Source organism: Triplophysa rosa, linkage group LG14, assembly GCF_024868665.1.
Source record: "Triplophysa rosa linkage group LG14, Trosa_1v2, whole genome shotgun sequence".
Lineage (NCBI taxonomy): Eukaryota > Metazoa > Chordata > Actinopteri > Cypriniformes > Nemacheilidae > Triplophysa > Triplophysa rosa.
The window spans coordinates 22,253,778-22,364,980 of NC_079903.1; the positions used below are offsets into that span (position 1 = coordinate 22,253,778).

Below are 111,203 nucleotides of genomic sequence, written 5' to 3' on the forward strand. Positions count from 1 at the left end.
GCATCATTCGGGTACTCGAAGTGCACTCCTTTTTTGTGAATTTTCAATGTGAACACTAAACACTTGTAAACCTATTTACTACATATGCCTGCTAAGATTAAAAAAACTTGACACAAATTGTAAACTTTTAACATTTAAACACCACATATTTGATTGAATGTGACGTTGATATGGAGCGACCTAATAGTGATAGTTCACCCAAAAATGACAATTCTGTCATCATTTGCTCACCCTCATGTCATTTTATAACTGTATAAATTACCCTGTTCTGATGAACACAGCTTGATATTTGGAAGAATGTTAACTATTTTCAATACTGTAACATCATTGACTGCCATTGTAGGAAAAATTAAATGGTAGTCAAAGGTGCCCCAGAACTGTTTGTATTCCTAAATTTTTCAAAATATCTCACTTTGTGAGTGCTCAACAGAACAACCAAATATTTAAAAAAAATAAAAAATGATGTCACAGAACTGAAAATTGCTAACATTCTTACAAATATCTTTCTTTGTGTTTAACAGAAAAATGAACGTTATATAGGTTTTGAAACAACCTGAGGGTGAGTAAATGATGACAGAATTTTTATTTTTGGGTGAACTATCCCTTTAAGTGTTTTGTGATTGTATTTCGGCTTCAATAGTAACACATGTGGTGTTGATTTGTAAAAATTATCGTGATAGACAAAACGTGTAAACATGATAAACCTTTGTTAATCACAGAGCTTATTTTTTGCTATCTTCCAAAAGTCTATGGGAAAAATGCACAGGTTTTCGGTTGAGGGAACCAGCGCGGCGCTTACTTCCGGTTGGCGGGTTAGCCTACAAAAATACGTCATCTCTGAGGTACTGGATTGCTTGTTTACATTTTTTCTATGGGTCTTTCTTGTTTCCTTTATTTAGTCTATACTTACCATTGAATAAAATGAAACCATACTACAATTTTGTGTTATACAAGAAAAATACTAATCAAGAACTGTTTATAGTAATCAGTGAACGTGTAGCCAGTAATAAAAGTTACTCATACTTTAGTCTCATGTTGTCAAGGTAAATTAAAGAATAATTCCTGACAAGGTTCACATTTGGTTAGAGAACAATTAAAGCTGTAGAAGGAACAGTACATAGATATGTTTTGTACAAACTGGGTTGTTTGTGAATTCAAAATGTTTAAAGAAAAACCAACAAGTATGGTAAAACATTTTTGCTGCCTAAAGTTTTTAATTACAACCAAATTGGCTCTGCAAGCAGAGGTGTAAAGAGTACCCGAAAATCATACTTAAGTAAAAGTACAGATACCTTGCAGTGAAAATTACTCCATTACAAGTTACAAGTCACCAATTCCAAAACCACTTCAGTAAAAGTCTTTGAGTATCTGATTTTAACAGTACTTGAGTATTTTACTCATACTGAATGTAGGCTCAAAGCAGCACTAGTCCTCAACACTTAAGAGACACATCAGTGAAAAACAAGAAACAGTCGATTCGTGAGGAGAGCAATCGCATTTATTTTCTTAAATCATAATAAGACTGAACACCTCAAAATTGCAACAAATCATGGTCGACACCATAACCTACATCTATTACAAACACTCAAGTCTCATTTAAACTCAAGTACTCATAAGTAAACCAAACTCCTTCAAAAAGGTCTCTTTAATATAACGGATAAATAAAATAATGTTAAGTAAAATTAAAAAGTCAAAGCCTTTTTGCACTGGACATGCTGGTTTGGGCTTCATCGCCAGCTGCAGTCATGTCCTCATTTCACATATAAACCACCAGCGATTGACAGCTACCTGATACTGCACTCGTATTCACATAACGAAGCCATGTTGACAAGTTTTAGTAAGTTAGGGCAAAATCCACAAGATATAGTACCTTCGATGCCCTGTAAATGGCAATATTAATTCTTCTGTAGTACATAAACATTATCTTCTGTAGAACATAAACTGCTGCAAAAAAAGATAGGTGCCATGCAAAGTGTAATGTGTAACTGCATTAGTCATTACAAATGTAGTGGAGTAAAGAGTACATATACTTGTTCAAAAATGTAGTCAAGTAGAGAGTAAAAGTTGATAATAGCTTTAATACTCAGTACAACTACAAAGTAGCCAAAAAGATACTTAAGTACAGTAACTAATTAAATTTACTCCAATACTTTACACCACTGTCTGCAAGTCATTTCATATCACTATTTTAAATGTTGACAAAGTCATGCAAAGTTAAGTGGCATTAGTCTTCAAACAGGAACAGGAAAAACATAGAAGATTTTCAAAGAGATAAGTATCAAAGTTGAAATATCAAAGCAGGTCTTGGCTAGAATGCTACAACTTCGGCGATTATTAACCAGGCCTGCGCAGATCGGCAGTGGACTAAACCATTTCTTCCTGCAAAGGTGGATTACTGGGCGTTGTACTAGTAAATGATTTAGGTTAATCTCGTCGGGTTGTGTGTGCAGTTACAGAATGTTGCTCGACAACTTAGTTTTCTGCTGACCAAGAAAAAAAAAATATTTTACCAGTCCGCAGTTTTAAACGTGCAAACTATTGCTCTCATTGAGGTCCCTGTGAATACACTCGTGCAGTGTTTGCAAAGGCCCTCTGAGCTCACCTGAGTTTCGGGTTACACACACTTTCATACCTTCCCTGCGTTAAGAAATGGACGACGCACCTGTCTGAGAAAAACAAAGCTCTTTTATCGACACTTTTCTCGGACATTTTGGGGATTTTAATATTTTTGATAACGCTTATGTTTTAACGGATCTTAAGTGAAGATGCCGCAGGGTATAATCTTTACCCTCTTCTTGTTAACAGGTAGGGGCGTTTTCTAGCGTTTTTTTCACTAAAGCCCATGTGCGAGCGTTTGTACGATCTGTTTTATCTAACGATGAATCTACAGTTTTCGGGATATAACATTTTAGGTTATTACAGAACTGGATCTTAATACAGATGTGTTTGGGGCCTACTGGGAATTGACCAGTAACAACAAACAGCGTCTTAAACTTGACCACATTGGGAGATCATACAACGTTACTGTAATAATAATCATGACTCATTTTTCACTAATGGTGTTAAAGCTTAGAGTCATTACTATCTGAATATCATTGCAACCATTATATACAAGTATCCCACGCTAAAGTGGTTTCGGTCAGGTCGCGCTTGAGTCACATCCGTTGACAAAAACGTCCCTGCAGTTTGAGGCCGTAATGTGACGTCACTCACATGTGGGAGAAGTGTCATTTTAATTAAAAGAGAAAACATTGACCTGAAACAGTGGGGTCCTGTTAGAGCTACAGAATCAATGCTGCATTCATTTTCAAAGGTGTTATTAAATAGGTTTGCATGAAAGCACTGTTTAATTATAGCTGTCGTGAAAGGCTATTGTTATTTGAGCTGTATGTTAAAGTGAATTTAGACTTACCTGAAAATATTTAGAAATAAAATCTTCATGAGGCATAAAACAATGTCACACTGTTTGTTTACACATCAAAGACAGTACTACTGTAGCATTAGCATCACTTTCTTTCCTCGGTGGAAGACAAAAGAAGATATTTTGAGAAATGTCTTAGTGGTTTTGGGTCCTTAAAATGGAAGTCAATGGTGGGCGATGTTGTATCAAGGTTCTTCAAAATATCCTTTTTTTGTGTTCTGCAGAAGAAACAAAGTCATTCAGGTTTGAAATGACATTAGGGTGAGTAAGTGATAAAATAATTTTCATTTTTGGATGAACAATCTGTTTCCTCGTGGGTGAATATGAATGTTGACCTAAAGGTCTGACTTCAATACAACCAATGTTTTTTCGTGTTTTGCTTTTAAGAGAGTCACTATTCTTTAGTCAACTCAGGAAAAGCTTTCTGTTGTCCGTTTTTATGTCAAAGTTTCAGTCATGTCTTTAGACCTTTTGTAAGCAAGATCTTTAAGTTTGAATCTCAATTCTATACTGCAGTCTTTACAGGCATTTTAATAACGGCTTTAATCTCTCTTTATATTAGGAATCACATTTGTGAAAGCTGTTATATTAACATTTACGTGAATGGAATGCTGTTATATTAACACATGTTTTCTCTCCCACAGGTTTCAGCACAGCCATCAATGTGATCTGCCCTAACCCACGCCATGTGGTCATATTATTCCAGCCGGTCACCCTTCGCTGTGACTTCAGCACCACGGCTACAATGCCCCCTTTGATCACCTGGAAGTACAAGTCTTATTGCCGAGACCCCATCCAAGCTGCGCTGAACCCCAGCAGTGCTGAAAATGCCCTCGCTAATGCCAACCCCAACTACAACCCCAACATAGAGTGCGCAGACAGCGCCAGGACCGTTCGCATAGTGGCTTCAAAACAGACGGCCATCACGCTTGGGGGGGAGTATCAGGGTCGCCAGATCAGCATCACTAATAGTAAGTAAAAACTTGTGGCGTTACTGATGCACAAGATGGCGTAAGATGCATCATTTTCATTTGGTTTTAAAGGAATAGTGTCTTAATTTTCTGACATGTTGATTCAAACCTCTGGAGATTTCAGTCCAAATCAAAACATTTTTATCAAGACTTGCAAGAAAAAATGCTGTGTGATGTCATTGATGCTCCTTTTGTGTTTCACGAGTTCTTTATTTATACTCAGACGCGGACCTTTCCTTTTCTCAGACCGCATGGGGCGACAGCGGCGTGTACGTCTGTAACGTGGCTTCATCTCAGGACCTTTCAGGAAATGGCGAGTGTTACACAGAACTCATTGTGCTCGGTAAGTGTTTACCCTCTTGTACACCATAACAAACATCTCATCATACCTGATTGCATCACAGACATGCGCACGGGTTACTCATTCAAAACTTTGTTGTGTTTTGGTTAGGTCTGGCGCATATGAGGCCTTTTTTCTAGATCTAGGAAGTTGCTTGAGTTTCTTTTTGTTTTTGTACCTGGTAGTTCAGTTCAGTTTGCTTGTGAAGGATTCCATGAAATAGTAGTTAAGTTAGTAATTCAGATCTCTTTTTTTTACTTGGGCCAGTGTGCTGCGTCCCTTTTGAGTAATTATGGCTTTATCTTTCCTTCACAGAGAGAAAGTCAAATACTACAGACCTGCTGCCTGGCATTGATTTACTGATCATGGAAGGTAGAATAAGTGCTTCTGTAGAGGTTTCATTAGGTTTGGGGCTTTGCTTGAATCCCTCACCAGCCAGAATCATCAGGTCTCAATAGCTGTAGCTATACTGACACATTCTCACAAACTACTTGAACAATAACAGTTACAGATCTGTGTCAGAATCCAAAACGTTTAATTCGAGTTAAAATTGTTTGTTTGAGAAAACTTTGAAACTAATATTGGAAACAGGTTTCTGACTATGGTCAATAGTTTAGTAGTCGTTGACAAAAATGCTTGACCACAGAGTTTGGCCAATCAGAATTAAGTATTCCAGAGAGCTTTGTACATTTTCAACAGTGTGGTTGAGATGAGATGCATGATTTTATTTAGTTTATGCTTTTGTTCGTCACGATTTGTTTTTGTATGCATCTGATAGGTTCAGAGAGTTGAGTCGCATTGTGTCTGTGCGTGTAGGATGTTGTTATGGCATCGTACTGGAATTGAGCCCTCAAAGAGTATTGTGCAGTGAAACCTGCCCAGCTGGTTTCTCTTTATGTGCGCCATTTTTTATGTATTTGCTAGCTGGCAGCACTTTACAGAAGTGGTATTTCTAAAGAATTGACAGACGTGTGCACACATGAAGCTGAATGTACTTGCATTAAAGATACACTTTGTAACTTTTTTGCAGTAAAATATCCAAAACCCACTAGGCCAGTGTTATATATTTAGTTCATTTGAGTATAGAGGTCGACCTATATGGGTTTTTCTCTGGCCGGTGACAATGCCGATTTTTAGAAATCAGGTCAGCCGATTGCCGATATATGAGGCCGATTTTCTTTTTTCCACCTTGATCTCATAAAATCTAATTAGGTGATAAGAATTTATACAGAATATTGCTTAAATTAAACATTTATTGAAGACATGTTTCTTCAAATCAGTGCACTTGATGGAGAAAGACTGAGTAAGTGTTTATTGCAGGGTACAAGACAGCAGTCTAATTCATAGTAATAATACATTGCTCAAAACTTTTAAGCACCATCTCAAACTGTTCTGAAGCATGCTTTTCATTTATGTTTGTTGGCAGACACTGCTATTAGTCAAATGGTCATAATCTAAGTGAAAACAAAAATAAACAAAATCACTCATATTACACAGCCTGCTGCTCATAACTGCGTTTTTAGTTATATTTAGCTTTTAGCCTTTTTCTATTGTATAGGACCATAGAAAGCCTGACAGGTAAGTAGACGCTCTTGTGGTTTAATGCGTTTAAACAGCCGCAAAAGACCGCAGACGGACATAATGAGTAAACGAGGGGAAGCACCGAGACAGGATTTAAACTTTGGCTGAAGACTTAAAAGTGTAGTTTAATGACGAAAAACCAGCAAGCAGAATGTTTTCTCTCCATTTCAGATTTCTAACACACACTAACAGTGTTCAGCGTGTCTCACGGCTGTCAGAGCTTCTCTCTGTATGTTTATCTGCCCCGGTCGCGTTCATTTGTAAATTGTGTGCACTAATTTCGTCCATTTGAAAGATCGACCAAAACGCATCTTAATACCAAGAATAAACAGAGTCCGACCACAGACACATTTAAGCAGGAAAGTTAACGTGCGCGTTTTAGCCAGAATTTTGGTCTTTTAACAAGACTTGGCTGCAGAGTTGCTCCGTCTCACACGCAGCCTCAGAGGGAGAGAAACAGTATTAGTTTATCTAGCCATACAATGTGGCCAACAGTAATAATTTAGCCGCTGGACTCGTCACCGGGTTTTGGTACCCGTGCATACATGTAGCCTAAACTATGTGGTTGAATGCTCGCTAACAATAGAGTTCCAAAAAGTTACTCGCATTCTCAACTAGCATCATAATTAATCAATGAAATATACAAGGCTAGATTAAGAACAAAGGATAAAAAGAATTTAAATCTTACAGTTTTCTTGTGAAGCTATCAGGTAGTTAAAAAGTTAGCAGGCAGAGAGGGACATCACAGTGTTATGCCGCAAGAGGCAACGTCGCGTGTTCCACAACAACGCTTAGTTGCTCACAGATGCACCTGCCTGTTAATCGGCCTAATTTGCAGCACAATCGGCCGATTAATTATAAAATCCCCCAAATCGGCCTGATTAATCGGCCAGCCGATCAATCGGTCGACCTCTAATTGAGTACTTACAATATCTCAAATGTTTCCAACTATTTGTAAATCGTGAGAAAATTGTCATTTTAACCAGTGCCTGCCATCACCTGTCAACGGCGTCATATCTGCGTTACCAAAGACGGGGTAAGCCTTTAGTCAAAAAATCACGGAATGCAGGAATACGAGACTATAGGCTGTTATATGAGGTGCCTCACATGATTCGTGTTAGCCAATATGCTTTCTCCAGACCTTGCATTTTACATTTACATTTATGCATTTGGCAGTGATACTGTGAAAGTATTCGTTTCTAGCATCTATCAAGCAACTATCTGGATTTGCGCAGTCGTTATGGAGCACAATTATTCTTACTGTTTGCAGCTGGTTCTGTCAACAAAGACATTTTACTAGACAGAGACGCTGATTTTGCATGCGTTTTACTAGACAGGTGAGCAACTGTACAGAAAACGTATGATTATTATCTCGATCAACAAGGTTAGTCTTATTGTTTGAATGTCTTTTTCATAATTTAGCACAAGTGTCATGTATATCTGACTAAATAGTAATACATTATGAATGACATCTAATTCATTATAATGAAATAAAATCCCGTCACGCAACATTTATAAAACTGATTGATTATTAGCGGTGGAGTTGAAGACGCATTATTCCAGGCTCCTTCACAGCGTCATCAAGCTACGCCCTTGTTGTCATTTTGAATATATCTGTTTTGAATTTGCGCCCTCTATTGGCTGATCTTACAAACTGCGTCTTTAACAGACATCTCATATAAACTCATGACATTATCATATATCATATACAGTGTAATGAGGAAACATGCCCTTGAGGCTTTTTATTATTCATTTAACATACTAAATAGCCATCTCTAGAAATGAAATGAGGAATTATATTGTTTTTTTGTTCTTATCCAGACTGGTTGTTGGTGGTATTGGTGGTCTTGGGCTTCCTGTTGCTCTTGCTCCTGATGGGGATCTGCTGGTGTCAATGTTGTCCTCACACCTGCTGCTGTTACGTCAGCTGTCCCTGCTGCCCAGAGCGCTGTTGCTGTCCACGCGCCCGTGAGTGCTGAAATGACAAATCCATTAGTAGAAATTATTTTAATGCATTATTTATGATTATTTTCAATGTCTAACTTAGTGACTGTTTGTTTACAGTATACGAGGCTGGTAAAATGGTAAAGTCAGGCATCCCCCCTAGTCAGTACGCACCCACCGTCTACGCCCCAAGCATGTACGGTCAACCAGCTTATGGAGCCGCACCGGGCATACCCCTGCTGCCTATGCCAGTGGGTGTCGCCGGGCCGCCCTCCAACGGCTACGGCAGAGACTATGATGGGGCCAGCTCAGGTTTGTAACAGCATTTTAAATTGAACAACCTTGCTTTTGCATTAACAAAAGGTGTTATGGTTTGATCATTTGTTCTTTCTGTACAGTTGGTCAGGGGTCGCAGGCGCCACTGCTGCAAGATCACGACAGCGGAGGAAGTGAGCGGCAGATTTCTTTACTGCTGTACTGTACTTAGACTTGATTTGTCTTTGAACGGACTCGGTGTGCAAGCAAACAGGGTTGGGAATAGATCTTCGCGTGCTATGATCACGCGAGCGGAGAACTTGAAATGACACTTCTGCAAATGTTTTCAATGGTGTTATGTGTAGCAAGATTTTCTGTTCTGTTTTAGGTTTTTAGGTTAGTTTTAGGAAGTACTGGTACACCGTGTCTACACCGGACGCGACAGTGTGGATAATATTTTAAATTATAATGGGTTCGAATGCGTTTCTAATGTCTTGTGTCGTGTCGCGCCGGTCATACTGAACCCTTTTCATTCTAACAATGAAACGATCTTTTGTTTGCATGAATGTGAAGCTAGAGCCTTATCCTTTCTTCTTTTTTAGAGCAAGTCATTCATTTTTACTCAATTTGATTTAGTTGCCATGGCAATTTTCTTAGAATTGTACAAAATACTCAAGTAGAAAATATGTAATTAAATGACTAATCCAGAGTTTCAGTGATGTTGACCCATGACTAGGTTTCCTTTAGATATTTTTACATTATTCTGCTCCGCTGTGCACGTTCACAGATCTGAAGCTGTTTTTTTGTTTGTAGCCCGCAGTGGATACCGCGTTCAGGCCGACCAAAGTGGAAACCCGACTCGGGTGCTTTACTACATGGAGCGAGAACTAGCCAACCTCGACCCCAGCCGCCCAGGAAACGCCCCAGGGCAATACAATCGTTGTGAGTTCTGGGGATGTGGGGGTCTGTCCTCTATTTTGAAGGTGTAAACTTGTTTAACAAACAAACAAACCTTTGTTTTTGGAAACAAACCCTTATTTTAAGCTAGGGCTGTTCAACGATTAATCGTGATTAATCGCATCCGGTATAAACGTTTGTGTTTACAAAGTCTGTGCACTGTGTATGTGTTGTATTTATAAACACATACACATATATATGGATATATTTAAGAAAAATATAATGTTTAAATGAATTTAAATTATATATAGATAATAATATATACTATAATAATATATTCCTAATTATTACACGGCTCATTTGAATGCTTGATTCTGATTGGCCAGTCGCGACATTCCAAGGGTTGTTATTTTCAAATAACAACCGCTCAAAACTAATAACACCCTGTAACCCGGATGCTGCAAATCATTTTGAGAGGGGCAGGTTAATATTACACAAAAATGAATTATAAATATGTCTTTTAATAACATATAAAACGTTATGTTTACAAATGATTAAACCAATGTGCCTGTTCGTGACGTTTTTTCTTACTTTAAACCCGAAACTAAACGGCGTTTCCTCGCGGAAGGTCTGCATTTGGTAAAAATGAGCTAATAAAATATTTCAAATTCACATTTTATGTCCAGTTTCTTTTCCCCATGTGGCAAGTAGCCGTGTAATAAGCGGGATAATGTACAAGCAGCCAGCTGTTATCGTGAAATAAGCCCAGTGCAGACGTTTATTATTATGTAAACACATACTTAATATTCTGGATGCGATTAATCGCTATTAATCGTTGAACAGCCCTATTTTAGCCTTTACCATTTTTAAAACTAGGGAATGATTGCGTTGTAATCGTTTTATGCAACTTTTTATTTAATATCTTGTGTTGTGGTCTTCTTTTATGCTTGTCCTTCCTCATTTGTGTGGTCATTTTTATGTCAATTGCTCACTTGCTTTTGATCTTTCTCTTGTCCTTCAGTGGATGGTATGAGTGAGGTAAGCTCACTGCATGACCTTCCAGACTCTCGGAATCGAGGTCGTTCAAGACCTCCTCAGCTCACCACGGTGTACGACGATGTGGATGAAAACATGAGCACCATCAGCAGCGTCTCTCAACACGTCCGGCGGGATGAACCCAGACGTGATGGCAACTTTCGGGGGCGTGCACGCTCAGTGGAAAACTTGGATGATATTGGCCGCAATTACAGAGACAGAGATGACTATCCACCTGTTCGCCGAGACGGTGGGCCCAGGGGTGACAGGAGAGGGTAAGTGAATCGTGACGCTGAGGAAACAATGACCATTTGTTTTGATAACTCAAACCAGTAACAGACAGTCCATAAAGTCTGTAAGACCGGCTGTCCGTTCACCTGTTGTTTGATACACGCAAGAACTTTCTCAATATGGGAAGCTCTGTTCTGATTGGCTGGCATTTTGTTGATCAGGACACTAAGAATCAGCTTTGTTATTTTTCCCGTTTAGTTCAGACGATGAATGGAGCAGCAGTGGAAGAGGTTATGACCGTGTCCCCGATGACCGCCGGCGCCGCGACTACTCCCCCGGTCCCCGGCGCGGCGACTCCTTCCGTGGGGCCGGCTTTCAGGGCCGCCGCAGCCGTAGCCGAGACGACCTGCAGGAACTGGAGCGCGACAGTGGCCGCGGAGGCCGGGACGCTTACGACGACAGCTTCCTACGGGAGGCCATGGAGAAGAAAAAGTTGGGCGAGCAGCAGAGGGCCCGCAGCAGAGAGCATCTGGACAGCGAAAGTGACCGTTCTGAGCGTAACAGAGGGGGAAACAGAGGACCCCCTCTGCCCCTCGCCCCACCTGCTGGAAACCCCGATCGTCGTGGTAACTTTCCGCCACTTCCCCCTCCCTACATGGAGGACAGTGATAGTTTGGCATCATCCAAGAAGAGCAACTTAAAGAAGGTATGAACCAGCCTTACAAATCAAGTGAAACTTTTAAATGTTATATTTATTAGGATGTTGTATTAACAGACAATCAAACAAGGGACAATGTCTGTAGATATTGGAATATGCAAATGGGAAAGGAAGCATTGCTGTAATATTTTCAGTCAGGCTTAGATTTTCATAATAACACAAGTCATCTGTGTTTCTTTTTGCACAGAATGGAGCCGTGAGCAGAGAGAGTTTGGTGGTATAACTGTGATGGATGCTCAGGTGAAAGATGTTTGAGGGGTGGGGAAGAGTTGGGAGTAATTGGGTTTAAGTGCTGAGATTTGCCTGTATATTCAAATTTCTGGAATTTTTATTATGTTTTCATGATATTAATTGTATTGCCTCAAACGGTTTAGATTACGATGTGCTTTTGCAGCTTTGGCTTATTTGAAAACTTGAAAGAACTACTTTGAAATATCCGATCAACATTATTGTCTGGTTTGAACTGTGACAGCTGTCTCCCGCCGTGTCTTCACCAGACGCGACACGCCACATTTAATATAACGTACATTTCCAAAATATACAACCATTGTAGCTTCTAAAACCCTAAATAGTTTAATAAACACAAACTTTCTAATTTGTTGCAATGTCGCATCTGGTGTAGCCACAGTGTTACATTGCATCAGTTTCATGTTTTTAACACACATTCAGTTGTCATGAGAAGATGCAGGCTTCTCATTTTTCAGGTATTGTTTTTTAATTCAAGATTTTTTCATGTAATACACAGAAATGTTTGATTCTGATGAACTGGAATTATGCGTGCGTGCGTGCATCGTCTGCAGTTGAATGATTGTGCTTTAATTTTGTATTTTTTAATGCGTCAAATGAAATTTTTTATAAAATATTCTGTTTTGTTTATAATGTGTATATATTTTTATACATTTTCCTTAGAAATACTTCATGTACTAACTCAGATTTGGTCTTACTGTGGGTCTCCATAGAGATGTGTTGTGCAGTCATAGCGTCATATAGTTTCATTATATAAAAATGGCTATTTACAATAAAGTTTTTTCATTGTATAAAATTATCTTGAGAACAATTTTGTTGCATTTTAAGACTGCAACATATGATTTTGGATTTTTTAAATGGTGGCCACTGGATGGCAGTCAACTGTACAGTAACTAAAGTTATTACAGAGAATACCACTGTACATATTGTTTGTTTCCCTCATGAATATGCCAAACACCAAATAATACTGATGCAAAGTTGATCAAGTGCATGTATCAACAGAGCACGTTTGCCATAGGTAAGGCACGCTGTTATCTGGTGTTGCCTGGTGAGCATAAGCATCTATTCCAACCCAGATGGATGAGGAGGACCAACAACTGCCTCTGTGCGTGTGAGATGTAGTTTCTCAAATCCACCCCTTGTGTCTTGCCAAGATCACAGCGGAGAGGTAGCCATCAATGTTTTCTTCCATCTGGTGTCTTAAAGCAGCCATTCCTTAAGATAGCCTGGCCTGTGTTTCTATGCGAAGATGAGGAACAGTGACAAGCGCTTCTTACGAAAGAGCAGATAACCTCATTGATCAGACTGACGTCTGTGAAATTAGGGGGTCTTGTAATAACATCTCAAGAGTAATGAACAGTTTTGTATGTTCGTTTAACGCAATCACTGAGTATACCAGTACATACCGAGCTTATTTAAACCATGAACTTAACAGATTTTATGTCTATATTGTATGCTGAACACAGAATAGTGTGTGCATTATAAAACGCCTATTGTACTAAATTCTAATTTCAGTTTGAAATAAAGTGGTGTTGTGATTTAGCTGTGTTTAAATAATTAGTTGGTTTATTTGTTAAATCGGGATATTAATCAGATCTGGGTGTAAAAATCATGTGTCAGTGGCACACGCCACCAGATAAATAATAAGGGGTGTTGGAGAGAGAGAGAGAGAGAGAGAGAGAGAGAGAGAGGATGGTGGGAGGGATTGAAATGCAATAGGCAAAGAGAGAGAGAGTGCCATCACACTTGAATTATAGTCATTCTGTCTGTTACTGCTGAAGACGTCTGATAAGGTAGGTCTGATATTTTTAATCCCATCAAACCCACACATGATCATCTAAGATCAAGTGAGGAACCAGGAGATGTTTATTTGGTACGTCACATTTGAGTGTCGAGTGTCCACTTTATTTTAAGTTTTAGCAGGCGTTACAATTGAAAAGGAAATAACTTGATTTTAACAAATGTGTCTTTTACTTTTGACTTTCCAATATAAAATGTGGTGCGTAAATTCACTATTATGAACTTTAGAAATCAAGGTTTTGTAAACCTATTTATGGGGTCTTGTTTATATTAGAGCATTGAATGTGATGCTGAGAGCACTATGGGTCCAATAAGAGGTCATTCATATTTATTTTGTGCAGAAATGACATTCTCAGTATATCCGTGTTATACATGCGTTGGGTCCATGCTTGACAAAAAATATTTGATCTCCAGGGTAGGATTAAAACATTGGCCAATTCCACTCTGACTACATAGATGGCAGCAGGTCAGTGGTCCAAAGCCAACTGTGGGTAGATGTCCCATAGTTTTATGGAGATGTGTGGACATACTTGGGTTTGTCCACAAGCGTGTTTTTTTCTTATTTACTGTACAACCGCTTGGTCACTTTACGTCAACTGGATACATACAGTTTATGCAGACGGTGAATTACTTGTGGATCTCAGCTGCCACATTTGCAATTTCTATTGTGTGCGTATATGTTTGAATCTGTTGAATAGATTACTTCATCAGACTGTGTTTTTCATTCTTCGACAACAATTATAGAACAATGACAGTGTATTACATAAAAACACTTTCTGGTTGTCAAACTTAATGAAGCTTGCCAATAATTAATGTGAAGAATAGCATTGCTAAATGTTATACAAATGTTTTTTTTTTACAAAAAATGTTATTATAACTTAATGGGAATGTTAGCAAAACGTTCTTAAAATACATTTTTGTTAGCTTGGCTACTGGTGAACCTTTATTAGAAGGCTTTGGAAACAAATGTCTAAATACAATGTAGGGCCTCTTTACAGTAAGCACAACCTATCAATAAAGAAGCCTTGTCAATGCTGTTTTGGGTTTTTATTGTCAATTTTATTGTTATCGTCAATGCTCCCTGTCATGATTGTCTCTGTTGATCAAAGTAACAATGTTGAGACATTGGTGTATCTGTATTTGCTATCATTGGTTGTTTAGGTCTCTTCTGACCCTGTTTCAGACAGGAGTCATTAATAAATATCAGAGTCACCCTGTTCCATGGTTCCCCGCGCCCTATTCTCTTCCACCTTTCCGCTGGACCACAGACCATCTATGCAGTCAGTCTTCCCAAAGACAATAGAAGGACAATGGATCCTTTTTCCTAGTGCTGCACACCATCACCCCCACTTCACAGCAGGCCTCCGTGCGCACTGACATCATGACCCGAACCAGAGGCCTGGTGGGGCCGGCTGTGCGTGTGCAACTGTTACACTAGAGTGTCATAGATGTGGCATTAGAATAAGGAAAAATCTGACTCATGTTGATGAAAACCAACCTGGTCTCCTGGGGGGGGGGGTGGAGGCGAGGTGGGCAGTGGTCTATATTCTGCGTCTCTAACGCTTACAAAATACATGGTGCTGGTTTTGGATGCTGTGTGTCAGTGTGTCAGTTGAATAGGCCACGTACATTACAAACTTCATGGTCTACCGGGGGTCTTCAATCTCTTTTTTAGGCCTTTTGGTGGATAGATACCTTTTAAATGTAGTTTAAAATTTCAAAACATGTTTTTTTAACTTTTTGTTAAATTAAGTGTTGAATTTTAAACCTGGTCTACAATATTATAGCCTATGTACAGTGTACAGTACATTGTTATGGTACATAAAAAGCCATTCAATTCATTATTGATATAGTCATAAAACACTTCTTAATTAATTTTTAATCACTAATGTGAAAGAAACGATTTAATATTTATTTTATCTTTAGCTGTTGTTAAAGTTGACATACAGTATGTTGAATTTTTGTTTTAAGCATGTTTATTTTATTTATTTTTGCAAAAATGTGTTTATTTGAACCCCATTTAGTACCACTGCAGTCACTTAAAGAGAGAGTTCACCCAAAAATAAAAATTCTCTTATCATTTATTCACCAACATTTCGTTCAAAACCTGTTTATCACTCTTTCTTCAGTGAAACACAAATATTTTGATATTTTGAGAAATGTCCGGGGGCCGGTTTTTTTTGGTCACCAAATTTCTTCGAAATATCTTCTTTTGTGTTGCGCAGAAGAAAGACAGTTGTACAAGTATTGAATGACATGAGTCTGAATAAATGATGACACACATTTTTGGGTGCGCTATCCCTTTAACAACTGAAGTTTTAATGACCATTTGCATCATTCATATGTGTATGTAATGTAGCAACAACAGCTTCTACTGTATCTTGCTCTCGTACCTTAATGCCCAAATATGCCACTGTAACATCCAATGAGATCTCACGAGAGAACGACAGTAAGACATAAAAAGTGAATGGCGTATTGTTACGATTTATTGGACAATTAGCTGTGCGCATCGACTTCCCTGTGTTGTGTGGTGTCAGTCTCCAGCCTGCCCGTTCTGTTCTATCCTTGGGACGGCCGAAACAATAGCCACTATGTAAGCACAATGGGCAGCGGTGTGTGCGTGTGCCGTTTGTGTGTTTGAGACAAGCATTTACATCTATGCTGATTGACTTATTGCTCTGTTGTAAGAGGCGCTGACAACTGGAACAACATGTTTTCTTTGAGACTGTTGGACACGCAATTCTCTTTACACTCAACATAATGATTCGAAATCACGATGGATTGTATAGGAGGCTTAAATGTTTTGTTAATGTTAGGGAACGCATATTTATGCAATGTAGACGTTAAATGCACTGTAATTCGCTTTGGATAAAGCGTCTGCCAAATGCAAAAACCTTTAAACAGCTTTAAAAACTGCTTTGCATTTGCTTTGTCGGCACGCTCCACACGGCTCTCTAATCGAGATGCTTACATTCCCCTCATTCCGTCCAGTGTAAATAATGCACATATTCGCGTGTGTGTGTGGGCATTTTCATTTGTGGTTGGCCTATGAGCACCGAACGCTGCAACTTCCATGTGTGTCGGACCTGTAGGAACAGTGCAGTGCATTGTGGGTCGAGCGGAGCGCTTTATGAATGGTCTGAGTGGATGGAACAATGCTCTCTGCTCTGAGCGTCTGACATTTCCATATAGAACGGAGGAGTTAAAAGGAGGAGAGAAACCACCCCACCTCCTTCTCCCCCGCCCGGGGCATGGTACAGAAAGTGGCAAAAAGGGCCCTCATCCCGGCCGTTTGCGTGCGTAAGTGTGTGAGTGTATGTCATACTACAGTTGTCTCTGCTGATTAATGCTTTGCTTCGGTGAGGAGATACAGCGTAGAACACATTCCCTGGTGAGTCCTAGTGCGATCATTTACAGTTTTGCTCATTTATTGGTGCATTTCAGATTTTGAGTTTTAGATTTGTGATCTGTGAAGAAAGCAGAGAAAGAAGCAAGGCTGCCTGGTAGTTGTCGGATAATGATTGTGTTTGTTTCTCATGCTGTTTTTGGCTTGGAAAGGGACATTCCTTCGAGGTGTAGGCTAGTACAGTACGTATATTTCAAGGGCATAAAACCCATGACTTGCAATGCTAATGCGTTGTTCTACTAACTGTCTGGGATAGTTCACCCAAAAATAAAAATTCTGTTATCATTTGTTCACCCTCGTGTCGTTCCAAACCTGTATATGACTCTTCGGTTTTGTGTCAGTTCAATGGATGTCAATAGAGCCCCAATGTTGTCTGGCGATCAATATCAACATTCATACAAATCTCTATTTTTATGAATCATACAGGTTCGGAATGACTTGAGGGTGAATGAATGACGTAGGAATTTTCATTTTTGGGTGAACTGTCCCTTTAAGCAACATATCACACCTTAGGTTAGTTGGATATGTGATCACTCGAACATGTTTTCTTTTCCCTTCAACTATTTCTTTAAATACTCTCGATCCTAGTTGTTCCTATTGATGAGTCGGTTTCCTAGGTAACGGTGCTTTTTTAAAAATGACTAATAAAGCATTGTGGACTAAATGTCAAATGTGCCACTGGTTTTTTACATGACGTGTAACATGAAGCGTGTGCTCTAGGAAGAGCGGAGTGGGCCTGCACTAACAGAATTGGATCTGGGCCTGTCGTCTTGGTCTGAAATGTGGGCAGGAGGCTGTTGTGTAGTGAAGGTAGACTACTGAGAACCATCTGCCCCTATGAGCAGCCTATTCCAATCTGGGAAAGAAAAAAATATCCTATAGTGTACATTCATGTGTGCGTATGATACGTCTCATGTAGAGTAAACGGAGTCAAACCTGATAAAACAGTTGAGAATGCAGAACACTAAAAACATGATCTATTATAAAATATTTTGCATTCACTTAAAATGAACCCTGCGGTTCCAGTCAATCGATTCAGTTACGTTTATAATAAATGGAATTGTTTTAACACCGCGATGGACGTTTTGGCAACAAGCTGCCCCGGCGTGGGCGAGCTGCTTCATGGATGTTACACATGCTCTGATCTGAGCGGTTTCAATTTTGAGAGATGTTTACAATCTGACTCATCCACCGATAACAGCCCATACGATGGGATTGCTCATTTCTGAGCTGTTGAGCTCTGTTCTGAATATCGGCATTTGGGCATTATTCACAAGCCCCTAGTTGTTACTCCACGCTGAAATGAAACACCTGGAGGTGACACTGTGTCATGGGCGTTTTGACTCATAGGCCAGCATTATAATCCCTCCCACCAGAAGTGTGCACACAACTAGGAACATGCCCTACCAAGTGCACATTCAAAAACAAGTTCTCGCTGACATGGCGTCGGAGGGTCAGCGCTCATGTTTTACTGCCATCTGCTCCTTTGGTATATTTAGAGGATGCCTGAGCTTGTGGATGCGGGCCATGTCACAGGCTAACCGCACATCACGCTGTGACCAGACCTGTTGTAAAGAACTCGACCGGCAAAGAGCACTGCCTTTCTACTCGGATCATGACATGTATTCATGAAATTAAAGATGTGTGTATTTTGGTCTGTGTCCAAACTAATGCATTTTCGCATATTTTTCTCGCATATTCATATTTTGGCCTTCCGTCCACACTGAGATGGTGTTTTTGTCAAGGAAAACTGAGCTTTTTAAAAAAGCTCTCCAAAGAGGATACATTTTAAAACGCTGTTTTCGTGTTGTTGGAAAACGGAGATGTTCAAAGATGATGAGGCATTTTTCGTCATGGGACGTAGTCAATATGCGTTCTTCAGCGGTCTTGTGTCCTCGTGTTCTCGCTCAACGTCATTCGAGGCTGCCTCGAGGGCCCTTCGGAGGGCAATATATCCCAGTTGGAACGCAGGGCACAAGTGCGTTCTTTGCGTTCTTGGAATTGAGAAACGGCCCGAGTGCCAAAGCTTCTTACTTTTCACGCATGCGCTATACGGTGACGTCAGCGTTTTCAGACGAAGAGCGTTTTGAAAATGAAAACTCTGTTTTCAAATGAGAACACATTAGTGTAGTTGACATAGCCTTAGCTTAGAGGCCACATTTACATTTTTCATCTATAGCCTACATATAAGTGTACTTCTAAACATGGACAAAATTCACTTATATAATATTTAGAAACAACGTTTGTTGTTTCAGGTCACTGGGTTGTATATTTATGACACCGTGTATTGACCAGTTCTGTAGTTGTTTCTTACGCCTACTTGAGTCCTTTCAGGTAGATATTACTCACCATCCCTCTGGTGCAAAAATAAGAGACATTGCCTTTTATGGATCAACCTTTTTCTGTGGATTGCTCTTTTTCTAATACACACATGCACTAAATATTGAGCAAAGGATGTACTTCATTAAAAAGCTTTACTAAAATAATGCACACATTTCAGAGCATGTCGGCATGTGCCACAGTACACTTTTAATGTGTGCATTGTAGCGTGTGTGTGTGGGGTGCGTTGGCATATTGTGCGTCCTGAGCATGCACAGGCTCCCTGTTGTCCGTTTTTCAACCCCGCCCCCTCTTCCATAAATCATGGAAGCTCCTATGGCAATTGTCCATCATTGATAGCAAAGATAATTGATTGAATGTATTCTCAACACTCAAATTTTACATACTGTAAGTCTGCATTGCAAGTTTACAGGCTCCTTTACATTTTCCCATTAAAACATCCTACACAATCTGACATGAATTGGACAATTTTCTCTGAAAAAGTACTTAATTACTAGTTACTAATTACATATTCAATAGTGTAATTAGATTACTGTACAAATGTACAATTAAATTGACTTCTTATTACTAATTACTTTTTATATCCTACATCAACCTTGATTAGTTAAGCGATTCAAGGAAAGACATGAAACAGCTCTTTTACTTCATTCAAATAAATAATATTAAACTACATAAAGTAGTTTTGTTAACTGACCAAAGTATTACAAATGTGAGAATTATACATTAAAGTACAGATTTTAAAGTTAGACTTTGAATTTTGATGTCAATTCCACTATTGCACACATGTATTACACAAAGTATTTAGTTGAATTACATCAGAAGTAACTGTAATTAAATTACAGAAAAAATAAGAGTAATCCCTTACTTTACTTTAGGGAAAAGTACTTAAATTACAGTAACTAATTACTTAGTAACTAGTTACACCCAACACTGTTCATAACTATTTTATAAAGTGGCTAATTTGTATGAATTTGTGTGATTTAATTTGTACGTTTTAGTACAATTTGCTTTCGCGCCAGTGATGGTTAGGTTTAGGGGTTGGGTTAGGGGAGGGGCTTCAGTATTGCTTTTTTCTAATAATCATTTACATTTAGTCATTTAGCAGACGCTTTTATCCAAAGCGACTTACAGATGAGGGAAACAATGGAAGCAATTGGAACAACATGAGGACAACAAAAGCATAAGTGCAATAAAAGAAAACTGGTCTCATATAGCCTACCACAGTATACAGGGCTAAGTTTTATTTTTTTTTTTTAGTAGAAAAGAGATAGAAGTCAGAACTGATCAGTCAGGTGTTGACGGAAGAAATGTGTTTTCAGACGATTCTTATAGATGGCTACAGAATCTGCTGATAATCATACATTTTTGTACAATTCACATGGAATTCATGTGAATTAGCCACCTCGTAATATAGCTACAAATTCTCATGAAATCTGGTTGAAACATCACATTTCAGTAGTTTGTTTTATTGGAGTTGACAATTATTGATTTTGAGTTTTAGATTTAGATTACATTATTCATTTAAATCATGTTTATGAGTGTAGCAAGTAATTTAATTTTAGGGTAGGGCTTAATTTTATCCATCCGGAAATTATGGTGAAAAGTGGCTATTGTACAGCATAAAGGCATCAGACCACATCATGGTTAATATTATCCAATAGCCAATCAGGGTCCAGTGACATCAGCAGAAAAGATGTTTTAGATTAAGAAAAAAAAATAGAAATTTTGTTGAGAAACATGCATTAGGAAAGTAAACAGTGTCAATTTTGAGTTTATATACTGACTTTCAGATCTTAGTATTAAGTGACCTGTGCTTCAAAGTTTAATTGCAACACATTTCCATGACTGTGACATTGTATAGCTTACAGAAAGTGCTTTATGTGCCTTAGTAGATTTTATGAAAATAAGTTATTAAAATGTACTTAATATAATTATGTTCCTGCTTTTAACAAAAAAAGTTAAAATCACGTAAAAATCTACTCATTTTGGTTGTTAAAATTTTAATTATTTTGTTTGAGTTATTTTAGTTGAACAAATTATTAAGTAAATCCAACTCAGTTTTATTATGTTAAACCCATTTAAATTGGTCAAATTAAGTTTACTTATTTATTTTGTGTTGAGACACCATAAATCATTTTTCTAGATATAACTACCTTGGCAGTTGATCTGTAGTTCCCAGCATGCTTTGTATCTGACTGCATTAGGAGACTAATTTTCCAGATGAACTGTCATTTTAAGTGATTTTCAGTAAAAAGAAAGACTTCAGTTTGTGTTTTTTGATGATTTATCTTTGAGAAGAGCGGTGCTTGTGCCTCGGCTGAGGGAGGCACGAGATAAGTCATAAAGTTATTGAGCAGTAACTGTGCTAATGCCAGTACAGAGACCACCAGTCTCTTCTCACTTGACAATCTGTATTTTGTAAAAAGGTAGTATAATTCAATATGAAAGTAAGTGATCCGTGAAGTTTGAGTTACACACGTTTTTGTTCATCTTAATTTTTTTGTTTACTTTAAGTAACATTAGCTTGATACTTTTACAAAAACTAAATGTATTTAATAAGTAGAATTTACTTTATTCTGGGTAGTAAGTCGTACTTGAATTATAGCAGCAAATTTTACTTAAATATTTTTTCGTGCAAATTGTTACGAGGATTTTATTAAGTACATTCCATGTAAGTTCTTTTTTTCAGTGTACGAAAGCCCATTCCAACCGAACATCAAACAATAACAAGACCACACTGAGCTGGAAAATCTAGCACACCAGAAAAAAATACCTAAAACTATGAAAGACAGACAGGCTGGCAGAAGACGAAGGAGAAATGTTATGAAAAAGAATGCACGTGTGGGCCACGGAAAAGAATGCATGGAGAGAAATAACTGCATATTCAAGTCTACCCACGGCACACATTCGCCCATCTTATAGCTAAAGTCTCTATCCTATCTCACTCCCTGAATCCTGTGTCCTTTTCCCAGTCTCTGCACCTCTGAGGAAAGAGAACAAGCAGGATCTGGAAGAACCAGGAGCAGAAAACCAGCAGAGGATCGGTTCCTTCTCTTCAGAAGAACCCAAGACTGTAATCTGGATCTGGTATGAGGCAAGTGCTCTGGTTGAGCGGGACCTATTTGTGGAGTATGAATGGTTTATTTGTTGTTTTGGCTGGCGGATTGCCTCCTCCTTCTATTGCTAGTGCCAGGGGTTTTAGCTCCAAATAACAGCGGTTAACTGCCTCGTAGCACTCATGTGATGGGCATATAAATGAGTTGGGTCTTACTGGAACAGCTGGTGTGAATATAATTACTCTGTTATAATTAATGAGGAAAAAATTTGGGATGTTTGTTTGATGAAGCATTTCCTTATGGGTTGTATTGTTGCGGTGTTTTTAAATGAGTCACAATAGCAGTCAAGCATACAAATGAAAAACGGTGTTGTTATCTTTAAAATGTTTTTTACGTGTGTGGCATTTATTATTTTTTCTTTAGCTTGAAAAATAGTTTTACAGACGCCCCAAAAACGATTATTTTTCACGCATCTACGTGATTGACCAGTCCCTAAAACTTTTACAATTATTCCAAAGTCAAGTTTTCCAAAGTTTTTCTGTGAAACAAGAGAAAATGTCTCGGCGGTTTTGGGTCCATACAATAGAAGTCAATGGGGGCCAATATTGTTTGGTTACCAACTCTCTTCAAAATATCTTCTTTTGTGTTCTGCAGAAGAAAGAAAATCATACAGATGACATGAGGGTGAAAGAAGTTTTCCTTTTTTTGGGTGAACTATTCCTTTAAAGAGTGTGCTCATGTTATATTTATGCCACTTGGTAAATACAAGAACATACATCTATACAATAACATTCACGCATTTTAGAAGTATGTCCCAGATGTACGAATACTTTTTGAGGCCACTGTTTATATTGCCACCTGAAAGTGTGCCTATACAAACCCCTGTTAGGCCACTGCGATCTCTGAAAGTTTATTCTTATAATAATTGCGTCAAACTCACAAGATATCATGGGAATCTTTTATTATAATAATCATAGAGATTAAGAAAGATCCATTGATCAGCCACCATCTGTACTCCCCTTCTGCTCTGAAGTACTGAAGTACATGCGTGTGCGTGTAAATTGCGCGCACACACACATACACACACACAAACACAAACAAACACAACTGACACGCGAGTGGAGTCCGTGAATCGAGTCAACAGTGGCAGCTGGGTGATGCTGTCTGACTGTAGATGATGTGTCATATTATGAACAGTGCTGCCTATATGCGTGCCAAAGACGCAAGGGCTGACGTCATACACTCATAATGAGCAATTCTCTCCCACACACTGCAGCCCTGTACGGTGCGCTCGAGAGCATGCGCGAGTAGTGGAGCGCTCATCTGTGTGGGTCAGGAGAGATAATGTTGTCTCTTGGTACTGATGTCATGTTTCTCTGTTGTTTTTAGACAAACCAGAAGGGACGCCGAGTTGATGTGCTGGAAGAGAGCGTCCTCTTGCTTGTGAGGGAAGAACAGCAGTGCCCGTATTGTTGGAGGGGGAGAGGGTAATACAGCCGGTTGTGGTTCAGCAGTTCAAGGTAGCGCTTATCAGGTTGCCCTGCATACAACAAATAACATAAATGGAAAACTTTGAAATCTGGAGAGACATACATTATACCATAAATGAAATTATTGCATTTAAAGAAATTAACCCTTGTGTTGTGTTTGGGTCTGTGAGACCCGTTTTTCAACCTCAGCGATTTAAATGTAGGCTATTCAAGATAATATGAGTGAAAAACTTCTTTTTTTTTACCGTTTTCTTTACAAAACGAATAAGCACCTTTTGTCTCAATATGATTTTTCCAGAATGAAGTGACTAATTATTACATGCTTTCTGTGTTGTTTGTCAGTGACAAAGAAAACATCTGTAGAGTATTTTTACATCATTTTTATGGCCAAAAACGGATAGAGCGGTGGGTTCACTAGACTCATGAAAATGGTTAAAAAAGGGTTTTCGGGGTGAATTGTGTTCTGGACCGGTTTTGTACTCTACGTTTACTACTGTTACATTTAAAGTACACTTAAAAGTACAATTTTATACACTAAAAAGAGGGGCAATTTAGTCCTAAAAATTGAAACAGTACACTTACAAGTAACTAATACTTCACACTGTACAAAATCTGTAAAAACATGGCACTGTATTAATATGAAGGATTTATTTATTTTGATTTTTTCACCTATATTTTAATTTTAATTTGTGTTCCGTAAAATGAACGGATAATGTACTGGCAGAAACGTCCGTTATTTTTTACAGTGTAGTACATAAAGTATGCTTAAATATGTACTTAAACTTGTATATTAATTAAAACGAAGTACCATTTTTTGTGTAAAGGACCAGTAAGAAACGTAATATAGAAACACTGATCAAAACACTGCTTAGAAATCAAGATTATTAAAAAATATGTAGTTCAAGGAAAGCAACATGTTTTTTAACTTTTTTATCAGACGTCTATGGTCCAGAGATAGACTCAGACCATGAAGGGCTTGGAGCTGTTGTTGTTGCCTCTTCTGTTTATTCTGAAAGGTAAAAAACCCTCTGACTTTGCTACTAGCACACAGTGCATGACTCTTGAACTCTTGTGCCTGTATCCCATCATATGCTGAAATAGAAAACAAAACATTAAAATGTACTTTATTTTGTGATGTATCCTTTACCAAACTCTTTTTCTCTAAACAGATGTAAGTGCTCAGTGGAATGTGTGGATGCCCAGAGACATTTCAGCCATGACAAACTCCTGTGTGGTTGTGCCCTGCTCCTTCACGTACCCCTCTGGTATCAGGCCTTACAGGGGAGTACATGGGATCTGGTACTTTGGCCACCCTTTCCCCCAGCTCTTCCCCCCAGTGGTGTTTAAGTCCCGCACAGATATAGTTCACGAAAGTTACAAGGGACGGACCAGGCTTTTGGGTGACCTGACACAGAAGAACTGCACACTGCTGATAAAAAACGTTGGAGCAGAACATTCTGGGAGGTATTACTTTCGTGCAGACCTGGGCGGAGCAAACATCTACACTTATCCTGACTTCACACAACTCCAGGTGTTAGGTAACCAAGTCGTTTGATTCGTTCATTCAGTGTTATGAATGTTAACAATAAAACAGCAGATTGTTGTTTGACTTCATGTTTACTTTAACATACCCATCCATACCCTAGACCAGCCAAACATCGATGTTCCAGAAGAGATCATCAGTGACCAGAGTCTGGACTTGACCTGCTACGTCCCAGACAACTGTCCCGACATGACCCCAGAGATCCACTGGATGTACACGGACTACCTGCCTGATCCCTTTTTCACCCCGGATGGTGTTGAAGAAAGCAACACCCCTGTACAGTCCATCACCCTCACTTTTACACCCAGACCCATGCACAACGGTCAGCTGCTGGGCTGTCGGGTCCACTACCCAAATACTACCTTTGTCTACGAACGCCTCATATCACTGGACGTCAAGTGTGAGTTTCACCAAAAGCTGCATATTCTTTTATACAAAACGCGTTTAGCCTTCAAGTGGAGTCGGAAATATCGTAATTTTGAGTTCCAAGCACGTGAATGACAAAGCAGAGTGATACGTAATAGCAGTTGCCTGTGACCAAGTTGATTTTAAACATGATGGAAAGCAAGTCTGTCAATGGTAAAACTTCTTTTTTTCAAAGTTATTTCAGTTTTGCATGCTGTATTTCCGTCATTGGAACATTGTAATACAGCACATTGGATCATTGTACAATTTATGGAACAGCTATGTAATAAACAAAATATACAGTATTTATGCAAGAAAATGTATCAGCAATGACCTAATAATAAAAATAATTCATTTTTGTTATTTTCACAATTGTTTTGTTAGGTTTACGCTACTTCCGTGATATTTTTACATGTCCTTTTAACGACTCGGAAGTACCCGTTTTCAAGGTGCACTTTTTTTTCATCAATAGGGTAAATTACAATATGTAATAGTACAAAATTGCCCAAATAGTACAAAAATAACCAAAACAAAGACACATCAGTTATACATCTAAAACATTAAGATTTTTTTCCAGTAGCCGAGATGTCTTAACAGCTTTGCTATTGTTTTATAATATTACATTTATTTAGCTATTATTATAATATTAAAGAATCATAAAAAATATTTATATCTGTGGAAAACAATCTACCATTTGGTACAATTGACAATTTTAAGAATATTATCTATTTCCAAAGAACCAGTATCACAACCCAAATCAAGGTGCACTTGACTTACCTCATCAATTACTCACGCGCCATGTATGCTACAAACAAACTTTTAACCTCTGAAAGAAACACTGTATTACATACATTACCTCGGTATGAAACTAACTATGTTAGTAATGACAAACGCATTTATTTCAGTAACTTAAAGAGTTTTGAGCAAAGAGCGAGTGTTTTCAATTCGTTTCTCAATCTTACGCAACTCACACATGATGCGCATGCGCACGATTGCACAGACGTCACGATTGTTTAGGCGCAAGTCATGCTGCACAAAATTACTTGAAATAACCAATTTATAAATTAGGTCGTAATTTTCACAGAGTAATAGCAGTGTTTATTGATGTATTCTCGTAGACGGCCCCCGAACGGTCTGGGTTAACGTGTCTCAAGAGGTGATGGAGGGAAGCTCTGTGGTTCTGCACTGTGACGTGGACAGTAATCCAATTCCCACGATAACATGGTTCTTTGGAGAAAAAGAGCTGACGTCGGTAATTGCCTCCAATGCTTCACTGTTTCTGGAGAACCTCGCTCCTGAAGACCAAGGCATCTATACATGCGCCGGTGACAATGCCTATGGGAGTATGAACACGTCCATGTTTCTGGCCGTTAATTGTGAGTAGAAGTCCATAGTGCGTGTGTGTGTGTGTGTGCGTGTGTGTGTGTGTGTCACGTGACTTTATTTTGAAGAAATCGTGTACAATGCATTGTGTGCAAACTTACGTATTTCTAGTGCCGTTTTTAGCTTTTTTTGTTTGTTTGACTAGACATGTGTACAGGCTATAAAATGCAAATCGTTTTTCATCTCCTTGATGATACTAATAGATACATATGAAGAGTTTGGTTCCAAAATGAGATATCTCCCTCTTTACATTTTTTAAAAAAAAATCATGCTTTTTATGGTGCATTCCAATTAATATCAATCAAACTGCAGTTGGTTTGTTTTGATTTAAGTAACAAATACAGCTAACTAACACAATAAAAACAAGATAACATAATAAAATGTTATCTCATTTTGGAACCAAACTCTTCATATACATATTATTTCCAGTTAATCAGTCAATTTAAATAGTTTAAAAACATTTTTAGTTTATAATATGCAGTATGTCTTGTTCCTGTGGCATACTGGAAAACAGATAGCTGTTTGTTATGTAAACACGTTCACCAGAAGGAACATCAAAATAGGCCTATTTTCAAAAGAGAGAACATCAGAACTTTTTTGAAAGAAAATTACGAGCTATGCTATGCATGTGAAAAAACTGAGGAATGTCAAAAAAGGACTTCTTAATTTCCTCTCTCTGTAAGATCCTCCACGGGAGCCATGGATCAATGAATCCATCACAGCGATGCAGGGATCGTCCTTTAGCCTGCAATGCATCAGTAAGGGTAACCCAATGCCCACGCTGACCTGGCTGAAGAACGGAGAGCTGGTGGGCACCATCACCGCACACGAGGAGGGGTCTACACTGGAGCTTCATGAGATCGAGCCGCAAGCCGACGGAGTTTACCGCTGCCTAGCTGAGAATGAATACGGCCGAGCAAGCAGCTCGCTTAACGTCACTGTAGAATGTAAGTCACTGTAAGAGCCAGATATTCCCAGATTTAAACTAACATGCATTTTCTTCTTTCAGCACTTTTTTTAACATTAAAGATTATTTTAGTTTCTAATAGAAAACATGTTCTGTATGTACAGTACAACTTTTGGAATACAGTAGCCAAACAAGGTTAATCGATTTGTGAAAAGAATAAAGAGTCGTTTTTCAACTATTTCTGTTGTTTCTCCAGTCGCCCCGGTCCTCCTCGACGACTCCAAGTGCACTATAATTCGTGAGGGCGTTCAGTGCATATGCATCGCCTCTGGAAACCCAGAGCCTGCTATTGAGTTCTATCTGCCTGACCTTAATATCACCATCAACGGGTCCAACAATCGCTACAACTTCTTCACGCACTCAGACCACTACACGTCCACAGGCATCATCAAGCTGCGGGACAAAGGCGAACGGGGGAACAACGGTGACACGGCCGTCCACGTGCACTGCAGCATCAGCAACATTTACGGATCTGACACCATCCGCTTGGAACTGCAGCAGGAGAGTGAGTAGATCACTCGCAGAAATTGTTCCAAAACACGTGACAAAATCACAGCAAAATACTTTTGTCACTGTTTCAGAAAAATACATTATGGCGGTTATCGTGGGGACTATTGGAGGTGTGGCGGTCATCGCCTTCATCATCGCGGCCGTGAGATACGTGGGCCAAAACAATAAAAAGTGAGTATCTTTCAGAAAAAAGGAGAGAAGAAGTTTTGGTGAACACTGAGTGCGGAGGTTGTATATATTAAAACTCCCAAGCCTAGTCATCCATTTTCAGTTTTGTTTTAGTTTGTTTGTGTTTTGGCATTTGGTTTTCAAGCCATAACCCACTCACAGATGATCCAATCTGATTGCTTGGTACGACGGTGACCGTGCAGTGAGTGAAACTGCAGACTAACAGAACCACTGCCGGTTCAATTGCCCCTCCATTGCTTTTAGCCTCAAAACCCCTGAGCTCTGCAGCAGCTACTGTCCACTTCTACTATCTAATTTTGCCACCCAAAATAAACCGAACGAAACAAAAACAGCCCCAAACATGACACTGTGGCACAAAGGCCTTTTTATTTAAGGGTGAAAATGAACCCTTGTGTCAAAATGGATGCCCAGGCTTAAAGGAATCGTTGGCACGGAAATGAAAGTTCTGTCATGCTCACCGTCATGTCATTCCCAACTCCACTCATGTTCTTTCTTCTGCGGAACACGCACAAGGATATTGCTATGCCCGTAAGCTGCATAAAAACGGATTTGTGTATATTTGGTGAAATATTTATTCTTATACATCAACCTCGTTATTGGAGCTCAATAGCCCCATTCAGTTGAATTGGATCCACAAGAGCTGCTTAGACAGAATGTCCTTGTCGGTTTGTGCAGGTTTTGAGTGACATGACACGACGAGTGCACGATGACAAAACTGTTATTTTGGTGCGAAGGGCTCCTTTAAAGTGTTGCCGCGAGTCAGCTAGTTTGTAGTATCGTTGCGTGCGAGACAGAGTCTGATCCTCTGACTCCACCCTCCCCAGAGAGAATGGTAATCCTGGGCGGGACGTGGGATCTAAAGTGGAGAATCCCGCAATGTTCTACAGCGCAGTCAAGAAGGACAAACAGAGTCTGAGGAAAAAAGTGGTGAGATATTACCCTGATGAATAAGAAATGACTTAACACAGTATTTACCTGCACAGTGATAAGATGGAAAGCGAGCAATGATGTGTGGCAAATGATGATATGTACTGGCCCTTCTCTTGTTGTGTGTAGCTTTCCACACGAAGCATTAAACGTTTTGTATCAATGAAACATTCTAAAAAGAATTCCTGACATATGACTAGCATTGATTGCACTGCAAAAAAAATACATATATGTTTTCTGACTTTTTTTGTCTTGTTTTCAAATGCAATTATATTTAAAAGAAAATATTTTTTTTCTTAAGAAGCAAAACGACACGTTTTTATGTTTTGCTGTTAAAGAAAAGTGCTGTGACATTTTTGCTTAAAACAATAATAGATTCTTTTTCACACCCCATTTGCAAACAGATTGTTCTTGTTTTAAGCAAAAACATCACTCAAATCAAGATGTAGATGCTTGTGTCGTTTTGCTTCTTAAGTGAATATATCTCGTTTTAGACAAAAACAAGATAAGAAAACGTTTTGCGCAGTGTTAAACGTGACATGAGTGAAACAATTGACTGATATTTTGATCAAGTTACTTGACCATTTACTAATACGCACTCCTGACAAAATGATGAACACTGGCTGTGTTTGGAATGGGATACTTCCTTACTTTTCTTACTTCTGAATACTGTGCAGTACATGCTACATTATGTATAATAAATCTGTTAATAAATGAAACAGTTTGGCAACTGTAGTGTGCTACGTTGTAGTCACGTGACCGTATCCAATTGTGTATTTCTAATCCACTTTTGTGTAAAAAACTGTGAAGAATCAAAGTCAAAAAAGAGATCACAACTGAAATTCCAGTGTATTTTATCACAATAAAATATAAACACATTGCATTGTGGGATACAGTAGTCTGTGAAGTGCCCAAATGTAATAGTTATAGTATGTTTAGTTGTATAAATAGTATGCTATTCCGAACGGCCATCATTTTAATGCTGAGTGTGCATGGTGCGTCACAACAGAGAGTCCCAGCGTAGCCTTTGCTTACTCCACTATTCTCTCCTCTTTCATTGCTTCTCTGCATTCTCTGTCTGTTTCTCTTCCCCTAACGTAGCTTAAGACTGAGCTCCTGGGCTCAAAGTTTAACTCCATCCTAGAGGAAGGCACGGTAAGACATTTTAGATGGGCATGTAAACAAATGGGTGGAGGTGAAATAAAACACGCAACAAGAATATGGTGAAAATTTGGGCAAAAAACATCCAATTTATAGCCAAGTTTTTTTTTATATTTTTAATACCGCTTTTCTACTGCTGCCTTAAAGCTAACAGTTCACCATGTACTGGCTGCCTCATTCTGTTCAGTAGCTAATAGCTAACTTTCTGCTTTTGAGATCGTCTTCTACAGGACTTTTATTTTGACATTACTGGGATTTTCCAGCTGTTTGTATAAGCATCCTCCTGGCTTTTTCTTTACAGGGAGACGACGGTGATTACCAATCTGTTGGCCCGATTGGAGGCATGGAGAGGCAAGAGCTGAATTACGCCGCCCTTGAGTTTCTTCACGGTCGACACCGGGAGGGAGGCTTCAGGAGGGCTGACGGTGACGGCAGTGACTACACTGAGATTAAGACTAAATGAACCGCGATTCTTCCCTGATGCCTCGACCAAACGGGACACGGTGGCCACTAGGGCCCAATCATTGGACATACCCATTCATATTTTATGAGAAGTAAACATTCAGTTACCGTTGACTCATTGTCACGTCTTTGAGTTTCATTCTAGTCTGAACACTAAAGTAGTCGTAGTTGAGTTTACCCAATGCATTTTTCAATACAATGAAAGTACATGGTGACCACGGCTCTTAAAGGGCATAAGGACTAAAACAAAGAAAGTTTTGTCTTCGAAAGACTTGGACTACAGAGCAGTCATGTCTTCAAAAAGTAGATGATGACATGAATGGCATTTTCTTTTAGAGAAAGCTTCAAAGATTTTCCACTGTAACCATACCAGAAATGATCGTTCTCGGAAAGAGCGGATAGAATTCAACCACAGCATCTCACGAAACAAGCAAGGTCTTGTTTCCCAAATGTTCGAGCAACACTCTGAAAAAAGTTTGAGGGAATTGGTATGGTTTGCTTTGTATCTAGTGGTCTTTTTCACTGTGTCCGCTGTAAGTCGATGCATCAGGGAACGAGGTACCACGTGGTCCTCGATGTAAAAGCGCTCTACCCATCTCTGGGGAATAACACTCTCTCGAATGCAGCAGCTGATCTTTTGTCTACACGCAAAATATGTGTCTGCTGATCCTTTTATCCAGATTGTTAAAGGAATAGTTCACCAGAAATAAGTTCAGTCACTATTTATTCATCCCCCCCAACACAGAACAATAACACAGAAAGATAAAAGGTTTGCAATGACTTGAGGGTGAGGAAATAATGACGGGCCTTTGGTTTTTGGGGTGAACTGTCCCTTTTGTTGGATTTCAGTGCAAGCTTAAATGAATACCTTTTTTATTTATATCTTTATTTATTTACGTTTATAAATGAAAACAGACCAGTAACTCGATTCAAAACTGGTTTATTGAATGGTTGCTGGATTCCCCCTCCAAAGCCTTTACTCTTCTGTTTATTCAAGTTTTTTGAATTCCTTTTTTATTTGAATTCCTGTTGTTAATACAAAGAGGAATAAAATGACTCTCAGCCCTGAACACACTGCATTGCAGTGAAGCTCAGAATTGATATAAAAAGTCATACTGAATATTGGAAACACTACAAGATTGATGGATCACTGGAGCAAAAAAATTGGCCAAGAAATCCTTTACATAGCAGAACGAAACGTAGGAAGATGAGACTAGCCAAGGTGCTTAAAAATAAATGTCATGTTTTATGTAATCCTCCGGTAAGGTTGCGTCAGTTTTAGATGGTCAGTATATGCGATCCGCCCTTGAAATACAATTTCAACTAACAGATTAATGAGTAATTGTATTAAATAAAGCTTACATTCAAACAGGCACTTTGGCGGGACACCAGTGTATGTAAATACATGATATATAGTTCTGTGTTGTGAACCTCTGACTGCACAACAGGAACATACATTGTGCAACAATGGTGTATATTTTGCAGAAAATCGAGCACAACGTGACATTATATGTGCATATACAATTAATGCAAACTGAAGATATATAGCCTACACAGATGCTTTACCAGTTATTTATTTGTTAGCGAAGATTCGGAAGTCAAACCTAATTTTTCACTTTGAGTGTTGTAGAGGATATTTGTATGTATCTGACTGTGTGATGGCAATAATATTGATCGAAATAATGTTGTTTTCTCATTGACATAATAATGCAGAAATGAATGCATTTTTATTTAAATAAGCACTGTTCATTCATATTAATTTGTAATTCGATGTTCTTTGCTCTCTTTTTTGGTTAATAAAAGTCTCCGGTCTCAAATTGATTGCGTTCTTTTTTAAAAGAGGTTCATTAGTTAAATGTCTATGTTTCAGCATTGGGTCAAAAATGGACGAACCCAACAGTTGGGTAAAATTAACCAAGCAAATGGTTTATATTTGACCGGTTAAAACAACCCATAGGTTAATTTGTCCATTTTTGACTCAACGCTATATGTTGAAATAACCCAATTTTTTTTAAAGTGTAACATTGCTTTATTCACATAAAATCATTTAAAATCATCACACTGATCATTTATGACTTCTATATCTTTTCTAATCTATCTATATATGAAAAAAAAACTTAGCTCTGTACACTGTAGTAGGCTTTGTGAGACATGTTTTATTGCACTTATGCTTTTTGTTGTCCTCATGCTGACCCAATTGCTTCCATTGTTTACCCAACTTGTTAGTCGCTTTTAAATGAATAAACGTAAATGTTACCGTGTCAGGAAAGATATGCATGTTCCCTTGTCCCCGCTCCACTTTAAATCTGTATTCACCATCAGATTCCAGCTCAAAGTTACACTGCATCGTGTTAGAGTTGATTCCAATATTAGCCTCAAAACAAGTTTTGTGGGTCTCCTTAGAACCAGGTTCTATTAAGGGGTTTTGACCAAATGTGCGGAGGAGCAGTAAAATGACAGTATACTTTAACACACAAACCCCTCTCCAGTAAAGTTCCTCTTAACTGTGATGGAAATGTTGGTCGGAAATCCATGAGGCTCTGTCAGGTTGAGATGAAAGTCAAACATAAATAACTGTAGAACATGCACCAAGAAATAACTGTACTAAAGTTAGCGCTTACCTAAACTGACCCAGTCTGTCATTGCAACTATAGAGTTCAAATGAGTGGAAGAGTTTCCAGCATGTCCTGCTAATGTGAGAAGACAGAAATTTAGCCTGCAGTGTGTTTTATATGACAGAACAAAAGTGCTGAAGTTCAACTGATGGCTATGTGTAGGTGTTCAAATTTTTTTAACGAGTTAAAAGACTAGAGAATGAAAAGACCTCTATGAGCCTATTATGAAAAATGATGTTCAAATGAACAATTTCTTACCTTATATTCGAAGTGAACTCAAGTGGCAAAATGTGAGAGCAGTTCTTTAGATCTGATAGATCTGACTGGTTGTTTCAGCACTGAGAATTGTGATATCTGCAGTTGCACAATTTTTATGACCCGTGATTATCAGTTCAAACTAAAACTAATACCATAATAATGTGGAAATAAACATAAATGTATGAACTTTTCCCACAATATCCATTATTGAATGTTACTGGAGATGTAATGGTGAGGGTTTGAAGAGCACTACCGGTTGTAACGTTTTTATTTTAACATAAACTGTATGTATATTATTAAAGCAGCCTGTTACTAAATTGAGCTTTTCAGCTTTTTTAGTTTTTTTTACTACATTTAGGGCAAAAGTCACATGCAAAATCATGTGTCTGTGAGTTTTTAAGTAAATGTAACTACTTACATGTTCTGTATATTAAAAAGGCACAGATATAAAATGCCTTGTCAAGTTTACTCAAGATAAAACACACAACAAATTGCTATCAAGTAACTCAAAATATCAAAGTAAAATGCCAAATTTAGATTAATTTGTTACAATTTTTGTTACACAGAAAACCCCACCGAGTCATTTTTCCAGCTCTTACAAACTTCATTGCCTATTAAAAATAAAGAGGTTTGGGAGAGTCAAAAATGAACCATTGGTTTGTCTTAACGTTTGCCTTTCAGGCACAGATTTAATAACAACATTTCGATTAAGATCGCCGCTATCCATCACATATCAGGATTTTGCGCAACAATGTGATCTGATGAATAAATTCTAGAAGTAAACATCAAGAGGCTGAAAGTTCAGAGACAGCAACGATGCACTTTTAATAGTTTCAGCTTTGTCATAACAAACCTTCGCTCTCAGATCAGTTCTCAATGACATGTTGTACTGCAACCAAACCAAACACAGGGACTTAAAGTGAAATCTTCACACTTTCATGATGCTTCTCCTCCAGGACACAGGTGAGTATCTGGAGCTCAGTGGCCGTATATCTGAGCTCAGCTCAGTAGTTGGGAATAGAAACGGACTCACGCAGCTGTCGGCAGATCACCTCATCGATATAGATGGAGTTGGACTTCACCTGAATCTCTTCTTCTATCATCAGCTGTTGGCCTGCTAGAGCTTTCAGTTCCATCTCGGAGAGCTCAATGGCCTCGTTCAGTCTGAGAGAAACAGAAGAGGGAAAAACTCTTGTATTAGGGGCATTGAGTCAATCAAATCTGTTTAGATCTACTCTCATTTCAGACAGACAGTATATCTGAATCGTTCCCACCGCTCGACGTGGTTAGCAAGCTCCTTGACCTCTGTCAACAGTCGGGTTTGAGCGGGGTCTTGACAGAGCTCAACGTTAGGTCTCTGACTGCGGCTGGACAGTCGAGTCTGTGCCACCCTCAGTGGAGCTTCTTTCTCAGCGACGGCCACTCGTAGATCCTCCAGATTCTTCTCCTGGCTCGCTGTCTCTGCTAACAGCTTTGATAAAGCACAAGTTTGTAACCAAACAAGAGAGGAACGAGACCGTTTCAACACTCATTAATACTCCGCATTAGTGCTGACCTTATCCAGCTGGTTCTCCAGCACTGCTTTGGCAGTTTTGGCCTCCTGTATGCGCAGGTCCAACGCTCTGCCCGTGGCCTCGTGCTGCCTGCGCATGTCTGTGGCCGTCTGCTCCAGCAGGCTTCCCACGAGAGCTCTCAGAGAGTGCGAGTTGTTCTTCTCCCTCTCAGCTTTGCTAATGTTGATGTTGCAGATGCTCTCCCATTCCTCAGGGGTTAATGTCATTCTGTGGTGTAGAAAACACGCTCTTTACAAATGTGACAAATAAATAGAAAGGTTCTCTTAATGGCTTTTTGTAGAACCTTACATCTTTAGGTTCTCTTACCAAGAAGTTTTTCTAAAAAAAAAGGCTTGATTTTATACTGTAGGCTCTTCTAATGAGTGTTGCTCTTTGGGGTTTTAAAGTGCATATACATTTTTATATTTTTAAAACTGTACACAGCTGCATTTACATATAACAAACCTAACTTGACTCATACTCATATCAGCTTAAAGGGACAGTTCACCCAAAAATAACAAATTCTGTCATCATTTACTCATCCTCAAGTTGTTCCAAATCTGTATAAAGTTCTTTGTTCTTATGAACACAGAGAAAGATATTCGGAAGAATGCTTGTAACCAAACAGTTCTTGGCCAGAAAATGTATAAAACAATTTATAAAGCAATTTTTCCTACTACGGTAGTTAATGTTGACCAAGAACTGTTTGGTTACAAGCATTCTTCCAAATATCTTTCTCTGATATTTATACAGATTTGGAAAGACTTGAGGGTGACTAATTGAAGACAGAAGTTTCATTTTTAGGTGAACTGTTCCTTTAATTTTTTCTAGAAATTCCGTCTAGACACCAGATAGCATAGACATTTAACTCTTTCCCCACCATTGATGAGGTTTTCATTTATAACACCAGGGTTCCCCGCAATTGACAATGTCTTCCATCATTTATGACAATACTTGATGAGTTTTCCCAGTTATGTTCACTGTTATACAGTAGGGGGTGCTGTTATACATATGAATGAGTACAGCATTTACAGATCCAAAAACACGCAAATTATCTGTTTTTATCATCGTTCTAATTCTGATCTGGACAAAGTTTTTGACAAAAAACATAATTTATGCAGCATTTTTTGTTCAGAGTGTTGTTGTTTTTTTTTTTTAAGAAAACGTACCATATTCAGGAAGAGATAAAAAAACATATGGCGATATCATTGTTGTTGTTGTTGTTGTTTTAAAAGCAGAGGCTCTGCTCTCTTATTTGATATATTGCATATTAATAGAAATAAAATATTCTGAAGGCCATGAAAGTTTTATTAAAACCTGACAGCTTTATTAAGAGCTGGCATATGATTACGTGATTATACTTATTTATATTATATATGAAACATATTTACGTCATAATATTGACCAGTGGGCCCAGTGGTAAGAGCAGGTAATCCAACAACAGAAACAACTAAAGTTTAGATGGTCAAAACACCGTCAGTTGTTCTGAGTTTGTTTCTTGTCTTACCCAACACTAAAGAATTCAGAATTCCCCCCATTTCCATCAGGCGACGTGTTAGTGAGCAGAGAGCAGAAATCATCAATACATTCAGCCTGAAATTTGTCTCTTAGGTCCTTTTCCAAAGAATATTTCACTGAACGTATAAGCCTGAAAAGCACAGACAGAATTAAATATTAAATATTAGCAATTAATGATTCATTTTCACATTTGACTGAATATGACTTTAAACAGTTTTTTCTATAAGGTTTACGCTCAAAAGCTTGAAATCAGTTCTGTAGACAATTTGCAATCAGAATTAAATGACCTGCATTAAAAGCTCAAGGTTTCTAGTTCCACTAACCTGATCTGTTCATTGATCTGTTCTAGAGTGCGCTGTAGCAGAACCATCACGCCCTCGGTCACCTCTTTCTCCTTCAACAGCTCTTCTTCCACCTCATCATGCACCAGATCAATGGCCACCTGCTTTTGTCTGAGAACGCCCCATAAACATCACACCATTACCAAAACGGACCATTTTTCATTAGAGGACCACCTAAAGCGAGTAATGATGCAGGCCTAAACATTAGATCCACCCTAGAATCAGTGTGGTTGATTTGCTTCTTAGTATAAGCACTTAGTACAAGTTTTGAGAGCATCTGCTGCAGCTGGTGGAAGTCTACAGTCAGATGTACCTCTCAGCCAGACATTGCAGAGTCACTTGGAGAGGCTGAGCGCAGCTCTCCAAAGCTCTCTCCACACGGCTCTTAAAGACGACGAGGGTCTCGATCTCCTGCACCATCTCCTCAAACGTCCGCTCTAGTTCCTGCCTCCAGAATTTGATGTCCTGGATTCTCTGCTCTGAAGAACACAGAGATTATACACTAAAGTCAAATGTGTATTTACTCACATGCATGTCATTCCAAACCTGCAGAAAAGAACATTTTGAAGAGCGTTGGCGAACATAAAACCTTTCCTGTAGCTCAGTGGTAAGACCATGAGGTCGTGGGGTCGATCCCAGAGGATTGCACATACTTAGAAACAAATGTATAGGATAATGCAATGTTAGTCTGCCAAATGCATAAATGTAAATGTAAAACCCCCGAGACATTTCTCAAAATATCTTCTTTTGAGCTCCCCAGAAGAAGGAGTCATATACAGGTTTTGAATGACGTGAGGGTGAATTTTATTTTGGGGCGAGTATTCTTTTTAACATTTAACATGTTATTATCCAGAAAATCCAAAATTCGGTGCTTTTATGAGAAACAGATGAAATTCAAAGTAATCTGACTTCCTCTCTACATCTCCTGCTCTGCAGCAGCCTAGCCTTTATCTTTACAAGAGCTATGAGATCACGTTTCAGCACTTGACCCATCATGAGTCATGACTCTTCTTGTGTCACCAAAACTCTTTTTCAGTTTCAACACATGCAGATTTCGCACCCGTCGATCACGTGCATTAGATCTGTTGCATACCAAGCTTCTTCTGCGCATCCTGTTGCATGCGTTTGGTAGATGTGTCGCTGTCCTCGATCAGTCGTTTGCACTCTGCTGTCAGTTTCTCTGACCGTGTTCTCTCTGCCTCTGATCTTCTGAACTGCACTTGGTTTGCATGTTTCCACTCATGGGGTAGAAATTTATTAGGGGGTCCCATCAGCCGCGACATCCTTAAAAAAGGAAACACATTATTGCGTCGAAAGGCAGAGTCACATTTCCTATAGCCTAAGTTTACACCGTGTTTAAACTATATAAAATTAGAGTAACAAAATGAAATACGATTGCGTTTTTTGATAAACTTACCTCAGAGATTTAAATGAGTAACGTTAGCCTAAGTGTACAGTCTGTAACTAACTCTTCAAGACAACTGACAGCGCGTAAACACACGGTTGTTATAGCAACCTAACCATTGTTTACCGCTTGGGGGCAGCATTGTCTCCTTTTTATTTATTTAAGCTATGCGTTTAGTAAAGTTTTAACTCACACTTGACGTTATTATCATTTGCAAATTGCAGCTTCTGTTTGCGTGAAGTACACAGTTATTGGCCTTTGTGTATCACAAAAGCAAAGTAGCCTGTAATGGGTTATTCAGGTTTTTAATTTAAATAACATTTAATTCATGCCATCAGCATGCATTTGGATTCGTTTAGAAAATAACGAACTCATTAACTTACAGAGAAAATTTGATTCTTACAGTATTTTGCTTTTTATACAGTATAATTTGATAACAAATATATTCTATTCAGACTTGAGCACTGGGTAACATTAAAACAACATTCTTCATACAACAGAGGGCATACTTTATTGAATAAATACTTTTAAGTTGGACCGCACATTGTCTGTTTATGTTTAGCATTAATGTCGAATGTTAATGTGCACACACTGGAAAAATATAATTTAGCAATATAATAAAAGGACATATAACAATGAGCATTTCTACACATTCTGCAGTTATTTAAATTTAACGTTTTGAGACAAACACAATTACAGCATCACATTCTGTATGAGCTACAAATATAAACAGATCTAACCAATTAAATGTGCCATTAAAGTAGTTAATTTTGACAGTGTAACAGTCGTCGTTAAATGAGACGGAATGAAGAACATCAGCAGTAACATTGAACATTACAGTTTTCATGTATTCTTTCATATTGATGGTAAATGTGGTAATATTAGGGCTGTGCTGTAAATGATCTGAACTGCATCAGTCTCACATTATGATACATCACTGGCGTTGTTTTCTTCATTTATTGTAAATGCTTTTGAAAGACTTTTTAAAACTGATTTCAAGCCAAGTAAAAACTGCTGCTTATTCAGAATATCACAAGTGTCAACTTAAAAAAAAAATAAACGCTGTATAAACATACCAATAAATGGAAATTACATTTTGGATTAAAACTGCACTTGAATTCACAGGTATGTTTGGCTTGACATCTGAGGCGCAGATGTTTAGAAAGGTGGGCAGACAGTGTATGAAACAATGTACATTAGAAATCTGGTCCTAACTGGCTACTGCTTGATTTAGTCCATCGATGTTTTCAGGCAAACAGCCCTCTTCAATCGCCGCTCTGGATCCCTGCACCTACAATAAAGATTTTGCTTATTTCAGTATTTGATGCTCCTAGACTTCAGGGGCACTACAACCAAAACACTGCCTTCCACATTTCATTAAAAAGACAAATCACAAAACACGTTACAGTCAAAATATTCTATTCATATCTAAATTTGATCTCATGTATGGTGCAACTTTAAATGTAGAAAAAGTCAAATTACTTTTAATTCGGCACACATATAAAATACGGCTGAAAGCTTTTACTCACCTTGAAAGGCTGACTCATACCCACAATGCACTGCAAATTGCTACTGTAATAGCACAGCACACATTCTCCGCCCCGAACTGGAATGTCATCTTTGCTAACATAAACCTTTGATAAAAGGAAATTCAATTAAAAAGTACTTCCCTATTTTCAAACTGGACTATATGAACTGGATTATATTTAATTTATATAATAAACAATGTGTGCAAAAAACAAGTTCTAAAATAGCCTACCTGAAACAGCTCATCAATGAAAGCCACCTGGTCATCTTTCACCCAGGTGTAAGTAACATAGTCTGAAATACTTTTGAAACCAACCTGTGAAGTGACAAACACAAAAGCTGCGTCTGAATTCGCTCACTCGTTCACTCATTCACTATTCCCTATGTAGCGAATGCTAAATAGTCCACTATATGGGGAAGAAGTGAATGAAAATGAGTGACCAATCTCGGACACTTGACGTAATAAATCCTGCGTCTGATAGTGCTGTCGCATAAATTCATCATAACACTTATATTACACCTGTGTGGCTTTATGGATTGTTTTGTAAGATGGTAAAGTTAATTTTTACATTATTTGTCACGTTTATTGTATTAGTTTTTAATAAAGAGAGCAAAACACGTTTATTTACTATTACATTTATTACGTTTAATAAAATTACTGAATATATTTCAAATAAAACACTGCTATATATAACATTTATTTAATCTGTTTATTCTCATAAAGTAGAAAATAACTGTCAACAAGAACAAACACAAGTGTATAAACGTACACTTGTGGCGTTAACGGTCGCTCTCCTCCAGCTGATTCTAATCAGACGCATTGTATCATGGGAAATATGAGTGAGCATCGGATGTACACTCAAAATCAGAATGCACTGTGGGTAAACAGTAGTGAATAAATGTAGGGAACGAGTTGTTTACTCAGAATTCGGACAACACTAAAAAATGGCGGACACCCGATATAGTGCACTATATAGGAGATAGGGGCGAATTCAGACACAGCCAAAGTCTATATAAGAAATCAAAAAATCAAATCACCTCCAGTATCTTCTAGGATATATTAAAAGTTGTGTATCATATTATATATCAAAAGACAGGCATGTGAAGACAAAGATGGGTTTAAGTCAGAACACATCACACAATACCCACCTCAAATAAACCAATCCAGTCCCAGGCACTGGATGAAAAAGACTGAAGAGGGCTGTAGGTTATCAGGGCATCAAAATCTGCACTCCAATCTCCCTCAGCACACACTTGTACCAACGGCGTTTCATACAGTTTCCTCAACTGATAACATAAAAAAGGAAGTTCTAAAAGAAGTTTATATCTTGCTAAGCATACATTATTTTATACTGTCCACGTGGCTCACCTCTAAGCAGAAGATGCCAACTACAGGCTTGTGGTCACTAATGTTGTAATCCATTTTACCGGCGTAAGATTCCTGGGCTACTCTGAGAGGAAACTCTTCTTCCTGTTTTTTCTTCTCTTCTTCTTTATCGTCACCATCTTCAACGACACCCTTCTGTAAGGATTTGGGCAGGACACTCCAAAGAATTCGGTCACACCAGGCAGGCTTTCGTTTTTTACCACTAGCCAAATCGCAATGGAGGAAAAAGAGGACACCGTGAATTACATAATAAAAGCAAGATGCTCATCTGAGTTAGTTAATATGGGAAATTCCTGATCTGGAATGATCATATTTGATCAACGATCAAGTGAATTTGGAAACAACAGCACAAACACAAATTACATTATATCATACAGCACTATCAAACTATTTACAAACACAGTCGAAAGCTATTATCTACTGCATGTTATTACAGATTTCTGGTTACAGCAAGTTGTGTTATGGGAAACGGGCCGGGGGGGTAAAACTGTGCACTGGTCTGTATTAATGTGCTTTGTCGGCTGCGGATAGAGGCTAGGAAAACAATCTCTTTCATTGTCTGAGGGAAATGCTCAATTAGGAATCAAGGAAAGCAGGGTGGGAAGGGTCCTGTTAAGGAGCTTATGGGAATTTATTTTAGAGCTTACGTAAGACCAAACCATGCCTTTTGTACCCTGCAGGGGCAAAGAAGAACACGTGTGAACGTTTGACGGCTAAAAAGTCCCCTGAGAAGAGATGATGTGTGTGTTTACCTCGTGTCGTAGTTATCAGAGTTCAAGTCAAATTTATAGGTGGGTTGAAAGTTAAGAGGTCCCTCTTCAAACTTCTGCAAAACGGTTTCCTTCTTTTTCATCATGGTAAGCTGACATATACACATAACCAAATATTGCATAAGATTAAAGGGATAGTTCACCCCCCCCAAAAAAATCTGTCATTCTTTACTCACGCTCTTGTCATTTCAAACCTGTATGATTTCTTTCTTCCGCAGAACACAAAAGAAGATATTTTGTAGAAAGTTGGTAACCGAACAGCACTGGACCCTGTTCACTTCTATTGTACGGACACAAAACCAATGCAAGTGAATGGAGTCCAGTTAACAACATTTTTCAAAATACCTTCTTTTGTGTTCTGCGGAAGAAAGAAATCATACAGGTTTGAAATGACAAGAGCGTGAGTAAATGATTTTCTAAAGTCTAAAACAGCATGTCAATGATTTATATATTTAAAATATTCTTCATTGATGTGTTTGTACGTTAATATAGATTAAAATAACGGTTCTTTTCAATGTCACGGATAGTAAAACTTCAAGTGAGTACCTGATCTTTAGGCCACAGCAGATCGAAACGGTGGCTGGTGAGGCAGCTGCGAATAAAATGCATACCATGATCCTCGATACGAAAGTTCAAATCCCCAAACCAAAACACCGCCCTAGACCATCAAACCATGGCGTCGGAGAAAACACATTTCCAAAAAGATTAATAAAGAATAATCATTAAAAGAATAGACAAACAAAAAGAATGATTCGCAGCACAACACAGAATTCTATTATCGTGTACTGACTTGTGGTCCAGAATGCGTGGTGTGTTTTTGGCATCAAAGGTCTGAGCATCTAGAATACGCTCGAACTCATCCACCCTGTGGGAGGCGTTGTTCATGTGGGCGGTCAGGTGACAGTTCAGGAAACAGAGCATGTGACCGTAGAAGCACAGACGGATGGACACACCCCCTTTGTTACCCTTAGATCCAAGAAAAGGGTTTGTGAACACAAAGAACATTTCATGTAGCACATGCATATCTGATGCTAACTTGCTACAATGTTGAGTTGGTAGTTTGGAAACCTCCCTTACCCAGCAGCCATAGAGACCCGTGCGGGTGTACGTGGTCTGAATGTCTCTGATGAAGGGAACGTGGTCCAACTTTGAAAAGAAAAGCAAAAGAAGACCCTGCATCCGTATGGAAGTGACCTGGATGAGCCACAACGAAAGAGAAAGAAAAAGGATTTGCTTACATTTTGTTCTTCGTGATCTACGGAAACTATCAAGGGTTCTAAAAGTGACAGTTCACCCAAAAATGAAAGTTCTCTCATCATTTACTCGCCCTCTTGTCATTTCAAACCTTCATGACTTTCTTTCTTCTGCAGAGCACAAAAGAAGATCTTTTGAAGAAAGTTGGTAACCGAACAGCCCTGACCCTTATTCACTTCTCATGTATGGACACAAAACCAATGCAAAATATCTTCTTTTGTGTTTTTTGGAAGAAAGAAAGTCATAGAGGTTTGAAAATAATGACAGAAATGATATTTTTGGGTGAACTATCACTTTAAGCCAGTTTAAGCCATTTCTCATTAACATCCTCCTTGGTATTTAATTAAAGTCAATTGAGATATTTAAAAACAACAACTGTGTTTTAACCGAAGCGTCACCTTGACATATCCCAAAGGAGCCAGCGTGCTCATGAAGAGATGACTCCAGGAGTCATCGAAGGCCAAGTCTGAGACAAACTTTAGAGGGGCTGCCCGCACCTCCTGCAGACTACACGAAAGAACCGATCAGAAGCTACGATGTTGTCGAAGTGGGAAGGTTTAGAATGCATTGAGGGACACAATGGGTCTTGCAAACACTCACCCGATCACATAGAGGTCTGGTTTCTTAGGGGAACTGAGCTGAAGCAGCGAGTAAACATCATCAGGAGGTTCAGCCGTGGCCACGTTCCACGTGACTACATACAGCCTGCAGGTATATGAAAGAACGCAGTATTCAGCTGGACACCATACAGTGTTCAATGCTATTCTAGGGAAAGCTGTTTTTCCGCTTCTGTTTGCATATTTAATCTATCCGTGCAAATCAGCTCCTCCACGTCCTCGCGTATCTGATCAGATTAACGTAACTTTACGCAGTCACTTCGTGAAATGACAAACTGAACATCTGCATCATCGGAGACGGCATAATCCGCTTGACAATTTTAAAATGTCTCTGAAGAATATTGATTAAAGACTACTAAAATTGATCACAGATTACATCTGATCTTGTGAGCTGTAAACATCGCAAAATGTCCAATTTTAGAATAAAACTCTGGGGATTATACAATAGTCGCCAGATTACAGTCGGGGGCCAATAAAAGGTGAGTGTGAGACATTACAATGCCAATCTGTTGAATAAAAGTTCGCACAGCTCTTATTGTATTAGATTATGTACAATATAAAGGACATACAGTATACTTGCCCATTATACACTGATGCTTATAATGTGGACGTGCATATGCGCAACACCAGTTTAGTGTTCTTATTTCTGAACCTTTCTGGGGATTTCACACTTGAACATAATCGCGTGTGGAGAAAGCTAATCCCAATGAGTCAAATCCCTGCTTTATTCTTGCACCATTACTCCAAACAATGAGGGGTTTCACTGTTCACTTTGTTTGAGAATTCTTTAATCGATCTTGAAGAACATTGTTAGAACACGACGCGTGTTTGCGCTGCTCCATGCAACACCATTAGTTACCCATCTCTGAAGAGTGACCATTGACAGAACAAGAGAAGATGGTAGGATTGCAGCGCTGTGGTTCAGAGCTTAAACATCTCGATTGGCCATCACGAGGTTGAAGGTTTGATCCTCAAATTATAGATCATATCCTTTAGTAGGTGGAAGGACTGTCTTTATTGCAAAATACTTCATACTCCAAATATTTCAGCATCCAAAATACCTGCATAATCACAAATATTGCTTTAAATGAAGAAAAATGTGAACCACATACCCAAAAGAGTCCATGATGTCACTGTCCTTCTGCCCCAAACTGATAGATTTCAGAGCACCTGACAAATCCTCCTCCATCCTGCCTCACCTGTCAATCATAAGAGCACCTTGTTTTATATTTTCACCGTTCACTTTTTAGGGCCATGTGTGCACAAAACAATCTCCACTAAATGTAACATATAAAATGTTTTGATTATAATGAGGATACTAACACTAACACTACACAAGCATTCATTTAACTCAGTACTGTAACGTTACATGTTGAAACTTACATTTCATCCAGCAAATTAATGTCAAAGCCTGAAATTCATATTGAAATGAATATGCAAGCTACCTGATAATCGCGCTTATTTAGCCGTCTTCTCTTCCGCAGTCTTTAGCTCTCTGTGGTGTTAAACCATTCGAGAAGACAAAAACAACTTGTCACATCACTAGCCGCGCAGTGTATTTACATCAGAGGGAGTGTGTGAAGCAGACGCCAAATCCCGTCAAACCCCTCGTTGCTATTACAATGTCAAAATAAAAGCCCTTATAGTGCGGTTGTTGCAATGAGAAAATATGATGTTTTGTTTATTTATTTAAGCGTTCCGTTATACAGGGTACTTTATTCAGTATTAAAAAAAACCTTAAACTTTTTATTTCTAGTAATGATTTAAATATGTCAAGAAAACCCTAAAGAAGGGCTTAATAGAAGATAATAGAATCATCCATTTCTTATCTGTTATACCCAGTGTTGGGTAAATTACTCTGAAAAAGTAATTAATTACTAGTAACTAATTACATATTCAATAGTGTAATTAGATTACTGTACAAATTACTCTCTCCAAAATGTATTTAATTACTTTCTATATCCTACATCAACCTTGATTAGAATTGATTCAAGGATAGACATGAAACGACTAATATAATTCACTCAAATAAATAATAAATAACTACATAAATGATTCTTATTAACTGACCAAAGTTTAGAAATGTGAGAAGGACACATTAAAACATACATTTTAAAATTAGACTTATAATTTTGATGTCATTTCCACTATTGAATACATTACACAGTATTTAGTTCAATTACATCATAAGTAAGAGTAATCCCTTACTTTACTTTTTCAATGGAAAAGTAATTAAATAACAGTAACTAATTACTTAGTAACTAGTTACACCCAACACTGGTTATACCTCAGATTTTCTCTCACTAGCCTATATTTTTACAAAATTTTTGTTTTAACATTGTTTTATTAAAAAATATATATACAATTTAATGTACTCCCCTTAACAGTTGGTAAACTGAGAAAAGACATTAACAAAAAAAATGTGCTCATTTTTTGTATGTGTTTGTTTGTTTTTCGTTAAACAATGTTTGTCAAAGGCCATAATTTACTTTTAAATTGCTTTAGCAAATTATTCCAGTCTGGAACTCGAATGTTCACATGTAGGCTACGTGGATCCTGTACATTGCTGGCAGCTACTATTAAACTCTTGACATCCCTTTGCCCATAAATCCCGGCAAACGTGTATCATGGTGCGCATTATAAACCATAAAAATCCCCAATGGTCTGGTTTTGCAATGACTCACACACATTCAGCATATTTGCATTTACACTGTTGCTTTTGAGACAGATTCAACATGTAGGTGGCAATGATTTCTGTTTTTTAAAAATGTAGAATATAGAGAGTCCTATAAAACACAATTTAAAGAGTGTCTTATATATTGTTTGTTTTTCCATGACATTTAAAACTGTTAAAACTGCTTTGACATAAAATATAAGCACTTTAGTGTTGAGTGCTTTCATGTTATTGAGTGCAGGCTTTATATTTACGCACATTTTTCAGAAAATTATGGTCAGAAAGCTAGACAATTAGTGTATAGTGTCTGTACTTTACAGACTCACAGCTGAGGAATTCTGTCACTTTAATAGGCTATTGGGTCACAGAGGGACAGCCACCATTAACAAGACATGTCAGCGCTCGCAACACTCAACATTTTTAGCTCTTTTCTCTTCTGGATTCAAGCAATGCTGCTTGTTCCCTACGGCCGGGCTGTGTGATCCATAACCAGCAGTTTCATGAGATGAGTTCGCAAATCAACAAAAAAGCCCCTAACAGCTGTGCAGATTCACAGAACATTTTGGCTTGGTTTTATTTTTATAGTTTGCTTCACTCAGATTTGTTTTTCTCAAATACACAGCCTGTGCTTGCATATACTTTCAACATTATTTTGGGCTGCTGAATTCTCCTCTGTAATGTCTTAATGTCTGTCGAGGTCTAGAAGTCATATGCCTGATATTAGTCAAAGCTGATTCAGAATCATGTTAGAGCAGTCTGGAAGTGTATTAATAGTTACCTGAAGCCACGAAAGGGAATTTTGCTCTGTTTCTATTTTAATCAAATATATTTCTTGTTCATTTTTAGATTTTTAGATTTTTAGATTTTTCCGCATAGTATAAAGAAGTGTAAGAAAAATACTCTTACGGTGCTTCAAAATCACTTCTAAATTATTTGAAACAACTACAACATACTGTGGAATACAAACAAGAAAACACAGCAAACCTTGTAACTTTACCATAATGACTCAACATTCACAATAAAAGGAGCGCTTTTAAAACCGGCAGTGATATCATTGCTCACTCAGGTGTCCTAAAAGCAGTTTTTAACCACACTTTGCTGGCTGTCGGTTAGAGGAAGTGGTGAATCGGCTGAGGTGCTTTTTACATGAATCACAAACAATTTGGGACAGGAGAGATGCCTATAAAGGGACCCTTCAGAACAGGCAGAACATTATCCGGTCAACATGCAACTCACAGCAGTGGTATTGTTGGCACTTGCAGCACACGCTTTAGCAAAACCTCTTGCAACAGAGGAAAAAGACAAGGAGGTGTTAGCTAAGGTAAGGGATTTGGATCACTTTATTTGTGGAAGAGCGCAGAACTTGTTGCCTGATAGTTGTTTAAATGTTTGCAGAGATATCTTAGAAGGTACTATGGCATGCCAGCCGGTCTCCAGAGAGCAGGAAAGTCATCAGACGCCATGTTCGAGGAGAAGATTGGAGAGATGCAAAGATTCTTCAGGTTGGAAGTGACGGGACAGCTGGACGATGACACCGTGTAGCTCATGAAAATGGCACGTTGCGGGGTTCCAGATGTAGCTGAATATAATCACTTTCCCAGAGACCTCAAGTGGGAAACAACAAATGTGACTTTCAGGTTTGTGTTCGAGATTAAGATGATCAGGTAAGAGAAAAGGCTACAAGTATGATGTTTTATTTTCATACTATATTTTTATTTGTAATCAGGATACTGAATTACACTCCTGACCTAGAGAAGACGGAGGTGGACAGAGCCCTTCGAAATGCTTTTAATGTCTGGAGTGACGTGACTCCATTGAGATTTAAGAAACTTCACGAGGGAAATGCTGATATCATGATCAGCTTTGGAGCAAAAGGTATCATTGGTTTTATTCGGTTTGGGCCATCTTGTTTTTTAAACTTAGTTTTGAACTAAACCTTTTTTCATGTGAATGACAGAGCATGGAGACTCCAACCCATTTGATGGACCTGAAGGGCTTCTCGCTCATGCTTACCCCCCTGGAAAAGGCATCGGTGGAGACACACATTTTGATGAGGATGAAACATGGACCAAAGACGATCATGGTACAATTCATTCTACAAAAATGATTTTGTAGTTAAAAGTTACATTTGAAAGAAGTTTTTATCCAAAGCGACTTCTAGTGCCTTTATGTTACATACATTTTTTAAATATATGTGGAATCAAAAACATGACCCTATTTGACCAACTGAGATGTAACATTTACAATAGCCTAGCCTATGTGAAGGAGAAAATTTTTTGCTTTTCACATTTCTAATCATGCTTGTGTTCTTTACAGCATTCAATCTCTTCTTGGTTGCGTCCCATGAATTTGGTCATGCTCTTGGTATGGCACATTCCTCTGACCCCGGGTCACTGATGTACCCGGTATATTCATATGCCAAGAGTTACCCTCTATCTGAAGATGACATTAAAGGCATTCAGTCTCTCTACGGTACATGTTACATAATCGTCCCTGAAAATTTGTCAAAATTTCCCAAAGATCATTTTTAATGTCTACATTTTCAATCACAGGTCCAAACCCCAACCAAAGAAAAGTCAAGCCCAAACCAGACGCTCCGAGCAGATGTGACCCTGAACTGGATTTTGATGCGGTTACTGAGCTCCGTGGAGAGACCATCATTTTCAAAGACAGGTGCTGGATCAAGAACTTTAAGAAACCAATCAAATGTACTTGTTGTCGTAAAACGTTCAGCAATAATTTCACAACTCTCTATTACATAATATATTCTATCATGACGTGCTTCTTTTTATTCATTTTTTTATTGGCTGGCAGGTTTTATTGGCGGTTACATCCACAAATGCTTGAGCCTGAACAAACCCTTATTAAATCTACCTGGCCAGAAATTCCAAACAAAGTAGACGCTGCTTACGAGAACCCAGAGAAAGATGTCGTCATCATATTCAGTGGTTAGTTTTTCATTTAAGATACAAATTTCCAATCAATGGTCCTTTTATTCTTTTCTTTTTTTACCATGCAGTTATTGTACATTTACTGGAACTCATTATTAAAGTTTAATGTACATGGTTTACTTTACAGACACTTACAATTATTACGTTAAATTAAGAATGATAATTGCAAACTTACAGGAATCAAAATGTGGGCTCTCAATGGCTACAATCTGGTTGAGGGCTATCCAAAATACATCCACAAGCTTGGCCTCCCGAAGACTGTCCGCAAAATCGACGCTGCTGTTTACATCAGAGACACGGGCAAGACTCTGCTATTCACTGATGAAGAATACTGGAGGTATCTTGCATTCATTACAAAAACAGAACTCCCCAAAATTTCATTGCTGGCTATTTTGGGTCAAAAAATGAGTCAAAAACTGCTAAATCTTAACGTGAACTGCATCTATTCTCTAGTTATGATGAGCAAACAGGCACCATGGACAGTGGCTACCCACAATCCATTGAGAAAGACTTTCCTGGAATAGGAGATGAGGTGGATGCCGCCGCCTACCATTACGGTATGTAAAAATTATACATGTTGCATAACCTAAATGCAGCTTTCAATTATTGTTCACATACGTCATTGTATACATTCATAACTGCATACAACTATTGTGTGACTTACTGTACATTTGAGTGGTAAATCCTTGAATTAAACTGATTGTTGTTTTTACAGGATATTTGTACTTCTATCATGAGCACCTGCAGTTTGAATACAGCTACAGCTCACGGAAAGTCATGCGCATCATGAGGGCCAATTCGATACTCAACTGTTGAGCCATTGTAATGTGGATTTTCCATAAACTGTCAATCACTATCAGCTGTGAAAAATGAGCGTTCATTTCAAAACACACTACTGAGCTGGTGAATCAGTAGAAAGAGTCTTTTACGTCATTGTATTTATAGACCATGATTCTGGAATCATGTTTGGGATATTTTGGTATACTTCTATAAGATTCTGTATGGAAGTCCTATAGCAACTAAGAAAGTGAAATATACACTGAATACCACTATGCAACTAAATAAAAACAAACAAAAAAAGTCCTTGGAATTATTTCCACGATGAGCTTCTAAATTCTTTTTTTGTACCAAAAAAATAAGGTGATGGGCTTTTGTGTTTTTGTGTTGTCAAGAGTTGTTATTTGCTTCTGTTATCACTATTAAACAAATACTGTAAATGTACAGAGTCTGTTTGTCCCTTCATAGTTTTGGGTCATACTATGGACACAAGTTTTGTTATTCTCTCCCCAGCATCTGACTTTGTTGCTGATACAGCACTGTGACTAGAAAAATGCCTGTTGAACTTTTTCTTAAGTCTTTAGCTGCGCCATATTTTTAGGGGGATTTCCGCAAAACCCACATACAGCCACAATGTTTGTGCTGGGTGTACTTTAAACAAGATTGGGAATTTTATAGGATAACTTAGGTGGTAAGAGTGGATTTATAAAGCTGACAAGTTGATGCCTTGCAATGTGAAATGTGTTTATACGGCATATTTAAATTCATTGATTTAACTTTATCTCAACAGTCTTGCTGATCACATGAGGATCTAGAGATTTGACTTCACAAGAGCATTATCTTTAGTGTTTTTTCTTAAAGTATAGTTTTGAAAGAGGATCTAAGTGGTTACCGACACACTCTCTGTGGTTTAAAGTCCCAGTGAAATAAAAAATTACAATTCTTATTTTTTCACGAAATATTGCAGCGTTTACAGTAAATAGCTTATCAACGTGGGTCTTTTTCTTTTTAAAATTCATGTACCCTCATAATCTTCAGTTAACATCTGAAAATGCACTTCCGCCCTGAAATGACTATCCATCTCAAATGACATCGATTAAACGGCTTGGGCGGAGCATCTGTTAACTCCTCCCCTTCAACTGTCAGTCTGCTGCCAGTTTCATTTCAAAATGCAACAGCTGTTTTTATACACCCAATCAATTCGCAGTGAGAAACGCAAGCCACGCCCAATAATTTTCTCCTTTGAAATTCCTTTTCACTCGGAAATGCGTCAGAATACGGAAGTAAAAACAATCGCAACTTCCGGTTCACGGGGACATTGGGTGCTTCTCAATATGCCTCCTCGTTTCCTCGCTCCTCCGTCCTCCATCCTATGACCTGGAAACCGATCGAGCTCAGCCATCTTTAAGGACGTATCAATTCTCTAATTGCACCGGGAGGAGGCGAGGATCGAGGAGGCTTTCTGAGGATACACATGTGTTTCCTTTGCGGAAGTGTTTTATCCATTAAACCTGACGTGCGCATTATTCTCCTCCCCCTGCACATCGTCACATCTTTNTGATCATATTCAAACATGCATAAATGTGATAATTACGCTTCTTTGACAAACCCGATTCCAAAAAAGTTGGGACACTGTACAAATTGTGAATAAAAAAGGAATGCAATAATTTACGAATCTCATAAACTTATATTTTATTCACAATAGAATATAGATAACATATCAAATGTTGAAAGTGAGACATTTTGAAATGTCATGCCAAATATTGGCTCATTTTGGATTTCATGAGAGCTACACATTCCAAAAAAGTTGGGACAGGTAGCAATAAGAGGCCGGAAAAGTTAAATGTACATATAAGGAACAGCTGGAGGACCAATTTGCAACTTATTAGGTCAATTGGCAACATGATTGGGTATAAAAAGAGCCTCTCAGAGTGGCAGTGTCTCTCAGAAGTCAAGATGGGCAGAGGATCACCAATTCCCCCAATGCTGCGGCGAAAAATAGTGGAGCAATATCAGAAAGGAGTTTCTCAGAGAAAAATTGCAAAGAGTTTGAAGTTATCATCATCTACAGTGCATAATATCATCCAAAGATTCAGAGAATCTGGAACAATCTCTGTGCGTAAGGGTCAAGGCCGGAAAACCATACTGGATGCCCGTGATCTTCGGGCCCTTAGACGGCACTGCATCACATACAGGAATGCTACTGTAATGGAAATCACAACATGGGCTCAGGAATACTTCCAGAAAACATTGTCGGTGAACACAATCCACCGTGCCATTCGCCGTTGCCGGCTAAAACTCTATAGGTCAAAAAAGAAGCCATATCTAAACATGATCCAGAAGCGCAGGCGTTTTCTCTGGGCCAAGGCTCATTTAAAATGGACTGTGGCAAAGTGGAAAACTGTTCTGTGGTCAGACGAATCAAAATTTGAAGTTCTTTTTGGAAAACTGGGACGCCATGTCATCCGGACTAAAGAGGACAAGGACAACCCAAGTTGTTATCAGCGCTCAGTTCAGAAGCCTGCATCTCTGATGGTATGGGGTTGCATGAGTGCGTGTGGCATGGGCAGCTTACACATCTGGAAAGGCACCATCAATGCTGAAAGGTATATCCAAGTTCTAGAACAACATATGCTCCCATCCAGACGTCGTCTCTTTCAGGGAAGACCTTGCATTTTCCAACATGACAATGCCAGACCACATACTGCATCAATTACAACATCATGGCTGCGTAGAAGAAGGATCCGGGTACTGAAATGGCCAGCCTGCAGTCCAGATCTTTCACCCATAGAAAACATTTGGCGCATCATAAAGAGGAAGATGCGACAAAGAAGACCTAAGACAGTCGAGCAACTAGAAGCCTGTATTAGACAAGAATGGGACAACATTCCTATTCCTAAACTTGAGCAACTTGTCTCCTCAGTCCCCAGACGTTTGCAGACTGTTATAAAAAGAAGAGGGGATGCCACACAGTGGTAAACATGGCCTTGTCCCAACTTTTTTGAGATGTGTTGATGCCATGAAATTTAAAATCAACTTTTTTTCCCTTAAAATGATACATTCTCTCAGTTTAAACATTTGATATGTCATCTATGTTGTATTCTGAATAAAATATTGAAATTTGAAACTTCCACATCATTGCATTCTGTTTTTATTCACAATTTGTACAGTGTCCCAACTTTTTTGGAATCGGGTTTGTAAATGTATACCTATTTCAGACAGTATAGTTAATATTCATAAAGTTAATATATTAATATAGTTAATATTTATGTATAACATATATTTGATAAACCTTATATACATTTCTGACCACTTTTAAGCATGTTTTTAACTTATTTTATTGTAGTGGAGATTATGAAATCTGCCTAAAGTATGTATTTAACTTTATTTTTTACATTTTCAATGTGCAATGTATACAGTCGTCATTAACTGACGACGCTTTGCAGTGACGCTAAAGGGAGCGAGGATATGCCATTCACTTCTTTTAATTCCTCGGTCCTCCCTTCTTTTCCTCGTTCCCTTCCCTCGCATCCCGAAGGGGTGGAGCTAAGACGCCAGGAAAGGAAACGAGGATGCACAAATAAGAATTGAGATGCACATACAAGGGCCATGTTGTATTTTCACTTCTGGTTAAAAGTTATTTTGGAATAGTTTTTTTGTTGACCTGTTGAAGTGAAACCTGCACAGTAATGCACAAGCTGTACAATATTTGTTATAATATATATGTATACATATAATTTCGTATATAATAAATAAAGCATTATTTTATACAATGATTGTTATTGCATTAGTTGTGATTTAAAATATTTTACTATTATTTTGAAAAATATGCTTTTATTTTGAAAACGCTTACTTCCTGGTGTGTAGTCGCCACTTTTGTTGTCTTTCTGTCTTTTCAGATTTACCGAAGATCGAAACCGTCAGTTAATGGACATAAGAACTGCTTAAATGTCAGGTAATCTTTTAAGCCTTGCTTGTTCGATTTAAAAAATAAATATCCGTACAAATACAAATTAAGAAACTTAAATAGCTACTGTATTTGCTGTTTGATTGTAACGTTAATTGTACGCTCATTGGACGAGACACCGCAGACGTTTTAGTGATCGCGGTGTGATTTAGTAATAGTTGAAATAATTGTGTTTTAACAGATGCCCGATGTCAATGCCAGTGAGTCTACTTCTCCCTCCGAGGGTGGAAATGTAGAAGTCGCCTATGCAAACACAACACAAACTAACCTACGTGGTTTATCAGCGGTTTTAACCTCCAACAGTCACACCAATTCAGACACTAGTGTAAGTGACGAACTTACTAGCACGTGTTCCCTAGAAGCCACGAGCGAACAGGACAGAAACCGTGTCATTCAAGATTTAGGTATCACTAGCACTGCGTTCATTGGCCCTGCATGTCGCCCTGAGCCACCATCCATTGAGCAGGAGCTTTCTGAGTTTTACAAAGAGCTTCAGGAAGTGGACCACAGTGACGAGGTCGACGGCCATGCCCTTGATGAGCAGGGTCAGAATCCATCCTGCAAACCTGAGAGTGACCCACGACAGAAGGACAGTTCTGCTGTCGTAACTGATCGCAGTAGAGCTTACAGACCCTACCCAGATCCACACCAGCGCAGTGGACAACAGTGGCAATGTGGAGGTCCAAGGAGATGGAGACCTCGCACGCCATATGGTAATGAAGGCTTTGGCGAAAGGCTACACTTAGCCCCGTGGTGTCCCCCTCCACCATGGATTCCTCCGGGACCACCAAACCCAGCTTTCCAGTTCTTCCCTCCCCCACCATTTGGAGGTCCCATCATGTATCCTCCATACATGAGACCTCAGCAGAACTTCCAAAGTCACGCTGACATCAGCAAGAGGGCACCGTGGGAAGTGCCATGGTTACCGCCAAATGAATGGCATGACAATGCCAGGGGTCCATCATTTTGCGATTCTAGATTCCCTGAGGATTATGAAACGTCTACATCAAACTGGCAGCAGAACAACCCCGAACAACAGTTTCATCATTATAACACTTTACATCTCATATTATTGAGGGGTCTACCGGGCTCTGGAAAATCCACTTTGGCCAGGCGAGTTGTTGGCATAACCTGAATTCAAAAATAAAGTAAAAAATACATTTGTAGGGAATAAACAAAACACAACTTCGATATCGTTTCTCTTGTGTTTAATAAAACAGTAGACAACGATTCGAAATGTACGTCACGTTTAAATAAACTAGCAGCAGTTTTAAGTTTGACTTCTTTTTAATATTAATAAAAATGCCTTGCAGAGATCTTATGTCCGGTGGCCCCAATGGAACAATACTAAGTACAGATGACTACTTTTTCCAAGACAACACATATGTATTTGATAGCACACTGCTCGCGGATGCTCACGACTGGAATCAAAAGAGAGGTGAGAAAAAAACTCCAAACGTTTTTAACTTGCTTTACTTCAAAAAAACAATGATCAGTTGATGCATTTTTATTAATGGGCAAATTTTCCATGTTGCTTTACCATTTCTAAGCTGAGCATGCGATGTCCGAGGGTCGCTCACCTGTTATCATCGACAACACAAACATCAAAGCCTGGGAGATGAAGCCATACGTTAAAATGGTAAATTTAATCTCTGTATTTAGAGTAATGTTTTATATGAGTTACAGCTACAGCCTGATGGCATCTAGAGATGTTATATGATATTAAATGACTAACGTTTTCCTGCTATTAGTGTACCTCAAAGTCCATTTAAATAAGTAGTATTTACTTATTACATATTTTTCACAAATGTGCTTTATTTCACACAGGCTTTAAAAAACGGATATAAAGTGGACGTTCGTGAACCAGAAACCAACTGGAAATATGATCCTATCCAGTTAGAAAAGTAAGTCTGTAAATGTTCTCATGTTGTGAAAGGAACATAGTGTATTAGTCACTAAATGAGAAAGACTTTAAATCAAGTCTTACAGAGGTTCTTAATACATTTGTGTTAAAGTGAATGAAATGTTTTTGAATGTTTTCTAAAAATCAGTAAGTACCTTTCATATCGTCTCGAGTAAGAACATCTGATTTTAGTCTGAATCAAGGCTCTTTGATATTTATGATCGCAAGCCAGATTAGGAGCCAGCGCAGATCAAACGCTAGCTTCTGATCAGACTGTTCAGGGTGTATTTAAACTGGGGGAAAGTTAACTGTACGTCTTCTGAAGACGAAAGCGCACAGCATCCAACAATTTCCCACATTTTTTTTTCTTTCTGTCATGAATAGCATGTGCTGAGCTTGGATGTCCCGGTAATTACTTTACTTGTTTTTTATTCTGATCAACAGAAGGAATACACATGGAGTCCCTCGAGAAACAATAGAAAAGATGCTGGATCGTTTCGAGCGGCCCGTGGACATTGACATTGTGATGAATTCTGCGGAGCCTCCTCATAAAAGCAGAGCACGTTAACAGAATCTGTTGATGGACATGTTGGCCCGGTTTCACAGACACGGCTTAGCTTAATCCAGGACTAAGCCTTAGTTGAATTAAGATATTTATGTCGCTTTTATAAAAATACAGTGGAAGAATACATTACTGGTGTGCATCTCGAGACAAATCAATGGCACTGATATATTTTAAGATATTTCTGGGCAAGTTATATTCATCGGGCCATTGTCTTTTAGAATTGAATCATTTGTTTTATGAATATGGATTCATGTGAAGTTAAAGCTGTATGGTGATGTTCAATGAAGGACCTTGTTTTTTTTAAACAAACCTGGATTTTTATCTCTTTTTAATGAAAATGTAGACTATCGTGACTGCATTCAAGCATTGTTCAAGTTTCTAGATTTGTACACTGTGAAATACTAAAAGAATAAAAATACAAATACACTAGACTCATTTAGGTCTATGTATTTTTAAGCATATCTGCCTTTTCAGTAGTAATGTAAACATTGATCTTAAGGTTCACGCTTTGTATCTCATCTGCTGTGGTTGTACAATGTCGACGGGTAATTTATGTCGACAAAACGACACCACGTTGTTTCTAAAAAAGTGTTTTCGTGTGTGTTTATTTGTTTTTGATACAATTTAAATAAAATAATTTTTAAGACAATGAAAAATCTGTATGTCCGAATCCAACTGTCATTATGTATGAAGGTGGAGACCCGCTGTAATAAACATCACGACCTATAGATGTCGCTGTTACACCGCACATGTAAACCTGCTAGTGTGACTGAATGCTCATAAACGCTCGTTTATGCACTGCTTATGTACATTGCCATTACTGCGATTTATTTATATTATTTAACCCAAATCACTTTTACTAATACAGCCACCCCCCAAAAAATAATTGTCATAAATAAACCTCAGTTTTAGAGGAGGGTCTGTGTGGAGCGGAGCTGCACTGAATGGTGCAGCCAGGGACAAATTGGCGCCATTTTGAAGCCGACAAGAGGATCATAGTGGTGGGAGAAGCGAGTGGAGCGCGCACTTTTTCCAATAAGGTAAACGTTTACTTCAGTTTTTACGTTTTCGGTGTGTAATTCGGTCGTTTGTCATGTGCCGGGTTCTGTTGGTGGAAATTGTTATTTTTTAGGTCGTTTTGGTTAGTGTTTTCCCCCCTTTTCGGGGGCTGTCTATTCTTCTCGTAACCCATGCGAGGACATCTGACTCGGTGTTCCCCCCAAATCTTTTAACTTAAAAAACGTAGCGCGCTGAGCGTTGTACGTTAGCGTGTAACATTTGTGATCGTGGTCATTTAGGTTACACAAGAAGACTGTGCACTTTCCTGATCCTCGTGTGTGTATGTATATGATCTTGCGTGTTTGTGTTTAGCTCTCTAGTAACGTTAGCTTCGTTAGCTTAGCTTAGCTGTCTCTTAAGTAAATAACCGCCAAATCGTTTCGTGAGAAACGTAAAGCCACATCCGACTCACACATCGTGCGATATCAGAACACACTGCTGTAATTTCCATTTACACCGTTGTAGTTATGATTTCCTTGCATGCTGGGCTCGGATGTGATGTTGTGCATTGGACCCTGGACCTAAGAGCTGTAGTGGTGTGAAATAAATATTATCTTGTAACTTTAAGTAGCTTTCGTAGGGGTCTAATAACAGTTTAATTCGGATGTAAACGGGGTTAAACACTGGATTGGGTGCTTCTCAATATGCCTCCTCGTTTCCTCGCTCCTCCGTCCTCCATCCTATGACCCGGAAACCGATCGAGCTCAGCCATCTTTAAGGACGTATCAATTCTCTAATTGCACCGGGAGGAGGCGAGGATCGAGGAGGCTTTCTGAGGATACACATGTGTTTCCTTTGCGGAAGTGTTTTATCCATTAAACCTGACGTGCGCATTATTCTCCTCCCCCTGCACATCGTCACATCTTTTGATCATATTCAAACATGCATAAATGTGATAATTACGCTTCTTTGTACTGTAAATGTATACCTATTTCAGACAGTATAGTTAATATTCATAAAGTTAATATATTAATATAGTTAATATTTATGTATAACATATATTTGATAAACCTTATATACATTTCTGACCACTTTTAAGCATGTTTTTAACTTATTTTATTGTAGTGGAGATTATGAAATCTGCCTAAAGTATGTATTTAACTTTATTTTTTACATTTTCAATGTGCAATGTATACAGTCGTCATTAACTGACGACGCTTTGCAGTGACGCTAAAGGGAGCGAGGATATGCCATTCACTTCTTTTAATTCCTCGGTCCTCCCTTCTTTTCCTCGTTCCCTTCCCTCGCATCCCGAAGGGGTGGAGCTAAGACGCCAGGAAAGGAAACGAGGATGCACAAATAAGAATTGAGATGCACATACAAGGGCCATGTTGTATTTTCACTTCTGGTTAAAAGGTATTTTGGAATAGTTTTTTTGTTGACCTGTTGAAGTGAAACCTGCACAGTAATGCACAAGCTGTACAATATTTGTTATAATATATATGTATACATATAATTTCGTATATAATAAATAAAGCATTATTTTATACAATGATTGTTATTGCATTAGTTGTGATTTAAAATATTTTACTATTATTTTGAAAAATATGCTTTTATTTTGAAAACGCTTACTTCCTGGTGTGTAGTCGCCACTTTTGTTGTCTTTCTGTCTTTTCAGATTTACCGAAGATCGAAACCGTCAGTTAATGGACATAAGAACTGCTTAAATGTCAGGTAATCTTTTAAGCCTTGCTTGTTCGATTTAAAAAATAAATATCCGTACAAATACAAATTAAGAAACTTAAATAGCTACTGTATTTGCTGTTTGATTGTAACGTTAATTGTACGCTCATTGGACGAGACACCGCAGACGTTTTAGTGATCGCGGTGTGATTTAGTAATAGTTGAAATAATTGTGTTTTAACAGATGCCCGATGTCAATGCCAGTGAGTCTACTTCTCCCTCCGAGGGTGGAAATGTAGAAGTCGCCTATGCAAACACAACACAAACTAACCTACGTGGTTTATCAGCGGTTTTAACCTCCAACAGTCACACCAATTCAGACACTAGCGTAAGTGACGAACTTACTAGCACGTGTTCCCTAGAAGCCACGAGCGAACAGGACAGAAACCGTGTCATTCAAGATTTAGGTATCACTAGCACTGCGTTCATTGGCCCTGCATGTCGCCCTGAGCCACCATCCATTGAGCAGGAGCTTTCTGAGTTTTACAAAGAGCTTCAGGAAGTGGACCACAGTGACGAGGTCGACGGCCATGCCCTTGATGAGCAGGGTCAGAATCCATCCTGCAAACCTGAGAGTGACCCACGACAGAAGGACAGTTCTGCTGTCGTAACTGATCGCAGTAGAGCTTACAGACCCTACCCAGATCCACACCAGCGCAGTGGACAACAGTGGCAATGTGGAGGTCCAAGGAGATGGAGACCTCGCACGCCATATGGTAATGAAGGCTTTGGCGAAAGGCGACACTTAGCCCCGTGGTGTCCCCCTCCACCATGGATTCCTCCGGGACCACCAAACCCAGCTTTCCAGTTCTTCCCTCCCCCACCATTTGGAGGTCCCATCATGTATCCTCCATACATGAGACCTCAGCAGAACTTCCAAAGTCACGCTGACATCAGCAAGAGGGCACCGTGGGAAGTGCCATGGTTACCGCCAAATGAATGGCATGACAATGCCAGGGGTCCATCATTTTGCGATTCTAGATTCCCTGAGGATTATGAAACGTCTACATCAAACTGGCAGCAGAACAACCCCGAACAACAGTTTCATCATTATAACACTTTACATCTCATATTATTGAGGGGTCTACCGGGCTCTGGAAAATCCACTTTGGCCAGGCGAGTTGTTGGCATAACCTGAATTCAAAAATAAAGGAAAAAATACATTTGTAGGGAATAAACAAAACACAACTTCGATATCGTTTCTCTTGTGTTTAATAAAACAGTAGACAACGATTCGAAATGTACGTCACGTTTAAATAAACTAGCAGCAGTTTTAAGTTTGACTTCTTTTTAATATTAATAAAAATGCCTTGCAGAGATCTTATGTCCGGTGGCCCCAATGGAACAATACTAAGTACAGATGACTACTTTTTCCAAGACAACACATATGTATTTGATAGCACACTGCTCGCGGATGCTCACGACTGGAATCAAAAGAGAGGTGAGAAAAAAACTCCAAACGTTTTTAACTTGCTTTACTTCAAAAAAACAATGATCAGTTGATGCATTTTTATTAATGGGCAAATTTTCCATGTTGCTTTACCATTTCTAAGCTGAGCATGCGATGTCCGAGGGTCGCTCACCTGTTATCATCGACAACACAAACATCAAAGCCTGGGAGATGAAGCCATACGTTAAAATGGTAAATTTAATCTCTGTATTTAGAGTAATGTTTTATATGAGTTACAGCTACAGCCTGATGGCATCTAGAGATGTTATATGATATTAAATGACTAACGTTTTCCTGCTATTAGTGTACCTCAAAGTCCATTTAAATAAGTAGTATTTACTTATTACATATTTTTCACAAATGTGCTTTATTTCACACAGGCTTTAAAAAACGGATATAAAGTGGACGTTCGTGAACCAGAAACCAACTGGAAATATGATCCTATCCAGTTAGAAAAGTAAGTCTGTAAATGTTCTCATGTTGTGAAAGGAACATAGTGTATTAGTCACTAAATGAGAAAGACTTTAAATCAAGTCTTACAGAGGTTCTTAATACATTTGTGTTAAAGTGAATGAAATGTTTTTGAATGTTTTCTAAAAATCAGTAAGTACCTTTCATATCGTCTCGAGTAAGAACATCTGATTTTAGTCTGAATCAAGGCTCTTTGATATTTATGATCGCAAGCCAGATTAGGAGCCAGCGCAGATCAAAAGCTAGCTTCTGATCAGACTGTTCAGGGTGTATTTAAACTGGGGGAAAGTTAACTGTACGTCTTCTGAAGACGAAAGCGCACAGCATCCAACAATTTCCCACATTTTTTTTTCTTTCTGTCATGAATAGCATGTGCTGAGCTTGGATGTCCCGGTAATTACTTTACTTGTTTTTTATTCTGATCAACAGAAGGAATACACATGGAGTCCCTCGAGAAACAATAGAAAAGATGCTGGATCGTTTCGAGCGGCCCGTGGACATTGACATTGTGATGAATTCTGCGGAGCCTCCTCATAAAAGCAGAGCACGTTAACAGAATCTGTTGATGGACATGTTGGCCCGGTTTCACAGACACGGCTTAGCTTAATCCAGGACTAAGCCTTAGTTGAATTAAGATATTTATGTCGCTTTTATAAAAATACAGTGGAAGAATACATTACTGGTGTGCATCTCGAGACAAATCAATGGCACTGATATATTTTAAGATATTTCTGGGCAAGTTATATTCATCGGGCCATTGTCTTTTAGAATTGAATCATTTGTTTTATGAATATGGATTCATGTGAAGTTAAAGCTGTATGGTGATGTTCAATGAAGGACCTTGTTTTTTTTAAACAAACCTGGATTTTTATCTCTTTTTAATGAAAATGTAGACTATCGTGACTGCATTCAAGCAATGTTCAAGTTTCTAGATTTGTACACTGTGAAATACTAAAAGAATAAAAATACAAATACACTAGACTCATTTAGGTCTATGTATTTTTAAGCATATCTGCCTTTTCAGTAGTAATGTAAACATTGATCTTAAGGTTCACGCTTTGTATCTCATCTGCTGTGGTTGTACAATGTCGACGGGTAATTTATGTCGACAAAACGACACCACGTTGTTTCTAAAAAAGTGTTTTCGTGTGTGTTTATTTGTTTTTGATACAATTTAAATAAAATAATTTTTAAGACAATGAAAAATCTGTATGTCCGAATCCAACTGTCATTATGTATGAAGGTGGAGACCCGCTGTAATAAACATCACGACCTATAGATGTCGCTGTTACACCGCACATGTAAACCTGCTAGTGTGACTGAATGCTCATAAACGCTCGTTTATGCACTGCTTATGTACATTGCCATTACTGCGATTTATTTATATTATTTAACCCAAATCACTTTTACTAATACAGCCACCCCCCAAAAAATAATTGTCATAAATAAACCTCAGTTTTAGAGGAGGGTCTGTGTGGAGCGGAGCTGCACTGAATGGTGCAGCCAGGGACAAATTGGCGCCATTTTGAAGCCGACAAGAGGATCATAGTGGTGGGAGAAGCGAGTGGAGCGCGCACTTTTTCCAATAAGGTAAACGTTTACTTCAGTTTTTACGTTTTCGGTGTGTAATTCGGTCGTTTGTCATGTGCCGGGTTCTGTTGGTGGAAATTGTTATTTTTTTAGGTCGTTTTGGTTAGTGTTTTCCCCCCTTTTCGGGGGCTGTCTATTCTTCTCGTAACCCATGCGAGGACATCTGACTCGGTGTTCCCCCCAAATCTTTTAACTTAAAAAACGTAGCGCGCTGAGCGTTGTACGTTAGCGTGTAACATTTGTGATCGTGGTCATTTAGGTTACACAAGAAGACTGTGCACTTTCCTGATCCTCGTGTGTGTATGTATATGATCTTGCGTGTTTGTGTTTAGCTCTCTAGTAACGTTAGCTTCGTTAGCTTAGCTTAGCTGTCTCTTAAGTAAATAACCGCCAAATCGTTTCGTGAGAAACGTAAAGCCACATCCGACTCACACATCGTGCGATATCAGAACACACTGCTGTAATTTCCATTTACACCGTTGTAGTTATGATTTCCTTGCATGCTGGGCTCGGATGTGATGTTGTGCATTGGACCCTGGACCTAAGAGCTGTAGTGGTGTGAAATAAATATTATCTTGTAACTTTAAGTAGCTTTCGTAGGGGTCTAATAACAGTTTAATTCGGATGTAAACGGGGTTAAACACTGGCAAAGGATATAAAATGACACCTGCTGTAATTGAGACGGTTTTGTTTTGGTTGTGGATGTAGGAACAGCTGTAAAGGAGCACAAAGGCATCAGTAGACATCTATTTTAGAAAGTCAACCTGCTGTCTGTCAGTGTGTAAGTTGCTTTTCCTATGCAGAACCATTGGGAACCCGTTATGGTGTCTGGAAATGTGTTGTGTCGTGTACTAATTCAGAGGTGTTTTGAACTGCGCTGTGTGTGTTTGCAAGAAGTGTTAAGCACTAGAACTGTCTTAAAGGGACAGTTCACTCAAAATTGAAAATTCTGTCATCATTTACTCACCCTCAGGTTGTTTCAAACCTATATACATTTCTTTGTTCTGTTAAACACATGGAAAGATATTTGTAAGAATGTTAGCCATTTTCAGTTCTGTGACATCATCCACTACCATAGTAGGAAAAATTATTGTATCTTTTTTTGTTCCGTTGAACACAGTGATATATTTTGAAGAATTTAGGAACACAAACAGTCCTGGGGCACTATAGCAGTCACAGAATTGAAAATTGCTAGCATTCTTCCAAACATCTTTCTCTGTGTTCATCTGAACAAAGTAATTTATACAGGTATGAAATGAAGTGAGAGTGAGCAAATGATGACAAGATGTTCATTTTTGGTTGAACTATCACTTTAAACAGTGCTATTCATCTCCCTTTGCATTATTCATATTTTTGCCCTATATCGTGATGTAGGTGTTGTCGTACTTTTATATGAATTGCTTTTAAAACGCATGCATTACATAATTTAATGCAGTTATTTGCATATTTAACACTTCGTTTTTATTTATAGGCTTTTTGGAATGTAAATGAACGATTGTGGATTTTATACCTTAAAAATTTAATAAAATTATGAGTATTTGTCATCTGTCTTGTTTTACCACTAGCCTACTAGAAATGGGGCGTAGCAAATCACAGTCTACGACTGTAGGCTTTGGCTTTCAGTTGAATAAAAAAGGTCAAGTTAAGTCTGCTTGTCATGCATGCGCCAACTTCATGTTTAAATTGGGAATATGAAAAGATAACTGGGTTCATCATGGCAATTCATGAGGATTTCAGTTTATCCCAGCTGTTAGATGCATTGAAAGTAATACAATATAACACAAAGTGCATATCACAATTGTTTGCTAAATAACGGATTGAAGGGGAAGGTCGCACAGTAATAACAATTCTGTGTCATTTATTTCAGTATCTGTGACTATTTCTTCTGTGGAACACAAGAAGATATTTTGAGAAATGTCTCAGTGTTTATTTTGTGGTACAATAAAAGTCAATGAGAGCCAATGATGTTTTGTTGCAAGCATTCTTCAAAGAAAGAAAGTTATTCTGGTTTGAAATGACCGAGAGTAAATGAAGAAAGTTCACCCAAAAAAGAATATTCTATCTTTTTTATATTAAAAATATAAATTTATCAAATGACTGGTGAAACATTAAAAAAAATGTCTTATGCATTTTCGTATTCCTACTTGCATTAAATGGCAAGTCATCACATTTTTATATTTCTAATATTGTGCAGTGTATGTTACAAATTTTTTGCTCCTCTTAATTCCATTAGGCATAATTGTGCAATTATATCTTAGCACATTACTCTTGAGGAACACACATCACTTTCAAGGCAGTTAGATGCATTGAGTTGACGACTTTCTTTTTCAATGGGTCTGCTTGAGATATTGTAATTCATGTGGGTGTAGTGTTTAGCTTGTTAATCTGCAAAGTCTCTTTGCGTGTCAGCTTGAATTAAATGCACAGCATTTCTTTGAATTTAAACGGTCTTGATAGGTTATGTAGTAACGTAGTGCACTAGAGTGCTCTTTCCAAAAATGGTTTCTAGTGCCGTCAATATTTAACCATCCGCAGGAGGTGAGGTTTTGGCTGACATCCTGTAATTTTCCAAAAACAAACAGAACTTTCGCCTTCAGTGTGTCTGGGTGTAGTGACTAGTCTGAAGCGAAATTCACATTGACAGTCCATTGAATCATTTTAACAATGGCACATTCTTTTTTCCCAAAATACTTGATGTAGATTCCCTATTTGTTTGTGTGGAATATTGCGGCTGATGTGTTTTTGCCATATTTGCAGCGAGCACTGATTGGAGAGCATGGCTCACTCCAAGAATCGAGCCACGGATGGCAAGATCACCTACCCGCCGGGGGTGAAGGAGATCTCCGATAAGATCTCAAAAGAGGAGATGGTGCGGAGACTGAAGGTAGGTAACGCCACGTTGTTCAGGCAAGTGGTAATCTTCATGGAAATTGTTCATCTTAAGACCTCCGCAGCTTTGTCAGGCAGAACAAAACCATTATTCTTCTGCTCGTATTCCCAGCTGTTTTTACAGCTTGTAGATGGTGTTCTCTCCCTCTGTGGATTTGTCACCTGTATCTGTTTTTTTAATGAGACTGCCAATTGAAGGTGTGTTTTCCATTAAGCGTGTCTTGCATCACACCGTAAGATGGATGTGTGGTTGGCTCACTGCTCTGCTTTTGAACCTCAGATGGTGGTGAAAACCTTCATGGATATGGACCAGGATTCAGAGGAGGAGAAGGAGCTCTATCTGAACTTGGCCTTGCACCTCGCCTCAGATTTTTTCCTCAAACATCCAGACAAAGACGTCAGGCTGCTTGTGGCCTGCTGTCTAGCTGATATCTTTCGCATCTACGCCCCCGAAGCGCCGTACACATCGCCTGATAAACTAAAGGTTAGAATAGTGTGAAGAGCTCAAATATTTCATTCTGTTGGTTTTGAAGTTGCACTTTCCTTTGCGCAAATAAACGAATGATGTTCTTACATAAAATGACCTAACATTTTATATATAGGTTGTTAGCTCATCGCATAACTAGCCAAATGTTTTTAACAGATGTTGACATAAACATCTTGAAATGCGAGAATGAAGTAACAACCATAAAGCTTTTGGCAGATTAGTGTTCATAAATGGTCTGCATAGACTGGGAAGTGAGCTTATTTTTTGTGAACATTGAGTATCTGCATTAAAATAACTACAGATGAGCCTGTTTTCCATTATAAAGATTTTTTTGGGAGGAAAGATGCATTCAAATACATTAATATGGTCAGCATATTCTCAGAGTTTCTCATAAATAACATCGGGCTGAATATTTTAAAGGTGATGTCTGCGTTTGTGTGCGTCTCTGTTTTTCTTTAGCTTATAGTGAAAGATGGAGTTGTTCAGCAGAAATAACACATCTCTGCAGGTGCTTCAGATATTAAATTGGCTCTGTGTCTTTCTGTTCTCAGGATATTTTCATGTTCATAACTCGCCAGCTGAAAGGTTTAGAAGACACCAAGAGCGCCCAGTTTAATCGATATTTTTACCTGCTGGAGGTACGTCACCCAAGCAACAAGCTATAGCTCATCCTATGGATTTTGATGCAATGCCTGATCTTTCCTTTTCTCTCCTTGCTCTTTAGAACATCGCTTGGGTGAAGTCCTACAACATCTGCTTTGAATTGGAGGACAGCAATGAGATCTTTACTCAGCTATACAGAACGCTGTTCCAAGTGATCAAGTGAGTGTATTCTTTAGGTCTGTCTGTTTAGATGTCTAAGTTATCTGTTAAATATCTAAACAGCTTTCAGCAGATATTTTATTTGTTCAATAATGACTTTATATTATTTAAGGCAACTGCGGTAGTTTCTTGTAAAGCTCCATTGAAACAGTATGCCTGGTGCAAAGCGCTATATTAATCAAACTTGACTTGACTGTGGTATCTGCGCCTCCCGGTCAAGCCGTACAGCTGTGTATCTTTACATAATGGCTGTCATGATTCAATAAAGCACCTTCTTGCTTTACCGTTTTCTGTTTGAGATGTAAATGGGAAGCTGCAGTCTATTTGTTATCTCCTAATGAGCTGTCAGCCTCCCATGCGCTGATATTATTTCCCTGCATTCGGTCAGATGACAATGATGTGTGCAAATCCCAGGTGGGAACCCTTTATTGCATGTGCACTATAAAGGGGGGGGGGCATTCATCTCGGCCACTGATGTTCACTCTGTGAACGTCCTATGCGAGCAGGACCCGGCTGAACTCGCCTGTCACATATAAATGAAAAACCTAGAAGTGCTTTGTTTTTATGCTCTATTGCGTTTGCTTCCCATCTTGCACTCCTCTGCTTTTATCGTCTCATGATTTTGGGCCAGCGCTTGCTTTAATGTGTTTACCATTTCTTGTTGTTTGTTTTGTATAGCAATGGCCACAACCAGAAGGTCCACATGCATATGGTGGATCTCATGAGCTCTATTGTCTGCGAAGGTGACTCCGTCTCGCAGGAACTCCTTGATACTGTTTTGGTAAACCTGGTCCCTGCTCACAAGGTACAGTGTACCTCTCAAAAGCATTGTTAACAAATACAGACATTACTCGTTCGCTTTTCCGATCATAACATTTACTCTGCAGAATCTCAACAAGCAAGCATACGATTTGGCCAAAGCTTTGCTGAAGAGAACAGCTCAAGCCATCGAGCCGTACATTACCAATGTGAGTACATGTGATGTATTACCGTTCATTTATCACGGAACACGCATCCTGCCGCATGTAAACATCGTGCTGGCTTAAAGGAATATGTAAAGGTCTTCTCATTTGTTTCAATCTTGAATAACCCATGTGTCGACTCGACTCTTACCCGATCGCTTTCAGAAACTCATTGAGGCTTGCAGCTTTAACCAAAGATTAGGTGTATTTCTCCTTTCTGAACGGCATGTTGAGCTTAAACATATTCATCAGAGACACCCGGAGGAGCTAGCAGTGCCGTTATGCTGTGAACTCTATTCCCTGCTGTACTCATTAAATACAGATGAAATAGAGAGAATAAATTCTGAGGTCTCTCTGTAACTGTAATAAATCTGTAGAGAAATGACTTTCTGTATATTTGTTGTCTGTACTACATCTATGTTTAGGCATTTGGGAGATGCTTTTATTTAAACCAACTTGCAGTGCATTCAAGGTGTGTTGGTTTATGTCATCTGGGATTCGAACTCATGGTATAGCGACCTGTCATGCCACAGAAACTCTACCATCTTTCTCTGGCTTATCCAGGGTGTCTGTGGGGTCTTATAAAGTATTAAAAGTTGATAAATCAATTTAGAGAAAAATGAAGTCCCTTAAAAAGTATTAAAGTCTTAATGCCATTTTCCAAGGTATTAAATTGTGTATCATCTTTTCATAATCACTGCTCCGGGGGTACGTGTGTTCACTACTCTCTGGATGGGTTAAATGCAGAGGTCACATTTCGTTGCCTTGTACATGTGCAATGACAATAAATTGAATCTAAATCTAAATCTAAAAAAAAATAATAATAATTGTCCAAAGAGGTGTTAAAGTTTGCCTGAATTTAATCATTGCGTAGGCGAATAGTGGGAGGTCTAGGGCTGCAACTAACGATTATTTTAATTGTCGACTAATCTAGCGATTATTTTTTCGATTAGTTGACTAATCTAACGATTATTATTTTTTTTTAATCTAATAAAGATTTTTTTTATTACCTTATTAATCCTTTGGCAAACTTTGCAAATAAACAATATGTTCTAGTATTTTCTTACATTATAAAGCAAATCATACTTTTTACTCCACTACATCTTATAAATAAATATTGTCGTTTTAACATTTTAATCCGTGTTTACATTAATCTTCTTTTAATTAAGTAGTTTTAATTTTAAAAGTAAAAAAGACTGATTTTTTATGTACTTAAGTACTGTATTAAAGGTGAAAAAATAAAATAAACTTATGAGACCTATATGAGACCATGAGATTGCACTTATGCTTTTTGTTTTCCTTATGTTGTTCCAATTGCTTCCATTGTTTCCCTCATCTGTAGGTCGCTTTGGATAAAAGCGTCTGCTAAATGACTAAATGTAAATGTAAAAACATTTAAGAATGTGTTTATGAAATACTAGAGCATGATATATGCTCTGTATTTTTTTCCTCCAAGTAATATCCGACTCTATTTTCAGTCTCATAATGTAATTGAGTAAAAGTAAAAATACTACTATCTGTCTCTGTTTATTGTACAAAACTATCACCGTATGAAAGACTCTAATGCAGAGTGGCGTTAAAGCGAGCCCGCGCACCCGGAACTCAGAATGATGCGCTTAATGCATTCGCTTTGTTATTTACAGTTATGCGCATCCCGGACGCACAATGATGCGCTTAAAGCACCTACTCCTTCTGAAGTCCCGGGGATCATTTTGCTCCCCAAAGTAAATAATAGTTAGAACACAACGAGAAGAGATGATATGGTACATGTTTAACACACAGTGCGCTGCATCAATCCAACAGTTTACAGTTAAATCAGAGGGTATAAAAAGAGTTATTTCGTATGAAGACCGCTTCCCGCGCTTCTAATAAGCTAAGCTACACTCAGCGAGTAACGTTAACTCACAGTCTCTAGCAAAATACATTTTAAACAAAACCATAGACTATCATCTTGTCATTATGAAGAATAATGAAAACATTGGAACATTTTGGAAAGAGTAGCGTCCTGACCGTCACCGTACACACTCATGCTGACTGGAGATTGACAGACTGCACCAGTGGAGGTCAGAGTTTCTTCATTATGCTATATTGGTTTATTCCTCGCATAAAGCTATCGAATGACATAAAAAGTGCATTGGTGGTTTCATGATAGTTTGTCTTTTTTGAAGCTTAAGAGTAATTTAAGCAGGGTCACAATCTGCAAAGGTTCACATACACTAACTTACACTAGTACAATAGCGTTAATGTAAATCATTCATGTAAAGCTTAGTTTTAAAATAAAGTAATTTATTATGAAAGGCTACATCTACGTTCCCCTCTATGTCCGTTTGTGATTGCGTGTCCATGCTGTGATGATCCCATTCCGGGGGTAACTTAACGTTAGGGGGAATTCCGCCGTCCACTAACTTACTGCGTCCGAGGCTCTCGATCGCTGTTTGTCGGGTGAATTATACTTTCTCTTGTTCTGCTGATTCACTTACACACGCCCGGGAACAGAAACTGCTATTACAGCAGATAAACGTAAATAATACGACGCGTCGATGCATTTCACGCACGTCGACGCGTCGTTGCAGCCCTAGGGAGGTCCATTTACATCTGGTTGTTAGGGCACTCTCTCGCCTTCAATTAGGTTCATTTGGTCCGGACCAATGGCAAAAAATGATAAATTGTAGCATTTTTCAGTGGTGTTGGGCGCTTTTCTTACCACACTGATTGCTTTGGTCTGAACCAGTTGAAATGATCCAAAATGGAGTCACTTGACAACATCCACATCAAATACGAGAACGTATTTCCTAAAATGCTTTTTTAAACAAAACAAATTCGCCATCAACATCGCATGTCAGATGTGGTAACGTTAGCCTGATCAATTGTGCTAGCATCAGTCGTATCATTGTTAGCGGTGATCTCAACAACATCCACCGGATCAACGTCCGGTTTTGTCCCAAGCATATTATCGAGGTCATCGTACCAGGGGAACTTGTACATCCCACACTTGGATGTACTGTTGAGTTTCTTCACCTTAACCTGGCACTGTTCCACAGATCTATTAAACCCCCTTTCCCTGAGTTGTTTGCTAAACAATGAAAATATTGTGCTGTTCTTGTGTGTTTTCGAATGTTGGGATGTAATATGGTTTGAGGTGGGATCACGCTCTCATCACAAATGAACCGCTCCAGGGTTCGTTTTAAGGCATACAGAGACAACCTCTTTAAGGAGGTTTCCGTACGCTTATTTGGTCCGCTTTTGGTGTGCACTCGAGTGCGATTGCTGCATTCACACACCTGCCCAAACGATCCGCACCAAGAAGAAAAACGAACTCTAGTGTGATTCAACCATACTAAGTGAGTCAGGTGTGAAAGCACTCCTAAACAACATCGTTCGTTGATGGGGAAATGCAAGTTTTCGTGTAAATGGTTGGAGGATAAGGAGTTGCAACCATGGCTGAGGGCTGTCTCTGGGAATAACCGTGAGGCGTACTGTTCTGTGTGTCGGAAGGCGATTAGCATAGCCTCGATGGGGATTGTAGATCGTGTATAGTGCAGACAATTCGGCGCAAATTCAGAAATATGGGAGAATACATTGTTGCTGTTTCACAGTTACAACTACAGAAGCACCGCACCGAGAGCTCGCACACAGACTCGCACCAAGCAAATAGAGAAAGTGTGTGCGGGAAACTCTGCTAACCTTTTAAGTCAAGTCATATAAACTCGATCAGCCGTCTTCTCTGTCAATAACATCTGTGACTGTTGACGTTTAAGCGGAAAGGCAAGTACACGGAGGAACGCATATTGAAAACACCGGCACATTTTAATTCTTTCCCTGTCATGTAAGAAAGAGGCGATGTCGAGACGCTGCACTCAACATGAGAGAAAGAGAGAGGCGCCGAGCGCTCGCAACTCTACAATGAATTAAGCTGTTTTAAAAGTCAAATAAAAATGTAAATGGGAATCATGAAATTCTATTCATGGCGGCCAGTGTTGGATAGTGTGGCCGTGACGAATAAGTCAATATGGGAAACAGGCAACACAATGATATGTTGTTATGAGAAGTAGCCTATACAAATTAGACAATGGCGGGTTCCATTCTTCCTGTTATCCGTGTTTTAGTTGCCGGCTGCTGGATGCGAGATGTTTAAGGAACTCTTCCTGATGTGCGTTTGTTGTGGGTGTTAGTTTTTTAACCAGGTGCTGATGTTGGGGAAGACGTCTGTGAGTGATCTGTCAGAACACGTCTTCGACCTCATCCTGGAGCTCTACAACATCGACAGCCATCTACTGTTGTCTGTCCTGCCTCAGCTGGAGTTCAAGCTCAAGGTAAGAGAGCTTTGATTCTCTGTGAACCTCGCATGCGGTTCTGTCCGCTTGAATCTTGGCTTAAAGGCGGAGAGGTTTTTTTCTCTTTCTTTGTCACGAAGTCTCTAGGCTTGCAGAAACATGCATTATGATTGTTGTGTCTATGATAGTCAGTGATTTTTTAGGTTGTTTACCTGGAAAGAGATTTGTTAGCAGTTGAGCAGTTTATTTATATAGTACCAGGCAGGATTATTGTTACAGATAGTGTCACAATTGCCTCATACAGCTGTGGAAAAAATGAAGAGACCATTATACATTTTCATTTAATCAGCATTTCTAGATGTATTGTGGTCATTCCAACAAAACCAACCATTTTCAACAAAATCAAACCTCAGGAGTGACATAAAGTTATCCAACGGCAATGTGAAAGACAGCTTGACAAGACGCATGAAAACTGATAACAATCGAGGTTATCACATAAAAAATATATTTTTTAACTTTCCCTAAATACATGAACAAATATTACTTATTGCAATGAGTTGTTATTTATATTGCTTAAATGTGAATATGAACTTGTTTTCTTTGCAGTATTTTAGGTCTGAAAAAATACAGAGCATCTCTTTTATTATTTTGACCTGTTTCTCCAGTTTTCATTTTCTGCAAGTAAATGCAAAGAGCAACAATATTTGTATTTGAAATTTAGGAGAAATATTGTCTGTAGTTCACAGAATTAAACAAAAATGACCATTTTACCTAAACACATGCCTATAAACGGTAAATAAAAAAAACAGAAAAGTGTTTTGGGCTTGTTTATGGTGTTGATATTTGCACTCTTGGAATGCACTGTAACCTTGTGTCTCTTAAAATGAGATTCTTATTGTAGCCTGTTGGGCATTTTGGATAGCTCATGATTATTATCTATTATCATCGAGGAAGCAGTGCCTTGTTTATGACTGAGTCATGCTTTTCTTGTGGCTTGTGGGGTTGAAAACCTTAAGAAAACCTTCAGTAGGGTTTTCTGTGGTGAAACCATGATTACACATAAGAGAGTGTTTTGTTAATGACCAGATAAATGTCTTTGAGTCATTGGCTTATCGGTTGTAACTATGAGCGATTAATAGAAAACCTGCTTTATTTGTTTCTCTGGCAGATATTTGACTCATAAAAGTCATTTGTTATGTGCAGTAAAATGTTTTAACCACGTTTATGTTTTAAAATTTGATTGTTATTTTCTGACCCTGTTTACACAGAAACAAAATAACATGTGTTTGACTTTTTATGGAATGTGAGAATATAATTACATTGCAGGCAACAATCCCCAGGCATTTCTCTTTATTCCTTCTCATTTGAGTAACCTGAAAAAACAAACAAAGGCCATTATTTTGCAGTGTCTGGGCGGATTATTAAATGTGTGTACATGTACATGTACATACAAGCAGGTTTAGTTTGTGTTATCAGTCTGTTTGTACTGTATGTGATGTCAAACCTTATTCTTTTCTTTTTGTGCAAAACACAATAATGGGGAGCTTAAATTGAAGAAATGGGTTCATTCATTCTTTGGGCTGTAATGAATGTACCCGTGTGTGTGTGTAGAGTAATGATAATGATGAACGCCTGCAAGTCGTGAAGCTGCTGGCCAAGATGTTCGGAGCGAAAGATTCAGAGCTGGCTTCACAGAACAAACCTCTCTGGCAGTGCTATCTCGGAAGGTGAAGCTCCTGCACCACAGGCTTCATTATCATGTTTTCTATTATTATTGAATTTTAAGATGTTAACCATCTGCGTGCGTCCCTTTAGGTTCAACGACATCCACGTCCCTGTTCGATTGGAATGCGTGAAGTTCGCCAGCCATTGCTTAATGAACCATCCAGATCTGGCAAAAGATCTCACAGGTACCGCTCGCAGCCGTAGCCAGTATGATTGAATCTGTTTTTCTGAAAAGGGTTCTCTTTGAAAACCCTTTTTACATTGAGATTTTTGTTCCGCAGAGTACTTGAAAGTGAGGTCACATGATCCAGAAGAGGCAATTCGACATGATGTCATTGTGTCCATTGTGACGGCCTCCAAAAAGGATCTTTCGCTGGTCAATGACCACCTGCTGAACTTCGTGAGGGAAAGAACGCTTGACAAACGGGTGAGTACTGAGATCTCGGACCTATTTAAACCAAACGATTTTCTCTGAGGACATTTGGTGAGTTCTGCGGTTTAATAATTACTGCGGAGATTTCAATCCTGTATCAGTACGTGAAATCACAGCCGTCCTATCTTCAGGAAATGTGGCTTTGATGTGATAGAAAATGATAGAAAGTCTGAGTAGTTCTTTTGTGTTTGTTTGTTTTTTCCCTTCTACGTTCTCATTAGTGCTGAAGTTATTTTTATTGTAATATCCAAGCACCTTCTTTCATCCCAAATTAAGCAGATGTTTTGACATCATCGCAGTCAGAGCCGAGCTGGAATACATTAGCTTCTTGTTTCTTCCCAGACACACTCCATTTCTTTTCTCTATAATTTAATCAGCAGTCTCCTTTAGCCACCCGAGCTAGAGGCGACCGAACTGTATAAATTGGACTATAATTCACATATAACCATTCCTCAGCCTTTTCAAATCGCTTTCAGGGAGGAATTTAATTGAAGGCCATTGTGTGTTCCTGGACAAATGACACTGCAGCAGTCATAGCTTTCCTCTCGTCTGCTTATCTAGCTCACCATACAAAAGCTTTTTTATGCACGATTGTGGCTTTTCAGCTTCGTTTATGGTGCAGATAACAGATAAACGGATGTTGTTATTTACTTTTCTGTCTCGTAAAACCATCTTAAACTGCATTTGGTGATTTATTTTTGCAAAAATGTGACCAGTGTAAATTTATAGATTATAAAATTCTGTTTAAAATAGTGTGTGTATTCCCCCCCCAAAAAACTTACACTGCACGTCGTTTGTGACATTTCTAGGCATTAGTGTTGCTCTCAGAAGGTTGCTTTCAGTGCTGAATTATTTAAAAACAAATAAAACCCTTTCTATATTAAAATAGTTTTTCCTTGTAAATGTGATGCTGACCCTGTCTTTTACTACCGCTTGTTTGAAAGGCACAATATTTCACACTGGAATGTAATAATCTTGACTGAGTGGGTTTCTGTTACAGTGGCGAGTCCGTAAGGAGGCCATGATGGGCCTGGCTCAGATCTATAAGAAATACGCCCTGCAGGCGGAGGCAGGCAAAGAGGCAGCCAAACAGATCTCGTGGATCAAAGACAAACTGCTTCACATTTACTACCAGAACAGCATAGATGACCGGTGAGTGATGCTGATGATAAGCCGTCTCTACGAAAAAAACTGATTGATGTTGCACTCGAACATGATCAAGGGTTTGTGTATGAGGAGGAGAATGCAGTTACTGTTTTTAAAACGCAGTGTTTTTCCTGTATTGACTTGTTATCGATGTTAGATAGAGAACGCCGGTGTTATGCAAATAGAAACAACAGGTTTGACTTTGGCTCTCGCTCTCACTGAGGCTTTAAATGTGGCGTGAAATATGAAAGTGTTTCGGATGTTGGTGGTGAAGCAGAATCTCCTCTTGTGTAACTGGATTGTGTAAAGTCTGACAAGCTGTAGGATTTTGAGAACTATTGATGAACAGTTTACAAAAACAGTTTGCAATAACATTCAGTAGCACTGATGCTTAGAGGTCGGCCGATAATTCGGGCCGATTTTGGGGATTTTTTTCCCTTTTTAATCTGCATCGGCCGATTGTGCTGCAAATTAGGCCGATTAACAGGCAGGTGCATCTGTGAGCAGCTAAGCGTTGTTGTGGAACACGCGACGTTGCCTCTTGCGGCATAACACTGTGATGTCCCTCTCTGCCTGCTAACTTTTTAACTACCTGATAGCTTCACAAGAAAACTGTAAAATTTAAATTCTTTTTATCCTTTGTTCTTAATCTAGCCTTGTATATTTCATTGATTAATTATGATGCTAGTTGAGAATGCGAGTAACTTTTTGGAACTCTATTGTTAGCGAGCATTCAACCACATAGTTTAGGCTACATGTATGCACGGGTACCAAAACCCGGTGACGAGTCCAGCGGCTAAATTATTACTGTTGGCCACATTGTATGGCTAGATAAACTAATACTGTTTCTCTCCCTCTGAGGCTGTGTGTGAGACGGAGCAACTCTGCAGCCAAGTCTTGTTAAAAGACCAAACTTCTGGCTAAAACGCGCACGTTAACTTTCCTGCTTAAATGTGTCTGTGGGTCGGACTCTGTTTATTCTTGGTATTAAGATGCGTTTTGGTCGATCTTTCAAATGGACGAAATTAGTGCACACAATTTACAAATGAACGCGACCGGGGCAGATAAACATACAGAGAGAAGCTCTGACAGCCGTGAGACACGCTGAACACTGTTAGTGTGTGTTAGAAATCTGAAATGGAGAGAAAACATTCTGCTTGCTGGTTTTTCGTCATTAAACTACACTTTTAAGTCTTCAGCCAAAGTTTAAATCCTGTCTCGGTGCTTCCCCTCGTTTACTCATTATGTCCGTCTGCGGTCTTTTGCGGCTGTTTAAACGCATTTTACCACAAGAGCGTCTACTTACCTGTCAGGCTTTCTATGGTCCTATACAATAGAAAAAGGCTTAAAGCTAAATATAACTAAAAACGCAGTTATGAGCAGCAGGCTGTGTAATATGAGTGATTTTGTTTATTTTTGTTTTCACTTAGATTATGACCATTTGACTAATAGCAGTGTCTGCCAACAAACATAAAGAAAAAGCATGCTTCAGAACAGTTTGAGATGGTGCTTAAAAGTTTTGAGCAATGTATTATTACTATGAATTAGACTGCTTTCTTGTACCCTGCAATAAACACTTACTCAGTCTTTCTCCATCAAGTGCACTGATTTGAAGAGACGAAAAATAAATTTTTAATTTAAGCAATGTTCTGTATCACTTCTTCTTACTTACTTAGATTTAATGAGATCAAGGTGGAAAAAAGAAAATCGGCCAAACTTATCGCCCATCTGCTGACCTGATTTCTCAAAATCTGCATCGGCCAGAGAAAAACCCATATCGGTCGACCTCTACGTGATGCTACCAAACCTGTCAGATGGGTTTGAGTCGACCAATCAACATTAAATATGTTTTAATTTAAAGCTTGAATTTTGTACTGGTTTAGGTGGTTTGACTTCATTTGATAGTGAGTGAGTGATGAGATGTGAGGCGAAGTATGGCGTTCCATACTCGGAATTTGTGCTCTGCAATTAGGGCTGCACAACGATTAATCGCGACTAATTGTTTGCAGAATAAGAGTTTTTGTTTACATAATATATGTTGGTGTACTGTGTGTGATAATTATGTATTTATAAATACACACACATGGATGCATGATTTTAAGAAAAAATATATTTAATATTTATATATAATATAAATTATATATATAAATCTAAAACATATCAAAAGTTACATATTTCTTAATTATATACAGTACATGCATGTACGTGTATTTATATATACATAATTATCATACGCAGTATACCAACATATATTATGTAAACAAAAACGTTTATTCTGCAAACGATTAGTCGCGATTAATCGTTATGCAGCCCTACTCTGCATTTAACCCAGTAACTGAGTAACGCATACACCGTGAACACACCCAGAGCAGTTAGGGGATCGGTGCCTTACTCTAGGGTCTCACCTCAGCTGTGGTATTGAAGGTTTTGAAAGCACTGATCATTCACTCCCCCCACCTACAATCCCTGCTGGTACTGAGGCTCCAACCGGCAACGTTTGGGTAACAAGTCCGAGTCTCTAACCATTAGGCCACGACTTTTTTTGTTTTTTTAAATCTCAATTTCAAGAGAATGATAGCTGCTGGACAAGTTTCTCAAATGAAATAACAGGCTCTCTGAGGCAGTGCTTTGTTCTTTGAGTGCTCGGCTTTTGAGTACAAGAGCACTGTGAAAATCCTCGGTTGAACCTGTGTCGAGCAAATCTGCAAAGCTCTTTAAATGCAGCTCTCTGAAGACGGGTGATGTCACCAGACAGCTGCTGGTACACTTACTTGAAAACCTCAATATATGATGCGTTGTAATGAGGCTTGTTTACACTAAGAAGAGTAATTTGAGGAAAACGTTTTAAAAATGGTTTGAGAATAGCGGAGTCCAGATAACACGGTGATAATCCAGAGAAACTGTGTTGTTGGCATCACATCAAGAGAGATTGAGCTGATGAAGAATAAAACATTAGTTAATCAAAATCCATTCAGGTTCCAAGGGTTAGTTTATTTATTTGTGAAACCGCAGTGTGTAAGCTTAATAAACCAGGCTTTATCGTCTGTTAGTGTGGAAGCTAATATGGTTATCACTATTAAAACAGAAACTGCTTAAATTTCAGTCGATCTGAGAATTTGGAAAGCGTTCAGAGAGCCACACATACTTTTATTGCTGGCGTTTATTTGTGAGTTGAGATTTTCTGTTGTATTTGTTTAAAACACAACTCTGCATATCATCTCGTAATCATTTTGGCCCCCATGAGATCGACTATTCCCCATTGTTGAGGTCATTGTAACGGCGTTGCATCATTCATGCATGCGATAGCAACCGTGCTGGAATACAGTCTTGTGTTTTGATTGGCTCATCAATTTGAAATGTCATCCTTTCAGCACTCTCATTTGAAATGGGGGTAATAACATGTCTATAAAACCTAATGAGCCATCTTAATGGAATGTGAATTCCTATTGAACAAATGATGACGGATGTGCTTGAAGAGCAGATTTTTGTTCTTGCGTCAGGTTACTCGTGGAGAGGATTTTCGCCCAGTATCTAGTGCCCCACAATCTGGAGACGTCAGAGAGGATGAAGTGTCTGTATTACCTGTACGCCACGTTGGATGGAAATGCTGTCAAGTAGGTGCAGTAATGCCTTGTTTATCTGTGTAACACATGTTCATATGGAAATTGTAGCACGAAGCCCATTTTGAAGTACCTTTGTTAGTTAGTTTTTTACATAGTAAATGTTAGTTTGCGTAACCTTCCATCAATTTGTATTGACCTGCTTATCATATATTACTTGCATTAAGAAGACACTTTTATCCATTGTGTGTTTTGTTTCCTGAATTTTAACTGGTGACCTTGGTGTTGCAAGCGGCATAGTCTACCAGTTGAGTTACAGGACACAGATGTGAAATGTTGATTGTGGTTTTTGTGGTTCATCTCTCTAACAGAGCTCTGAATGAAATGTGGAAGTGTCAGAACATGCTGAGACACAACGTCAAAGATCTTCTGGATCTCGTCAAGCAGCCAAAAGTAGGTTTTTGTTAGGTTTTCATGTGGTCAGGCATTCTTGAATACAGGTTTTACATGTTCGATTTGAACTTTTTCCCAGTCTGAGTCCTACAACAAGTCCGTGTTCTCAAAGGTCATGGTGATCACAAGTAAGTTGTGTTTTCTCCTTATACTTCTCCAATAACCTCCATACATTTGGTTATGTATAGTGTAGCAGAAGCTGACGTTCTCTGTCTTTATATGTGTTTCAGGGAATCTTCCGGACCCCGGGAAGACGCAGGACTTTGTCAAGAAGCTCGCTCAGGTTCTTGAGGAAGATGAGAAGATCAGAAAGCAACTGGAGACTCTCGTGAGCCCGTCCTGCTCGTGTAAGCAGGCCGAGGTCTGCGTGGTAAGATCTGACTACATTTGTACATTTAGGGTTCTCAGCCTTGGAATTCAAGTTGTCTCAGTTTGTGTGTCTTTTTTTAATCGCAGAAAGATATTACCAAAAAGCTGGGCAGCCCCAAACAGCCCAGCAACCCTTTCCTAGAGATGGTGAAGTTTTTACTGGAGAGGATAGCACCTGTCCATATCGACACAGAATCAATCAGGTACGTTGAGTTTTTAATACAGGTAATATGTTTGACATCGTATGCTCAGAGCTTCATTCAGTATCTTTATTTCTCACTACGCAGTGCGCTTATCAAACAAGTGAACAAATCTATAGAAGGGACTGCTGATGATGAAGATGAGGGAGTCCCGACCGAACAAGCAATCCGAGCTGGTCTGGAGCTGCTGAAGGTAAAAAACTAGAGTCATCTACATATGCTTTATAGCGTATATATATGTATATACATCAGATTTCATTTTGGGTTACATTTGATCCATTTTAGCCGGAATTTTCTGCAGTGCCATAAAAGGCTAAACAACAAAGTGATCCAAATGAATGATCATGTAAATGACTATTAGGGCTGGATGTTATGACGTTGTTATATGTCTTTTGACAATATTGAATATATATATCAATATTTATACATTGACTGAAAAACAACATGGTAAGCCAAAAGGAAACAATTTCAAGCAATTGATACTGTAACATTTCTGGGTGATAAATTAGTTAAATAAATTCTGATTCGCAGAAATGAAAAAAATCTTGCTTAATCTTCAGTAGCAAAAATGGTGTTAACACATTTTAAACGCATTTATACAAATGTCTCATCATATCTTCATTTGTTATGTGAGAAAGTTACTTTTGTACGTGTTTGTAGCTGGACTGATTTATCTTTACACCACTCAGGTCCTGTCCTTCACCCACCCTGTGTCGTTCCACTCTGCCGAGACCTTCGAATCGTTGCTGGGCTGTCTAAAGATGGACGACGAGAAGGTCGCTGAGGCCGCACTCCAGATCTTCAAAAACACGGGCAGCAAACTCGAGGAGAGCTTCCCACACATCAAATCGTTAGTTTGAATCCGTCTCACTCTTCAAAAGAGCATGTCTGGATTTCAAACAAGATTCAAACATGTTGTTTAAGATCGTGTCTTCAGTTCAAATCAAGTTTTGCTGATGATACGAGTGGTGGCTCCCATTCACTTCTGCTTGTTTTACTTTCTTTCTCCCCCTAGAGTTTTATTACCAGTACTGCAGCACAAAGCCAAGAAAGGTCCACCTCGCCAGGCCAAATATGCCATCCACTGCATCCATGCTATGTTCACCAACAGAGACACTCACTTCGCACAGATATTTGAGGTAACACAATTTCAATGTGTGCATTTCTGAAGTGCCGGTTTTCACGTTATTTAAAATGACTGCATTGCCCAAAAACAGTGTGGTATGTTGTTTCATGTTATTGATTTATGAGCCTCAGTTCAGGGAAGATGGTTTTCACAGTGGGGTTGATTAGTCCATGATGTGGTTGATTGCATTTATCTCGCCGTTTATCAGACCTTAGCACTAAACATGATGGAATCGGAGTAGTCATTCATCATTTAGATCGAGTGTGATGTCACAGAAGTGCAGATATGTGTGACTTTAGATAATGCACTTCAAAATTTTAGATTCAGCTTTTCTGTCTCCTCTCTATAGCCTCTGCATAAAGGTCTTGACACAGAGAATATGGAGCAGCTCATTACACCTCTAACAACACTGGGACACCTGGCCATGCTGGCCCCAGAACAGTTCGCAGCTCCGCTCAAATCTTTAGTGGCCAATTTCATCGTTAAAGACCTGCTAATGAATGATCGGGTGAGTTGTAGCATCACCGTATTACTGTTCTGAAGTCAAGTTACTTATCTGTAGTAGCTAGTTTAGTCTTTGAATAAGATTTTATGGGAATGCACTTATGCTGTAAATCAGCCAATGTAATTATAAGATCATGTACTGATATTGTGGTTCAAGGATATACAGCCATGTAGACACAGTTTTATTTCATTTTGTTGTGCTTTTAAAGCAAGTAGATGTGTGACTCATCTCACCTTTTGCGACGACAATGGTTTATTTTTAGTTTAAGCTTGTTAGCAAACTTTCAGACAAAGTCATAAAAATGTCTCCTTGAGCTTTTTGAGTGGCTGCCGATACTGATCTGAATTTTTTGGTCGTCTCGAAGATTCCTGGCAAGAAAACTACCAAGCTGTGGGTTCCAGACGATGAGGTTTCTCCTGAAACGTTAGCTAAGGTGAGACGCTGAATGTCCTTTGCTGTTAGCTGTCCTTGCCATTTATTATTCATTCTTTTTTTAATAGCATTGCATTAAATTCACAGCAGGTCACTTCAGCTTTCTCCCTCCAGCAGTAAATGACTAAAAGTCTCTGTATTATACCTGTTATGGTTTGTGTTGTTGGCATTGAAAATGAATGGCTACAGTCACAGGAGTGGATATTAGAGAAGCAGCAGGGTGTGAATTCAATGTTCCTCTGTGTCTCAGATTCAGGGTATTAAACTGATGGTGAGGTGGCTGCTCGGCGTGAAGAACAACCAGAGTAAATCTGGCAACTCCACTTTGAGAATGCTCACGGCCATCCTGAGCAGCGACGGCGACCTGACGGAGCAGGGAAAGATTGGGCGAGTCATCATTAAAGTCTTTAAAAACACCGCTGTTATACTAGTTTGTGCTTGTATCGTAATGGTAATAGCATACAGTACAGCATACTATTCTAGTAGTTCATTGTAGCGGCATTGATTTGATTACAATAGGCCAAATGTGTCGCACACATCGTGATGAGTTTTATTTTTATAATGTCGGTGTGATTTATTAATGATGATTTCTATGTGTGGGCGTGCAGGAAGCCAGACATGTCTCGTCTACGGCTGGCGGCCAGCTGCGCTGTTCTTCGGCTCGCTCAGGAGCCGTGCTACCATGAGATCATCACCCTGGAGCAGTACCAGCTCTGTGCTCTCGTTATCAACGTAAGCATGATTAGAATCTTACTGCTGCACTGATGGTAGATTGAGTAGCTGTGCTCTCGGTCTCAACATTATCCTAATGTTATAGACATATCCCATAACGTCTTTTAATGGTTTATAAAGCCCTGACTTAAGGCTTGTTTGCTGGTATGTGTTCCACATCACTAGTTTTGCTGTGAAGTTTATTCTGATGACCGGTTTATGAACAGCATGTCTAAAAGGAAGCCTCACTTTGAGTGTTGGCTATAAACCAACTTTTGCAATGGCAGTGTTACAATATCTTGTCTGATAAAATTAATAGTCAGCTTCAGGGTTTCTGTTCATTGTCGGATCCCTTAAGCATAATGTTTATTGCGGGCGGGTGGTTTTGTTTAGGTGGTTAAAGGGGATATCTTACCCCAGGATAGAAATCTGTCATTGTCATTAAACGTTTTCCATTGGAAACATTTCCATAGTTTCACATCTATATGATGTATTTGATGTAATTGTCCCATGTTGATTACAAACGTGCCGATTTGAAACCAAATGTTTAGATGGAGTGTTCCAGGAACCTAGTGTCTTTGATCAAGCCCTTAACCTGAGGGTTTGTCCCGTGCTTTGAATGGCATCATCATCTAAATGACTAATGAGTACTTAATGAGATCTCTTGTCTGTCTCAGGACGAGTGCTACCAGGTGCGACAGGCTTTTGCCCAGAAACTGCACAAAGGCCTGTGTAGATTGCGTCTGCCGCTGGAGTACCTGGCCGTGTTTACACTGTGTGCCAAAGACCCAGTGAAGGAGCGCAGGGCGCACGCCCGCCAGTGCCTGGTTAAAAACATTAACCTGCGACGGGAGTACCTGAAACAGCACGCAGCAGTCAGCGGTATGGACAGCCAATATAACTTCAATATAACTAATCTTATTTGTAGCTTGGTTTGTAGAGAGTGTGTGTTAGGTCATGGGTTTGATGCTCAGGGAACACACATGCTGATAGAAATGTGTGTGTGTGTATATATATATATATATATATATATATATATATAGCTTAAAGAATGTTTGGATAAAAGCCAAATACAGAAATGTAAAAAAATAATTATTAAAGGAATCCATATTGGAATTAAGGAATTGGAAGATCTAGGCAACTTGCCATTTACCAAAGCACATGTGCTCATTATATTTTAGTAGTAGTTCCTCATTAATCATACAACACAATGAACATTCATAGATCGAACTGCTTATCAGGGTCATTATGTTGAAAATAGGGATGCACGATAAATTATCAGCCATATAGGTTTCGGCCGATAATAAAATTTAGGCTGATATATTATAGCCGATAAAGCATTTCCTCTGGTTAAACTTCTTCAGCTGCGCACAGTTAAAATACAGCACAGTATTATTTTTCTCTTGTGATCATTCACTTACTGCTATTAGCAAAACATTGTTGATGAAATTATAGGAACAAAAGCATATTGTTTGAAGCCGACTGCTGTCTGATTGCTTTCTGTCTTGAGACCTGTTAGACATGTGGCTATTAAGAACAATTTTCTGGGTTGCTCTGGAAGAACATCTATCATTTGTTTCTTAAATAAAAAATAGACCATAAAAGTTTGAAGGTTACAGAATCGTTAACTAGTGTAAAGTAGGCTTGGTGCATGATTTTCAGGGGGGAAAAGAGAACTAATAGTGACCTTGTTTTCTGCAGTGAATGTTTTCAAATTAAAGCAGTTGTCCACTTTTTGCCTTTTGTTTCAGTCTTAGGGAATTTTATATGAATATTTAGATGCTGTATATCGGGTAGCGGCTTCCAATGTTAATGAATTATCGGTTATCGGCCAAAATGTACCATATCAGTGCATCCCTAGTTGGAAACTCTGTTGTTCGGTCTGTTATGTCAAGTAGATTTATCTGTCCGCTGTGCTGGTTTTGTTCGTCTTATTTCTTTTGGAATAAATTCATGGCACGTCTGCCTTTTCATTTTGATTTGTTAGTCTGAGATTCTTGGAGGACGTGAGTCTTTTTCCAATTGTAATTCATATTCATGAGCCAAAGGCTATTGTTCGGTATCTTGGGTCCCAGGTTTTTCTAACGCTCAGATTATCACAATATCTCTGCTTGTTTGTTGTGTACTGCAGAGAAGCTGATATCGCTCTTGCCGGAGTACGTGGTGCCATATGCAATTCACCTCTTGGTCCACGACCCAGACTACGTGAAAGTCCAGGACATCGAGCAGCTCAAAGACATTAAAGAGTGAGTCCACAAAAGCGTCACTTACTGCTTGTCCTTTTTCATTGGAAGATGTTTACATATTCATTAGTTGGAAAATGTCAGCCGTTTCATTTGGGGAAGGTATCTTTTTCCAAGCGTGTTGTTTATCGGATGTTACAAATAGACATAAATGGTGGAGAAAATGTGGCGCTTGTTAGATGTTTGGCTGGATGCTGAAATGGCTTATAAATGGTGTTAGAGAGTTGCCATGTGCCTTTAATCTTAAAGATGATGTTTCTTTCTCTCGCTCTCTCCTGCAGGGCTTTGTGGTTTGTTTTGGAGATCCTAATGGCCAAAAATGAAAACAACAGTCACGCATTTATCAGGAAGATGATAGAAAACATAAAACAGACTAAAGATGGACAGTGTCCTGATGATCCCAAGATAAATGAGGTTTGTGTTATTTTAAAGAAAAGCTTTGTTTTTTTTCTCATGTGGCTTTGTGTTTGATACTTTCACAACAGCTGCTGTTATCTTCCATCATGGTCCAAAATCAACGTTTTGCAACACTTGCCAATTAAATTGACAGCGAATTGAGAGAATTTACCAGCCATAAATGTTTACTACTGAATATTTATCCATCTGTCAGTAAAACTGCACCTGTCACAAATCCTGGTTTTGTTGGCTCAAGAAAACAAATTGTACTCTTAAATTATAATGGTAATTCTTCCGTTTAATGTTTGTATGCGTTTGATTTATGTGCATTATTCGTGTGCAAATGAGCATTATTTAGTCTTCCATTGCCCCTCTGAATATGACAAACCTACATTTCATATTTCATATTCACAACGAAATCTCTCTCTCATGCAGAAACTCTACACGGTTTGCGACGTAGCCATGAACATTGTCATGTCCAAGAGCACCACGTACAGTTTAGAGTCTCCTAAAGATCCAGTACTGCCTGCACGCTACTTCACACAGCCAGACAAGGTGCTGACAATACCGCCTTCTGCCCGCTGGCACAGACTCACAAAGCAGATTGAAATTTCAGAGACTTGCAGTACAATTGATTTTTCCCCACCCTGTGTCTAAACTCTCAATGTTCTCACTGGCTTTCAGAATTTCAGTAACACGAAAAACTATCTGCCTCCTGAGATGAAATCTTTCTTCACTCCAGGAAAGGTACGCGTATGACCTGTATTCTGTGCTTTTCGATATCTCAAAGTTCGGTCAAACCGAAGGTTAAAAACTGCCCGATTGTCTTTTCTATCTTAAGCCAAAGGCAGCCAACGTGCTGGGCGCGGTGAACAAACCCCTGTCGGCCACAGGAAAACTGCAGACCAAACTCTCACGCATGGAGACCATCAGTAACGCCAGCAGCAACTCTAACCCCAGCTCACCCGGACGCAGTAAAGGACGGTTCGTTGAATAAAGCGTTTCATCTCATTGCTCATGCACATCTTTGAACAAAAAACTCAATTTCTGTCATTGCTTTAGATTGTTTGTTGTGGTAGAACAAAGGTTATGTTGGATCAGTGTAGTAACCCTGTTGGCGGTTAGTGGGATGGTATGAATTAGCCAAGATTCTCTTCAAGCTAATGCTTCTCTTTTACTGCAGATGCCGTGAAAGAAAAAATATCACGGTTACTGTCAGTATTGGTATATTGCGACACCCCTTATTTGAACAACAAACATCACTACTGGCTAAAGGCAAAATCCCTTATCATGGCATGTTCTGTGCACTAAAGTAAACTCGTTCCATATTTCCCGTAAAACCTATGGTTGTGTCCATAAATAACACGAAGCGCACTCCATCTCTTTTAAATATAATAACACTCTGACTCTGTCTGCTGCGTGTCTTCGTGTAGTCGGAATCCATTTGAGATGTTATTAAAATGAATTTTTCATACAGCACAATCTGGCTTTTACTTCGCATTGTGGTCTAAAACTAGCTCTCGGTAGATGGTTTTCTGTAATCAGACTGATTTCAGCATCTCAGTGGATGGGTGAAAGGGCGGATGGGTGCGTGATGGCCCCCTTTTAGAGCTTGAGCTTTTATGACAAAGAATCATCACTAATCAGGGGTCATTGAGAGTCTTTTGAATCAGTGTTTACTGGATGTATGCCACGTCGGCATAGCGCTTCCATCGTGTTGTGGGGGATGTTCCTTTCAGTGCCGTTTATAACTGTCCTTGAGATATTTATTTTGATCCAACTTGTGCACGTCTTTATAATAAGTCACGTTGTACGATCTGTTTGATTCAAGACATGCTTTTTTTCTCACACCCAGTTTGGACTCAGCTGATGTGGACCACAGTGAGAACGAAGATATTTCAATGAAGAGCCCATCTGAGACAGAAAAGCCCAGTAGGGGGCGCAAGCGAGGCGCTGCCTCCAACCAGGATGACAAGGGACAGGAGTCGAAGCCCAAACGGGGCCGGAAGAAAGCCAACACGAGCACGGACGACGCAGAGGATCAGTGGGGAGAAGAGAGCAGCTTGGTGGAAACGACAATGGAGACGGAAGACGAACAGAACAGTCCACCTAAGAGGGGTCGTAGAGGACGGCCCCCAAAGGCGGCTGCCGCCAAGGACGATACGCCCAACAAAGGCAGGAGGGGCCGAAGGAAGGCTGCTCCACCTGCAGAGGAAGAGAACGAGGAGCAGGAAGAAGAGGAGGAAGATGATGATGATGGGGGAAGTGAGAATATGGAGGTGAAGCCCAAAGGCAGAAGAGGACGCAAACCAAGGTGAGCGAGCACAATACCAATGGTTCAGTATCCCGGACCAATAGGAGTCAAATGTAGCTATGATTATTTAAAAAGTCATTAGATGTGTTTTCAAGAGCAGCCAGTCTCCTGACTAAACTGAAAATTACATTTTTACAGAGCGGAGGCATCAGAGACCCCAAGTGATTCGGTGGAGTCCACACCTCCGAAAAGGAGAGGAAGACCTCCAAAATCACAGACTGCAGCAAAGAAAGCTAGGTACACACAAGTGACATGTCTACCGTAGTGGTGACTGTAGCGTATGCAGTGTTTGACCTAGGTTAACAGCTTTGGGGGGAACGCAGACGATACCGACACAAACACTTCAAGGAATCATGGTGTTCATGCATTTCTTTTAATAGCAGCAGGGCTAGTCTGGGACAAAAATCCACTTGAATGAAGCTGGCCAATTACAGTCTGATTACAAAATATAAAAGAGAAAAAAAATCATCATAAATGATGAAAGGTCACTGATTTATTATCTTTCTAATGAAAAATAACTTTAGTGCTTATGTTACCATGAAGAGGTTTTCAAGCTCATCCTATTGTTTGTCTTTTATTAACTGATAGTAGTAATAGTAGTAGGACCACTGATCTAAAGATCAAGTACAGTCAGTGATTCAGTTTTAATAAATTTTTTTACTTATTTAAAGGTTCCAAAGGCATAGGTTACACATTTATAGCATTACACATTGTTGATCTGTATATAATATAAACCGTCAAAAGGCCATGAATAAAAAGAGCAGCGACTGTCATTTTTCATCAAAAAGGCTTTTATGAGCACGTATTAGTCCCGAAGTATTTTCCTTAATGTATGTGATGTGTTTGATTGTCTAAAGTGGCGAAATATTTAATTTACACAAATGTCCGTCTCGTTGCGTGCGTAAGTCCTATGCTCGATGTCCTAGTTCTGCGTAAAGCAGTTTGTGCGCGCAAACCACCTGCGTATTGTATGCATGCATAGTTTAATAGAAGAACAACATAGACCTGTTCTATAGAAAAGGTAACCTTAAATGACTTCTGTTGTGATCTGGTGCTATGTAGAAAATAAAATGAACTTGACCTTCAAGGGGGGCGGGGTGCCCCTAATATAATGGCAGGGCAAACACTGTGTATGTGTGCGTTTTCATGGATTTTAATTCATTTGCTTCAGTGGTGGGAGATCGAAAGCTGCTGCTGCCAACCAGGAGGAGGAGTCTGAAGAGGAGATAGACACAGCTCAACAGAGTGATGAAGGAGAGGATGAGGCCATAGACTCCTCGCCTAAAGTGAGTTCATCTTATTTCCTGGTTCCTACGGGGCTTTATAGGTGTTGTTTCCATAATCCTTACAGGGAATGTTATGTTTAAGACATTTATACACACTAGTACATTTTGTTTTAGTTGCAATCTGTAACTTTTGCCTCAATGTAGTAGGGCTGCACAATGTATCAAAATGATTGAAATATCGCGAATGTACCATTGCAATATGCATAACTAAATTATTTAAAAAATACCAAAAGTTATGTTTAATGTATCAAGTTGATGCAGATAGCAGAGCGTCTGTGCTTGATGTTTGGATGATTATCAGTAATCAGAAAAGAATGTGAAACATGTTTGTTGATTGTCTAATTTTCCATTTTTAAATGTATCTTAATATAGTTTAAATTGGTTTTACAGACTTGAAGCATTATCATATTGCAACTCCTATATCGCATTATTTAGCAAATTATCGTATATACCATTTTTTTCCAAAATTGTGCCGTCCTACTATATAAAATTGCAAGTTTTTGTGTTTATCTTTGTGTGTTAAATGACATAAAAATTGACTTTTCCTACCAAATCGTACTTGAAAGCTTAAATTATAAATCATTATTATAATTAAATGTATAACTTACTTTTGTGTAAGCATACAATTTAGAACAGTACTAAAAATACATTTATTGAGCGTATACATAAAAAATAGTTACTGATTTTCAGCTTTTCTCAATCAAAAGAAAAACAAAATGTCAGTTTTAAAAAAGAGCAATCCCAAAAGAAATTCTGTTGCACTGATGTCCCGACTCTTATCCCAGACCTACTCAAAACATTCTCTTTCTAGGTGCGGAGGAAGACAGGAAGAAGGGACCGAAGATGAGTGCATCGAAAAGTACAAAATACAAGAGCTTTTTGAGATGGCTGTACTTAACAGATAAAAGTCCCGAAAAAGAGTGAACTGGAGGAAACTTTGGACTTATTGGAGCCATGCATCTGCTTCAGCTGTATTTTGCAGTCTTTTCTGTCGTTCGCTTCTGCTCCACCTATCCACCATGACTGTTCCCTTTTTTGTTATGTGTGCCGACCATGTGATCTTAATCTTATAAGAAAGAAAATGTAAATAGTTTTGTTTTTGGGCTCTTACTCTCCCCCCCACCCAAGTTTAGGGAGGCAACTTGTATAGCTTTTACCTCCAGCTTTAAATATATTGCACCAGCTGATCTGTCCAAGTAAAGAAAAAAAATCAACTTTTAGCAGTACTGTATCTGTTCTGTGCGTCTTCTGTATATCATTCTGTACTGTGCTACATAAATAACCATTTTCTAGTTCGTTTTTATTTGTTTGTCTTTTTATCCTTTCCTTTTTAACCTTCTCATTTGTGTAATTCCCGTGTGCATATGGTTGTGCATGTGCAAATGTGCCTCTGCAGATAAAAGAAACGCTGGTCTGATGATGAACTCGCAGATTTGTTACTTTTTACAGCCCAGTATTGATTTTATCAGTGTTTGTAATGGAGAAGATGGTACAGAGAACTTGTTTTAATATTGTGTGTTGGGAAACAATTGATGATATTCTCCCTCTCCACCACCTGAACCGGTTTTTCAGTCTGCTGAACCAATAAAATATTCTGTATAAATAAGTTTGGGGTATTTTTCTTGGTTTAATGGATAATGGCTTTAGACGTTTAATGTGTGGGTTTCTAAACCAAACTGCTTGAGCACTCACTCCAAATCTTGAAAAAGATCTGGTTATTTTGTCTTCCACTATGTTCTTGAATCATTTGAATATCTACGCTTAATGTTTTTTTAGAGGTATCAAAGATGTGTTTCCATGTACCTTTAGTCAGGCATCTGTTGACCAGCTGTTGTGTGGTGCATACGTAAAATCTGGAAATCCATCAGACCGCATTTATTAGCAAAACATAAGCAGCTTTTAGTACTATTATACAAGCTTTGTGCAGAGCAACAATTTGCATGCAATTCTTACACACCCACACAAGCACCCTGGTTACTGCCAACAGCAATTCAGTTCAAAGAAGCAGGACAAACAATTCCCTTTTGGCGTAAGCAAAAACTTAAAGACATTACACAATTTATAAATAACATTTCTTCACGAAATAAGAAAATGATGTTTTCCCTTTCAATGCCATAAGAACGAAATATTACAAGATATTATATTACACATGATTCACAGCTGGCAGAAAAAATAGGACAAACATAAATACTAGCATGATGTATTTTTGTATTTACGTTTTTCAAAGGTTTATGAAAATAACTTTTTAAATACAAACCAATAGTAACACAGTGGCAAATAGCAATTGCACGTGCTACTGTGTTGTTAATCACACTGCTGGAATTTTTGCCTTTAAATATCATTTTCTGCTCTTTTGTCTTGACATCAAAAGTCTGAATCATCATTGAATGGAAATGCTGCTCATCCGTTTGACACGTGCAAGTGTGTGTTTGTTGTGTCGAGACACGTGACTGAACCGACCAATGGCAGCCGCGGATGTTACGCCCTGTGTTCCTGCGCTCTCGTTTTAATTCACTCATCAGTCTAGCAACATTGGTTAATCCGATTCATTTTAGGGAGTCGAATCATTTGGACGGTATGTAAAAATGATTCGATTCGTCTGACTCGCCTTTTCAAAAAGGTCCCACGCGCAACTTTACGTTCCTTTTATTATTTCTTCTCATTTACTTTTTATGCATTTGGCAGACGATTGTGCTTCCTGAGCAATATTTTTTAGCAATAATATTATAGTTTTTTACTGTTATGTATTACTGTGTTCTCAAATAGGTTACATTTGAATTGCTTTTAGTATCATTTTGTGTGCATGTGTGCTCCAAAAACGTATATTATATAATAAATATATTATACGTTAGAGCTGCGCTGTTGATTATTTCAAGCCATCCCCCCCCCCCCACAAAGTTTACGGTCAAGTGATTTCAAATATTCAGAGAATCGGTTCGACCGAATCTTCAAAAGAACCAGCTCCTAAGATTCACGTGTTCGCGAATCGGACACCACTTCGGTTCATGGGGTCGAGCGCAGTGAACATGTATTTATTAACCCATCCGCCGGTTGTACACAGTCGGTGTTGTTTGTCGCTGTCTCCTGCTCGGATGTCGCGTTAATATAATGCCGTGAAATAAAGATTCGGTCTCTCGTCGGATGTGTTATGTATGTTTGACCACATCTTGAGAAAGGAGAAGGTAGGTTTGATGCAAAGGATGTTTGTGGCGCTTGTGTTGAAGATAAACATCCGATTCAACTTTCAGTCTGTAACATTAAATGAATTGATTTGGACCTTGTTGCACAAATATGTTTTGAATTGACGCTTGAATATGTAACGTGACGTGCATGTTCATTATAATAATCTGTAAATTACCTCTCAAAATAAGATTACCTCATGTCGCTTCAAAGTTTAAAGACGTCCATCAGAGATCATTCTGGTCGTGTGGTGAACTTGAATGAATGTCAGCCTCTGTGCTGAGTAATGATAGTGTAACTGTTACTTGACTGAGTCAGATCAGTGAGTCAAATGATATACTACATTTTGAGATTATTCATCTTTTTATATTTTATAATATTGATATATTCATGTGTGTATATAAATGTACAACAAGTACCTGGTTACTAAAGTGTTTTGAAATCTCCAAGTATTGTTTGCATAGATGCATATAATTTAACTTACTGTATTTTGTGTTGTAGATTTTAAAGAGAAGGTTACACGCAGTTTCTGCCAATCTCATATTAATCTTGAGGACCTGTACAGTAGTATTGCATACTTCGTAATTTAGAAGAGTATTTAGTTTAATCAAATTGATAAAAGACAGATACAGCTGTACGATTATTTCCGGAAAAAGATGAGCGCCTGGAGGCGTGCGGGGGGAGGGGGGATTACAGCACGAGCACACAATACATCATCACATTGATTCACTATAAATTCTTGTTGTTTACATTATGCACGTACACGCCAATTGCCAACAAAACACAAACATATGAAGAGTGTGGTTCCAAAATGCGATAAACTCCATTTTAAAAAAATGAGTTTCCGCCAAAATCAGTATTGTATCAGGTCGGTATTGAAAAGTCAAGGTATTTTTAATTTTACGCAAAATGCGATATCCGCCGTGTTATTCTGTCTTGTTTTCTCCCTTTTTTCTCCAAACCGCAATTTACGCCAGTCTTTGTATTAGTATTGTATTGAGTTCAGAGGCTGTCATATGTGGATCAACACACTTTGTTGTGTTTTTTCAACAGTTTCAATATGAAAAATAACTTTTATATTGATTCAATGGATTTATTGCATTTTGGAAAAAAGATCAGTTTTTATAATAAATCTTTTAAAATCAAAATCTGGATTTGAATTTTTTATGTTACTTGAACCTAAAGATGCTATGTGACACTTTGAAACAGAAAATAGTGGTTTTCATCTTGCCACTTTCTTTGTAAAGAAAACACATTTTTACTCAAATTAATCAAAATGGATTTATAGCGTTTTGGAACCAAACTCTTCATATATATATATATATAACATAGTTTGACTTTTATAATATATAACATGTCTGGCATCTTTTAGCGCTGGGTATCAGTTTCAAACGATCTCGAAATCCAGCGTTATATCCACCGTTTATATAACATTCATCACCCAAATGCAGTGAGCAAACAAACACAGCTAAACTTCCGTCAGCCGAGTGAAGTGGCATTGATGGGCGTGCGCTTTCTCACGCTGGCTGATTGACGCGTGGGCGTGCGTTTCTGGGAGAATTGTCCAATAAGGGACTAAGAACCCTTGTTATGAAACAGGAATCCTTGTTCGAAAAAAACTTTCCGAAATCTGTAGGATCCCTGGCGGAGTGAATCGAGCACAGAAATACTACGTCATACGTTCAACTCATTTTTTGACCACGTTAAGCTTGAGAAGCCAGCACGTTTAACAGTTTAAAGAAGTCAGAATGCATGAAATAGCATGTTACCTCTGCTTTAAAGCGCTAACGTTTTGTGTAGGCGTGTAGCAGTATACAGGATATACCGTGTTGCAAAAATACGATATGAATTGTAGAACTATTGTAATTGGTAAATGTCTTCTATCCCATTGGTTGAGCTGATAACACGTGACCTCTGTCAACATAAGCTATATAATATTTTTATACCTTTACTGCTTATTGCTTTTACTGCTTTAAAGTATACTAGTTATTGTTTAAAGTTCAACTCTTTTTTTTGTATTAAAATTCACTTTTATTTTTCAGTGACAGACCTATACGTTTTTTAAGTTACATATAAAAGGTTTAAAGTTATGCTGTCAATTCTATCGAAACAAAAATGATTTTTAAAGGACAATTGAAAATTCATAATGTTTAAGAAATGAATCTGTTATTTGAATTTTGGTTTCTTTTAAAAAAAATTTCAATATATTGTGATACTATCATGTCGTAATCCACTAGCGTGTGTTGGATGGAATCGTGATGGTGTATCATAACACACCTCATTTTGTATGATACCATGATGCAATAGTTTTGAACGGGTACCAAAGTCTTTGTGAATATACCATGTAATATGAATATGGTACTCGCATGTAAAAGTAGACTTGAGGCCTCAAAGTCAAAGTGAAAAACCTATTCAATGTTTCATTAGAAGTACTGCATCCGTTATAATCTGCCCACAGATATATAACGAAACCATTCAGCTCCGTATTGTTCATTCTGTTTTCTATTAGTATTGAAACGGATCCGCTGTCTGTAATAGAAGAGTTGTCTGTCGGGGTATTGCTGGCTTGTAATTTTAGATGCTGCTGCTCTGTATTCTCCCAGCATTCAGCTTGCAGCTGCTTACATAACGCCTGTCGAGCTGAGCATGTTAATAAATTGAGGGGACAATTGGATTCAGTCGAGTCTTGACAGGGCTGTGTACGGCAAACAGTGTTGGCGCCCAAACGCTCTTCTCCCATCCTTCTGTCAGTGGGTGTGATCTTAAAATAGTCTCCGTAATGAAGGACCATCAGAGGTCTCAACAGCACTGCAAACCAGCTGAGGATCCATATGGATAGGAAAAGTGTTGGTGGCACGATGCCCTTTAAAATAACCGAAGGCACAATTGGCCGTGTTTGACGGAGGTCCGATGTTTCGTAAAGGTGACAACCGGTGACATTTTTTCTGTATGAGGAGAGATGTAAGTTGTTAAATGTCACTTTGATACCGCACATTCAGGACAACATTCCTTCAGGAAAGGAGTGGTTTTAGCGCTCCTTGAAGTTTGAGTTTGCTTTAGCATTCATGCGCTCTTGGATTTTATTAAAACGATCTATTGTGTAAGATGTTTGTAAGATAACCTTCTTCCAATTCTTCATCTCCCTTAGAGTCCGTGTTCTTGAATGACCTCTCCGTTTTCATGTTCTCATTTTGGCCAGTGCGTCACACATTCCGTGTTGTTTTTTTATGGCTCATCTGTGCGGTTCTGCTGTAGGGCAACATGTGATTCAACCCAAAGAGCCTTTTTGTTACGTAACACATCCACCACACCACACTACATCACTAAACCACCGAGGCATTATGAAACAAGACAGCTCTGCTCTCAACCAAATACCCCGGTGGATCATTTGCCCTTTACAGTAGAAAAGCCTTGTTACACATTAAACACCAACAGTTATAGATTTCCGTCATTTGTTTAATATCTGTAAAAGTCAAAAGGAACCCGTGAAACCTTTTTTGTATTGTATTTCGTTGCAGACCCGTCTTGGCTTTACTACCGGTCCGCATGAAGGTCGCATCAATTTGTTGGCCGGACCGTGAGATTATTGAGTGAACTTTGTCATTTGTAATGCAGTGGAGTCGATAAGCATCCGATGTGGATTTGCTTTGAAATGCTCGCTCATTGATCCGTAGCTTCGCTTCCCTACTCGCAACATCTCAACCGACTGAAAGGCAGTTAGTTTAACACCAGTTTCACCCGATGCCCTCAGACACGCACTTGAGAATAAATTAGATGTTCATTTCCTAGTGCTTGCATGACTGCGAAAGAATAGACATGAATGAGAATGGATTAAAGTATGTCGTCTATTATCAGGACATTGAGAAGGCACACAAGAAACACAGTCTTTGCAGTTTGATGCTGACTTTAGATGGGTAAATACTCGAGATGCCAATTGTGATGGGGTCTATTAGTCACGATGGGTGGCTGTCTGGCCGATTATACATTTCGTGAGAAATGGCAGGAGACTTGGCAAATCTGAGCACAGTTTGTTACGATCTCTTCTAAAACTGGACATGGATTAGAGATTTCTAGGTATTTTCTCGTGAGAATTCTTTGAGACGTTGAAGTATTTTAATCTCATAAATGTCAATGACAAATAATTAAGATATTGAAAACGTCTTCTCTGTGGTTTCGCTTTCTTATGGGTCTAGAAACATATCTCACCGCAGCGATTGACCAACCAGAGTAATGTTTTTTTTCTTCAAATACTCCGTATGCAAATGTTATATCAGTTACATTTTAGCTGCTGAACATTCTAGCAATGTACTGTAACGCAATGTACTATTATCAAAATATCATTTGAAATTTACAAACAGGTGCCGAATGTCTGGATAATGGAGTCAAGAGATTCGTTAAAGCTTTACTCTCTGTCCTGTTGAGTTGTATCAGCCCTGTTGCTCTTCAAGCGTTGTAGTAAATACAACACAAAGCTAATGCGTTTCGTTTGAAGAGCACCGCTTGTATCACGAGCAAGCCTTTAAAAACACATCAGAGGTGGCAGAATGCGTTTTGGAAAGCGACGTCCGCTCTGCATTTTGATACAGGCGCATGCTTGCACACTGGAATCGCAGGCTGTTTGCCCTTTCCACTTGTGTTTACAGCATCAGCAGCATCCTGGCACGTCCAGTGTGTGTGTAGGAGGAGAAATGATGTACGGCTGTATGTTGACTGCTAGACGTCTGGATAAGTGATGTGTGCTGTAGTCAGGAGGTGTGTGTGTGTGTGTGTGTGTGTGTGTGTGTGTGTGTGTGTGTGTGTGTGTGCGTGTGCGTGTGTGTGTGTGTCAGCTTTTTGTTTGTGCTGTCGAGTGGCAGGAGAGGAACAATTTGTGAAATGTTCTCAGGTGGAAAGGATGAGAACATGGAATTGATCAGACACAGAATCTCACTGGATTTTTTTGAAACAGAAAACCGTTTGAATTTTTAGATATCAGTATTGCCACTATATACTCTTTCCATTTCATTGCCATGAGATGGGAGCATCTAAATGACAGCAATTTTGGTCATTGTAGCAGAAATGGGATGTTTACGTTTACGTTTACGTTTACGAATGTCGAACATGCACAAAGTGTTTTTTAGAATGATTAATTTGATACAATTATGATTTATAACTATAAAGAGAAAACATCTCTTAAAAATTAAAATAGATCCTCTTTTAAATAGATTAACGGTCCAGTGTGTAATATTTAGTGGCATCTAGTGGTGAGATTTCAAATTGCAACCAACGGCTCATTCGACCGCTCCCCCTGCCTTTCGAAGCACTTTGGTGGCTAACACAGGACTAAGATGTCGTCATATATTCTATTGCATTTCTGTCAATAGATCCTCCAAAAATGACACATAGCACCTTTCAATATCTTTCACTTTATATCCATATATTTCTCCCAACTTCATTTATTATCAGGGTTAATGTCTTCTGAAGCAAAATGATGATGAGTTTTCTGTCTTTAGTGAAATGGAAACAAAAAGAAACAAACATCTAGGAGCGCAGCTGACGAAATGAACTCATATATCTGGGATGGCATGAGGGTGAATAAATTATGAGACCGTTTTCATTTTTATTGTTTGGGCGGATTATGTTTCATATTATCATCATTAACATGATGAATAATCAATGCGAGACACTCCTTTATTGTACTGTTGTATATAAGAAGGTAGAGAAGAGAAACATCTCTCGCAGTCTGTCTGCAGATGCTTTTCCACCATCCGATTGAAAAGTTCCAGTTGATTTTTACACCTCAACACGACACCAGTGCACCACTGCACATTACAGAACATTCATTAACGTTGCATTGTCAGTGTCTGTGAATCTTTATAGTTCCTTAATGCTTAAATGTAAGCTTAGCTATACAGTCATTGATTTGCTTTTGCAAAAAGTACATTAGCGAAGCAACCGATCAGAGCCTTTCTTTTTCTTACAGGAATGGATTTGGATCCAGAGCATTAGGAGCAAGGAACTCGATGTTCGGGTCTCATTTGGTGTCTGGCCTGCGGTCTCTTCCTTTGGCTAAGTGGTGAAGATGCTCTGTGAGGTTTAATAGAGAGCAGCATGGACGAGGCTGCCAGCCAGCTGGAGAGAGAGCATGTTCACAGTGTGTACGAGAGGATTGCACCCTACTTCAATGACAGCCGTTACAAGGCTTGGCCCAAGGTCAAACAGTTCCTTTTGGAGCAGGAGCCCGGTAGCATCGTGGCTGACGTAGGTACGTTTTTCTCACAGATTAATGTGCTTTGGGAGTCACGGTTTCCTAAAAAAACAACTCCCTTGGGGCTGAAAATAACTACGTTGATTCGCTTTGCTGCTTTGAAAAACACAATTATGGTTAATGGAATGTTAACAGGCACTGCTTTTGTGGACAGTGTTCACTACTGATAATAAAGTTAATAATAAGGATGAATGTGCACCAAAGTTATTACAAAACACTCCAGATAGTTGAAAAGAGCTTTTTGGACTGGAAAGTCTGTCTGAACTTAGTCTAAGTTGCTTGACTGTTCTTATATTGAAATATTGCAGGATGTGGCAATGGTAAATATCTGCACATCAATGAGAACATCTTTAAATTGGGCTGTGACGCGTGTCGGCCGTTGGTGGACTCGGCGTGGAGTCAGGGCCATGAGGTGCAACTGTGCGACGGACTGCGCTTACCCTACAGAGACGGCTGTTTTGATGCAGTGCTCTCTATCGCAGGTAATGCAACTGTAAATCTTGCATTTTGAAAATCTTAAACAGTTTTTGTGTACATTTGTGTTTTATTTGGAGCAGTAAAAATGGGCATTTGTACTGTAGTATAGGCCTCCACAAAAAAATGTGGAAAATGTTAACATAATGGTTAAAGGGGTCATATGACACGGCTAAAACGAATATTATCGTTTGTTTTAGATGGAATGCAAGGTTGATAAACGCTGTATTTTCCACATAGCGTGCATGTTGGTATCTCCTCTTCGCTCCGCCTCTCTGAAACGCGCTGATTTTTAACAAAGCTCATGGCTCTGAAAAGCGAGGTGTGCTATGATTGGCCAGTTAACCAGTGCGTGGTGATTGGTCGAATACTGCAAGCGTGTGAGGGAAATGTAACGCCTCTTACCATATTTGGAACATCATGTTCCCAAGCAATTGTATTGATGGGTGATAAAATGTCATCGGTACTTTCCTTATCAGTTACGACGTTATAAAGATTTGCCGTTAGTGATCAACCAGTGTCACGCCGTGTCTCATCGCGACTCAACAAAGACAATAAACCCCATAATAAACACCACATTTGTTGCCTCTAGTTGGAACATAGTTACTGATTATTAGGACTTATGTTGTCTTTTTTCCACATTGCGCGCGTGTCTGCATTTGCAGATCACACAAAGAAACAACATGCGCTACAAACGCACAACAAACTCAACTGGCGTTAGTCCGTAACAAAGTATTTTACGATGAAAATAGACTTACAGGCTGCGAATCTGAAGCGCCAGACTGTCCTTGCCAAGTTGTAATGGTTGGAATTGCCCCACTTTTTAACCAAAGCTTTCGTGCACAGCCGGCCTTGATCTCTCCCAGGTTCATGAAGCGATCATCTGTGAAATGCGCTGCACACACTTGAATATTCGGATTGTTCTGTTCTGGAACAGTACTGTAAATGAAATGTAACCATTCGTTTTTAGTTGTCTCATCTTTTGGAAGGGCAAACAAAGAGGCTTTCTTTTCACAACGAAACACACAGCGTCTCCACAACATGGCTGCGGCAGCGACGATACAATGAGATTTACAAGTACGCCCACCTTACTTGCGTATACATTTGGGCGGTCTTAGTCAAATCATACCACGAAATGACGTAGATTTGTGGGGGTGTGGTTACACGAGGCGTTTCAGGCAGGTCTGGGTGAGCATTCGCTTTTACATAGAATGCATCTTTTGTTCCCACACTTGAATTTTTGCAATTTTACGTGTCTAATACATGCATGGGCAATTTATAACACACCAAAGACACAGAAAAACACGTATTCGCGCCATATGATCCCTTTAACAAGGATTAACATTCGTCAATTACATCTCATCTGATACATCCAGATTAACATGGTAATTCAATGATTTAGCCATTTAATATCAATCTGCTGCCATTAATGTGAAATAGAGCTGTCATGTAGGTGTATTTAAGCTCTATGAGGCGAAGGAAACAAGAGGTGTTACTAGGTTACAGGAGATTAGCAGTTCTTGGAAGAGGTCTGGGAGTGTTTGTTGTCAGGCTGTACAGAATACAGATGGGTCACCTGGCAACCCCTCGTGAATCCCCAGCGACATTAATGTGGCCATTGATGATATGTTTCATAATGGTTTAAACCGCATCTAACACATGGAGCGTCTACTGACATGAACTGTGTGCGTACTGCATTGAGTTTGGTTTCAGATTTCGTTTAAGAGCTTTCTTAGATGTAAGAACTGGAAAAGAAAACCTTCAAAATTATTTGAGTTATAAGTATAATAAATGAGCAATACAATATCCAATAAGATATATAATTTATAAATATTTATGTATTTTATAAAAAATTTAAAATTTTTTTTTTTTTTTTATTTTTTTTTTTTTTTTTTATTTTTTTTTTTTTTTTTTTTTTTTTTTTTTTTTTTTTTTTTTATTTTATCTATTATTTTAAAAAATTATTATTTTTTAAAAATATAAATATTATATAAATAAATACATAATATAACAAAATACATAAATGTCTAAATGAAATAGCCAAATAATTAAAAATTCAAAATATATTAAAATTGTTTTTAATTATTATCAGTTCTTCCAAATGATGATGTTGATAATGATGATATTATTTATCAGTTACTGTAAAATTATTTAAAGCTACAATCCGCAACTTTATATGTTTAAACTTGAATAAAAATAAGTTACTGAACAAATGAAGCACAAACTGTACCCGGATTCAACCATAAGCTTTATTTACGATTTATAACTTGAGCTGTCGGGTACAGTTTCGTGAGAAACGTCAGTTTGACATCATTCAATTTTAACCCGTGTAAAAAATAAATTCGTGAAGTAAACTGCAATTTTACGTTTCAAACAGAGGTGGTGTTTACAGACTGCAGGTTAATAATGTATTTAATGTATTTGTATATGCATTTATTTGTATTTACTTATGTTTGTTCCAAACCTGTGTCATGTTAATATTTGGGTGAACTGTTTCTTTAAATGACGACACTGTATATCATTGACCTCTGTGAATGCAATTTCTCTCGATTGCTTAGTCATCCACCACATGTCCACCAAAGAGCGGCGTATCCGAGCAATACAGGAGATGGCCCGCACCCTGCGGGTGGGAGGGAGAATCATGATCTACGTTTGGGCCATGGAGCAGAAGAGGCGTAAGTTTGAGAAACAAGACATCTTCATTCCATGGAATCCCAATCCTCCAATCCACGGTCGAGGCGACGGAACCCAAAGCGTCAGCGACGACGCCGATTCGAGCGACAAGCACAGAAAGGTGAAAAGCACATCTTCAGTGGTGGACGAGGGCGAGCTCGCCAGCCCCAGTCAGCAGAAGCAACAGAGGCTTTGGTTCTTCTCCAGATCTCTGGATTCAGTGCTGGACTTCGGCAGTCTGACCGTGTCCAGGTCCACCTCCGGCACTTTCCAAACCCCTGCAGATGAAGCTGCGGAGAGCAGGAGCCTGCGGGCCAGTGGCAGGGGTCTCATTAGACAGGTTTCGAACCTCTTTTCGTCCTCTTCCAGAACCAGTCTCGAAGAAGATGTCTTCATCTCAGACCCTCATGATCAAGTCCATAAAACCGACAACAGCAGTGCTAGTAATGAAGACGAAACCCTCCGTGTCGAGCTTGTACAGGATTGTTCCTCAGTTCCTCTTCCAGACTTGGTGTCCTACCAAAAGGAGCAGTCCAGTAATGAAAAACACGGGGAGGTTGGTAGCACAGCAAACGGACAACATTCCATGCAGAGACAAGAAAGCACAGGGTCTCTGGGGGACACCGGGGGCGTGAAAGAATGGAATGACGGACAGATGAAGGACTCTTGTCTGCGGTACTACCATGTATTCAGGGAAGGAGAACTGACGCAGCTGATCGAGAACCATGTTGATGAACTTCATGTTCTCCAGACTTACTTGGACCACGCTAACTGGTGTGTGGTGGCTGAGAAGATCCAAGTCTGGAAGGTTTAAATCTCATTTTAAACATTTATGTCTATTTTTATTGACGTTTTTAAGCTTTTAAACTCATAGTTTGAGATTTTATGTTTTTGGATGAGAACTAATATCAGATGCTGGGTGTTCAGTATCAATGGCAATAACCAGCAAGGTATTGATGCTCTGACTAGACAAGTGTTGTTCAAAATAGAGACCATTTTATTTATTTTATCTCTAGGAACACTAATGTTACTAGACACTACATTTTGTTTTACAAATGTGCCCATATCCTGCTTAAAGGGACAGTTCACCCAAAAATAAAACTTCTGTCATCATTTACTCCCCCTCGAGTTGTTCCAAATCTGTATAAATGTCTTTGTTCTGGTGAACACAGAGAAAGATATTTGGAAGAATGCTTGTAACCAAACAGTTCTTGGCCACCATTGACTACCATAGTAGAAAAAATGACAATGGTAGTTTGCTTTCCTTCATTCTTCAAAATATCTTCTTTTGTGTTTAACAGAACAAAGAAATTTATGAAGCGATTTTCCTACTATGGTAGTCAATGGTGGCCAAGAACTGTTTGGTTACAAGCATTTTTCCAAATATCTTTCTGTGTGTTCATCAGAACAAAGGCATTTATACAGATTTGGAACAACTTAAAGAGTAAATGATGAAAGAATTTTCCTTTTTGGGTGAACTGTTCCTTTAACATTATCTGTGATGTCTTACACAATCAGTTTTGGTTATAATTATAAATGATGAACTTAACTTGCACTGATTTTAATGGCGTGTTACGTTTAACAGTCTTAAGCAATGTCTGCCTGAAACAGAAAAGATAGCACATTATTCTGAACCAAACAATGTGAGCACATTACCAGAGTTTTCTTATAGAAGTCTCTTCAGGAGTTTATCTGTGTAGTAGTTGTTGTGTTGTGTGGTTAGTGACACCGTAAAGCTGAGCTGTTGTGTTGTGGTCTGTTGCAGAAGCTTTTTAACAACATTTTGTCTAATGTTACTTGATTGCACATGACTTTACATTGTGAAACTTGAACAAGTGCAGGTATTGCAAATTGTGTTTGTGTTGATGTAACTTGACCGTGTCAATGTCGCTGCAATGGTCTTCAATTTTCTTTTGAACTTGAACCATTTTTTTTTTATTTGTGGTTGTGTAGTTTGACTGTGGAATCAAATAAAAGCACTATATTTCGTTTTTATCTGACCCACTGGGACAAGTATTTCTCTACTGTAAAACAGCCTAAACAATTAGGTCTCATTTATTAACATTAGTTAATGTATTAGCTCACAGAAACTAACAATTCAGCATTTTAAAAATCTTTATATTATGAACCAAATGTAAAAAATGTAACTTAAAATAAGATTTAATTAAAATTTTTATATATAATATAATTATTATAATATGATATCAATAATATTTTTGTTGTACATACAACATGTTATCAAACTGACATTCAAGGTTGAATTAACTTGTACATTCTGGATGTAAATTAATAAAAAATGATAGTTACTGAAAACGATTTTAAACATATTTATTTTTAAAAAAGAAAGCTGAAGCCCAAGTAGTAAATGCACAAAATAAAAAAAACAATATGAAAACATTACAAATGTGACGCAGGTCAACCAATGATAAAACAGATGTCATATTGTTTAAAAAAACACATAGCGTAAATATTTTTTGTATCGCAATATATCATTATACGGTGTATATTGGTAATTTTAAAATGTGTTTTTAAATGTTGAAATTAGTTTTAATTAAGATCAATAAATACTAGTAATATAATAATAATTAATAAAAACCAACAATTTATAAAAAAGGACAAAAACTGATTTTAATATTACATTTTATTAATAAATTAAATTGCCTTGGCAACAGTGATGACTGTATTTGCAGAAAGTTCATAGACGGTCTCTCTGTTTGCCGTACATTTCCATCATGGGTTTACAATCCATATTCTCTCCAAACCTAACAGAAGAAATCATCATAATGGATCATTATGAGCACACAAAAGCCCTGACAGTTCAATATTGCTGTTTACATTCAGGCAATAAAAGGGAGAGAAAACATCGAGTTTGTTTCATAGCAAGCTGCCTCATAATAATGTCAACACGAAAAGGCAGAGCATCACGTGTCATCCTGAGATCATCCCTCTTTACTGCCATCCAATTCTGCTACCTCACCTTGGATGCAGCCCTGTGAATTATTGAGTGCCTCTGTGCCAAACGATCGATATCTCTGGAATATCCTCCTCCGATAACAGTGGCCACAGGAATGCCCTTTTTAATGACTGTCTGAAGTACGTAAAGATCTCTCTGGTAAAGTCCTGTGTTGGGTAAATGCATGAAATCAGTACAATAAATCTGTGCTCTGATTATGATCATATATGTGGATGATGGAGTGGTACGGTTCACCCTGATCTGTGAGGCGAAGTCTTCCGAGCTCATCCTCCCGGTGCGGATCCACTCCGGCATCATACAGCACCAGATCAGGGTGGAACGTGTCCAGTAACCAAGGGAGGTGTTCCTGGACTGCACAGGAAATGAGCTCAGCCAATGATCATGACATGTGTTAATGGTATTATGCTATTAAACAATTAGAGCACTAATATTCATATTTAATATTCAAAGACACCTATAGACCGTTTCATCGGACGTGCGCGTCTGGACTGCATTTAACTTCCAGTTTGTGTTTGGCTAGTGTCTATAATAATATAACTATTTATATTTAATTTATGCTAATATTACTCTATATTATTATTATATTGTATAATAATTGTATTAAATAAACGATTTGTTGAATTTTGTTGTATGTTCATTTTATGAAATTAATGGGTCCTGTAGTTCGGTTGCATTTAAAGTAACAGTATGGTACACTGACATCTAGCGGTTGAGCTTGGTATCGCAGTCTAAATAAAAAATATAGGAGAGACATGTTTAGCCAAATTACGGTTCTTCTCGGTTTCTTTTGATTGTTATCAGAAATAATCTACAGGCACTCTATTGTTTGTGAAGGTGTACCGGAAGTTTAGCGCAGTCCATGAACACGCGCATGCGCAGTAACGCTGCTTATGTTGTCACTTTGAAGCTGTCTATAAGACATTTCTTTCTTTCATGTAGTCAGAACAAAAGCAGCATATGTGTATGTGTTCAGACGACATGTTTCAGATATATTACTTGTAGGACGTAATGTAGGCGGTATTTTCCATGTTATTTATAGTTTTTGTTTACATCAGGCGCGATGCGATATCAAACGTTACAATTGATTCTATATTAGTGATGTTTTAAACGTTTCATCTGGTATAGACACGGTCACGTGTTACTGTCACTTTGATGTACAGATGTGCTCTGATGATGCGGTCATTTAGCACAGAGCTCGGATTCATCCGCGCAGAGCAGCAGTGCCAAAGCACAACCCACGTAAAGAAAATAACTCCGCATATAACTGAACTGACATTTTATGTTTCAAACTGAGATGGCGACAAAGAGGCCAAAGTTAAGGACTGCAGCTTGCGAGTAAAATAAATATACCTTTTGAAAGATACTCTTTGTCCTCAGTACCGTCTTCCACACTGATATCCAGGTCACTCTTCTGCTTTTGCAAAGGAAAGTTTTTTCCACAATGCATCGAGAAGGTAAAAACATCTGGCTCTTCTTTAAAAATCAATGCCGTGCCGTCACCCTAGTGATAAGACTAAAGTAAACATTCCCTTTAATTCAGCATTTTTGTCAAAACACAACAAAGAAACACTGTTTCAAACTGAAGAAATACTGTAGCGACTCTCATCAGTTGGTTAGTAGTTATTTCAGTCTAGCATGCAAACGTAATGCGGACGGAAAAACAGAAGCTTTAGCTATTTAAAGAGACAGTTCACCCAAAAATACAACTTCTGTCATCATTTGGCTCTCACTAAATCCTTGGTGTTTCGAGTCTGACGTCATCGCGCAACCGTGCTTTTAGGCTATTTTAACAATTATGGGTAGTTTAGATGGTTAGAGTAAGGTTAGGGTAAAGGTTTCGTAAGACCTGAAACGCCAAGGATTTAGTCAAAACCAACAAGCCACGCCCACGGATCTGACTCGAAACACCAAGGATTTAGTGAGAGCCGTCATTCATTTACTCAACCTCGAGTTGCGCCAAATCTGTATAAAAGTCATTGTTCCGATGAACACAGAGAGAGATATTTGAAAGATTCTACCATAGTAGAAAAAATGACAATGGTAGTCAAAAGTGCCCCAGAACTGTTTGCTTTCACTGTTTTTTGTTTACAAGCATTCTTCCAAATATATTTCGCACAAAGACATTTATAAATGGGTGATTTCTGGCACAGTTTCAGACAAGCACTTTTGTAAAATAAAAACGAATAAATAAAAAAAGTAGTAGCACACACACTTAAATGCATACTGTATTCCAAAATCTTTTCCGTTTTAGTGACTGACCACTGGTAGCCCTGTACCTGATGTACATCCAGATCCACAATAAGAATCTTCTTCCTAGAAGTGGAATCACCCATCAGGTGTCTGGCAGCCACAGCCAGATCATTGAGCAGACAGAATCCAGAGCTGTAGCCGGGGAAAGCGTGATGGGTCCCTCCAGCTGTACTACACGCTAGTCCCTTCTGCAGGGATATCTCACCTGCCAGGACAGTACCGCCTGGACCACATCTCAGATAAGAGAAATACACAATGACAGCTTTGAAGAGGCAGGAAAACAAAACAATGTGACAGCTGTGGAAACTACTGGCTGCTTCTGAAATAACAGGAAAAGCATGTGCATTGTAAGTATATCAGCAATTATTTTTGAATTAAATCATATATTAAATATTATTTCATAGCAATATCTGTTGCAAAGAAAAAAAGGACTTTACACAGAATATTATCACTGTATTTTGTTTGTATTTGAATTCTTAAGGGTGGGGTGTTTCACTTACACACTGTGAGACCACAATACAACATTTCTTGATGGTTCAAAAACAGGCTTAATATTTTTGATGCACGGTTATTTTTCAATTATTTTCACTTGATTTTGGGTGAAATGTAACACAAAGGTTTATTGATGACAGCTATCCCATTTTCTGCGCATGTTAAATAACATACCCGTTTCATATCTGCAGCGCTGTACTAAACCAGCACTCCAAGGAAATCCAGTCCGTCTCTGATCTTTCTCACTGATTTTTCCACCAATGAAGTTGGCCAGATACTCTTCAGTATGCACACAACCCAGAAGCTCTTTGGATGCAATTTTAGGGGCCCAAACCTACTGAACAGCAACATAAAAATAGTTTTATTATGAAATATCCATTTGTTACACATCAGGTTCTCTGAAAAAGCCCAAACCTGTTTATCTGTTATGACTTGATCTCTAAGCAGACACTCCAGAACTTTAGGAAACTTTCCCATGGGGAACCTGTGGTTTTCTGGGAGGTCACTTATGTACTTAACATGATGAACTATTGGAAGTGCGTCCGATTCAAGGCAAGTCTGAAAAAATGAAGAACAATTCACAAGCCTGTAAGGAAAATGTCCTGCCTGGACTAATTCTAATGTGATAATAATCAGGAATTATTACATGTTTAGCGTTGAAAAGCCTCCTCTGTGTCTTACGCAATGGGTTTCGTTTTAGAAATGTTTCCTCGCGCAACAACGCTGTGTACTTGACGAATGCTCTACACGCGAATGTGCGACATGATAAATAAAACATTGTTACAACATAACACACATTATACACAGCGTAACAACTCCTTGCTGACGCGTGCTAGTATAAAACAAGGACCAAAGCTCCACAAAAGCTGTAATCGAAGACAGTTTGTGTATAACATGTTTTTAAGCGCATGAAGTTATGTGCTGTATCTTATCGAAGATTACTGCATGAGAAAGATATCCATGCCGCCCAACGAGTGTGTACTAGATGAGACTCTTGTGTATCTATCTATTCTGTAGTCTGTTGTGTTTCAACATGTTTTAACAGAAGTGTGCTACTGCCACCGTCTGTTGAGGAGTGAGCGTGTGAGGAAAACTAAAGCTGTGTCTGAATTCGCCCACTATCTCAGATATAGTGCACTACTTCGGGTGTCCGCCATCTTGTAGTGGTGTCCGAAACCTGAGTGAACTAGGCCCTGTCCCAAATGGCGCACTTCATGTGGACTTGCGGTCTCGTGGACTTAAATCGCGCGTGCTCTCCAAGTCTACGAGTCCGTAGGGTGTCCCATTTGTCTTTTTAGCGCTCAGAAGTCTGCTCGCGAGCGCCTCCTTCGCGCCCTCGATGCGGTCTTCGGCGAAGCCCGCATTGATGCAGACTCAACTGAAGTCCCCTACCCAGGAATCCTTGCGAACGCCAATCACAGAACGGATGGTAGGAGTGTCGTGGATGTCAGACATTTACGTAAACTACCTTAAGAAAATGCACTGCATTCAAAGTTTTTATTCTTGAATAGCTGGCTTAATAGAAAATAAATAAGCAATAATGTGAATAAGTCACCAATTAATAAATTAATTTAGAATTTTATCAAAACATACATTTAAAAATGTATCCGTCATGTAAGCCATGTTTTGTTGTAGATTTATATGTAGTTGTCTCTGTAAAGCTGAACAACACAGCTTCTGTATTATAGAGAAATATTAAATAACAACAACAACATATATGCATATTAAGAAGTGCATACAGAAGAATATTGTATACAAATAAATAAATATACATAAGCAGTTGCATTTACGTCATGACAAATGAATGCATTACAAACATAAGTATCTATTGCATAATGCTCGGGTGGCATATCAACATATGAAATACAGAACAATAAAAACCTGCAGCTCCTGTCCCAAATACTACAATGGGACAACAAGTGGTCGACCACACGCGGCGCTGCGCAGACTGATCAGCGGATGACAACAAAGTACCGCGAGAGTGATTAGAATGCACCGCTTGCTCTTTCCGGTGTGATGACCTCAAGTCTGTCCCAAAATGCACTCCCATGTACCCTTGTGGACTTGTGCCTAGTGCCCTGTAGGTCTGCACTTCCTGACGTCACCAAGTGTGGACTCGGAGGAGGTCCACAAGACCGGAGTGCGCCATTTGGGACAGGGCCCTACTTCGTTCCTTACATTCGTTCACTCTTTTTACCCACAATGCACTCTGATTTTGATTGTACATTCGATGTACGCTCATTCACTCACTACTTCCCATGATACAATGCGAATCAACTGTCAGATTAGAATCAGCTGGAGGAGAGTGACCGTTAATGCCACAAGTGCACGTTTATACACTTGTGTTTGTTGTTGTTGACAGTTATTTTCTACTTTTTGAGAATAAACAGATTAAATGAATGTTATAAATATCAGTGTTTTATTTTAAATATATTAAGTAATTTTATTTAACGTAATGAAATGTAATTGTAAATAAACGTGGCAAACATTTGTTTTGTAAAAACTAATATAATAAACGTGACAAATAATGTAACTTTACCATTTTAAAAAACAATCCATAAAGCCACAGGCGTAACATAATGGTGATGACGAATATCCGTGACAGTACTGTCAGACGCAGGATACGTCAGTGTCCGAAATTGTTCACTCATTTTCATTCACTCTTTCCGGATATAGTGGACTATTTCGCATTCGCTATATAGGGAATAGTGAATGAGTGAAGTAGTGAGCGAATTTAGACGCAGCTTAAATCCTTGGTGTTTCGAGTCAGATCCGTGGGCGTGGCTTGTTGGTTTTGACTAAATCCCAGAATGAGTAAATATTAGAATTTTAAATATTGTAATTTAACATGGTACAGTTGTCAATACAATCCAACTGTTGTGACTTTGTTCAGCCACCAAACGCTTTTCAAAATATTGAAAATTATTAATGTTGATTACAATTCATAATTATGAATACGATTACGTT

At 38.7% G+C, this 111,203-nt stretch overlaps 10 protein-coding genes and 1 long non-coding RNA gene across 19 annotated transcripts; 7 read left to right on the forward strand and 4 right to left on the reverse strand.

Moving 5' to 3' along the window:
* Positions 1-2,569: 2,569 nt before the first annotated feature.
* lsr (lipolysis stimulated lipoprotein receptor) lies at positions 2,570-12,246 on the forward strand. 2 transcript variants are annotated; one of them, XM_057350337.1, is made up of 11 exons: positions 2,570-2,805; positions 4,066-4,392; positions 4,616-4,735; positions 5,048-5,104; positions 8,135-8,281; positions 8,378-8,569; positions 8,656-8,706; positions 9,326-9,454; positions 10,431-10,719; positions 10,934-11,381; positions 11,581-12,246. In XM_057350337.1, exons 1-11 carry the CDS (start codon positions 2,766-2,768, stop codon positions 11,614-11,616), a joined length of 1,836 nt encoding a protein of 611 aa, XP_057206320.1. In that variant the 5' UTR covers positions 2,570-2,765; the 3' UTR covers positions 11,617-12,246. The 2 variants fall into 2 exon arrangements, with proteins under 2 accessions (XP_057206320.1, XP_057206321.1); XM_057350338.1 differs by lacking the exon at positions 5,048-5,104 and having other exon boundaries at positions 2,580-2,805.
* A 1,060-nt stretch (positions 12,247-13,306) lies between these two features.
* Positions 13,307-33,095, forward strand: mag (myelin associated glycoprotein). 4 transcript variants are annotated; one of them, XM_057350333.1, is made up of 13 exons: positions 13,307-13,432; positions 22,158-22,272; positions 23,631-23,761; positions 24,669-24,747; positions 24,901-25,269; positions 25,378-25,674; positions 26,798-27,055; positions 27,746-28,009; positions 28,226-28,534; positions 28,611-28,710; positions 29,553-29,655; positions 30,757-30,810; positions 31,118-33,095. In XM_057350333.1, the coding sequence occupies exons 4-13, from the start codon at positions 24,699-24,701 to the stop codon at positions 31,277-31,279; spliced, it is 1,965 nt and encodes a 654-aa protein (XP_057206316.1). In that variant the 5' UTR covers positions 13,307-13,432; positions 22,158-22,272; positions 23,631-23,761; positions 24,669-24,698; the 3' UTR covers positions 31,280-33,095. The 4 variants fall into 4 exon arrangements, with proteins under 4 accessions (XP_057206316.1, XP_057206318.1, XP_057206319.1 ...); XM_057350334.1 differs by lacking the exon at positions 13,307-13,432 and adding an exon at positions 16,701-16,830; XM_057350335.1 differs by lacking the exon at positions 30,757-30,810.
* LOC130564354 (uncharacterized) lies at positions 32,148-34,574 on the reverse strand. Its single transcript, XR_008964242.1, has 2 exons — positions 33,900-34,574; positions 32,148-33,818 (listed from the first exon to the last, which is right to left on the reverse strand). It is a non-coding gene; the product is annotated as an uncharacterized LOC130564354 (long non-coding RNA).
* Positions 34,575-34,682: 108 nt separating this feature from the next.
* tekt1 (tektin 1) lies at positions 34,683-39,175 on the reverse strand. Its single transcript, XM_057350343.1, has 8 exons — positions 38,981-39,175; positions 38,657-38,847; positions 37,877-38,042; positions 37,546-37,674; positions 37,212-37,352; positions 35,707-35,932; positions 35,426-35,622; positions 34,683-35,315 (listed from the first exon to the last, which is right to left on the reverse strand). The coding sequence occupies exons 2-8, from the start codon at positions 38,844-38,846 to the stop codon at positions 35,156-35,158; spliced, it is 1,209 nt and encodes a 402-aa protein (XP_057206326.1). The 5' UTR covers position 38,847; positions 38,981-39,175; the 3' UTR covers positions 34,683-35,155.
* Positions 39,176-39,257: 82 nt separating this feature from the next.
* Positions 39,258-46,104, reverse strand: inpp5ka (inositol polyphosphate-5-phosphatase Ka). 3 transcript variants are annotated; one of them, XM_057350339.1, is made up of 14 exons: positions 45,969-46,101; positions 45,636-45,722; positions 44,507-44,611; positions 44,305-44,413; positions 43,730-43,846; positions 43,443-43,618; positions 43,199-43,310; positions 42,635-42,744; positions 42,530-42,556; positions 41,865-42,084; positions 41,645-41,782; positions 40,728-40,811; positions 40,498-40,602; positions 39,258-40,259 (listed from the first exon to the last, which is right to left on the reverse strand). In XM_057350339.1, exons 2-14 carry the CDS (start codon positions 45,710-45,712, stop codon positions 40,179-40,181), a joined length of 1,461 nt encoding a protein of 486 aa, XP_057206322.1. In that variant the 5' UTR covers positions 45,713-45,722; positions 45,969-46,101; the 3' UTR covers positions 39,258-40,178. The 3 variants fall into 3 exon arrangements, with proteins under 3 accessions (XP_057206322.1, XP_057206323.1, XP_057206324.1); XM_057350340.1 differs by lacking the exon at positions 42,530-42,556; XM_057350341.1 differs by lacking the exons at positions 39,258-40,259; positions 40,498-40,602; positions 40,728-40,811 and adding an exon at positions 40,818-41,464 and having other exon boundaries at positions 45,969-46,104.
* Positions 46,105-48,723: 2,619 nt separating this feature from the next.
* mmp13b (matrix metallopeptidase 13b) lies at positions 48,724-51,332 on the forward strand. The gene is made up of 9 exons (XM_057351831.1): positions 48,724-48,834; positions 48,924-49,072; positions 49,155-49,280; positions 49,514-49,669; positions 49,750-49,870; positions 50,012-50,145; positions 50,326-50,485; positions 50,602-50,705; positions 50,864-51,332. Exons 1-9 carry the CDS (start codon positions 48,743-48,745, stop codon positions 50,962-50,964), a joined length of 1,143 nt encoding a protein of 380 aa, XP_057207814.1. The 5' UTR covers positions 48,724-48,742; the 3' UTR covers positions 50,965-51,332.
* A 3,443-nt stretch (positions 51,333-54,775) lies between these two features.
* LOC130565241 (NEDD4-binding protein 2-like 2) lies at positions 54,776-58,010 on the forward strand. The gene is made up of 6 exons (XM_057351833.1): positions 54,776-54,880; positions 55,074-56,005; positions 56,206-56,330; positions 56,443-56,531; positions 56,720-56,796; positions 57,240-58,010. Exons 2-6 carry the CDS (start codon positions 55,074-55,076, stop codon positions 57,361-57,363), a joined length of 1,347 nt encoding a protein of 448 aa, XP_057207816.1. The 5' UTR covers positions 54,776-54,880; the 3' UTR covers positions 57,364-58,010.
* A 1,978-nt stretch (positions 58,011-59,988) lies between these two features.
* LOC130564882 (NEDD4-binding protein 2-like 2) lies at positions 59,989-63,004 on the forward strand. 3 transcript variants are annotated; one of them, XM_057351318.1, is made up of 6 exons: positions 59,989-60,093; positions 60,287-61,343; positions 61,419-61,543; positions 61,656-61,744; positions 61,933-62,009; positions 62,453-63,004. In XM_057351318.1, the coding sequence occupies exons 3-6, from the start codon at positions 61,426-61,428 to the stop codon at positions 62,574-62,576; spliced, it is 408 nt and encodes a 135-aa protein (XP_057207301.1). In that variant the 5' UTR covers positions 59,989-60,093; positions 60,287-61,343; positions 61,419-61,425; the 3' UTR covers positions 62,577-63,004. The 3 variants fall into 3 exon arrangements, with proteins under 3 accessions (XP_057207301.1, XP_057207300.1, XP_057207298.1); XM_057351317.1 differs by having other exon boundaries at positions 60,287-61,543; XM_057351315.1 differs by lacking the exons at positions 61,419-61,543; positions 61,656-61,744; positions 61,933-62,009; positions 62,453-63,004 and having other exon boundaries at positions 60,287-61,412.
* Positions 63,005-63,443: 439 nt separating this feature from the next.
* On the forward strand, positions 63,444-91,546 carry pds5b (PDS5 cohesin associated factor B). Its single transcript, XM_057351387.1, has 34 exons — positions 63,444-63,613; positions 66,371-66,497; positions 66,783-66,986; positions 67,541-67,627; positions 67,714-67,811; positions 68,490-68,616; positions 68,699-68,779; positions 72,946-73,086; positions 74,659-74,774; positions 74,863-74,957; positions 75,054-75,199; positions 76,206-76,357; positions 79,852-79,965; positions 80,283-80,364; positions 80,444-80,492; positions 80,595-80,734; positions 80,821-80,936; positions 81,021-81,126; positions 81,623-81,783; positions 81,949-82,072; positions 82,409-82,567; positions 82,929-82,997; positions 83,247-83,387; positions 83,609-83,728; positions 84,385-84,589; positions 85,839-85,953; positions 86,232-86,364; positions 86,782-86,901; positions 87,031-87,093; positions 87,188-87,330; positions 88,202-88,660; positions 88,799-88,897; positions 89,832-89,946; positions 90,758-91,546. The coding sequence occupies exons 2-34, from the start codon at positions 66,390-66,392 to the stop codon at positions 90,791-90,793; spliced, it is 4,224 nt and encodes a 1,407-aa protein (XP_057207370.1). The 5' UTR covers positions 63,444-63,613; positions 66,371-66,389; the 3' UTR covers positions 90,794-91,546.
* Positions 91,547-92,948: 1,402 nt separating this feature from the next.
* trmt9b (tRNA methyltransferase 9B) lies at positions 92,949-104,523 on the forward strand. The gene is made up of 4 exons (XM_057351143.1): positions 92,949-93,128; positions 99,089-99,370; positions 99,682-99,855; positions 102,406-104,523. The coding sequence occupies exons 2-4, from the start codon at positions 99,217-99,219 to the stop codon at positions 103,332-103,334; spliced, it is 1,257 nt and encodes a 418-aa protein (XP_057207126.1). The 5' UTR covers positions 92,949-93,128; positions 99,089-99,216; the 3' UTR covers positions 103,335-104,523.
* Positions 104,524-104,945: 422 nt separating this feature from the next.
* hdac12 (histone deacetylase 12) lies at positions 104,946-109,474 on the reverse strand. Its single transcript, XM_057350854.1, has 8 exons — positions 108,883-109,474; positions 108,651-108,794; positions 108,411-108,570; positions 107,771-107,967; positions 106,845-106,995; positions 105,729-105,845; positions 105,498-105,640; positions 104,946-105,282 (listed from the first exon to the last, which is right to left on the reverse strand). The coding sequence occupies exons 1-8, from the start codon at positions 109,012-109,014 to the stop codon at positions 105,259-105,261; spliced, it is 1,068 nt and encodes a 355-aa protein (XP_057206837.1). The 5' UTR covers positions 109,015-109,474; the 3' UTR covers positions 104,946-105,258.
* Positions 109,475-111,203: the final 1,729 nt, after the last annotated feature.

Coding starts and splice junctions, on each gene's coding strand:
- lsr (XM_057350337.1), top strand. CDS start 2,766: ATGCCGCAGGGTATAATCTTTACCCTCTTCTTGTTAACAG. Junction 8,570..8,655: donor CTATGATGGGGCCAGCTCAG/GTTTGTAACAGC, acceptor CTTTCTGTACAG/TTGGTCAGGGGTCGCAGGCG. Junction 10,720..10,933: donor CCCAGGGGTGACAGGAGAGG/GTAAGTGAATCG, acceptor TTTCCCGTTTAG/TTCAGACGATGAATGGAGCA.
- mag (XM_057350333.1), top strand. CDS start 24,699: ATGAAGGGCTTGGAGCTGTTGTTGTTGCCTCTTCTGTTTATTCTGAAA. Junction 28,535..28,610: donor CTTGGAACTGCAGCAGGAGA/GTGAGTAGATCA, acceptor TCACTGTTTCAG/AAAAATACATTATGGCGGTT. Junction 30,811..31,117: donor CCATCCTAGAGGAAGGCACG/GTAAGACATTTT, acceptor TTTTCTTTACAG/GGAGACGACGGTGATTACCA.
- tekt1 (XM_057350343.1), bottom strand. CDS start 38,846: ATGTCGCGGCTGATGGGACCCCCTAATAAATTTCTACCCCATGAGTGG. Junction 38,043..38,656: donor GGATGCGCAGAAGAAGCTTG/GTATGCAACAGA, acceptor TGTGTTCTTCAG/AGCAGAGAATCCAGGACATC. Junction 35,316..35,425: donor CTTGCTAACCACGTCGAGCG/GTGGGAACGATT, acceptor TGTTTCTCTCAG/ACTGAACGAGGCCATTGAGC.
- inpp5ka (XM_057350339.1), bottom strand. CDS start 45,712: ATGGAGGAGGATTTGTCAGGTGCTCTGAAATCTATCAGTTTGGGGCAG. Junction 43,311..43,442: donor CCACGCATTCTGGACCACAA/GTCAGTACACGA, acceptor TTGATGGTCTAG/GGCGGTGTTTTGGTTTGGGG. Junction 42,745..43,198: donor TGCTGTGGCCTAAAGATCAG/GTACTCACTTGA, acceptor TGTATATGTCAG/CTTACCATGATGAAAAAGAA.
- mmp13b (XM_057351831.1), top strand. CDS start 48,743: ATGAAAATGGCACGTTGCGGGGTTCCAGATGTAGCTGAATATAATCAC. Junction 48,835..48,923: donor ACAACAAATGTGACTTTCAG/GTTTGTGTTCGA, acceptor ATTTGTAATCAG/GATACTGAATTACACTCCTG. Junction 50,486..50,601: donor ACTGATGAAGAATACTGGAG/GTATCTTGCATT, acceptor TCTATTCTCTAG/TTATGATGAGCAAACAGGCA.
- LOC130565241 (XM_057351833.1), top strand. CDS start 55,074: ATGCCCGATGTCAATGCCAGTGAGTCTACTTCTCCCTCCGAGGGTGGA. Junction 56,006..56,205: donor GGAAAATCCACTTTGGCCAG/GCGAGTTGTTGG, acceptor AATGCCTTGCAG/AGATCTTATGTCCGGTGGCC. Junction 56,532..56,719: donor TGAAGCCATACGTTAAAATG/GTAAATTTAATC, acceptor TATTTCACACAG/GCTTTAAAAAACGGATATAA.
- LOC130564882 (XM_057351315.1), top strand. CDS start 60,287: ATGCCCGATGTCAATGCCAGTGAGTCTACTTCTCCCTCCGAGGGTGGA.
- pds5b (XM_057351387.1), top strand. CDS start 66,390: ATGGCTCACTCCAAGAATCGAGCCACGGATGGCAAGATCACCTACCCG. Junction 74,958..75,053: donor TCTGGCAAAAGATCTCACAG/GTACCGCTCGCA, acceptor TTTGTTCCGCAG/AGTACTTGAAAGTGAGGTCA. Junction 81,784..81,948: donor AGCTTCCCACACATCAAATC/GTTAGTTTGAAT, acceptor TTCTCCCCCTAG/AGTTTTATTACCAGTACTGC.
- trmt9b (XM_057351143.1), top strand. CDS start 99,217: ATGGACGAGGCTGCCAGCCAGCTGGAGAGAGAGCATGTTCACAGTGTG. Junction 99,371..99,681: donor TAGCATCGTGGCTGACGTAG/GTACGTTTTTCT, acceptor GAAATATTGCAG/GATGTGGCAATGGTAAATAT. Junction 99,856..102,405: donor TGCAGTGCTCTCTATCGCAG/GTAATGCAACTG, acceptor TCGATTGCTTAG/TCATCCACCACATGTCCACC.
- hdac12 (XM_057350854.1), bottom strand. CDS start 109,014: ATGTTTTATTTATCATGTCGCACATTCGCGTGTAGAGCATTCGTCAAG. Junction 108,571..108,650: donor AAGTCATAACAGATAAACAG/GTTTGGGCTTTT, acceptor GCTGTTCAGTAG/GTTTGGGCCCCTAAAATTGC. Junction 105,846..106,844: donor CAAAGAGTATCTTTCAAAAG/GTATATTTATTT, acceptor TTTCCTGTGCAG/TCCAGGAACACCTCCCTTGG.